Source organism: Rana temporaria, chromosome 3 (assembly GCF_905171775.1).
Source record: "Rana temporaria chromosome 3, aRanTem1.1, whole genome shotgun sequence".
NCBI classification, from domain to species: Eukaryota; Metazoa; Chordata; class Amphibia; order Anura; family Ranidae; genus Rana; species Rana temporaria.
The window spans coordinates 160,544,043-160,688,221 of record NC_053491.1 but is presented as its reverse complement, the minus strand read 5'-3'; the positions used below and the strand labels follow the sequence as shown (position 1 = coordinate 160,688,221).

Below are 144,179 nucleotides of genomic sequence, written 5' to 3'. Positions count from 1 at the left end.
AAACAGCAAATGGGTGTATTATTTATATCTGATGTCAAGTAAAAAGAATGTTTTTTTTCCAGAGAAAATGTGACCAGTATTGGCCAGGTGATGGCAGCGAAGAATATGGCACTTTTTTGGTCACACAGAACAGCAATCAGTCTGGCCTACTACACTGTGCGCATCTTTACTCTTCGGAACACCAAGATCAAGAAGGTTTGTTGTGTTACAGCATATACATCCCCTAGAGCAGGGGTCTCCAAACATTCTAAACAAAGGGCCGGTTTATTGTCCATTCCAGACTCTTGGAGGCCGGACTTTGGCCAGCGGGAGTGGAAATTTTCCTGGCATCATTGTTGGTGAACATCTGGTATTAGGGGGAGGAATAGTGCCCCATTAATTGTGTCAGTGGGAGAAATGGTGTTCCATTGTCAGTGTCAGATGGCAGAATAGTGCCATGTATCAGTGGGAGGAATAGTGCCCCAAGGGCCAGATAAACGTAAGCAAAGGGCCGCATCCGGCCCTCGGGCCGCAGTTTGGAGACCACTGCCCTAGAGTAAAGTATTGGACTAAACAAAGTAGGACATGTATAGAAATGTAAATATAGATAAAAAACAACAGCTCTGCCTAGCCTGTTATCGCCTCAGCCCCCCTGCAAGCTGTATGGCTGAGAGACACAGGCTCCCATCAATCTGTTCCCTTTCCTATGCAGTTCCACATATCACACTCATTCACACCATCTCTTTGGCACCCTCTGCCTTTTCTAAATTGGCAACACAGACTATAATAATAGTACATTAAAGTTTAAACATGTATTGCACTACCACGTAAGAATAATTAGAGGGCATCTACAAAGCTGTGGATATTTTTTTAAATAGGAAAAAGGCTTTTTTTTCTTTAATATTTAATGTTTGGAATTATGTGCAATGGCATTACAGCAAATAGAGGTTACGGTTTGTTATTGTCTTTTTATATGTTAACGTTGCACTTCGATTTGTGAAAAAAGTTATATTTTTGTTTGTTTATAAAACTTGGTTTTATTTATAAAGATGTTATATTTCGCAACAGCTAAGGCTCCATGCACACTGAAGCTGATAAACTGCAGTTTATTGGCGTTTTGGCTTTTTTTTTAAAGCCCATAAACTGAACTCTATGTTAGCCTATGTGCTCATGCACACCTGGGCGTTTTTTAGTGTTAATGAGCTTTGCAGTTTTTCGGCGGGAAAAAAAGCTAAAAAAACACTCAAAAAACGATCATAGACGCTGAAAAACGCTCAAAAACGCTGGCACCAGCGTTTTTTCATCCATTGAAAAAAAAAAAAAAAAAAAAGCTACACTGAAAAACGCTGATTAAAGCTAATGCAAAAACGCAAATAAACGTTGAAAGGCTTCCTGCAAAGCTACTAGCGTTTTTTTATAGCTTTTTTTACTTGTTGAGTGTGCATGGAGCCTTACTCTGTGTCTGGTCATATTCAAACCTTAATGCCATGAATAATACCGTAACATGTTATAACATTTTTACTCAAGGAGTACATAATGAGTTTGGCAATTCTAGAAAAATGCTTAAATAATGCATTACAATTTAACTAAACCCATTAGATTTTAGTTGACTAAAATGTGCTGGAAATTTTAGGTTCAATAAAGTTTTTATTAGAAGTTTTTGACAGGAATCAAAGAAAACCAGAACCGAACCCCCAACAATGGGTGGGACGGTCCACAGTGTAATACAATATCACCTTCCATAATATTGGGTACAACATGGGTACAATTACATTACCCGCAAAAACATTTACACCGACATCTCCCGCATACCCCCCTACACATCCAAGCATTGCCTCTCCTAGCCCTGGTGCCCCATTGGGAACCTACTGCGCCCATGGCCAGGAGAAAGCATGAAGATAACACATTTACACTAGGAGTGCTGCCACTAGTGAGGTAGTGGGCTGACCATGTGACTAGATCAGCGAGAAGAAAAATAAAAAAAATGAAAAGAAAAGAAAATGGGCCAAGGGAATCAACCTATAACATTGGGAGGTCAACAACTAGCCCTGGTCCATTTTAATACATCCGTGGAAGGTAATAAGAGTACAGAGAAGAATAAAGAGAGAATAAGTTCAGATGGATAGAACATAAAAGAGAGAGAAAAGAGAACAAAGAAGAGGTAGGAAAAAGAAGGGTGTGGGAAGGGGAAGGGAAGGAGGGGTGGGTGGTGTGCCTGGGCCTCTCCGAGCCTCTAGTATATATGACTAGCTCCAGTCCCCTCAAACCTTTCAGGCCAGAGGGGAGATTGGGTCAGGTGAAAGAAGTTTCTTCAACGCATCTGAGGAAGAGTAGTGTCTCCAAATTCCCCATGTGAAGGCAAACTTTGCCATGGACTTTCTAGAGCTTTAGCTTGGAGTTCCTCCATCAGCATGACTCCATTCATTTCAGTGACCCATTCTGCCAGCGATGGGGGCAAGGGTGATTTCCAGTGTCTAGATATCAGTTGCCTACCCGTGCTGAGGCAGAATCTTAGAAGAGTGTGTTTCTGAAACTTAAAAGTCCCCAGGAGAATAGACAACAGAGCAACCATAGGGGTGGGAGTGAGGGGTTTATCATACATAGATGAGTAAATCTGAAATATCTGGATCCAAAACGGACGAATACTTTCACAATCCCACCATATGTGTAGATACGTACCAACAGCCGAACTACATCTCCAGCATGAGTCAGAAGCCGAGGGAAACATGATCCTGAGGGTAGACGGTACTCTATACCACCGTGATATTACTTTATAATTTTTTTCCCGGACATAACTCGAGATAGATGATTTGTGTGTGTAATAAAAGGCTTTCTGCCAGGCTGCCTCACTAATATCTTTCCCAGATCCCCCGACCAGGCTGCAGTGAATTTAGGAAGAGAAGAATTGAGCGCCCCAACATCATTTTATATAGCTGAGAAAAGAGTGTGACGAGGGGTTTCCGGGAGCAAACATAATTGTTCAAATTCCGTCGGGGGCCTATGTACTTGTCTTGAGTCATGTAGGTATTTGCAATAGTGGACAAATGGATGCGTTGTGAGCCAGGTAACTCTTGGAAGTGAGGACTCCTCATCAGTCACATAAGAGCCGTGCCTGACGTTGACAAACTGTCGTGCTGTGGGCCATTGATCCCTTTCATAGCTATTGAAGATATGGGCAAGCCTGCCCTCAGGGAGCGCCGGGTTATCAAACAGAGGGGTCAATGGGCCTGGGTCAGTGGTTAAGCAAGGTCTCCCTCCGTCTTATACCAAACCGCCAGTGCGTCTCTGGTCAGTGGTGACAGATCCAGCAGGGCTCGATATGTCTTCTCGTGGCCCCAAAGAAGGGCCCGGAGATCTATAGGGGCCAGGTCCTGTTCAACCAAGGTAGCCACCTTGCGTCTAGGCCAAGGGAACCACTCTAAAAGCCTAGAGAACACCACCACCGCGTGATAAAGTTCGAAATCGGGGAGACCCGCTCCCCCCCTAGTTATAGGGGAGCACAATAATTTATGTTTCAATCTTGGGCGGCTGCCCCTCCATACGAATCTTATAGACATTGATCGCAATGCCCGGAAGAACGCGGAGGGGAGGACAATCGGTAAGGCCTGGAACATATATAGCAGTTTGGGCAATATGTCCATCTTCAAGGTGTTCATACGTCCAAACCAGGATACCGGCAGATTCAAACGTTCCTCAGTAAGGCGCTTGACCTTGTTTAGGAGAGGGCCATGGTTAAGGGAATATATCTCCGAAAGGTTGGCAGGTATCTCCGTTCCAAGATAAGTAACAGATTTAGACCGCCATTGAAAGGAAAAATTAGATTTCAATACCACTAAAACCGGTTGTGACAACGAGACATTAAGTGCCTCCGTCTTGGATAGGTTAAGTTTATAGTTGCTCAGGGCACCAAACCTGGCAATCTCTGCCAAAATAGACGGGGATGGTGACCGTGTGGGTGCGTGACATATAACAAAAGATCGTCAGCGTATAGGGAGGGAGAGTTTGCAGTGAGATGAGGGGGTCGATAGTCCCTGTATGCTTTGATTCGCTCTGAGTGCCTGTGCCAGGTGCTCTATAACAAGAGCGAACAGGAGAGGGGAGAGGGGACCACCCCTGTCTGGTACCGTTTCTTATAGAGAATGTATCTGACACAACGCCGTTGTGACCAGAACCGAAGCGGAGGGGTTACTATAAGAGGGACATAATTCGTGCTAACATCTTTTGGCCCAGGCCTATTTGGGTCAGAGTGCATCTCAGGAAGGGCCCAACTGACCCTATCGAAGGCCATTTCCGCGTCCACGAAGAAAGAAGACAGGTGGGGATACGGTGGCGTTTGGCGAATGCGATTAAGTGAATCGTTTTGGTAGTGTTTGTCACGGGCCTCTCGGCCCGGGACCAAAACCCACCTGATCCCCATGTATGATATTAGGAGTAGGGGGAAAGGTCGTTCGATAGAATCTTAGAAAACATTTCAGGTCGACATTTAGCAAGGAGATTGGCCTGTAGTTGGGCAAAGTGAGTGGTCCTTTCCTGGTTTTGGAATAACAGCTACTTTGGGCATGTAGAAGGCCGAGGGATGGGAAAGAGTCTCATCTATAGCATTAAAGGCTTTGGCAAGGAGAGGAGAGAGCTGGTTGCGAAGGTTTTATAAAACCCGAGGCGCGGTAAACCGTCTGGACCCGGGCTCTTACCATTTTTTAATTTCTTGATTGCCAACAGAAGTCCGCCTCCGCCAGGGCGTCTCAAGCTCCTCAGTCTCAGCCGTCGGGATGGGAGGAAGGGCACAGTTTCCTGCACATAGGAAGATATAGCATCCCTGGGTCGGGTCCCTGATCAGGGGATCCCATCCCCGAGGGGGGGGAAGATTGTAAAGTCCTGCATAGAAACCGCCCGAAACTCTTCTGCTATCGCTGTATTGCTATGAGCCTTTTTTCCATTGGCTGAGAGTGATAAAGGGAATGTGTTTCCTAGTCTGACGGGGGGTTGGAGCGTGTTCGCTAGGAGCTTGCCCACAATTGTTAGCTTGGGCATAGTGTGTAAATCGCCCTTTATCCCTGCCACTAGGGCGCGCTCTGCAAAAATTTGTAGTAAAACTCTTACGGGCGTTGGCTAGGTCCACTAATTTAGAGGGTTCCGGGGATTTTGCTTATGAGATTCCTCCAAGGTAGCAATAGTGCAGAGGAGACGAGTAATGTCCATGGTGCGAGCTTTCTTTAACCGAGACCCATGCTGGATAAATTTGCCCCGAAGGACACACTTCAGGGCTTCCCACTTCGTCAGTGAATTAGTCTCATCCGAGCGTGGTCAGCGTTTTAAAGTGTAAAATTGTCTGAATGATATCTGCTGTACAGGCCCGAGTCCGAGAGCAGATTATCATTGAGCCTCCAGGACGATCTAGATTTGAAGGGGGGGAATCTTCCCCAAGGTTCAAATGAAACAGGGGCAATGATCAGACCATAATTTAATACCTATGGATGCCGTCGGTGAGAGGTCCAATAGGGACTGCGAAATCAGAAGATAGTCTAACCTACTGTATGAAGAGTGTGCAGGGGAAAAGTAAGTGTAGTCTCTCCCCGACGGGTGCAGGACCCTCCACACATCGGTGAGGGAAAGTTCGGACAACAGAGAGCGCAGCCTGGTCAGGGCAGCTAGAGAAAGTGAGGACTTACCCGTGGATGTGTCCATTCAGGGAATCAGAGCAGCATTAAGGTCACCTCCCAGGATCATGTTTGTCGTGCTGAACTTCTTCAGGCGGGAGATCACCGAGGAGAAAAACTGTGTTTGGTCCTGATTGGGAGAGTAAACATTAATGATGGTATAGATCATATTCTTATATGACAGTTTAAGCATGATATATCTTCCTGAGGGGTCAACCCAAGTGTCTAGAACATCAGGCTTAAAGGAGGAGTGGAAGGCTATCGAAACCCCTTTAGATTTAGCTAGGGGGTTGGTGCTATGGAACCAAGTGGGGTAGTGTTTACTTGTAATTTTGGGGAGCGAATCTGATCTAAAATGGGTTTCTTGAAGGAGAAGGATCTGTGTACGGAGCTTATGAAAATGGTATAAGATCTGTCTCCTTTTCTCAGGAACATTGAGGCCCCTGCAATTCAGGGAGGAGATCTTCAGGGCTATGGGGGTAGCCATAGGAAGCATAAGGGGGGTGTCCAGGGGGCATCAGGGAGAGGCAGGCACACCACGGGAGGTAGGTAGGTGGGAAAAGGGGGGGGAGGATGGGCAAGAGGCCCAAGAAGAAAGGACAGAGAAGAAAAAAAGAGAAAAAGGAAAAGAAGAGAGACCGCAAAGGAAAAGCGTGACCTCAAGGGCCGTACTAAACTTGTTGCTAGCAACATTCCAGCTAACGCCACAATGGCTGCTGAATATCCTAGGTGGGGAAACGCGGTCAACGCATGGCGAGATGCCCGCACACACCGCAAGCGTGGAGCTAAATAAACAGTAACAACATAAATCTTAAACGACATTTCAATTATTCTGGAATCCCCCGGACGGCAGCAGAAAGAAAGAATAATAATTACTTAATACTCAACGACATGGGGTGATGAAGCCCCTGTTCGTAATTCCGACATCATGCCATCCGGGGGGCCCCAGTCATCGTACATCTACACACCACATAAAACCTCAGAACAAAATCAAGGCCCAATCTGGGCAAAGGAGGGGGCAGGGGGGGGGAGGTTGAGAGAGTGCTAGAAGAGCTCTCACTCCATCTGGGGTCAGGGCCGACCCCGGGGATAGGGGGCCAGAGCAAAGCTGGGGATATAGGCAAACATGAAAAAATGAAAACAGTCCTGCAGCATACATTGTAAAAAAAGAAAAAAAAAAGAGAAGGGGGGGGAAAACAAAAACCAATACCACAAAATGACACTTCAGGAACTGTTGATACAGTGCAAAGCTCCAACCTTTTTCGGGTCAGAAAGGTCCACCAGAAAATTGTTCAGCCGACCCGTATCCCAGACGTGGGAAAACTGAGAGCAAAATGGGAAAAAGAAAGAGAAAACGTTAGAGGGGGCTCCACCTCTCAATCAGCAGGTGGTGCCGGGGTTTCAGCCCTGGAGCGTCTCGGTTTCTTGGTCTGTCTACGCCATCCGGAGGAGGGCTGGAATCCAGGAGTTGCGGCCTTCAGTGGTCAGTCAGGTAGGAATATCTGCGGCAGTTCAAAGGCACCCAGGAACTTCGGGAGATCACCGAGGGTTCTGAAGATAGCCGATTTCCCCTCATGGGACGCTGAGAGTTGAAAAGGGAAGCCCCACCTATATCGGATCTGCTTGGCCTGCAATTCTCCGGTTAACGGTTTCAGTGATCTGCGGAGGTCCAATGTCAGTTTGGACACATCTGGTAACAGATGGATGCGGACTCCATTATGATAGATGGATTCTTGATTGCGGGCAGCCTGCATAATGGTATCTTTAATGGCATAGAAGTGAACCCTGCAGATCACATCTCTGGGATAAGCTGGGTTAGGATTCTTGGGCCCCAGGGCCCTGTGGATCCGATCAAGCTCAATTGGGTCTTCTTTATCTTTCTGCAACAGTTCGTTAAAAAACACCAATCACTACTGGGGCCAAGTCCTTAATTTCAATTGTTTCAGGGAGGCCTCTAATCCGAATATTATTGCGTCTGGCCCTGTTTCTTGTTCATCTTGAGCTAACATTAGTTGCTGGATCTGGGCTGTGTGTTCGTTCAGAATAACCTCATGAGCCTGCAGCGTGGAGACTGTTTCTTCCACATTAAGTTCCACCTCCTCCAGCCTGTCTGTAACAGCCCTCCTGAGCTCAGATATCTCCTGTTTATAGGACCGTTCCATCCTCTGTACACAGGCCTCAAAGTCATGTCTAGTCGGCAGGGCCTTGATGTAGGCCTCAAGATTCCAGTCTCCATAGGAGCGATGGGTTTCAGGGGAATGACACGCTGAGCGGGTCGAGCCCGCATCCGACTCCGGGGGGGAGATGGCTCTCTTTCTGGTTCTCATGGATGAGGAACTCTTGTGGGAAGAGGAGCCCTGGGAGGCCGAGTGTGTCCCTGCAGAGCGGGCCGCCGCCATCTTGGATGGGATGGGGTCACGCTGCTCCGGCCGGATTTTGTGAAAAAATCGGTCGATTTCACCGTCACGACCCGGATCGGGGGTATGGTGAGCGTCTCCCCCTCCTTTCCTGCCCATTACCGACCTGTATAGTGGCGTGTAGTCGGTCAAAGTGCCGTTCGTGAGCGCGGTGTGTGCAGGAGCTCACGAGTCAGCGTCTTACTCCGCCATGCGCCAGGCCACGCCCCCGTGCTGGAAATTTTAGTTGACTAAATTATGACTAAAACGAAAACAATTCTGATGACTAAAATACGAGTAAAACAAAAAAATTGTATTTTAGTCAAAAGACTGTCACTAAAACAAACTCAAATTTTGATGTCCAAATTAACACTGCGGTCAACTGATGCTAGGGGCAAGTATTCCCTGTGCAAAGACAAGTGTATGGTGCAGAGTAAGAACTGTCTGTCACAGTGATGGACAGCACATGCCACAGAACCCATTGGCAGCAGGAGGTGGGGACAAACTGCATCCTGTATTAAGTCAATAGAGGACATTTCAACTTTTAATCCAGGACAATCCTATATAATTCGAGACAGGCGGCAACCTTTCTGTTGGCATCACCAAGCTCGACTAATGCCTTGTACTCACGATCATAATTTCCGATGGAAAAGGTCAGACGGACTTTTTCCATCGGATATTCAGATCATGTGTAGCTCCATCTATATCTATTAGATATAGAACATGTTCTATTTTACTCTGATGGAATTCTGTCGGAATTCCGATGTGATTTGGCCGGGCAAAAGCCTGACCGTGTGTACAAGGCAGAACTTTAAAATGTAAGAAGCTGTGTGGAAAATTGTTGGCTGAACAGTGACTGCACCAGGGAGAGTCCTCCATCCACATTGTTTGACCTTCAGAGCTGCACAAAAGAAGTTTAAGTGGGTATGGCTAGCTTTAAACCATCTGGCAGTTACTTATGTCTTGATGAGTCTATTTCTTAAGGTTTCTGGGTTAGCATATTTACTGTGACCATTACATACTTGTAGGAATTTTTGTACTATTTATATTTCGTAAAAATGTAACAGAAGGTGGTGGAATACAATGGGGAATTATTGCTGGGACAGTAATCTGGGGAAGGGTTAGAAACTGTATCATGTTTTTGTTTGAAATCTCAATGGCCAGTTTCCCTTTACTTCCTGTCTCTGTGACTGTGATCACCAGTAGTGATGATCCAAACTGCCCTGGGTTCAGTTTCAGCAGGGTTTGGCAATCTTTAAACAAGTTTGAATGCTGAACTCAAACCCCACTGAGATCAATGGTAGCCAAATCTGTCTGGGCTAATGGGAAAGAAGCAGTGGCAGCTAGTGCTCAATATTTTGGGGGCGTAAAACCAACAACCCCTCTCCCCCGAGGGGGCGAACCACTCTTTTTTTAAGCCAATTGAGCCTCAGGCTTTAATCACATGCTTAAAAAAAAGATACCTGGCCAGGCGCTTGGATTGGGGGGGGGAGGGCGGCCCCTGTGCCCCATATGGATGGGCCTCCATTGAAAAGAAGGTGTCAAAAATAGCATGGGATGGGCACTGCACTGTGGAACATGTGCCAATGCATAAAAAATAGTGCAATCATTTGAATGCCCAGACAACCAAGGTTCAATCCCATTGTCTCTTGCCTAGTCCCCAGACATGACAATTGGGGAAAAATCCCTATTGGAGATGCAAACAAAAATTAAAACCCGACAGAAGTTCTAACACTCCCCAGTTTATAGAAAATAAAAACTTGTTTTGAAAAAAAGAATAATGCTTGGTTTGTAATTCATAAATTAATTTCAGTTTTTATGTTCATGTGCATTTATTTTTTGCCTTAGGGTTCCCAAAAAGGGAGAGGAACTGAGCGTGTGGTTAAACATTACCATTATACACAATGGCCTGATATGGGTGTTCCTGATTATGCTCTTCCAGTCCTGACATTTGTCAGAAAGGCTTCAGCTGCCAAGCAGTCTTCCAGTGGACCTGTCGTTGTACACTGCAGGTATGTCATCGACAGACGATTGCTCTATAGTGGGTCACTACCCAACATCTGCAGAATTCAACAGATCTCATGCTCATATCTTTAGTTGTCTTTCAGACTTCTTATTGCAACAACAGCTTTTTTACTTGTATTAAAATTGCTACAAAACATGTATTTTAAACCTAAAATCAGGACAAAATCTTCTACATGTCTACGAACATTCTAAATCATCTGTACGTATAGGATATAATGGTCCTTATGTTTATGCAGGTTCAAGTGCTTTCTAATGGTTTAATACATGCTTTCATTGACTAATGTACCATTAGCAAGACGTATTCATTAGCGTCTTCCATCCAGCCATCATCCTTGTGACACCTGATTATCAGGCAGTTCATTTCACAAACTGTGTTATCAGTGAACAACTAGATCAACCCTTTTAAGTAAGGGTCACGTTTTTCTCTATTCATTCATATAAACGAATGCACTTATGGCTTGATTTTATTCTTTTCATTTAAGTCACAAAAATAAGTATATATCCACAATCTATTAAATCTACTTTAAACATCTAGAGACAAGCAAATGCTACTGTGGCTGACTGCATGCACACTTTATTTCTCTGCAACCAGTGCAAATCTGTTTTTGAGACACTTATCTATTCTCCTACAATACAAAAGATGGTATGATAGCTCTTGTTTTTTCCTGCCAGTACTTATGATTTTGATTCCTAAAGAGCTCTCTATATAATATAACCGATTGAAAATGAATATGTATGTAGAATTTATATACTAAACAAATATAATGTATTTTAAAGGAGGTTGGTTAATGCTCCAGAATAAATACAGTGGGAAATAGGTGCTTAATATTATTCTTCATTCCAGTAGAACATAGAGGCACATTAAAGCAAGGTCAGAAAAGAAAACATGCAGAAGAGGAAAATAGCGTAGTTCATAGTCTGACACAGGTGCCATCTGTGTTATTTTTCTCATTTAGAATCAACATAAAATAATAGAGCAACTAAACAGCTAAATACACAGCTGAAATTCACAGGAATTTTTACATTGTGATCTATCTATCCCTGTGGTTCCATGCGTACCATAAAAAGACAATTCCGCAGATCTGTAAAATTTGTACTACTGCCCTGAAAGTGTGAATGTCATCACACTGGTGACACTAACCTAGGATTGACACTTTTTTTTCAAGCCAAACCCGAACACTTTAGTGGCGTACAGCAAAAAAAACATTTTTTTTTAGTATACACTATAGATTTGTAACAGACCTGGGACACCTTTGGGCGCTCTAAAGAGAATATTAATGTGGTACGCATAGTGCCCCCTCACCCTCCTGTCGGGCCCTGTTTCAAGCCACATTCCTGTCTGAATGTGTACAGGTTTCAGGCGGACTGAAACCCGGACACATGATTCAAAACATGGCCTGGTGGGAAGGCAACTTGACCGAGAATACTCACAGAATGCAACAGTGAAGAGTAGTAGTAAAAAGTCTCAGGTGTGCTGACATTGTCTGTCTGAGGGGCAGAATGTGGCCCATCAGTACCAAAGTGGGGAGGCTCCCAGGAGGATGGCGTGTCCCTGCACTTTCCTTACTCATCTGGAACCTCTCCCTTATGCTAGGCACTGTCCCTGACAGACAGGTGACCTGTCCCTACTCTAGCCACAAGCGAAATGGGTGGCAAACCCGGAAGCCAGGGCTTAAATAGATTTTGCCTGACCCAAGATGACCACCAGAGTCACATGGGGTACCAGCAGCCAACCAAATGCAGCCCCTCTGTGACTTGGGAAATAATAGAGAAACAAGTTTTCTCTCAACTTCCCCCTCCAACTGTTTTGCCGCTGTGAATAAGTGCCACCTACAGTGGAGAACATAGGCTGCACCTGCCTACACCATGGGCAATATACCTTTGTGCAGAACCAGCCTCTATTACCTCCCACTCAAAATAATATGGATTTTATGTAAAAAGCCTAAAATTAGTGGCACTATTAAAAATACACTGTGTGGCCCAATATCTCATATTTGAATTAGCATATTAGAAGCATTACAACAGCACAGAGTTTGTTTAGAAATACTGATAATTATTTACCACCAATAATTCCTGTTTTATACACCCGTTTGTTTATTTTTACAAGAATACAGAGCACCCTTTTAACAGTTTTTCGCATCAGGCTTATTTCTGTTGTCTCTTTGTTCTTCAGTGCTGGAGTGGGAAGGACTGGAACATACATTGTTTTGGATAGTATGCTGCAGCAAATTCAGCAAGAAGGAACAGTAAACATTTTTGGCTTTCTAAAACATATTCGCTCTCAGAGGAATTATCTGGTGCAAACAGAGGTAAAATAATAGAGAACATTGCCATATAGAATACATGCTGCATTTAAGCAGTATTAAACTCATAAACAAACATGTATTATATCGCAGCTTACCAATTCTTAGATGTAATGGCTGCATTTGTTTTCTTTGTTAGGCTTTCTTTATTTTATTTTTCATCTAGTGATCCTGCTAGTAAGTCTGTTATTTTTCAAAAGGATAACCTGCCTTCCAGATGTATCAGTTTACAGGGATGAGACAAACCATTTTACATTGACAGGCTTACAATGATTAGCTTTTATTTATTCATGTAAAACCTTTATCCCAAAAGTAAAACATTTTTTTGCTGTATCTAATTATAACATGTGAACTGGAGTTTGGCTTCAATACGTTCGTGTATTTACATTTTCTAGTACATGTAATACTCTCCTCTCCCAATACTGCTGTCCAAAAATACGCCCCCTTTGCTCCTTCATCCAAACTGTAGGCACTCTAATACATGAGGTGTGTTACTGGCCAGATCACCAGGTGAAAACAAAAAAAAAACCTATTGCATCCACCACATCTAATGATTGGTAAGCTGCAAAATATAAAAAAATTTTGTTTGTTTAAAACTGCTTTAAAGGAGTTGTAAAGGAAAAAATGTTTGCCTAAAATTAATGTCTGCAAGGTAGACAGACAGAATAGTGTAATGATTCTGTTAAAAAACGAGTAAATACCTATTAAATTCCTTCATCTATATCACCTCTGGCGTTCTAGTTTCTGTTCTCTCATTCACTTCCTGGTTTGCAGTGCTCATTCATGTAAGAACTACATTTCCCAGTATGCATTGCGGCACACCCAGTAATTCACACCTCCTTGAAGTCTCTAACATGTAGAGAGCATCCTGCCACACAGATGTTGTTCCCAGGAGGGGGTGAGCACGTCACTGACCACCGCAGTAAAGCCTCCCTTCACGGTGGTCAGTAAAATCAGACAAGCAGGAAGTGAACAGAACAGAGAAGAAATAGAGCAACTTCTGAGCGAAAACGAACAATGAGGAAGTGAAAAGAGGAATGTCTGCAGATAAAGGATGCTTATTATGAAAAAAAAAATTCCTTTACAACCCCTTTAAGTGTAACTATAGGCAAAATAAAATATGACCAATATAATGCAGACCTTTACTAAAACAGTGACACAGCAGTGGTTGTTTTCTTTACAGAGTCCCCATTGTAACATTGTTTTCTATTAATTACCACTGGATCTTTTTAACTCTATAAACAAACAAAAAAAAAAATGTTTGTTAATTTCGGTTCTAAAATTATTCTTTATAGATTTAGGCCAAAAAATTTTCTGCTACATTTCTTTGGTAAAAAAAAAAAAACACACACACACAAATCAGTGTTTAATATTTAGTCTGTGTGAAAGTTATAGAGTCTTTAAATTATGGTATATATTTTTGAATATTGATCAATCCTGACTGCCTATCTAATTTCTTGAGACCCTAAAATGCCAAGACAATACAAATATCCCCCAAATTACCAAATTATTTTTGGAAAGTAGACAGTCCAAGCAGTGCCGGCCCAAGACATTGTGCTGCCTGGTACCAAGAATGAAATGCAACCCCCCCTCCCCCAAAAAAATAAATACACCCACCAAAATGCCCACACATCCATTATTTTATATCATGATAACTAAAGTGGACCTATCATGGCTCTATACATGTATATAGGAGTATAAAAAGGACCTGTTATGGCTCTATTCATGCAATTAGCCCCGCAGTGGAGCGGAGAGCAGAACGGGAGGAGCGGGCGGGCGGCAATTAGCCCCACAGTGGAGTGGAGTGCGGAGCTGGTGGAATGGGATGGCGGGCGGGCGACAATTTGCTGCCCCCCTTAAAGTGCTGCCTGGTACAATGATACCATCGGGTCCCATGGTAGGGCCGGCCCTGAGTCCAAGGTATTTAGTGAGAGTGGTGTTTGAAATTGTAATTTTGAAGTTGTTACATTAAAGTTGCAATTTTTTTTGATGTTTTTAAAAAAAATTAAGAATTGTATTTTATTTTTTCATAATTTATATTTTACATACGGTCACCATAGCAGTACAGTTTCATCATATAAATGGTGTGGCAGTGATCGGGGCACTGACTGGTGACACTACTTAAAAAAAAAATCTGATCACTATTATAAGCAATAATTTTTGTGAATGGCATCCATTCATGTGCCACTGTGTACTATTGTGATAGCTGTGATTGGCCACAGCTATCACATGGTACAGATCCACTCTGATTAGCCAATGTATCATGTGACCACTGTGACCAATCACAGAAATCACAATAATATGCACTGAATGGCTATGCATGAAAGCCATTGTGTACTATTAATATGTGATTGCTCGGATTGGTCACAGCGATCAGATGGTACCAGGGTTGGTACAGTACAACAATCTGTGTTTTGCTGTGTTCGGCGGATGATGTCCACCCATGATAACACTGTGGTTATTGAAAAATGTAATGTATTTAGAATACAGTAATCAGGAGTATGTAAATGTAAAACACAGTGAGGGGAATTTATCAGATTTGGAGCAGACAGAATAAGGAGCAGCTGTGCATGGCAACTAACCAGCTTTTATCTTCCACTTTCAGGTGTAGCTCGCACAGTTCCAAACTGTCTGAGAAAATACAAAAATGATTTTACAATCAGTTGGGAACCCATTTATATAGCAGCAGATTTGCCTAATTGCGGCCATAAAAATGCTTTACAAAAATCTTCCCATACATTTATAATGTACAAGTCTACAAAGATTATGCTTTGTGTTATTTCACTATTTATGTGTGCATTGTTCATTTATACCACGAGTTACAATAATTGATAATGTTCATCTTATTGTTCTATAAGCTGTTAGCTTTATATCATGAGAAATAATAGAGCAACCTAAATGTAATAATAGGACATACCATATGTGTACCAAAGACAAAAGAGATAAACTCCCCACTAAATTAACAAATTGTTTTTACATAAATATACAAATTATGACCAAACGCACTACTGAATTTCAGTAAACAATGTATATTATTTCTTTTTTCTAACAAGCCACATTCCACTCCCCAGAATCCTTTCTAAGGTGGTTGGGCATTTAAATACTAAATGATTTCAGACTCAAAGAACCTAATAATTCTTATAAATACTTCTAGGAGCAGTACATCTTTATTCACAATACCTTAGTGGAGGCTATTCTTAGCAGAGAAACAGAGGTACCAGAGAATCACATCCACGCCTATGTTAATGCTCTTCTAACAACGGGCCCATCTGGAAAAACAAGACTGGAGATGCAGTTCAAGGTAAGTCATGTACTATTTCATGAACCCTGAATCAATGGTATTTTTTTACATTCCTTTATTTATTTATTTTTGTGAATACTTCTTTTGAGGACAAAATGTAGATGTTCAAATATAATTTTGCAGCTGTAGTGCATTTACCTTGAGCTTTGTAAAAAGGTCTAATCATAAATTTAGTATTGAGCATTCTACACAACACATTATTACTGACAGAAAAGTCTGATAAAATGACATGCTTGTACACAATAAGAAGTGATTCTTCCTGAATGAATGGAAAACAGAAGCACATTCCTTCTTATTTATTAGCGGAATGTGCACTGAAAGAAAGACAACCTTTTTTTTTTTTTTTTTTTTTAAAGAAGCAACCTTGAATAGTGTAACCTTATAAAATAGATAGGGTGCTTCTCGTGGCCAGTTTTAAGAGCATGAGACAATAAACACTTTTCAGTATAAGAAATTGTAGTTAAAAAGAGCCATCATTTATGGGCGAATGTGGTCATGAATTTTACTAATAACCTGTTTTTAGTCATGTTTTTTCATCTAAACCCAGTAGAATTAAATTCACTTGGGCATGGACTTTTCTGTTGTACAGTTACTTTAATTTATCATAGAACATTTTCCATTTTGCGTTATTGTTAAATAAAAACTTTTCTGTTGTCCTTTCAGTTGCTAAATGAACCCAACATCCTCCAGTGTGACTACTCCACAGCACTTAGGGCACATAACAGGGATAAGAATAGAACATCTTCCATCATACCAGGTGTGTGCTTACACAGTTGTCTTTCTTTTTTCTTCTGGCTATGTATGTAAATGTCCTAAATTAAAAAGGTTTTTTTTTTCTCCAATTTGTCATTACATTTTAATATATCAATGACGATCAAACATGTCAGTAATTATTGGCATTGAAAAAAGTAACACTGTGGTATACACTAGTGCAATAATACAGATTGCTATAGTGCTACCAATATAAATAAATAACCAACAACACAGTAAAGCTCTATAAAAGCAAAAAATCACTCCATCCAAAAAATCCAAGCAAAAAAATCACTCCATCCAATCTACGATAGTGCTATCAGCCCATTAAATAATTATCACACACAGTCCAACCTAATTCCTTCTGCTGTGCTTCCAATCCACATATGGCCAGTTGTGCCACTTTTTTTGTATTCCAACATCTCTAATGCACTATCATCTTTTGGGTTGGACATCATGGGCCAGATTCATGTAGACTTACGACGGGCGTATCAGTAGATACACCGTCGTAAGTCTGAATCCCAGCCGTCTTATATTTAAGCATATTCTCAAACTGAGATATGCTTAAATATTGTTAAGATACGACCGGCGTAAATCTCCAGTTAAGATACGCCATCGTATCTTAACTGCATATTTACGCTGGCCGCTAGGGGCGTGTACGCTGATTTACGCCTAGAATATGTAAATCAGCTAGATACGCCTATTCACGAACATACGCCCGGCTGTCGCAGTAAAGATACGCCGTTTACGTAAGGCGTTTTCAGGCGTAAAGATAAACCACCAAAAAGATGGCGCAGCCAATGTTAAGTATGGACGTCGGAACCGCGTACATTTTTTCACGTTTTACATCGTTTGCGTAAGTCGTCCATGAATGGGGCTGGGCGTAAATTACGTTCACGTCGAAACCAATGAGTCTTTGCGGCGTAATTTGGAGCATGCGCACTGGGATACGTCCACGGACGGCGCATGCGCCATTAGTTAGAAACGTCAAATACGTGGGGTCAACAGTATTTAGCATAGAACACACCCCCAACCAGCCTATTTTGAATTAGGCGGGCTTACGCCGGCCCAGTTGCACTATGCCACCGTAAGTTAGAGCGCAACTTCTTTGTGAATACAGGACCTGCTGCTCTAACTTACGGCAGCGTAGTCTATCTGAGATACGCTACGCCCGCCGAAATCGTTCTGAATCTAGCCCCTTATATATAGGAAGTAGGGTTGCGCCGATATCGGTGCAGATACCGAGCATTTGCACGAGTACTTGTACCGATACCTCCCAACTCCAGCAGTGCCACAACTGCGCCCTCCAGAAACAAAGAGATGTCGCGCAAGGGAGGAGGAGGCATCACATGCTCATTCCCGGAAGTCAGTAGGCGTAGAGAAGATAGAGGGAGTCATAGACTGGCAGGTAAGCTGGCCGAGGTAGGGCATCAGAACACCGCAACGGCCATCCTGTACACCCCACACTCGTCCGCAGTAAGGCTTGTAACTACTGCTTATAAAATTCTGAGCTGCTGCTGCCCTGTGGATGTGTAAAACAATATGTGCAGGTGAATGATTTCACACTTTCACTTCATTAGTTTCCTCCGTCTACTCTTCAGTATACTATTCTGGATAAAAAGATGCATGCTGTGTGTCTTTTTCAAACAGAGGCCTATTCTAAATGCTTTAACCCTTTGGTGCTGGCCGCATGCAAATTTGTGGCCTCTCTGCACCTGATATTAGGCCCAAGAGGCCACATATTTGTGTGAATTACTGTCACCAGAGCCGTTGCCGAGAGCAGCGCGCCGGTGCCTAACTGAAAGCTCTCGATCGCTCCTTGTGAATAGGAGTTTCCGATACACGTGACCGACGTGACGTAGCAGCCAGTTACGGCGGTCATGTGATCTTAATCCCCGCCCTGTCATCATAAACCTCTTAAAGGGCTGGAAAGGCGTTGGCACGAAGAGGTTAAAACTGTCTATGGGGTCTGTACAATTCTTCTGCCTTTTTTCTGTGAAAGATATTAATCTAACTCAATTGTTGACTGATTGGATGAAAAGCGGCATGTGGCATTTCAAAAATGGGACTTACTCCAAGTGCTTAAATGCTGTCTATGTAGTCATACAATATTTCTGCCTTTTTCTGTGAAATAAATGCACTTTAATGTGGTATTTTTTTATTTATTTTTTTGCAATGAGAAGCTGCATGCTGTGTGGTCTTTTCAAAATATGGCCTATTGTATTTGCTGCAATACTGTTTTTGAAGTCTGTACAATATTTCTGATTGTTGTCTCTGAAGTATTACACTCTATTTTATATATTAACACCTGATTCTGTCTCTGAATTCATGTCCCAGTAAACAGGCTGACATAGTATGCAAAGTCTGGCTTTTGTCTTAGAAATATGACATTCTACATCATTTAAGTTCACAATAAAACCTGTTTCTTCCCTTCTTCCATTGTGGCCTAGTAAAACTGCTTACATACTGTGCAGTGTACAAAATGTATGACTGTTGTGTCTCAAATAACCTCTTCTATTCCTTTTAGACATACTGTATGCAATTCGTTACGGTCCAAATATAAATCTGGACCCATTTTTGGCTATTCAGAGATTCTGCTCCCCCACCCCAAAGCACCTTGTCCCCATCAACATGGCTGCAGACACATAACCTTTAACATCAAAGAATTACCCCTCTGCTGCAATGACCTGTTGTACACATTTTTTTGTGTTATTGTTCCCAACTAGAACTTCTAATTTTTATTAGCAAATCATGCATAAAAGTTTATATAAGATGACTGTATATCTATTATGTACACACAATACACAGTAAATATACAAGGGAGCCAACCTCAACCTAATTTGTATATTGCTTAACCCAGCACTCTTCTTACAATACCTATTTAATATTTCACAGTTGAGCGATCAAGAGTAGGGCTGTCATCCTTGGTTGGAGAAGGAACAGATTACATCAATGCATCCTATATGATGGTAAGCAAGCGCATAGATTTATTTTAAATTAAAAAATAAAGGGAAAAGATGTAAAAAAAGCCTGTTTACCCCAAAGTGCTATTCTTTTATTCTTTTCTTTAAGCATGATAAGCACACATTTCAAAAACATGTATGGCTCCTACTTTTCATAAAATATTTAAAGTACAATGCAATATAACGACAGTCACATTATGCCATATTAAGCTATTATAACCGAATATGTTGGGGATTGGGAGACCTGACAGGCAGAAAGGGGAAAAGGGAAAGGAGGGGGGGGGAGAGAGGACAGAGGGAGACACAGACACAGGAGAGCAGGCTGCAGATGACGAAGGCACATATGCATGACTCTGGTTTCAGGATTCAGCAGCCCTGATATATTGGAGTCAGTGCTGAGAGGTGAGGGTAGAAACTGGTAGGATCAGCAAAGGTATTTCAGGTGTTACACGGGGGCCAACTGACCACAGCACAAGCACTGTGCTCTATAACATGTTTTAAGAGATCAGCGATTTTTTTGGGGATTAACAAACACTTTAATGACTAAATGTTACCAACCAAACAAACAACCAGTAGATTTTGGCAAAGGAGTTTGGCACACACAAAGATTTTTATTTGGTATTATAATTACACTCATAATAAAAAACAATGGAGACACTATAGTGGATTTTTAGAATTGTTCCTTGAAAGAATTACCTGTGTTAGGCCCCTTTCAGACTGGGGCGGGAGCTGCGGTGGCGGTATAACGCCGCTAAAAATAGCGGCGCTATACCGCCGGAATTGCCGCGGGTATCAGCCGCTAGCAGTGCGGTATTAACCCCCGCTAGCGGCCGATAAAGAGTTAATACCGCCCGCAATGCGCCTCTATAGAGGCGCATTGCGGGCGGTATTGCCGCGGTTCCCATTGTTTTCAATGGGAAGGAGCGGTGAAGGAGCGGTATACATGCCGCTCCTCTCACCGCTCCAAAGATGCTGCTGACAGGAGATTTTTTTGTCTCCCGCCAGCGCATCGCCTCAGTGTGAAAGCCCTCGGGCTTTCACATTGAGTCTGCAGTGCAGGAGTTTTTCAGGCGGGATAGCAGCGCTATTTTTAGCGCTTTACCGCCTGAAAAACTCCTCAATGTGAAAGGGGCCTTATTCTTTTGTGGACACCAGAAGTGTATAAAAGATAGACACACACCTTTTTGTCCCTAAAAACTAAATGTCTATTTAAAGCGGGGGTTCACCCTAAAAACAAATTTCTAACATTACATCCAGCTCACTACCGACATTGTCAGTATGCCGATTTTTTTTTTTTTTTTTGCTGTACATACCTTGTAAAGCTATTTTTTAGCCGGCTTACGGGTAGTGAATCCCACGGGAGTGGGCGTTCCTATGCAGCAGTTAGTGATTGACATGATGACAAACACTACCCCCCTGTCGCATAAGGAGCGTCACGAGTTGCCGAAAGAAGCCGAACGTCGGTGTGCAGGCGCCGTATAGCGCCGACTTGACGTTCGGCTTCTTTCGGCAACTCGTGACGCTCCTTATGCGACGGGGGGGGGGGGTAGTGTTTCTCATCATGTCAATCATAACTGCGGCATAGGAACGCCCACGGGAGGCACTACCCGGGAAGCCGGATAAGAAAATAGCTTTACAAGGTATGTACAGCAAAAAAAATAAAAAAATCGGCATACTGACAATGTCGGTAGTGAGCTGGATGTAATGTTAGAATTTTTTTCTTAGGGTGAACCCCCACTTTAATTTGTTTGAATTTTGAATTTTTCCTAATTTTTTTTAAGTGTGCATATAATATTTTATCAAATCTCACACAATAATGGGATAGTATTATTCACATAAACAAAAGACCAAAGAGTAGCATACGAATTACAATGAAGCTGGTGTCTAATCACAGCAAAAGCCTCTGTTCCAACTTATTAGGGCAGACTGAGGTATAGTGCAGGTATATGTCACTGATAATAGAATCAGCCTGTAACTGATAAGCACCAAAATAAATATTGCACCAGAATGTGAGTAGTTTTTCTGTCTGAGGGAAGCGAGCAGAAGGGGGGAGCTCAAGGGGGGGAACACCTTAGTGGGAACTGACATAGGGTACATAGAGAGAAGGAGAGGAAAAAAAGGGGGGGGGTTGAAGGGAATATTGTGGTGGGGAGGGTTATTCTTTTACCCAAAAACCCCTCTCCGGATGCAGTCTGGTGCCAAGGATCAATTGACCGATTTAATTGTGGGGGGGCTCAGGATGCAAAAAAGTTTTGTAGTACTTCTGGTGGAGGACTCAGTCCAATAATTCTGATGCACCTGAATCTATGGTGACTTTTTTTCGTGTCCTAAAATTAATTACAGCGGAGATTTGAGGAAGAAAAATTGATAATGACTTTGTTTTAAAAAACAGGTGTTGGTGTATATGTCCCAGTATACAGACCTTCTAAAAGAAGAAATATGAGGAAAACATTATTATTTTAGTAATCTAAATTTTAGTTTGAACCAGGATTGCAAACACATATGGCCATTGCTAGGATTGTGAAAGACCTGAGGCTCCTGGGGCCAAATAGAAAAGAAATGTATAAAAGAAAAAACAAAGAAAAGAAAAAGAAAGTAATAATTCAATGGCACATGTAGCACATCAGGGGGATTGTGGGTAGATGGAAACAGTGATATTGGCTTAAAAAGGAATGATTAAATAAGATATGAGTCTATTCAGTGTACACACTGAAAGCATATGTTATAGTCCAGGGGTCTCCAAACATTCTAAACAAAGGGCTGGTTTATTGTCCTTCAGACTCTTGGAGGGCCGGACTTTGGCCAGCGGGAGTGAAAATTATCCTGGTATCAGTGGGAGTAAACATCTGGTATTAGGGGGAGGAATAGTGCTCCATTGCTGGTATCATAGGTAGGAATAGTGCCCCATTAGTGGTGTCAGTGGGAGAAATGGTGCTCCATTGTCGGTGTCAGATGGCAGAATAGTGTCTTGTATCATTGGGAGGTATAGTGCTCCAAGGGCCGGATAAAAGCAAGCAAAGGGCCGCATCCGGCCCTAGGGCCGCAGTTTGGAGACCACTGTTATAGTCCATACACCAACAAAATGTGCCTTAATTACAGTACCACAAGGGAAGTTTCAACATACACAAATACAAGAGTATACATAGAGACTAGCCTAAAAAATAACTTTGTAAAAACAGTTGGGATTTTTTAGCCACCAGCAATTGGTAAGACATAGTCCACTTTAGTCAGGACTATGTACCGTACCATACTACATAATATATAAAATGCAGTGGTCGGGAGTATGTAATATATCAAAAGAGTGTAGGTGTGAGAATAATGTAGCATGTAACGTGCAGCAGCCTGGACTATGTAACATATAGTAGGAAAATCCACTTTGCACTACGAGTGCACTTGGAAGTGCAGTCGCTGTAGATCTGGTAGACATGCAAGGAAAATAAAAAACAGCATTTTAGCTTGCACCTGATTGGATTATAAAATCAGCAGAGCTCCCCTCAGATCTACAGCAATCTACAGTGACTGCACTTCCAAGTGCACTTGTAGTACCGACTGGATTTGCCTTTAGTAAATCAACCCCTACGAGTGTTGTGTCAGGACTGTGTAAAGTACAATATCCGTACTATGTATTAGACTAGTGCAAAATCTGGTGCAGCTCTGCATTGTAGCCAATCAGCTTCTAAATTCAGCATGTTCAGTTAAAGGGTTTGTAAATGATTTTTTTTATCTTAATAGCTTCCTTTACCTTAATGCAGTGCTGTTTTCATGTCCTCATTGTTCGTTTTTGCTCTCAAGTTGCTGTAATTCTTCTCTGATCTCCACACTTCCTGGTTGTCTGTTTCCTGATAACCACAGTGCTGTGAGCTTTCTCTCTGTGGTCACTAATCAAGGAGGTGTGATTACTGTGTGTGTCTAAAACCCCTCAGCACCAATCAGTTTAGTTTTCCAAACCATCACTGCCCTGTATTGGCTCTGTGGCTCTGTACAGCAGAGGGGCAGGAAACAACATGCAAAAACGAAACTAGAAACTACAGGTACATTATATGATTGATTTGTATCTATTTTTAATCGTTTTTAAAAGGAATCAGTTAACTATTATGTCTCTATACCCTGTAAACAGTCATTTCAGCATAGCATTTTTTTTTATTTACAACTCCTTTAAGCTTTGACAAAAAATAAACTGGAAGCTGATTGGTTTCTATGAAGAGCAGTGCCAGGTTTTGCACTTTACAATTTTAATAGATCAGCCACATTGTATTATGCAATGTATTATCTATAGTTTCGTTTTTTTTTTTTGGCTATTTAACAAGTGCAGCAAGAGGGCTGTGTAATTTAGACCATAGAATATATGGTGCAAGTAGTCAGGATCATGTAATGTACAACATAGGGCATACAGCTTTGAAGTCAGAACTATGTAAAGCATAGAGGACATGGATTAAAATGTAATGCACTGCACAGCTGGCAAAATGCAGTGCTCAGGAGTAAATGCCCCTCTGGGAGTGGGTGGGTGATTGCTGATGATAACCTCTTTAAATGTTGGAGGTATTTTTATTTTATTTTTTCAAGTAGCATTTGCATGCATTTGTAAAACATTATAAATGAAAACGATTTCAACTCTATTTCTCCAGGGATACCAGGAAAGTAACGAGTTTATAATTACACAACATCCATTACTGCATACAATTAAAGATTTTTGGAGGATGATCTGGGATCACAATTCACAGACAATTGTGATGTTTCCTGATAACCCAAATATGGTAAGACTCCACACTCAGTTCATAAACTGCTGGAAGTGCATTTGATTAACAGAAGAGAGCTTCTTCACCTATCAATGTGAATGTTAGTAAGTAAGGTGAACCCGTGTTTACTTTAAATGCCCAATCATGTTCAAATAAAAAATCTGGTTTTATTTTGCCTTGTACATAATGAGGTATTCAGTGTGAACATGAAGCAGTGTGTTGATTTGGAAGTCTGAGGTAATTAAAAAGGTTTACATTATCTTATAAAGGAAAGGCACAGTATTTTGTTTTTCTTTCATGACATACAACTGCTCGTAATAAAAACCTACATAGGCCCAAGCCTTTCAGGCGGTACAAGTGACGTCACTATGTCTACTGGCAGAGTTGGGAGATTGAAATCCAGTGAGAATGCAGTATTTGGAGGTCCCAGTTCTAGGAAGGCGCAGTGTTATTGTTATTATTATAATATTATTATGATTCAGGTACGAATTCTTACTTGAATTTGCACATGAACTGGACCTAAAAGGGCACAGGACTCTTTTTAAAAACAGACTGCAGCCATCCCAGACATGTGTGAACTGGCTCCATTAAAAGCCAGCTGGTGCATATGTTATGCGAATTGGATGCAGTTCAAAACACATCCAATACACATATATGTGAACTGAGCCTCATATAGCCCCAACAGGGAGGGGGAAGAGGACGACACCTGTCGGAGGTGTTGTCACCCATTCATTCGGGAAGCATTGGTGGCCAGGGGCAAGGTAATCATTTTTTTGGGGGGGGCTGCTGTCTTATGCCGCGTACACACGATCGGAAATTCTGACAAGAAAAGTCTGATGTGAGCTTTTGGACGAAAATTACAACCGTGTGTATGCTCCTTTTGCTGTCGAAATTTCTGCCAACAAAAGATTGAGAGCAGGTTCTCTATTTTGTCAAAGGAAAAAATTCCTATTGGAAATTCTGCTCGTCTGCATGCAATTCCGATGCGCAAAAAAAAACACGCATGCTCAGAAGCAAGCAGAAGAGCCAAACTGCCTATTGATTTTCATTGATCTCAGCCGCATTCTTGGCGGTTGGAATTTCAGACAAGATTTGTGTGACTGTGTGTATGCAACACAAGTTTGAGCCAACATTCCGTCAGAAAAAATCTACAGTTTTCTTGTCGGAATTTCCGATCGTGTGTACGGGGCATAACACTATATTTGCCTTTATAAGGTCTACTTTAAAGGAAGTGTTTTACTTTAAACATTGTTAAAGTTATCCTTTTACAAAGTTCAGAATGAGATGAATAGGTATATCCTTCCTATATTCTTCCTCTGTATATTTGCCATCCACACTCTAGTGATCAGTGCTGACTTCAAGCAGGATAAGGGGAACTTAGAGTGGTCACCTTCAAAAAGAGTATATAAAAAGAACAGGTCCATTTTTTTATTTTTTATATACTGTAACAAAAAAAACAATTGAAAAGCTCCTTTCCTTCTGAAATCATAGAGGCACGCTCAAATGTTCTGTTTCATGTTCACAAAACCTTTCTTGTATTCACAAGGCACCAGCCAGCTGGCTGCTCTCCAATATATAATGCATCAGTTCACAAAATGGTTTTGTTTTTTGTTTTTTCTTTGGTTCTGTTTGTATTTTCATGTTTCACAGTACTTGTTACCTTGGCATTCTTTGTAATTTCATTTAAAGCTGAGCTCCAATCAATTAAATACAAAGTTATTTAAAGAGGTACATTTGGACTCTTTACTACCAAGGGATTTATCACTCTAGTTTTATGATTTAAGCACCCCTGCCAGACAGAACAGTTAAATCCTGAATATTACTGCAAACTACACTGCTGTAAAGCAACATAAGCTGGTCCCACATAGAGTCTGAGGCCTCATCCACACGACCGAGAATCTCGTCAGGAAAAACCCAGTCATTTTCCCTGACGAGATTCTTGGCAAGAAACTCTTGCCGCCCGAGTGTACTGACTTTCATTTCAAAAGAACCACGGTTCTTTTGAAGGGAAAGAACGCAGTGACGTCATCGCTCACGACGAGCAGGCGCTCGTCACATTCGATGCCGTCGCTGCCATCTTGAAGACCAGAGAAAAGACTGGACAGCCGCACTTCCACGAAATTCTTAAAAAGTTGCTTTTAATGGTAAAAAATGGAAACAGCACTACAAGTCACAGCAGACAGTGGGGTGGATAGCTGATGCGTTTCGCACTGGGGTATCAGCGTTTAGTCATAGCTGGCGCTGCCATCTTGCTTCACCCTACCTATGCCGTGGAAGCTACCACGCATGCGTAGAAGTCATTTCGAGCATGCGCGGGTTTCCACGGCGACAGGTAAGTATACACACTCTCGGGTTTCTCGTCTGGAAACAGGCAAACGAGAATCTCGACGAGAAAAAAGAGAGCAGGTTCTCTTTTTTTCTCATGGCGATTCTTGCCTGATTTCCAGACGAGAAACCTGAATGCCTAGTACACACGAACGGGAATCTTGGCAAGAAGCAGTTTTCTTGCTGTTTTTTGCCAAGAAACCCGGTCGTGTGTACGAGGCCTAACACACTTAACCTCTACAACCTCATAACACATATATGCAGTGTCAGGAAGTGGGCTTTAAACCTGGGAGCTGCATATATGTGTCCTTGTGTTTGTGTTCCCTGCACACCAGTGTCAGTGACAGCCCTGGATCTCTTACTAACGATTGGGACCCAGGGGAACCGAGCTCTGCTAATGTCAGTTAGTGACAATGCAAGTGGTAGTTAGTGTCAGTGTTAGTGCCAATATGTTTTAGGTAAGAAAAAAAAGTTTTATATTTAGTGTCAGTGTGTTTAGGTAGGGCAGGCTTTTTGGTGATGACAAGTGGCAATGGCATAAATATATGCAGCTAAATTAAAAAAATATATATAATGTTTATTATTTTGGGCTAGTTTTCCTTTAATAATTAATAAAAAAAAGCAGGAGACATCTATTAACATTTCCCACCAATTGAAATTCCAATCTGTCCTGAAAAACTGTATAATCCACCTGGATACACTAAGTAGTTGCAATGATATGTACAGTTTTACTAACATATGTATAAATTGCCGAACTGGGCAATTTATAGGTTTGTTTTGACCGTGGTCATAAATGGGGTTAGCTCTACTCGTAGGGGTGTTTGTATAAAAAAAAAATGTGGCAATTATTCACACAGGCACCAAAAATCTTCACTGTACAATTCCTAATACGTTTGCTTCCTAAGATCATCAGCGCCATCCTATTGTCTTACAGTATATTAAACCATACGGGTCTATTTTTATTATTACATTTTTGCAATGATTTTTACAACTTTCTTTAACGTGAATATTATCTCATCAGGCTGAAGCTGAATTTGTTTACTGGCCAAACAAAGATGAACCAATTGCCTGTGAAAATTTCACAGTAAGCATGGTAGGGGAAGACCAAGTCTGTCTTTCAAATGAGGAAAGAATGATAATACAAGATTTTATTTTAGAAGCTACCCAAGTAAGTATAGCCTATTGCATCTAATAAAGTAATTATATTTAACATGTTCAATAGATCATAAAAAATACTGGATCTGCACATTTTATAAATAGATCTGAAGGTTTTTTGCAATGCAGCTAAATAACATTTGATTATGTGTCTTTTATGAACTGTATCTTATTTAGTATTGCCCATTTATCATTTTTGTAGGATGACTATGTGCTGGAAGTTAAACATTTCCAGTGTCCAAAGTGGCCAAATCCGGACAGCCAGATAAGTAAGACATTTGAACTTATTAATCTAATCAAAGAAGAAGCAGCCAACAAAGATGGACCTATTGTTGTACATGATGAGTAAGTAATAACCATATATTTATTGTTCAAAAATAAAAACCATATACCATTTTAGGAAATTATGTTAAATGATAGGAAATAATAACAACAATGCAGTTGATTTACTAAAACTTAAAAACACAAAATCTGGTGCAGCTCTGAAACCAATCAGCTTCTAAGTTTTATCGCCAAAGCTTAGTTGAACAAGCTGTTGTTAGAAGCTGATTGGCTACCATGCGCAGCTGCATCAGATTTTGCACTCCACGGTTTTAGTATGTTGTTATTGTTGTGTCATAGGTAACGATGCATGATCAATGAGAAGAGGTAAGGTGTGGTTGTCATCAGTTCTACAGTTCTATAATGTTAAGTACAGCTTGGTCAAATACAATCTGCCTCAGATTGTGAGTGTCTGATATACCGTATTGATCGGCGTATAATTTTAAGAGGTAAGTTTCAGGAAAAAACTTCCATTTTAAATAAAGAACTTTGAAGCAGAATAGGGGTCAGTGCCCTCACCATTGCCCATCAATGCAGCCTGATCAGTGCCTATCTGCAGCCTCACCATTGCCTATCAATGCAGCCTGATCAGTGCTATGATAGACATCACATGTCCCTGGATTGGACCAGTGTTCTGTCTATCATAGGAGTCGGTCCAGGAGGTGGGACTTCGTATAACAGTGGCCGACAAGTAATCGGGAGATCCCTGCTCTGTGTAATCCAGTGGATCTCTCCCCCTTCCCCTCCAAAGAAGCCCAATAGAAAATATTGGTGTGTAACATGCACACATGATTTGCACTCTATTTTCAGGGGGAAAAGTGTGTGTTATACGCCGATAAATACAGTAATTAAAAACTGTATTAAATCTATTGATTTCAATCAGACAGACCTTATCTTTGCCATAAGTGGATCACAGGAAGCTGGAAGCATGCTTATGTAATGGACATGGCGTTTGACACAATTCACCAATCCTAAACATCCTGCTGCTTGGAATTAGTGTCAAAGACCAAGTATGAAAATGTAGAAAACAAATCCATGAAGAACTAAACATTATTATTATACAGGATTTATATAGCGCCAACAGTTTATGCAGCACTTTACAGTGTAGGGGGGGGGGAGTACAATTACAATACAGTTCAATACAGAAGGAATATGAGGGCCCTGCTCATGGAGCTTACATGTAAAGGGGGGGGGGGGGTGATACAAAAGGTAATAGCTGTAGGTGATAATCTGATGGAGGTGACTCGGGTACAGTTCTTAGGCGGAGGTGGGTAGGCTTCCCTAAATAAGTGAGTTTTCAGGGATCGCCTAAAGGTGCATGGGTTAGGGGCTGACCGGACATACTGGGGCCGAGAGTTCCAGAGGATGGAAGAGGCTCTGGAGAAGTCCTGGAGGTGAGCATGGGAGGAGGAGACAAGGGAGCTAGTAAACAAGATATCCAGACCTTTCCACGCACAAAGCTTATGCAATATGCAAATATAGCTACCACAATGTAAATAAATATATGATGAAAAAGTATGCATAGTAGTTATATAACAGTTATATAACATATAGTTTTCCATGTAAAAATAACACGCAAAGGAAGGATTAGATTTAGTTTAACTTAATTTTTTTTTCTTATTTTTTTAACAAAACCATGAAAACGCTTTTGAACTTGAACTTTTGTGATTAAGATAATATATTTGTCTAATTTGCTTTCTGAAATCAGTAGGGCCTAAATGATTATTGTTCCTAAAGCTTATTAATTATTAATTTAACTTTCAAGGACCATTCTACCAAAAGACCTATAATTAAGTATATACTACACGGTAGCAGTTTATAAGAAAGTCCTTTTATTTCAGATATGGTGGGGTAACAGCAGCAACATTCTGTGCATTGTCAACCCTCATGAACCAGCTGGAGAAAGAAAATTCTGTTGATGTTTATCAAGTGACCAAGATGATTAATCTGATGCGACCTGGATTATTTACAGACATAGTAAGTAAATATAGGATATATATATATGATATCTATTTACTTGTGAAAACAGCATCATGTGGCACTATTTTTGTGGAACTGTGTATCCATATTATAATCACAGCAATCATATCAGGTGTCAGATTAAATCTAATAAATACATAAATTTTTTTTGGAGAACTCCAGGGGCAGGGGCCTGGGGGGGGGGGTTATTTTAGGGGTGTGTAACACTTAGTGTAGGGGGTCAGGAGAGGGCAAATGTCCCCCCACAAGCAATATTCACCCCCAATACCCTTTCAGAAAAAAATATGCACCTTCCACCCACCACTCAAAAAAGTTTCAGCAGTAATCTGCACATTCACCATTTCCAGCACAAATGCTCTTCCCCCAATCATCCCCAGCACAAATTCTCTCCTGCCTTCTAGCATGGAATCTTCTCCATTGAAATTCCCCCTCTCAGCTTATATCTTCTCACAACCCCCCAAAAACCTATTTTAATACAAATCCCCCCCCCAAATCGTCCCCAAAGTACAAATACCCCCGAGTCCAAGTACTTAATCATTACGGTAATGATTAAGCACTTATAACAGTGTGAAGCGCATCTACCGGGCACTCTGCTCTTGTGATGTCACTCTTGGATGTCCCAATAAAGGATTTTGGATTACAATCGTGGTGTGCAGCCTATTCTTTTTCTTGTAAACCTACATGTTTGTCAGAACCATTGACGTATCTCGGCATAGAGCCTACATATACCGTCAGAATGTCTATACTGAAATATAAAATATTATTGTATTTATGGAAATATGTAAATCTGGGCTTTGGGAGATATACACTTTTCCTACAATACAAGAAATCCAAAATTCTTTTATCCGTGCCATTTTGAGGACAAGTAACACAAATGAATATTTAACACATATATATTTATTAACTAAAGATATAGTGCAAAAAATTGAAATCAGGTACAATTTGTGACAAAATAAACAATTGATATACTTCTACAATCAGAGATACATGATGGTTAAATGTTCAGATAATATTTATATTATATGACAAGGTAAATTCATAGCTCTTATTTAAATCATCCTGGTATATTTAAAACCTGGTGGCTTGTAATATAACCTTCCCGTTATTTCCACGGTAGTAATTAGCTTGTGTTTACCTTGACCCTGTGTTATCTCTTCTCAATACCAAACAGATCTCTTGCTTAATACTCCTTATATATGTGTACAGAACAAATGGCATATTGTACACAAGCTCTGCAATGCAGACAAGCTTATTTTAAATTTAGAAAGAATTTATTTTCACAAACATCACCCTAAAACCATAGTACCACTGTTGGCATTTTTTTTTTTTAAAGACAGATATAATTTGTATGTCTCCTAATATTTGGAATATAATCATTTCATACTGTAGTTAAAAATAATACAATCCAAATTATTTTTGCCAAGTATATTTAAATGGTTTTAGTTATGTGTATGTGAAAAACCTTCATTACCAAAATGGTAATAATCAAAATTATACATTACCAGTATTTAAGAGTTCTTTCTGTTTGAGAAGCCAAGTTCCTACATCTTTGCGTTCAATCTCTCCTTCCAAAGATGGAGAGATCGCCTTCAGAGATAGAGTGAGAGCTCTCCCATCAGTGTCCCTCAAAGATCCATCCAAGCTCTCTCCCAAAGATCATCAGAGCTCAGAGACAAGATCAAGCCTCCTCTTGTCCTCTGCAATCACTTTTTATCTCCCCAAGAAGTGGGTGTGTATTTCACTATCACGTGACTGATGATGTCACATGACAATATGTTTTGATGGGTGACCAAAGCAACTAACTATTCGGCCATTTTGAGTAATGCCAATATTAACCTGTAGGGGTGGTGGTGTATAAGGAATAATTCCTTATTTTAGGGTCATCCAGGGTCAGTAATAATTTATGACCCCCCTTGACTTAAATATTGGTATAGCACCATAAATTGTTTTATATGTCAAACAATTGTCAGACATCCTGGCATTTCCAGTGAATTTGTAGGCTGGGATGTTTACCCACCTTAGATTAGACTATTTGTGAACTCCTAAGACAAGCGAAAATCTTTGAAGTACCCTTCAAAGCAAAACCTTTTATATCCCAAATACAGACTATCAATGTCAATACAGCTAGGAACTCACTTTTGTAAGTATAGTAATATACATGTACTTAACGAGTTGATATATGAATTTACTAATACACATATATTGTTAAGGCATTATATAGAAACAATACTATTTAAGATATATAATCCCCCGGCATTGTGAATAAGCCCATTTGGTCTCATTGTACAAAGACAATACCAGTTGTTTTGCGTCATGCTGTGCAAGGCCTTTCATCTTGTTTATCTTACCAAGTGTCTAAAACATTTGGAGTTATAACCTGGGAGATGGCATAGCCAGACATCCATAGTCTCTTGTAAAGACATAAAATCCTTGTCTATTCATGGGCTTATGAACTTAATTTCACCCTTTGAAGAGAATATGGCTGCCCTCCTGCTCATAACATATATGAATAGGAACATTATGAAAAATATACAATGTGCAATTTTATATGTATTCTTTTAACCCCAAATGTCCCGACATGTTTTTTCACCTTAATGCATCCTATGCTTTAAGGTGAAAAAAACACCTTGCAGTGTCCGGCCCCCCAGCCCCCCCCCGTTTTACTAACCTGTGCCCCTAATTTCCATGGGCACGTCGATGCCGTCCTTCTCTCCACAGAGTCCTAGCTTTGATTGGATAGATTGATAGCAGCGCAGCCATTGGTTCCCGCTGCTGTCAATCAAATCCAACGATGCGAGCGCTGGGGGGTGGGGCCTGAGTCTATGGATGCCGAGTGTATGACTCAGGAGAGCACCCGCAAGGTAACCCCCTCGGGAGAGAGCTTCCCAGAGGGGGTTATCTAATGCGGGGGGCGCGAGAGACACCATTGGACCCCAGAACAGGTGGATCGGGCCACTCTGTGCAAAACTTTGTATTTAAAAAAACAAAACGCAAACCTTTAGGCCCCATTCACACCTGAACATAGCGTTTTCCGGCAGAAAGTTGCGCAGTTTTACAGCGATTTTTACCATGTTTATGCACAGGTCAAAAGGTCACCAATGTAAAAAGCAGAAAAACGCCCAAATCTGCCTAAAAAAAAGTCCCAGAACTTGTTTGCGCTTCAGGCTTTTTAGAGCTTCTGGCTTCAGGCGTTTTGGAGTGGAGATGTGAACCATCTCCATAGAGAATAATAGATTTTTTTCCCCTCCAGTGTTTTGTAGCTTCAGGCTTTAAGCTACAAAACGCTCAGGTGTGAATGGGATCTAAGTATCACTTTTAAGATAACGTCAATGGCAGCTGAAACCAGGTACCTTTTCTGGCACAAATCTTCAAATCCAAGTACTGTCCCTGAAAAAAAAAAAAACACTGTAGTTTGCAAATAAAGTGATTTTAAAATAATAGAAAATGTTCACATACTTATGTGTTTTTTCCACTTTCTTCCCCAGGAGCAGTATCAGTTCCTATATAAGGCTATCCTGAGTCTTGTAAGTAGCAGACAGGAAGCGAGCCCGGCAGCTTGTGTGGAGAGCAATGGATCTGCATTACAAGATGGAAATACTTTGGAAAGTTTGGAGTCTTTGGTATAATTATGAGCCTGCTGCCATGTCATGGCTCATTTTTACATATTGTGGAAAGAACTGCTCACTTACAGTATCTATCTTTCTAAGATTCTTCCAGCACTATTTTGTAACAAATTACTACTGCCTCTCATTTATAAGTAATAATGTGTGCCTTTTGGAAGACATATCCATCCATGTTAGAAAGATAAACCTCATCAACAGCCCCACAGTGTTTTTTATGAATGGATTTTGTGCGATATTTACTCAGTATTAGTTTCTACTAGTGATTTTTTATGCTCGCCGCTATTTGTATTTATAGCAATGCGCTTTTCCAGAAAGAAAATGTTTTATGTAACACTTTGATGTGATAAAGCTTAGTTTGTTAGACTTTTGTGTTTCACTACAGGAATGTAAATAGCATCTTTCTTGGTACTTTTATCATTTCAAGAAATAGGAAAGCATACCACCCTGAGAAGTTAGTAATGTAGTAATCTAACAAGTACTGTAAATATTGTTCTAGGTACTCCATGGACCAAATTTATATTTATAATTGTAGATTTTTATATTTTATTATAAAGTCAGTTTTCCAGTTATTTGTATCCATGTTGTTTCAGTCATTTACATTGTTTTTATTTTGGCAAAATGCCCTGACCATTGATGCGTATGTTTAACAAAATAACTGTTTTTGCATGTTATTTTAACACATTGTAAAAATGAAAATAAATGAGAACTTTTCAATACATATATGTTTACAGATATTTTATTTCAAACACAGTCCAGCAACATGGTGGAAAAAAGTGTCAATTGCCATTAACAACCAGATTCTAGATGTCAAATTTACAATATGCACTCAAAATATGATAGATGCAACCAAATAGGTTGCTAAATGAAAAACGCACACATTCTTCTTACTGATATTTAAGAGAAATTTGAGGCTATTTTATTTGGACACAAATTTCAATATGGTTATATTTTCGTTTGCTGCATTAAAATTCTGCTCTAAAAAACTGCAAATTTATCCCCCTCTAAAGCAGCTGGGTCAGTTTCAAAAATAGATAATCAAATCATATACAATAAATAACAGTGCTAAATAAAAGTATTACATGCTACACTCATAAAATAAATGTGATACACAACTAAAACAGTCTCTTTTAAATTAAAGTCCCAAATAATGAAACAAAAAGTCTATAAATATGTATATGTGGCCAACCACCAATGAATTCCAGATATCACTTCAAAGGATCACCCACGTGTCACATGCATAACAGCTTGTGAACCATATGTGCAAACCTCCTGGACTGGACCTTAATCAATAATCAAAGGCAAACTCGCTTTTGTCCCTCTAGAACAGGGGTGTCAAACTGAATTTCATTGTAGGCCGCATCAGCATTATGATTGTTCTCAAAAGGGCCGTTGTATCTGTAAGATTAGATTCCAGTGCATCCCCTCCCCTTACATTAGATGTCAAGAGCCACCCCACCATCAGAAGTTGAATCCCCCACTCTCCCTTACATCACAGTGCACCCCCCTTTCCAAATGCTGCTGCTGGGAAGAAGCTGGATGCATTGCTTGAAAGCAGAGGTCTTGAGGAGAACCAGAGGAGGGCTGGAGCTCTCCTGCACCTGCAGGAGAGGTGCGAGGGCCACATGAAATGGCCTGGAGGGCCGGATTCGGCCCGTGGGCCTTGTGTTTGACACCTGTGCTCTAGCCCTATACTCCAACTGGCTCTTGGCTCCCAGTAACAATCACAAGCACTGACACATGGACTGGAGCTTCTGTTTGGCCTCCTCCACTCTGTGTGACATGTACTCAAGCAAAAAGAATACAACCAATAGTGCTATCCATAAGTTTTGATAAAAAAATTAAATAAAATCTATAGTGGGTCCTTTGGTGGCGTAACACTTATAGGAACAGAGTCAGCACACTTGATGCCACCACAAGTGTGGAGACTTTGCGGTGAGATGGAGGTTTACTTTTATACTATGCACAGAACATGACACTGACAGTGGATTTGTTTGTGAGTGTCTGGTTTTAGATTTTATTAAATTGTTTTTAAAACATTTCACATGCATGAGTACATGTCACACATAGAGGAGGAGGCTGAACAGAAGCTCCAGTCCATGTGTTGGTGCCTGTGATTGTTACTGGGAGCCATAGAAGGGCAAAAGTGCGTTTGACCTTGATATTTGATTAAGGTCCAGTCCAGGAAGTGAGCAAATGTGGTTCACTGGGTGTTATGCATGTGACATGTGGGTGATCTGGTAAAGAGAAGGCCGTGATATCTGGAATTCATTGGTGGTTGGCCACATATACACTATATTACCAAAAGTATTGGGGACACCTGCCTTTACACGCGCATGAAATTTAATGGCATCCCAGTCTTAGTCCGTAGGGTTCAATATTGAGTTGGCCCACCCTTTGCAGCTATAAAAGCTTCAACTCTTTTGGGAAGGCTGTCCACAAGGTTTAGGAGTGTGTCTATGTGGGAATGTTTGACCATTCTTCCAAAAGCGCATTTGTGAGGTCAGGCACTAATGTGGATGAGAAGACCTGGCTCGCAGTCTCTGCTCTTATTCATATCAAAGTTGTTCTATCAGGTTGAGGTCAGGACTCTGTGCAGGCCAGTCAAGTTCCTCCACCCCAAACTCGCTCATCCATGTCTTAATGGACCTTGCTTTGCACACTGGTGCGCAGTCATGTTGGAATAGGAAGGGGCCATCCCCAAACTGTTCCCACAAAGTTGGGAGCATGAAATTGTCCAAAATGTCTTGGTATGCTGATGCCTTAAAAGTTCACTTCACTGGAACTCAGGGGCCAAGCCCAACCCCTGAAAAACAACCCCACACCATAATCCCCTCTCCAGCAAACGATTCATTATGCATTACCATTCCTTGCCACTGTGATATGGGAATGGTAATGCATAGCTTCGAAATGTATTACCATTCCTTGCCACTGTATATAATCACATTTCCTGTTCTTGTGAAGTCACGACCAGCTGCTTCTCATTTCCTGCTTCCTGGTCCAGGCCCATCTGAAGTTTGCCAATGACCATCTGGATGATCTAGAGGAGGAATGGGAGAAGGCCATGTGGTCTGATGAGACAAAAATAGAGATTTTTGGTCTAAACTCCACTCGCCATGTTTGGAGGAACAAGAAGGATGAGTACAGTCCCAAGAACACCATCCCAACCGTGAAGCATGGAGCTGGAAACATCATTATTTGGGGATGCTTTTCTGCAAAGGGGACAGGACAACTGCACCGTATTGAGGGGAGGATGGTTGGGGCCATGTATCGCAAGATCTTGGCCAACAACCTCCTTCCCTCAGTAATAGCATTGAAGATGGGTTGTGGCTTGGTCTTCCAGCAGTACGACCCGAAACACACAGCCAGGACAACTAAGGCCCCATACTCACGACCAAACATGTCTGCTGAAACTGGTCCGCGGGCCAGTTTCAGCAGACATGTTCGGTCGTGTGTGGGCGCGAGCGGGCCGAATTCCAGCAAACATTTGCCCGCCGGGCCTTTTCCCAGCAGACAAATATTCCTGGACTTGTTTTAAAACAGTCCGCTGGAATCCTGCCCGCTCGGACATGTACGGTCGTCAGTACAGACCTACCGTACATGTCCAGGCGCCCGCCGTCCCTCGCATGCGTCGAATGACTTCGACGCATGCGTGGAAGCATTTTAAAGGCGGGCCGCCCACGTCGCTGCGTCATTCTCGCGGCGACACCGCGTCATCGACGCGGCGACACCGCGGACACGCCCCGCGTATTGTTTACGCGCGGACTTCTGTACGATGGTGTGTACAACCATCGTACAGAAGCCCTCTGGCAGACATGTATGGTGAAAACGGTCCGACGGACCGCTTTCACCATACATGTTTGTTCGTGTGTACCCGGCCTAAGGAGTGGCTCTGTAAGAGGCATCTCAAGGTCCTGGAGTGGCCTAGCCAGTCTCCAGACCTGAACCCAATAGAAAATCTTTGGAGGGAGCTGAAAGCCTGTATTGCCCAGTGACAGCCCCGAAACATGAAGGATCTGGAGAAGCTCTGTATGGAGGAGTGGGCTAAAATCCCTGCTGCAGTGTGTGCAAACCTTGTCAACAACTACAGGAAACGTATGATCTCTGTAATTGCAAACACAGGTTTCTGTACCAAATATTAAGTTCTACTTTTCTGATGTATCAAATACTTATGTCATGCAAGAAAATGCAAATTAATTACTTAAAAATCATACAATGTGATTTTCTGAACTATGAAGAGTAGCTATGATAACAATTACAGACCTCTACATGCTTTGCAGGTAGGAAAACCTGTAAAATCGGCAGTGTATCAAATACTTGTTCTCCCCACTGTATATACAGTATAAAGTAGGTTGCTCTATTTAAGATCATTTAATAATAAAGTGTTTTTGTTTGCCTTAAAGGGTTTGTAAACCCTCATATTTTTTCACCTTAATGCATCCTATGGATTGAGGTGAAAAAACGTATGTCACTGACCAGCCCCCCGTTTTACTCACCTGACCCCCATAATTTCCATGCCAGAGACACGCTCACCCTCTCTGCCCGTTGTCTTGGCAATTGATTGGAAAGTTTGATAGCAGCACAGCCATTGGCTCCTGCTGCTGTCAATCAAATCCAGGCACTTGGGGTGGGTCAGAGTTTTGGCATTCTGTGTCTATGGATGCAAATCTTGGACTTGGGAGCGTGCCCGCATGGTAATCCCAAGGGAGAGCACTTCTCCAAGGGGTTTCCTGATGCAGGGAGGAGCACAAGCGCCGTTGGTTGGACCCAGAAGACGAGGATCGGGGCCACTCTGTACAAAAGGAACTGCACAGTGGAGGCAATTATGATAGTTTATTTAAAAAAAAAAAAAATAAGGGTTTAGTATCCCTTTAATGAATTACCTGCATTAAGGTTAAGAAACTTTCCACTAGTTGATACTCAACCCTATCCCTAAATCGTTTACCTGGGTCCTGTATTGATCCCAGCACTTTGTCCATCTTTAACAGCGTAATTATTTCTCTCCTCTCTCACAAGCTCAGAGACAGCAATGGGAGCCATTGGTTCCTGCTGCTTTCAATCAAATGCTGTCAGGAGGGAGCAGGATGGGGCACAAGCCGCTCTGTGTGTCTATGGGCACACACAGTCTAGCTCAAGAGTGAGCCTGCAGGTGCACTGCAACAGGTCATGGCAGAACATGTAGAGGTTATGATCACCATTTAATGAGCACTTTCAGAAGACGTTTAGCAATAGCAGCCCATGTATTTATTTCACGACAGGTTCCCTTTAAAGTGCCCCCAATTGTGGTCATGTCTCGAAATGAAAAAAAGACACAGAGTGCAAAGATATAGCTCTAACTGGCTCATAGGGTAGAGCATGGTTTCAGTTTCATCGCTTTTACTCCTATATTTCAGAAATTATTTTATATGGTTAGGTAGTATTGAAAAAAAAAATTGGAGAATGGCACTGTATTCTCACAGTGATGCGATAATGTCATTGCAAACAAAGTAAAAGTATTTTCATTCTCTGCTACATCTTACCTCTTGGAAATACCTCCCGTGGTTTACAGTCTGAAATTTGATTCTATCCCTCACTCCTGTCCGAGGTCCATGTTGAAAAATAAAATTATACAAGTCATATAAGTGTGCGTAGGAAAAAAAAAAAAAAGCAACATTGAAGATGATGTGCTGCATTATTATTTGTGTCTAACCTTCCAGGCCTGAAGCTCTGGCCATGCATCAGGTTTGTTGATTTTCATAGACTTTTAAAATTTTATATATTTCAACTGAGGCTCGAAATTGATTTTTCTCACAAATTTATCTTTGAAATTGCGTATTCTGAAAGACAGCAAGACACTGTCCAGCAACTGAATGCTGTGCAAACATTCCCATTTCTTTTTTGTTGTGCTTTTAAAAACTCCGAACCAGTTTAAGCTTAAACATTTCAAGACACATTGAAAATAAAAGGATTCCACCGACACTAAAGCAAACCCAAAAGAGGATTTTCATTAAAGTGGACCTTATGTGGAGATGTGCTAGCTTATAGGAAACATCTGAGTTAATTGTACCTAGGACAGGGCCCTGAAAGATTACCTTTTATCCTGAATTCCTCCTGAAAATATAGCAGTGCATTTGTTGTGCATGTGATTATATTTACAATCTCATATATGTATAGCAGCAGAATTAGATAAGGCACTGTGCTTGCTTTCTCACAAGATTGCAGTGGGAGGCTAGATATAACGCTGTATCCTGAGAATCTACAGTGCAAAGAGCTACTATAGAAAGCCATTCTGTAGCCCACCCATCTTGTTGCTCCTAAAATCTACCTTCCAGTCATCAACAGGGTAACGCAAAGATAAAGAAGCAAAGCCTTACCAAAATGGCAATCTCCACATTAAGACAAAGTGAGGAGCGAGATATTAACTAGGAAAAGGTTAGCTGCATGGAGCCTACAGTCTATGCTGGTGACTAGTTCTTTGCCCTCTGCCTGCCTTTTTTGTGCACGGCTTCCACAGGTGATTATCTCTTTAACATTTCTAACTTTAGTGTTACATGAGTGCAAAGATGTCAGCCCATATGTATCACTGTTATTTTTACTGGTAAGTGAACGCCTTCAGTTGCTAATGGTTATTTTGGTGTTGAATAATTCCCTACCAAATTCAATAGGGCATCAGTGACTGATGGACAGTTATAGTAATGTTGAATCTTCAACATACCACTTCTTGCTTAAAAAAAAAAAAAAAAAAAAAAACAGATGGCAACTATGACTTGTGGGTGTTTGTTCTGTGTCAGAAATGTAATTGGAGCTGCGAATGGATTGAAAACAGGCAAGTGAATGTTATTGTAGAAAAGACATTGCATGTGATGTGTGTTGCCCTTCCATGGGCACCTTGTGTAAAAGCTAGTTATAGGTTGGGACGATTGCCACTTTTTGTACAGTTGGTTGAATTGAGTGCGGGGATGCACAAGATGCCATTGCTGCAATCATGTCCATGCTGGGCTGTGCCTTTAAGGAGGAGTGGGCTGCCTCTAGGGACACCTGCCCCAATTTATACTACTGCTATATGTGCTCCTACTTAGGAGACTGTAAATGTATAGAGTGAGGACTGTAGTTTATAGAGGAGCCTTGATGTGGGCACTGCAGCTTTTGCATATATTTGCAAATGTGTGCAAACAAAACCTTTTTTTAAATGTAAATTGTTTGAGTCAATGTGGTTGTTTTGCAGGCTGACTGGTAAGTATGCTGAGAAATCTTGTTTGTGATGTGATTTGCCCTTTAATGTTCAACTTACTGCAAAGGTTAGTTATAGGTTGGGGTAGTTGCCTCGTTTTTGTAGTTTTAGATACAACACCGTTTTAAAGAATTGGAAAATTAGGAGAGGATTCACCCATGGGACGTTGGGGAAGGCTGATAGTGCAGAAACCTGCACCTTCAAAAGGGCTAATGCTCAGTCAAATGTCCAGAATGTTGTGGGCTTGAGGCCTGAGACAGGAGAAACCATACGCTGCCACAAACTTGAGAAATCTCACCCAAATTCTGTTGTAAACCATGTGCTTGGCATCCTGGACTTAAGTAAAAATAACCCTAGAGGAGCAATCAAGGATGTCTAACCTTTCACTTTCAATAGCTAGACAAATAACTGGAGGTGAGATAGACAATGGTGTAATATTGTACCCTAAAAAAGATCTTGTCTGAGTGTCAGAGGAACCGTGTCCCAGCAGCTAAAGTGGAAGAGGGAACCAGGGCCCGTTTGACCAATAGATAAAAATGGCAGCAATTCCCACTGCTTGTGGTTGGATGGAGATGCAAACCGATCCACATTTGGAGTCATGCTCAAACATAGAATCCACTTGAAAGAGTCCACATGTAGAGATCGCTTACTGTTATCCAAACAGGAAGCAGGTCTGGGAGCTCTGAACCCCAACAATGTAGACTGCAGAAATGTTGAAAAGAATCTCCTCTGTCAGGTAACCAAAGACCTGGAGAGAGGGGAAAAAGGTTGCACAAACTTCCAGGATGTTCAAGACTACTCCTAAAAGCAAGGACATTTCCTTGCCCTTTTGTTTGGCAGCAGAGATTAACTTCTGCAACATCCACCACCAAAGATTTCTTTCTTGCCTGTGAGATATAAATGGTTTGGTGCATGTCCCCGATTGCCCATTGTTTGAGAAATCCCTCCTGGAAAGAGTGCATTCTCCACTGGGCACAAACTTCACAAATAGAAGCAGTAGAGACCATGGCCACAAAGATTTTCAGGCTTTGATGGTTGAGATGACCGAGTCGGAAAGACCTCGGTCCCTCAATACCTGGCTTTCAATAGCCATGCCACTCTGCAGAGCAACCGAGGAAGCAACTTCAATTGGGGGGGGGGGGGTGGAAAGGCATAAATTAGCCATTACTGACCCCATGGGCCCACCAACGCATCTGCCCAACGGATCTCTGGACCTGGCCACGAACCTCGACACTTTGCAGTTGAGGCGAGATGCTAGGAGATCCACATCCGGTGTACCCCACCTCCTGCAAACGAGTTGAAACACCTCCGGATGCAATGACCATTCCCCCTGGTCTGGCATCTGGCGACTCAGGTAATCTGCCTGCCAGTTTTCCAAGCCTGGAATGTAGACGGCCGACAGAGCTGGCACACTTCTTTCTGCCAACCGCAGGATGCGAGCGACCTCGGACGCTGCAGCCAAGCTCCATGGTCCACCTGATGGTTGACCTAAGCCACCGCCGTGGCATTGTCTGACTGTATCCTGATTGGACGACCTTGCAACCTCCTCGACCACAAGGAGAGACATAGTCTGATCGCCTGAAGTTCTAGTACCTTGATCGACAGACAGGATTCCTCTAGAGTCCAGCAACCCTGGGCCGACTGGAACACACCACCTCCCCAACCCGTGAGGCTGGCGTTGGTTGTAATCACTATACACTGGAAGGGAAGAAACAATTTTTCCGGATCGAAGAGCCAGGAATCTCAGCCACCAATTCTGAGAGACTCTGGACTACTTAATCTGACGATCCAGAGACAATGGAGATTTGTTCCATTTGGACAGGATCTCCTTCTGTAATACTCGAGTGTGGAACTGGGCATACGGTACTGCCTCGAAGGAGGCTACAATTAGACCCAGGACTCGCATGCAAAAAACAGAGAGCGACGACCATTTGGGGGACACCAACAGCTTCACCGCAGACTGAAAAGTGCAATTTTTCCAGGGGAAGAAAGACTCTCGCCTCCGAGGAGTCCAGAATCAACCCTAGGCTGAGTCGGTACCAGGACCGACTTCTGAATGTTTAACACCCAGCCAAATTCTTGGAGGGTCTGGCCCGCTATAGACACATCCACCTCCAATTCTGAGACAGAAGCTGCTTTCAGAAAAAGGTTGTCTAAGTAGCCCACGATGGCAATGCCTCGCTGTCTCAGCAAAGCTAGGATCGGTGCGAGCGCCTTGATGAAAATTCTTGGTGATGGCGCTAGTCCAAAAGGAAGAGCCACAAACCGATAGTGGTCCTCCCCTATCGCAAAGCGCAAAAACCTCTGGTGACTTGCGCAAATTGGGACATGCAAGTATGTGTCCTTGATGTCCAAGGACGCCAGAAAGTCCCCCGGATGGCGCGCACAGCCACCACCGAGCAAATCGATTCCGTGCAGAACTTCCTTACTTTCACAAAGGCATTCAGGGCCTTGAGGTCCAAGATGGGACGGACCGTCCTTCAGGACCACAAACAGATTTGAATAAAATCCCTGAAACCTCTCGTCCTGCGGAACGGGTAAAATTACCCCTCAACTCAGCAAGTCCTGCACTGCCCCCAATAGGGCTGACCGACGAGCCTGAAGGAGAGGGAGACTTGAGGGAAAGAATCTGTTTGGAGGATAGGAAAGAAACTATCTTGTACCCAAGAAGAGACCACCTCGCAGACCCACTGCGCAGGGAAGTCCACCGAGCTGTGAACCTGCAAAGCCGTCCCCCCCACCCCTGAGTCGGTCAGGGGCCAAACTTCATGCGGTGGTGGGTTTGGATGCTGGTTTGTTCGGCTTACACACCCAGGGACGTTTTCCACCCTGGCAATAAATGTTTCCAGGACCGCCAACAAAGTGTCCATAGGAATCACAGGTGCAGGGGCACCAGCTGCCACCTCAGGCATGTTTGGGGAAGAAGGGCCAGATACTGACTCCATAACCACTGACAGCTCTCAGGGACCTATTCAGACCTTAAAAAACCTACCCTCCTTGCTGCGCTTACCGGGAGGTTGCCCAGGGGACTTGCCAACCCAGCAAGAGACTGCTCAGCGCCGCTGCCTACCTTCAGAATACAGCATGTGCTGCAAGGAAAAACAGAGGTAAAGCTGTGAGGTAAAAGGTCTGTGAGGAGATATGTGCTGCGCGCCGTACAGAAGCCAGCACTAGAGGCCAAAAATCACACAAAATGGCCGCCAGGCATGGCCACAGAAAAATGGCCGACCGCATTAATAAGCTGGGCCATAGCGCGGCCACGACAAAATGGCCACCAATGGGATTTTCAATGTAAATAGCAGACTGTAAAAAATTGGCGCCGGCACCACCAAAATGTGGATGAGAAGGCCGGAAGGGGGCCTCCCAAGGCAAAGCACACACCCACAGCCATGCGAGGACCCGCCGGTGCATTCCTGACAGGCATACAACCGTGTTGGAGTAGCTGACGGCTCGGTCCACTGTGAGTGAGACAACACCAAAGCCCAGTCATATGTGGACCCTGGAGCAAAAGCCCACTGGCCACCCCAGGAGTCGTGGGGTATGTCGTGGCAGACCTAGCCCTTAGAAATGGTGTACTCACGCTCGCTGGCCAGACTAAGGAGACTACAGGGATCTATATATCCAGCCGGCAGTTGATAGAAGAATCTCAAAAGAAAACAAAAAAATTCTACAGGCGCAGGGCCCAAAGAGAGCCTACGTCCTCCTTTGCTAGGCAGAAAAAAAATACATCTATTTTTCCATCTGGCTTTAGCAGTCATAATGCTACTGAAACCCCTTGAGTTTTGGGTTTCCCTATCACTTTTTAGCCAGGCAACAAACCCAAACCACAACACCTACACAAAGTACCTTAATTAATGCCCAGAAAGCAGGGTCTTTACCTGAGCAGCAACAGGTGGACAGCCTTAACACTGGCACAGCGAGGTAATGGAAGCCACTTCACACAGTATATCTTGTTTGGTCCCATGAGGAGAGGAAAAAAAAACAAAAACATGTGGCCTGTATCAACCTTCGATTTATGGGAATGGGACCTACTAGGGTAGAGAAGCCCGGCTGTATGCTGCAAGTGTTAGGAAAAATAGTTTTTAACATTACTAGCAAAAGTGTAAATATAAGGTAGAGGGCGCTCAACCACACAATAGTGATTGTGAAATGTGGGATACCACACAACGTGCAACAATAAATTAATAAAATAGTTATCAAAAAGCATATGTGAACAGTGGTTGCTATACCATACAGAATATATAAATCAATATACAGCAGAAATGTCCCACACAACCGTGCATGGATACGCAGATTCCTCTGCAGTGTAAGCAAAAAACACTAGAGTTCACTGTGTTAAACACCACAAAATATGTATAAATATATAAAAAATATATATATAAAAAAATATATATATATAAAAAATAGAGTCCCAATAGCATGCATAGAAAGCCAGACGAATCTTGACAATTGCTGTGATCTTCCTAGTGTAGAAAAGTAGAAAATGCCACCACCGTACTTTTCAAATTTCACTTATTTCCACCCAAGGTGCTTTGTATATAAAATGCTCTTACCAGAGCCTGTTGACCACTTTAATTAAAAAGATGATCGTACAGGCTAGTGCCTACACACACACACATGGATATGGACTGTTTGAATCTCGTTTCCAGGCATTCCAGATAAGGGGGATATGCAAAAAAAAAAAAAAAGAGAACCGGTATCCGATCCTAATAACCCAAATTTGAACCGCAGATTGGCGGTGACAGGCCTGCAGTCCCAGTGCCGGGTAGGCACTTTTAAAGTAAGAGGCCATTTGGCTTTCCGTTGTTTTTATTATTAAAACGTTATTACGCTATTGGCGTCTACCGGTTCTCTTTTTTTTTGCATATCCCCCTTATCTAGAATGCCTGGAAACGAGATTTAAACAGTCCATATCCATGTGTGTGTGTAGGCACAATCCTGCACTAGCCTGTACGATCATCTTTTTAATTAAAGTGGTCAACAGGCTCTGGTAAGAGCATTTTATATACAAAGCACCTTGGGTGGAAATAAGTGAAATTTGAAAAGTACGGTGGTGGCATTTTCTACTTTTCTACACTAGGAAGATCACAGCAATTGTCAAGATTCGTCTGGCTTTCTATGCATGCTATTGGGACTCTATTTTTTATATATATATTTATACATATTTTGTGGTGTTTAACACAGTGAACTCTAGTGTTTTTTGCTTACACTGCAGAGGAATCTGCGTATCCATGTACGGTTGTGTGGGACATTTCTGCTGTATATTGATTTATATATTTTGTATGGTATAGCAACCACTGTTCACATATGCTTTTTGATAACTATTTTATTAATTTATTGTTGCACGTTGTTGTGTGGTATCCCACATTTCACAATCACTATTGTGTGGTTGAGCACCCTCTACCTTATATTTTCATTATCACAATTCAATATTGTTCTTTGAGGAGCAGCTTATTTAGTTTAATCTAGCACTTATTTGTATTTGGCGCGGAATTTCTATTTTCTTATACTAGCAAAAGTGTGCCCATTGAAGAGCAGGCAAAGTTGGAAATCTCTAACATGCAAACTTGAAAAAGAAATTTTTTTTAATGGAACAATTACAATATTCATTATTGGTTTTATCAAATCATACAGGACTTTATTTCTTAATCATAGGGTAGCATGATTAAGAATATTATGATAGAATATCATGATATAAAAATTAAGAAAAAAAATGTATTGAAAAACTGTATTTTATCTTTTTCCCCGTTTGTGAATTTAGTATTTATTGAAGTGCAGGAGGGCGTGAGGCTTGTATTCAATTATTTATATCAAAAATTTTGTTTTACTTTAACCACTTGAAGACCAGGCCTTTTCTGGAACTTTTTGTTGAACCATTTTTTGCTTTTAAAAAGGAAAAAAGAATTATTTAATTTTTTTACTATGGCCTGGGATCCAGAAGTTATGTCAGAAGTCGCTTCGGTCCTCCAAGGGAATCTTGGCCTTCTCCTTATACCCTGCTACCACCAGAATCAGAACATTCCCAGGCTTCATCGATCAGTCAGGTAGGCCTGGGATAGACCGGAAACCCCTGCTGCTGCTTCTTAACGTGCTCCTGCGCTGAATCCACTGGTGGGACCAGTTTGATTGGAAAGAGAAATTGGGCATTATAAAAAAAATGAAAAAATAACTGGGATTATGGCAGCTAGCTACTGCCATAACTCCGGTATTTAAACGAAAAACAAATTACATATTTTTAGAATGGGCCAGTCGTTCAAGTGGTTAAATGGGATATCCATATAAAGCATATTCCAAACAAGGGTTGTAAAAGAAAATAAAATTAAAATAACTAAATGGTAATGACAACACATACCAAATTGTCTTTCTAAATTTTATTTTCTAAATCCACATATATTGTATCTGAAACCTTTAGAAATAAAAATTACATAGCAAAAAGTACCCGTATACTTACTGCCCAGTTATTCTTGTAAAAAAATACAGCAGTGTATTTCCCCACCAATAAAATAACAGATAACAGTCAGTCAAAAGGGTTTAACAGGTGAGCTTACAAACATACAAAAAAATCTCCTTTTCTTCTTTGCAGAGACACTCCAAGGAGGATAGGTTCAATGGTTATTAAGGCTTAGCAAATTAGCCCAGGTGGAAATAATAGGTACAGAACTGTTGCACTTTAATATGACACTCCAGCTACTTTTTGTAGCCAAATATTTAGCTAATCTTATGGGAACTTAAAGAAAAGAAAACAAGCACGTTTCCAGGGACGTGAAGTTGTTACACTCTGATCCCCTTTGATTTTGCCATTAAAATTAAAGCAGAAACGTTAAAGGGGTTGTAAAGGTTTGTTTTTTATTTTCTAGATAGGTTCCTTTAAGCTAGTGCATTGTTGGTTCACTTACCTTTTCCTTCGATTTCCCTTCTAAATGTTTTTTTGCTTTGTTTTCTTTGTCTGAATTTCTCACTTCCTGTTCCTCCTCAGTAAGCTGTTCTGGCTGACTAACCCCCAGCCAGAAGGGCTCGGATGATGGGGGCAAGCTTACTAAGGAGAAACAGGAAGTGAGAAATACAGACAAAGAAAAAAAACATTTAGAAGGGAAAGCAAAAAGAAAAAGGTAAGTGAACCAACAATCCACTAGCTTAAAGGAACATACCAGTATTTAGAAAATAAAAAACAAACCTTTACAACCCCTTTAAAGTTTTACAACTGGTTGTTCATATCAGTCTCTAATGATGGGCGCACATTTAAAGGATAAGGCAATTTCCTTTTCTGTTATATAAAACTACAAACAAAAAGCAACAAACTGCAAAAGAAACTACCCACTAACTATTGCCTCACAAACCTGATCCAGTGAGTAATTTTTCCCCATCACACACATCAAATGGGTCTTTCAATGAAAGAGTACAGAGGAAAAATCATTGGTAAAAGTACAGGAAAACATATTTCAAAATGTTTGAAGCGACTGAAGACAGAATACAACAATGATCTTGACGGCTGTCTTCTGAAGACAGACTTCCCCACATTTCGTTAGTAATCAAATCATTATCTCACGTTAGTGATCAAACTTTCACCGTTGGTCGACAACATCACATAGGTAAAACAAACCCCATTACAAGGATGCATTAGGACTAAACTTCAAGGTCACGTGAAAAATTTCAACAATTAGTCTGTGGATTCTAACAAGACGTCATTTTAAGTGTTATTCTAAATCAGGGGGTGCTTGTGATGGGTTCATGGAGTTTATTTATAAGTGCAGATTGAATCTGTGGAAAACAATTTGGTATAAAATGGACATAAACTAGTATTGCTAGCCAACAAGCATGATGGATTGTTTGAAAATGTACACACAACTGGGGGTTGTAAAGGCAATAAACATACTTAGTTTAAGGGGTATTGAAGATGAGCAGAAGCATTACTGGCTTCTATAAAAGAATCATGTATTTTTTTAAAGTTGAGAAAACAGATTTAGACTATAAAAGTCCATCAATACCAAAACTTTGACTTGGGAAAGCTACACCGTACAATATGGTTGCTTTGCTTTGATTGAAAGGTATAGAACCTGACTGTCTTTTTTAGATTTGGATTAGACGAACAACTCTGGGAAATTCACATTCACCATTGTATGTATACAGTATATTTTAAGCAACATGCCCCAGACAAAGTGTTGACACGAAACGCGTCGGGGACTCCACTGCCGCCTCACTTGTATATAAAAACGTGTGACATCCCAGCTACATGCAAGTGCAATAGCTGCAATAAATCTTTTTATTTATTTAAACAAGATTACGCTATGTGGCCACTTTACTTTCCTATCTCCTTACAATATTGACATCACTTGAGAAACCAGTTCGGGACCCAATTCTCCATCACAGGTCTTGCCATATTCAAATCATCGCTTATCAGAGGTTATGATGTCCATCTAAACCACAATCCTTCCATCTACCGTTTGTGATTGTACTCTATACAAGCCTGTTTCGACTTTGGGTGACATACGTCCCCTTAAGTCCATTTGTTCCGGTAAGCCTGCATTCTTTCCGGTGGCGGGTTATTACTAAACACGGAAGTCGTCAAAAATTGATGTTTTGACACTTTTCACTCATTCACTTGGTGGAATTTCATCACACATGGACTTTATTATATATTTCTTACTTTTGTCATCCAACACTCAGTTGATGCACATTTGCTATTTATAAATGTCTTGTTGTCGTTTATTTGAATGACACAATTATTCGTAAAATGTATTTCAATGTTTTTTGTTATGATTGACATTGTATAAGCGCTACACATATATATTTATTATGTATACAGTATATTTTAAGCAACATGACCTTGCTTCAAACATAAGCTGTGATGGCTATTTTCTATCCATAATGCAAATGCATTTATGCAAAATTTGTTTTTTTTGCTGACATTTTCAATTTAATCAATAAAGCTCTTAAAACCGTTACTCATTTTAAAGCAGTTTATGACAGAATTGTCCCAGGACTTCCTTTTTCACAATCAAAATCGGCTGAAGAATGACAAGGAGTTTTTATGTTCAAGCAAAACAATTTTAAAATTTGACACATAAGAAAGTATGACAAATGCAAACAGGCAGTTTGGTATGTTTTAGTACATTCATAAACCAAACCAAAATCTTCTTTGTTCCATAATTCGTTTTGTACTGAGCAAAAAGCAGCTGTGCTTGTAAAAAAAATTACTCTCGCGCCATAGTTTAACATAATATTTGACAATATATAAATTAAACAGTTCAGTATAATGCACAGGCCCTCTTAATATCACTTAAAGGGAGAAAGTGCTTTTTAAATTGTAAAAAATGCCTTCTTCTTTAACTCGTTCTAGGATTGGCCCATAGATATTCTTAGTCAGAGGAATTACCAAACCTTTGCCATCAATTTCACCTGAAAGGAAATAGAAATCAATGTAGGGTATATAACGTACAAACGCCACCAAATCACTTTATTCTGTGACAGATATCCTTGTAAGCATTTTAGCAAAGCAGTGGACCTAAAATATTATGATGTTTAAATGCAAACATATACTTAAAGTGGAGGACCGGTAAAAAAAAAAAAAAAGTCAACAGCAACTAACACTGTAGCTGCTGACTTTTACTAAGGAGACTTGGTTGTCCAGGGTGCCCGCGATGACTGCAGCCGAAGCCGAGCAAACGCTCGGGTCTCGGCAGCTCCGCGGCCATCCTCGGGCGGGGAATCGGGAAGTGAAGCCTTGCGGCCCTACTGCGCATGCGTGAGCCGCGCGGCGCGCCGTGAATAAATGACGTCTCCTGGGACACACACACACACACACAATGTCCCAGAAGACACCGCTCCACAGGAAGCAGCTGAGGAACAGAAGAATGAAGACAGACCGCGGATCAGGAAGTGGCAGATTAGGACGATCTGCCTAGCAACAGGCACTCATGTATATATATATATATTAAAAAAAAAAAAAAATTCCTTGGTGGAGCTCCGCTTTAAAATGCATGTGTATAACGTTTACAGAATTGTTAGGTTTGTAACTGCATTTACAGTAGTTTTCTACTATTCATATAGAGCCTAAGAAACAAATGGAAAAAGTTGCGCTACTAGTAACTAGAAAGCAGCCAGCATTACCAATAAGATTAATTGTTCAAATAATAGAAACAGAAAAAATGCAGCGCTCAATATGAAAGTTTCCTGGTGAGTGTCAGAAAATACATAAAACAAGTGAAGTGGCAAAAAATGGTTAGGAAAAAAAAAACATGTGCTATAAAGTGAAAAATGTTCTTATGGACCCCTCCCTGAGCCTTTGCATCTCCAGCGCCCTATGAAAATCTCAGCTGTTGTGCTACAGATGGCATCGTTTTAAACCAAAGCTGCTGTGTGGTGAAACAAAAATATTGCCGTTCTGAAGCTTAAGGAATAGAAAAATCTGTGAAAAATACTTTGCATACCAGGATTAATATCCCTACCATCCTAGGTGTTGGATTGTCACTGGCCCTATCGTTTTGGTCTACACCAGTTCCTCCTACAGGATCCACGGTTGGGAAGTGAGTCCCGGACGTCTAGATATGCTCGATTGATACACTGCTGCCGGCGTGTGTGTCCACATTTTGGGGTAAGAGTACCCATCCCCCTTTCCTGGTTTTGGATGCACATCCCTGGGTGTCGTGTGGGATAGTCACTTTGCACCGTTTACGGACTTGTAATGTATCCCTATGGGATTGCAGACATTAGCGGATGATGCATCCGCTAACGTCCGCAACCGCAAAGACCCTATTTTTCTTCCGTCCGGCGGAACGGATGAATACGGACACACGGTCCGTATTCATCCGATTCCCCATAGGGGAGAGCGGAGGAGAGACAGGGTGGTCTCTTCACTGTGTGCAGGGTCCGCCGACAGCTCAGCGGGGATTAACGGAGGAATCCCCGCTGAGCCAAACAGGCAAACAGAGCGGATCTATACGGATCCGCTCCGTGTAAAAGACTTAGACCTCCTGAGGCAACACTTTCAGTCACTGGAACATGCAGATAAGGTCAGTGACTCTAAAAGTGGCAAAGCCAGCGGGTTGGTATAGTTGGCAGGTAACTGGAATTTTCAGAACAACCCTGTGCAGAGTCTGAATAGTTTGACCGACATTGGTAGACAAGGCCTGTTCTAACTGTTCTCTCAAAATGAAGCGGCCAAGTATCCCAATATGGCTATGCCCTGTGAACTAAGCAGAACAAATACAGGGGGTAGCAATCTGATGAAGACCCGAGGTGCAGCAGCGAGACAAACAGAAAGGGAGGGCAAACTGTAAGAGTTGTAGCCTCTAATAAAATACTTCTATTGTGCTGCTCTTTGTGAGCAGTGATCCTTAGTGCCTTAGGGTCACATTGAAGGCTGTTACATATTATGCCATACTTAAAATCTGCTAATCCGCAAACTGCATAAAAAGGGCCTTTTGGCTTTACAGCGAGTAAAAACACCTGCTCGATGAAAAATAAGGTTGGAAAAGGGTTTGCTTCTCAGCAGTGAGATGCCACTCTTCTAAAACACTAGGCAAAACAATTAGAGCAGGATAGAAGTTGGACAGGTTAAAGCTGGCCAACAGTTTTGTTGGGAAAAAATTCAACGCATAAAAAAAAAAAAAAAAGCCCAGGAGGTTCTATTTGGGATTTGCAATCTTCAATTTTTCACAATATAGACAAGGGGACTTTTCAATAACGATTATGCCGCGTACACACGACCGTTTTTTATGTCATGGAAAAAAATAAGTTTTTCTCGACGTGATTCTCGTCAAGCCTGCCTTGCATACACACGATCGTAAAAAAAAAATGCTCGAGCAAAGCGCGGTGACGTACAACGGCACTATAAAGGGGAAGTTCCATTAGAATAGTGCCAAACTTTGGGCTGATTATGCAAATGTTCCTTCTCATAACTTGCTTCTGAGAATGCGCGTTTTTTTCCCCCCACCGCTAAAGCCTACACACGACCATTTTTCACGACGTGAAAAAATAGAGCAGGTTCTAAATTTGTAATGCCTATTTTTCTCGTCGAGAAAAATGCTCTGGAGCCTACACGATCGTTTTTAATGACCATTTAAACAAATTTAATTTTTCTCCTGTGTACGCGGCATTAGGCTCTGCAGTGGGACCTTTTCTCAACCAATATGTACACACTCGTATGTAAATATTTTGGCGATTTCTCTCTTTTTTTTTTATTGCGCTGCATCAATTTTTTTCCAATTTATACATACCATGCAATAGGGCATTGTGCCAGCTGCTTTGTGATATTAAACAATTTGGTGTCCTGGCGTGCTTTTTCTTCTTTGTTAACAGTTTTGTTTGCTGGTGCTTAATATCCTGTAGGCCGTAGTATAACCCACTTGTAGAAATGAATTTATGAATGAATCAAATTATGAATTTGAAAGAATATTCTAACAGTCAGCATTTCTTTTTTTTTTTTAAACTGGAGTTATTTCAATTTAAGAGCCTGGCCCTAGGTCCCAGTGGGTGTTTAGGGACCCAGTTATCAGCTGGCTCTTCACCGTTAGAATCAATTTGGGCAGTAGGAAAGCCAACTGATCACTTCTGCCCTCCCTTTCTGGCCCCAGTGCTTACCTGGCTTTTCTGTGGGTTTGAAAGTGCTGCAAGCCAGAATAGAATGGGCAAAAGAAGGAGATTGATATACTATACTCTGTTAACCAATGCCCCCATGTTAAGCTGAACCCCAAAGTAATCAGCTCAAAGCAATTTTGAGTTCACAGACTCACTAGTGCAACGGCTAGCCAAGTTGCAGATTTAGTAACTTTCCACCCAAATCAACCCCCTCGTATTACCTCTCTACCTTTAGCATCCCCCCCATGCGGTGTCTTTCCTTTCCCACCAGTATCTCCCAATCCCACTTTCTGCAGCACACTACTATGGAGTAGAGAATGTGTAAACCATAAGGCATTATGACATGAAGATTTGCTTGGAAGATAAAGCAGGCATAATAGAAAACATCAAAAACATTTATATAAAGACCACCCCTGGACAGAAGAAATAATTTACGAACTTTTTCCACCTTTAATGTGATCTATAAATTGTACAACTCAATTGAAAAACAAACCGAAATCTTTTTGGGGGGGTGCAAGTAAAAATAAAAAAATGTGGTTGCATAGGTGTGCACTATAACTATGTGGCGGTGTTCAGAATTAACCAATCACACCTGCCATAATTTAAAGTGCCTCTGATTAACCCCCAAATAAAGTTCAGCTGGATCTTATTATTAAAGGGTATCAGTCAGGAGGAGTATAAAATAATTTTCAAGGCATTAGATATACCATGGAACACATTGAAGACAGTCAATCTCACATTTTCAAATCTCACATTTTCCTAGTTTTCTGAGTAATTAGCTTTTGCAGACATTGGAAGTGTGAGAGGCTAAAAAAAAAAAAATACTTACCATCCAAAACCATTTTAGCGGCAATAGCAGTGGGATAGCCCACAGTTTTTGACATAGCAGAGTAGCCATTTACATCTCCATATACCACCAAGCTTATATTTTTAGCTTCCAAATGTCCAGAGGGATGTCTGATGCCAATATCATTTCTCATAACAATCATGTCCCGTTCTCCAGGACCTAGTGTAATAGTGTAAAACAGACTTCAAAATTAAAAAGAAAAGCACAATTTTAAATTCTAAATGTAAAAAAATATGTAAATAGTGATTGGCTCAATGTTACATTACACCCTTCAAAACCTGAAGTATTTTCAAGGGAAAACGTTTGCTAAAACGGGTTGCTGCCAAGCATGATGTTTAATGTTGATAAATGTAAAATTATGGACATAGGGGCTAAAAACATGCATGTATGAGTGTGAGGTATAGACCTTAGATTGCAAGCTCCTTGAGGGCAGGGACCGATGTGAATGTACAATATACAGTATATGTAAACTGACAGCACTATACAAGTACCTGTAATAAATACTGTAAAAATATGGATATAGAGTTCTGTACACTTTTTTTGATGAAAGAAGGGAAATCTACAATCTGTGGCCACATTACCGTACATTTGCTTAGGAATCCAAACTGTTAATCATGTGGCTAGACCCTTTTTTATGTATATATATTTTTTTACAATTAAAATCTCCCCAAGTTTTTTTATTGTGTCCTTCCCATCTGCACCGTTACTCATTTTTTTTGCTAGTTTCAGCCACTGATAAGTGTATTCAGAATGGAAGAACACAATGCCCTGGTGGGGGAATCCCCATCCATGTCGTTTGTGTGGATGGAAGAATCTGAACAAAAAAAACCCCACTAAACGTCTATGACCAGCTTTAGAATGTGCTGCCCATTTGGGGTTATGAAATACAATCACTAGTGATAACAGACAAAGGCAGTACAAACAAAAACCTTTAATGAGCAACAGCTCTGTGAGTAATGTTAGAGGACTAAGGCCAGGCTAACAGATGTTCACCAGCGCTCAAAAAAACACTCTTTATAAAACAGTATTGAGTAGAACAGCATATTTAAATGAGAAACACACTGAACCTACTAGAAGATAGCTAGAGCGGAATGCTGGGATCAACTCCAGTCAGCCAAGAATAGATAATGAGGCTAGAAATAGCTCAGCATTACCAATCCTGGATGCCCAAAAGACTGGACTGTGTGGTCCGCTCAGTAAAATCTGGATTATTAGAGAAACATGCTAATAGCAGTTTATCTTCTGGTTTAGACTGATGGTGGTTTCCCAATACCCAACCAAACTAACTTTGAATGACACTGTATTGTTCCTAACCATGGAGTGGTCTTGCCTACAAGGTGTACATTTAAAAATAAACAGTAAACTGCACACATTGTCCAGAAATGATGTTACCTACCAAAAGAAAGCAGAATTTCTAGATGCTTAGCTAGTGCACCAACAACAGATTCTGCAACAGGCACTGGTTCTTCACCTAGAAGGCCAAACCTAGAAAAATCACAGCATATACAGTCAAACAGCTATTACCGCAGACAACCAAAAAGATATGCATATTAACAATATATTGTTGAAAATATAAAACATACAAGCCAAAAGTTTACTATGCTGCTACGACTAATAAAAAGGAACCAAATAACACTGTCACACAGTATTGTAGCCTCTCCATTACATCAGTGTATCCCTACCCCCATTCCCAGTGTGGGGTTAGTACAAAAAATCCCATACACACAGCAAGTTTAAGTCTTCTTTAGCGAAAGACATGCTTGATTGTCACGATTCATCTCGTCAGCATACTATAAAAACTGTAGGCCTGCGTTACGTACATAATTTTCTTGTAAATGCACTGCATAGCAAAACAGTGACAACACCTAGCCTCGTACATCATTCATAAAAAAGGAACATGTTAAGTATGCCTATAATGCCCAGACACTCTCCTCTTATAAAAACTGGTGATCATACAGTTGTGCTCATAAGTTTATATACCCTGGCAGAATTTATGATTTCTTGCCCATTTTTCAGTAATTGCAGGCGCGCTCCCATGATACAGCGAGCAGCCATAGCCACTCACTGTATCACATGGCCCCGCCCCTCGGCGCGCCACGTCACTGGATGCGATTGACAGCAGCGTCAGCCAATGGCTGCGCTGCTCTCAATCCATCTGCTCTAGCCATTTAGCGGCCAGGCTGAGCGGCGAAGATCTCGGGACCGCGCGGGACTTTCGAGGGGTCAGGTAAGTATAACGGGGGGGGGGGGGGGGGGGGGCATTAGATTGCATTAAGGTGAAAAAAATGTTTTCTTTACAACTCCTTTAAGAACATACAATTGGCTTTAAGGGGATTTTAGCTTTCCTAATTTTGAGCAGGGTAAATAGTAATAATAAAAAACTGCACTTACCACTCGATAGCTTCCAGGTTGCTATCATCCCTTCCGATCTTGTTGTACACGATTTCCTTAATGTGGCCAATACTAGTGGAGGATGGAACCTTCAGCAGATGACAGATGAGCTCTCTCTGCATGTCATAATTAGTTAAAGCAATGCAGAGAAGGTTAGTTACACTGTGTACAGCTGTTAGAAATCACACTAGGTTGATTGATCCAAAAGTAATAAATGCAGGAAGAGAGAAAATCCATGGCAACTTATCAAAGCTAGCTTATGTGATCTCACTAGTATAAACAAGTAAAACGTTGATGGTTGGGGAGCACGCCACCATTTTTTTTTTTTTAATATAAACAAGCCCTATTATCCGTGTTTTACTGTCCATTAAACACACTACAAATGACAACAAATGAATAGTTATTTAACCACTTGCCGACCGCGCTATAGCAAAAATACTGCTACAGCGCGGTCGAGTTACTGTGACAGGACGTCCCCGGGACGTCCTCGTGCACTTCCGCGTTTGCGCGTCCCCTGGGGCGCGCTCGCGGAAGTGTCCGTGCTCGCCGGGTCTAGAAGACCCGGCGCATCACGGATCACAGTAAATTGCCGCGAATCGCGGCTGTTTACCACGTGATCGCTCCGTCAAATGACGGAGCGATCACTTGTAAACAAACCGGCGTCATTTGATGACGCCGGTTCCTCCCTCTCCTCTCTGTACCGTTCGGTACAGTGCGAGAGGAGAGGAGAGGAGGGGGGGGGGGGAAGGGGGTGTGGGTGTCAGCAGTGCTGTGGCTGGATCTGTGACAACTGCAGTCACAGATCCAGCCATCCATCCATCCCAGCTCAGCTATCCCTGCGCCATACTCTGCCATACTCTGCCATACTCTGCCATACTCTGCCATACTCTGCCATACCCCCATACTCTGCCATACCCCCATACCCTGCGCAATACTCTGCAATACCCAATACTCTGCAATACCCCCAATACTCTGCAATACCCCCAATACTCTGCAATACCCCCAATACTCTGCAATACCCCCAATACTCTGCAATACCCCCAATACTCTGCAATACCCCCAATACTCTGCAATACCCCCAATACCCCAATACCCCCAATACCCCAATACCCCCAATACCCCAATACCCCCAATACCCCAATACTCCGCAATACCCCAATACTCCGCAATACCCCAATACTCCGCAATACCCCAATACTCCGCAATACCCCAATACTCCGCAATACCCCAATACTCCGCAATACCCCAATACTCCGCAATACCCCAATACTCCGCAATACCCCAATACTCCGCAATACCCCAATACTCCGCAATACCCCAATACTCCGCAATACCCCAATACTCCGCAATACCCCAATACTCCGCAATACCCCAATACTCCGCAATACCCCAATACTCCGCAATACCCCAATACTCCGCAATACCCCAATACTCCGCAATACCCCAATACTCCGCAATACCCCAATACTCCGCATATATAATGTTTTGGGGTTCTATGTAGTTTTCTAGCAAATAAATTGTGATTTTTCCATGTAGGAGAGAAATGTCAGAATTGGCCTGGGTGCTCCAGAACGCCTGATGGCGCTCCCTGCATGTTGGGCCTCTGTATGTGGCCACGCCGTGTAAAAGTTGCACACATGGGGTATCGCCATACTCGGGAGGAATAGCAGAATGTGTTTTGGGGTGTCATTCGTGCTATGCATATGCTGTGTGTGAGAAATAACCTGCGAATATGACAGAAACAAGTATTTTTTTTTTTTTTTTACAGAATTTTCGGTCGTTTTTCTTTTATAGCGCAAAAAATAAAAAACCCAGAGGTGATCAAATACCACCAAAAGAAAGCTCTATTTGTGTGAAAAAAAAGGACACAAATTTCAAATGGGTACAATGTTGTATGACGGAGTAATTGTCATTCAAATTGTGAGAGCACCGAAAGCTGAAAATTGGTCTGGTCAGGAAGGGGGTTTAAGTGCCCAGTGGTCAAGAGGTTAAATTCACAGAACACTTTTCCATAAATTGAAAACATTTTTTTCACGATTCATTTTCACCTCATTATCTCTAAAAATCGTAATTTACGGTTTTGGCACCTCCTATTATATGAACATGAGATGAGAAATGCATAGGACAAAAGGGGTTAAATGGAAAATTTTGTCGCAATGTAACAGCACTCAGTTTAGGGAACATGTTCATAATATGGTCATGTCCCACATTGTGCAGACAGATGGATCCTGAAGAACTTTTCTTTGCAAGGTGCCCGGTCTTCTTACACAGCGGTTCGGGTATCTATGCCCGGAAGTGGGAGCAAAGTACCTGCATTACACAGGTATCTGCTCCCCCCCTGAAAGTTGTCAAATGTGACACTGGAGGGGGGGGGGGGCAGGCTTCCGAAAAGCGGAAGTTCCATTTTTGGGTGGAACGCCACTTTGAGCTAAACATAAGCTTTTACAAATGCAATTATATGTCCACTTGCGTTAACATGCAGAAACAAAGTGTAATATAAATAGTTACTCACCCAACTTACTACTGGAGCATCCACAGCTAGCAATGGACAAGGATCTCCATTTATTAGTCCTAATTTCACAAAGCCACTCATTGCTTTAGCAAATCCCTGTGGAAACAATGAATAGGACCTTCAAGTAACATCATCAGCAAACAAGAAGAGATCACAACTTCTTTTTGCAAGGGATTAGCCATGTTAATTCATTGTCAGCCTCTCCCTTAACAGCATATGCATCACTAGACCTAGACAACTGGGGCACTTGTGGGTTAAGCCCCAGTCTAACATACAGCCAAAAATACCTGCTAGTATATAGTTTACAAGACTAGCCAGGAAACTAACGCATGCTGTAACATGGTTCCACTGCAGCTGTAGATTTACTGATTTTAAGTGTCCATTAATCAGTAATGCCAATAGATTGTGGGTTCCAAAAATTGGACAAGTCTTTATTATCCTACAAAATAATAGCACTAAAATGCATATAATATTTTAAGAAAAATAACCATAAATCAGATAAAACTGATTTACCAAAGCGATAACTTATACAGTACCTGCAAAAACAGCAGACATGCAATCATCAATTGCAGAATTTCTTTTAATTCCCCTGCATATGGATTGGGACACAGGCAGGCTCACTTAACTTCAAACTGCTTTAGTAAAGCATTCCCTCAGACATGTCAAGTTACGTAGTAGAAAATTCAGAAATGTAGATAGACATGCCTAATTCTCGCAGGTTATAACAGTTTGCAATAACATAATCAATTCAGGTGTTCCTAAATAGGAATGTGTTGGTAGTATGTTTTTCCCCATATTGGGATTAGGTTTCTAAATTGTGATTTGCCAGTGAGGGAAAAAAAAATGGGTTGGGGTTTTCCATAAGCTATACCAGACCCTTACCTGAGCAAGCAGCCTGGTAGGTCAGGAACCTGAACTATGCCAGGCCACATGCCCTCAACATGGGCCTCTTCCTCACAACCCTGGCCCAGTGGTTGTGGGGGTCTCATCAGAATCTGGAGGTGGGGCGGCTCATCAGAATCTGGAATCCCCTTTAAAAATAAGGGGGCCCTCAGATCCTGTCCCCCCCCCCAAAGTGAATGAGTAGGAGGTACATAGTATCCCTACTCATTCACCGAAAAAATATAATATAATGTCAATTACGACGAACAATGTCTACAAATTAGGGGATAGATTTAGGGGCTTTAAATATTTTTGTTTGTTTGTTTTACTGGTAATAGCGGCAATCTGCAATTTTTAGCGATACTGCGATATTGCAGCAGACAAATCTGACCCCAAGTGGCACTTTTTGGGGACCAGTGACATTACAGTGATCAGTGTTTTAAAAAAAAAAAAGCACGATTGATAAATGACACTGGCAAAGCAGGGGTAACACTAGGGGTGCTCATGGGATTAACTGTGTTCCCTGGGTGTGTTCTAACTGTGTGGGGGATGGGCTTACTGGCACAGCACAGAGATCACCATCACTAGGAACAGCAGATCTCAATATTGTCACGTCAGAACGGGGATCCACCTTGTTTACATAGGCAGATACCTGTTCTGCCTCTCTGTACCGCGATTATGGGTATCCATGCGGGCGCCCGCCCACACTACCACAAGAACATCAGTTTGCGCAGCCGAGCTGCCTTACTGCAGTATATATGCGGAAGGTGGTCAGCAAGTGGTTAATAAGGGACTTGCCAAAAATGTGTCTGAATTTGTCTTTGGAACGAAACAAATTGAACATGTCTACCTAAAATGCTTACAGCCTTATTTCAACATTTAGCCTACATTGTTAGCTTGCAGAGTTAAAGCATATCTAAAACACAAGAACAAAATTACAGCTTACTAGTCCCTTTTTCATGTTACAACCAAAAACGTAAATGTATTTTATGTGATAGACTAACACAAAGTGGAAGGAAAATAAAATGATTTTCAACCTTTTTTACGTAAAAAACATGAGAAAAGTGTGGCCTGCATTTGTATTCAGCCCCCTTTACTCTGATACCCCCAACTAAAATCTAGTGGAACCAATTGCCATCAGAAGTCACATAATCAGTAAATAGAAAAATAGATGCACCTTTTGTAAAAAAATAAAAAAAAAATAAAAATAATAATAAAAAAAAAAAAAAAAAAAGGCACTGTAGATGCGATAGCCATATTAGTTTTCTTTTTATCAGGCTTTTTTCCCCCTTTATTTTCACCTGGTGATCTTGACAATACCACAACACTCACTATACTGTTATACTGTATCTATAGAGGTGGGGGTTGTCATCCTAGGACAGGAAGCATGCTAGAACTACAGTATATACTGTAACATAAGGAAGTTAATTGATAAAGAGTCAGAGAAAGCACGTACAGGATGTTATCAGTTCACAAGATTTGTCAGGATCAACACATTTGTAGCACTTGCATACAAATTTTTCAATGGCTTATACAGTATAATAAAATTATATTTAACAAGTCAAAATGAAGTATATAAGAGAAGTTCATGGTTTTAATTTACATACACTTTAACCACTTGCCGAGCAGCTGTTATACTGCAGCAGGGGGGCTCTATCAATCGTCGTACCAGTATGGCGCTTCGTGCAATAGATACAGTGGGCGCGCCCACGGCACTGATGAGCGTGGCTGCGATGTCCGCCGGCCACCTGCGATTGCTCCACAGAGGCAGAACAGGGACCTGTCAATGTAAACAAGAAGGATCCCCATTCTGTCAGGGGAGTACAGTGCGATAGTCTGTTCCTAGCGATTAGGAACAGCGAGCTCTCTGTACTCCCAGTCAGTCCACCCCCCCCCCGCCGCAATGTTGTAGTAACACAAAAAAAAAAATGGCTGATCACCGCCATTACTGGTAAAAAATAATAAATAAAAATGCCATAAATCTATCCCCTATTTTGTAGACGCTATAACTTTTGTGCAAACCAATCAAAATACGCTTAGAGTTTTTTTTTTTACCAAAAATATGTAGAAGAATACATATTGGCCTAAACTGATGACATTTTTTACATTTTTTGGGGGAGGATTGTATATCAAAAAGTAAAAAATCTTTAGTATTTTCAAAATAAAAACCACAGAAATAAGCAAATACCACCAAAAGAAAGCGCTATTGGTGAAGAGAAAAAAAGGACATCAATTTTGTTTGGGTACAATGTCGCACAACCGCGCAATTGTCAGTTTAAGTCACGCAGTGCCGTATCGCAAAAAAGATGCCCATTTCAAATACAAATGAGCAGAAACATCATACCTTGTACCTCAGTGTCCCTCTCATCAATGTATGGGCTGACTGAATGCCATAGGGTTCTGCATATTTAGTACTGTCTCTGTTTGGGAAGCCTTCTAGGTTCAGTCCAGGAAAACAGTCCATGACAGTAACAGACTCCAGCAGTGAGCCTCCAGCTGCAATATTAACAACCTATGAGAAAAAAATAAACAAACAATTAAAACCATTAAAAGAAAAAGTTCAGTATGAACGAGGGGGAACCTGCCTGCACACTTCTATTTATCAGTGAAACCCAATAAATAGCAGTCAGTGAAGTGCCTTTAGTTAGGATTTTAATTAAGGATATGAAAATATTGTGAGAATTTACCAAGACACTTGCAAAATTGCCTAGACACCATCAAGTACTGCTGATGACTGTTCACGTGGAGCAGTGGACAATTTTTTTTTATTTATGTGAAAAAGATAGAGTTCGAACTACAATAAATATATATATATATATATATATATTATATATATTATATATATATATATATATATATATATATATATATATATATATATATATATATATATATATATATATATATATATATATATATATATATATACATACACACACACACATATATACACACACACACACACACACACACACACACACACACACACACATACATATATATATACACACATACATATATATGAGGTTTTTACATTTTTCTGCTTGCTTTGCCTGATTTTGCAGTTTGACAGTGGATAAATAGAAATAATAATGGTATAGGTTTGGATAATTAGCAGGATGTAGTTCATGTACAGAATAGTGTGGTGTGGTAATAGAATTCAAGTGGTGGTCAGAATCAGAACTCGTGCTCGTTGACCTAACCGGAGTAGTGTAGATGAGAGTTTAGAGGTTGCTTTTTATTATTTCATAAAGCAAAGCCCCATTAAGGGGCATTTAAATTTGCAGTCAAAGTGGATCAAACACAACCCTTTCTTATTAAACCTTGCATTTGTATTGAGCACATTTGTTTCAGCAGTACTGCATTCGAATAGAAAAAGGCCACATTTGAAAAGAACACCCGTTTACGTGTCCTCAGTATGGCAGTTCGATTTCTAGAAGCATCATTTTAGAGACACATTACATTACAGAATCCACACAGGATGCATAGACCAGGGAATCTGCCGTTTCACCAAGCATCATTTCTGTGCACCATGCTATGCTCTTGCAGATAGTAATCTGGAGAACACCACCTGTCTCTGGCTTGAAGGACCAGCGAGTTTAAATTTTGAATTTGAATGCATTTGCAGCACTGTTCCTAGTCCCTGCATGGTTAGGAGAGGTTTTTATATTCAGCTCCCCCCAGTTTCCCCTCCTATTACTCTATTCGCCCCTCTTGTCCCTACCATCTGCTCTTACTCATTCTGGCATTAATCCTAGTTCTTTTCCAGCATTATACCTGGCTTCCTTCCTCCTGTCCTGCCCACACCCCCTTCAATGTTGCATTGCTACAGTGCAAAAGACAAATGAAGTGTACTATCTGATTGTAGTTAGATCTGGACAACAGCAAAGCATTATTTGCTTTAATAAATGGAATCGTTGGTCATCACTAACCTCTCCATTCTTCAGATAAGTGGCAGGCTGTATTGTATTTACGAGAACACTAAGTGGGTTCCAGCTGAACTTATACCTCAGTGGATTGTCGGAATACTCTGGAGCTGGAAGACCCCCACAAAAGGAGACGTAGGACTCTACCTGCAAAAAAAAAAGAAGAAGAGGTGTGTGATTATTTGTCATGAATTGGCATTGTCAAGGTCTATCCAATTAAAATTAAATTTTTCTGTCTGTAAAGTGTATACCTGGGTGGTTTTGCCTTAGAGAAGTATGGTCAAAGATATATTGGTCACACTTCTCTTCCTGGTCACAGCAGTGTACTTACTTGACATTACAGAGCCACTCCAGGCTCTGGAAAGATCCTGACAGTAATGTTGGGATTGCCAGATGGCTCAGCCACTCTGCGCATTAATGGGACCCTGAGCCAGCTACTCCTGTCCCCTCCCCAGTGAGCTTAGTTACTGCTCTATGCTCAGAGCAGACCGAGAAATCAAAGGGGCTGTTTCGGGGAAGCACCATCCTCTGTATGGGGTTCTGGCTCTTGATTGGATAGATTGATAGCAGATTGATTGATAGCAGTGCAGCCATTAGCTCCCGCTGCGGTCAATCAAATATAATGATGTGGGTACCGGGGGCGGGTCATATATTCGGCGGCTATGGACGCCGAATGAATGACTTCTGGAGCGTGCCCGCAAGGTAACCCCCCCGGGGGATCGCTACTCCCAGGGGGTTATCTGATGAGGGGAGGAGCCGCGAGAGCTTCCAATCATTTACAATCACTTCAACAACAAGCAGCCATAGGATCACTTAGGCGAGTATAGATTTGTTTTATTTTGCCATTCCTACACTTCTTTAACCCTTTCATGACTAAGACCATTTCTGACATTTGTTGCTTGCAAGTTAAAATCGGGAGTAAGTCCTTCAGGAAGGATCCATGACAGGGGTCGGTGAGTGAAAGCACAGTGGAGAGATCTGAAAGAGGCATGCCAAGGGAGCTGGATGTAGAGCCAGAGGAAGAGACTGGAGTTTGTGTCAAATCGATGCAGCCATGAGGGCAGGATTTGCAAGTCGGACTTGCTGGGATCAGTAGTCCTTCACCATTTAATCTTCTCAAGTAAACGGTTGTCGCCATGAAGGGGTACTGCAGGCCCCAGCCTACAAAGGGTCAAGTAAATTAAGTGGAACTTATTCAGAGTGAGGCCTAAGTCATGTTCTGATGGCGTGACAGGATTACCAAGACTGACAGAAAGTAGTGTGCTGGAGGAAGAACTGCTCTGAGGTAAAAGACAGTCAAGTTCAGGGTCAGCCATCTTGTCCTTTTTGGGAAGTGTGGCAGTTACTATATTCTTCAAAGCACTAATTATATGGGCATCCCATGTCCCTTTACCCCAACCAAGTTCAACCCCCTAATAAAATAACAAAAACAAGCAAGAAGACTGTTCATTGACTAAAAGGAGTGTGTCTATCGGATGTCTGGCAGCAGGGTGGAATGTGTGGATGCTGTAACTAGTAGCAACCAACCGCTACACAAATCAAATAAATAGGTGTTTTATATTTTTTGTAAGAGGTTACTAGGAAAAAATTTAAAATACATAAATAGTGACTTCCGGCAAACAAACGTGAAGGAAAATTTAAGTTAGACTTACTGGTAACTTGTTTGTAAGTCTTTCAGGACAGCACCTGAGAGATTGCGACTACTCCCACCGGACCACAGGAAACACCTCCTTCCTCCACTTACCAACCGCCGCACGCACATACAAGTTGGCAGAATGGCACAGGCAGGCAAATGGGCATACCAGTATGCCCCTTTAATTTTGCCACCTTGCGGGCGCCCGCCCATCGCACAAGTGTGCCCGCGGGTCCCACAAATTTAAAGTTCACCAGCAGCCCGCGGTCATAAGACAGAGAGGCAGAACGAGGAGATGCCTGTGTAAACAAGGCATTTCCCTGTTCTGCCTAGTGACATGTCAGGGATGTACGGTTTCCTGTGATCGGGAGCAGTGATCTCTGTCATATCACTGGCATTCTTTCCTGTTACCCGAAAAAATTACAAATAACGAGTCTAAATGTCTAAAGTACTTTGTTATCTCTATAACCTAACAAAGTTCTTTTGACATCCAACATATGAAAAAAAAAAAAAGTCTCCTCTCCCGATGGGTTAGCACATAAGGTTGGGAGCACAATGTCTTGTGAACATGCATTGAGGCTACCTTCGGTAAGAATTTTGCATCTTTTCCAAGGATAACTCTTTCCAAAAACACAGAGGCAAGATTCCCAAATCGACAGAGCATGTAGCTCACTGATCCTGCATGCTGAAGTAATTAGCGATAAGGAAAACAGTTTTAAGAGTGAGGCATTTGAGTGACGTTTCTTCCAGAGGTTCAAATGGACCCCTTTCCAGGGATTGCAGGACTACAGACAGGTCCCATTTAGAAACATTTTTGATCGGAGCTGGCTTTAATCTTGCAAGAGCCCTAAAAAAAAAAAAAAAAAAAGGGACTACCAGCGGTTCAGAGGCCACAGATTTCTCTAATAAAACCGCTAGAGCAGCAACCTGTACTTTCAAGGTACTGACTGCTAGTCCCTTATCTGCCTTGTCCTGCAAAAACTCCAAGATGGAAATAAGGCTCGATAGGTAGGGAGACCGCCGCTCCAGGTGAGCACAGGCAGGTAATCAATGTCCACTCAGGAATCACACGGGTGCTGGCAATGCATAGAATTAAGCAGGTGGGAGAATGGATGGACAGCCGCACTCCAAAAAGTCTTGTTGAAAAAAGACGTGCTCTTTATTGTAAAAAGGAAAAAATGCACAGCACACAACAGCATACAGTGGGATAGACAGTTGACGCGTTTCGCATTAACAACTAATGCTTAGTCATAGCTATGACTAGACCAGGCCAGGCAACACCACATCGCCTGGCCAAGTCTTCAGCCACAATGCTCTTCTTGCTGAATTTGTAAAGGCTGCTGACCTAGCCGACATTGTAATTGCTTTGGCTGAAGGAAGCGCCATATAGGATACCACGGTGGACAAGGTAGTGAAAAAATCCAATATCTCCTGTTTGGGTGAATCTGCCAATACATAAGCTTTTAGATGGTTAACCCAATATTCCACGTTTCTAGCCACGCATGTTGTAGGCATGGCTGGTTTTAAATTGCTCATGATCGATTGCCAAGATCTCTTGAGCAAAAGATCCATTCGCTTATCCATTGGAACCCTTAGGAGCCCCATGCCTTCAAAAGGCTAGGACCTAGAGGCCTGCAAAAAGACAGCTTGGGGATCTTGTTCCATACCACAGAGGGGTTCTTGAGAAAATAGCTTTTTTCTCCGGTTCTTGCCATGGTTTATGAAATTCGAAACAGAATGTACCGGAAATGTCTGCCCCTTAGTCTCACTTAAACCCGCATACGATCATGCAGTGTTGGATCCTTTTATTCTTAGTTTAGGCCAAGGGTAACATCTATGGTTCCAAGAAGCCTGTTAACCTCTGTTAACCTCTTCCAGGGATAGTTTAAACTTGGAGAGGGCTCTTCCTCATGCCTTCCAGTGACTGTTCGGGAATGACTGAATCGTGGCATAGAGTTCCTTCTTTACAGAGGCAACAAAGTCATTACAAACTGAAGCAGATTCCTCTTTGAATCAAGAAGCAATGCAAGTACTGCATAGGGCTTTTCCCCCCAATTCTCTCCCTTCTTAGCTTTGTATGAAGGTCATTTCCTTTTTCCTGTGTCAGAGCTTTTGGCCTGAGAAAGGAAACAAAAAAAAAAAAAGGAAATAAAGCCAGGGGACAACTGGTGAGACCCAGTCTCTGACTCTGGATCATTCAACAAGGTGCACTAAGAGGGAGGGAAAAAAAACACAGCCTCCAGTGCCCAGACAGGCCCCCGGAAAAGAAGACCGGAAACCCCAGGTAAAGGAAATTGGCAGATTTAATTAACTGCCCCCTACCTGAGCCTTGCTAGTGCCTGTGCCCACAGTTGCAGACGCTGTGTCCTCCATAGCAGATGTGTTGCACTCCGTACGTGGCTTCACACGCCGCTTCCGGACTCCCATAGTGCCACTGCACAGGACCAGAAATAGGCATCAGTTTTTGCCCTGCCTCCTCCACATGTGCCTGAGCAACGTCAACCTGGTGACCTGCTCATAGGAAGAATCATTTCAAGCGTGGCCAAGACTCTTCTCAGCCCCAGCAAAATGGCGGCTGTACATGCCGGCGCTGCCTCAGGGAGGCTGGAGTGGGTCAGATCGCCAGCAGCTCTCCCCGAGCACCTAGGGAGACAGAGAAGCCTGTATCCTACTATGCTTCAGTAGGTTGAGCATTAAAGGGGATTTGAGGAAAAGCAAAAATCCATCCCTAGTATGTGCAGCCATTCCCAGATTAAGTGTGCTTACTAGTTCTGGAGCAGCAAAGCTCAGCTTATTCAGCTACACTGCCCTACATACAAAATAGGTGTTAAGTTGTGTGACAGATTCTGTTAAAACAAGGTTTCCTAACACAAGGCTTATATTTGTATAAATACTTACAGAGGCGCCCACATCTTTAGCTTTATCAAAGCATTCCATGGCCAGCATATGATCAAGGCCTGGATCCAACCCCATTTCACCAACTATCGTTATTCCAGAGTCTTCAGCACTGCAACATGTTGCAAAACAAACAATTAAAAAAAAAAAAAGCGTAAGAATGCAAACCAAATACTCAGGACATGATTGCTTGCAAGACAAACGGTCAATTTCTAGGTATTTCCCTATATTTTACCAGATAAAGACTACTGAATATGCAATGCTATTAAATGTATTATTGTACAGCTGCAAGCAACAAGCAAAAAAGGGTTAGTTCACCTTTAACAAAAAACTGCCTAGGCAAATAAGGGGCATCTGTAGATACAAATTGTGCAACTTTGACCTATGCTCTTGCTATAAGTGTAGGCAATTTACTTAACTAATGAAGCCTGACTGGAATACACCCAGGACATTGCCAAGTAGGGCCTGGTCATTATTGTTTACCTCCTCCTTCACAGGAGTGAGCTCTCAAAATGCTTAACTCTTCTGAGCTATTGCACAAGAAGAGAGAGAAATTACATGCAAGGGGATTTGAATCCGAGAAAGAGCGAGGAGTAATGATTAGGACTCACTTAGCAACATCCTGGGAGTATTGCAGTCAGGCTTTATGAAGTACGTAAATGGCCTACACCTATAGCAAGGACATCATTAGTCAATGCTGCACAGGCATTATCTGCATAGGCAGTTTTTTGGTAAAAAAATTTGCTAAACCTTTAATCAGCTACTAATGCTATCTTAGCAAGAGTTCAACTGTGGTAAAATAAGAAAGATCGCTTAATTTACCTTTCCAATACCCTGAAAAAGCTAGAAAATGCCTCACATGTTCAGCGAGAGTATATTTTTTCTGGACCCTGTGCAACTTCCTCCCTGTCAAAGTCATGCTTCCAAATGATGTCTGTACGCAATTTGTGTCTTTAGGAAACTTTTTAGTGCCGACATATTTTTTTCATATGGCAATTTTTTCTCCTCCATCATTAAAGCGGTTGTAAAAATCCTGCAACCCCTGCAAGGTGAAGCCATAATGTGCTAGCATGCATCGCATACTAGCACATTATGTTAAACTTGCCTTACAAAGCCCTCCTGCGCCAAGATGTCAGAGCTGGAGGCCGCTTCCATGTTCTCCACTTTTGCTTCTGGGTTTGTAGACTCTGGCTCTGTGACTGGCATGGGAGCCATCGTCCATGGCACATGGCTTTCAAGAAACAGCATGGGTTCCTTCAGAGCGCATGCGCCAGTGATGTCACTAACTGAATATACAGTAAATATCTCCTAAACGGTGCACATTTAGGAGATATTTACACTATAGTTACATAGTAGGAGAGGTTAAAAAAAAAAAGACAAGTCCATCAAGTTCAAACTATGAGCGTGATTTTATGTCAGTATTACATTGTATATTCCTGCATGTTGCGATTGTTCAGGTGCTTATCTAATAGTTTCAAGAAACCATTGACGCTCCCCACTGAAACCACCGTTTGTGGAAGGGAATTTCACATCCTTGCCGCTCTTACAGTAAAGATTCCTCTACGTAGTTTAAAGGTTAAACTGCTTTTCTTCTCATTTTAATGAGTGGTGATGAGTCTTATTAAACTCCCTTCCGCAGAAAAGTTTTAACCCTATTGTGGGGGTCACCAATACGGTATTTAAATCATATCTCTTCTCAAGGATCTCTTCTCCAGAGAGAATAAGTTCAGTTCTCGTAACCTTTCTTCACAACGAATATCCTTCAGTTCCTTTTATTAGTTTTGTTGCTTTTCTCTAGACTCGCTCCATTTCCAGCACATGCTTCCTGAGGACTGGTGCCCAGAACTGGACAGCATACTCCAGGTGCGGCCGGACCAGAATCTCGTAGAGTGACAGAATTATCGTTTTATCTCTTGAGTTAATCCCCTTTAAGGCATGCCAATATTCAGTTTGCTTTGTTAGCAGCAGTTTGGCATTGCATGCCATTGACGAGCCTGTCATCTACTAGGACCCCCAGAGGTCCCTTTCCATCCTTGATTCCCCCAGTGCTAGATTGCATTCATATTTTTGCCACCCAAATGCATTATTTAAAATTTCTCCACATTAAACCTCATTTGCCATGTAGTTGCCTGCCCCATTAGATTGTTCAGATCTACTTGCAAGGTTTCCACATCTTGCGGAGAAGTTATTGCCCTGCTTAGCTTAGTATTGTCCGCAAATACAGAGATTGAGCTGTTCACCCCACCTTCCAGGTAGTTTATGAATAAATTAAATAGGATCCCAGGACAGAACCCTAGGGGACCCCACTTTCCACCCCTGACCGTTCTGAGTACTCCCCATTTATCACTACCCTCTGAACTCGCCCTAGTAGTCAGTTTTCAATCCATGTACTCACCCCATGCCAACTGACCTTACCTTTGTACAGTAAACGTTTTATAGGGAACTGTGTCAAATGCCTTTGCAAAATCCAGATACACCAGGTCTACAGGTCTTTTATCTAGGTGGCAGCTCACCTCCTCATAGAAGGTTAAAAGATTGGTTTGGCAAGAATGATTGTTCGAGAATCCATACCAATTACTGCCAACGATACAGTTTTCATTACTAAAAATCTTGTATATAGTCCCTTTTCATCCCCTCCAAGAGCTTGCATACTATTGATGTTGTTAGGCTAACTGGTCTGTAATTCCCAGTGATGTATTTTGGCCCTTTTTTAAATATCGGTGCTACATTGACTTTTCTTTAATCAGTTGGTACCAGTAGACTGTCAGTAAAAATTAGTAACAATGGTCTGGCAATTACTTGACCGAGTTCCCCAAGGACCCTCGGGTGCAAGCCATCTGGTCACTTTTTCAAGTCTATATATTTCTAATTCTGTCCTCTGTTAACCATGAGGGTGCTTCCTGTGATGTGTCATGATAAACACTGCAGTTTTGGTTACTGAAGCCCCCCCGATTCCCTTGTGAAAAGGAGAAGAATAAATTCAATACCTTCACCATCTCACCATCCTTTGTAACCAGATTCTCTTATTCATTATTTATGGGGCAAATATGGCCTTTTCTCCCTCTTTTACTGTTTATATACTTACATTTATTTATTTTTTGCTATGTGTCTTTCGTGTTCTATCTTAGCCGCTCTATGGGCACCCTTACATTTCTTGTTGCATTTTTTTGTAAAGTCTGAATGCTGATGATGATTCCCTCAGCCTTGTATTTTATGAAGGCCTTCTTTTTTGCTGTTATATGCATTTTTACATTGGAGTTAAGCCATGCAGGACTTCTGTTCGTTCTTTTAAATTTATTTCCAAATGGGATGCACTGACTAATGCCCTTATTCAATATGCTCTTAAAGCAAACCCATCTTTCCTCCGTGTTCTTTGTTCCTAAGATTTTATCCCAATGTATACCTTCTAGCAAGGTTTGTAGTTTAGGGAAGCTGTGTCTTTGTATTCCCCTTATCTTTTCGATTTGTGCGATTTATACTGAAGCTAATTGACCTGTGATCGCCGTTTCCTACATTTTCCCTCATTTCCACATCTGTGATCAGGTCTGTAGGTCTTGTAAGGCTTTGTTTCTAGTTGGTGCGTCTACCATCTGACCCAAGAAACTGTCCTGCAAGCATTTAGGAACTGGCGAGCCCTAGACGAATGTGTGGTTCCTTCTGTTCAGTCTGTCTGGATAATTAAAATCCCCCATTATGACACCTCCCATCCTTGCCGCTAATCCAGTTTGTGATAGGAGGTTCGTCTCCCTCTCAGGTTAGGGGGCATATAGCATACTCCAAGTATTACTTTCCCCTTAAATTCATCCCTTTGGAGCTCTACCCATAAGGATTCCACCTCCTCCCTAGCTCTCCTAGTGAAGTCAGCTCTCACATTCACTTGTACATTATTCTTGATATACAGTCATAGTATACCCCTCCCCCTTTTTTACCCTCCCTATCCCTGCGATAAAAGGGAATACCCTTAAAATGGTTGCCAGGCAATCACGAGAGCTGTTAAACCAAGTCTCTAAAATTCCCACAAAATCTAAATTCTCCTCATTAAAAAACAGTATCTCTAGTTCTCCCATCTGGTCCGCCAGGCTCCTGGCATTGGTGAACATGCCAAGTAGTTTATACTGGTCGCCTACTATAGGCAAGTATTATGCATGAGTCCAATTGTATAAAAGCCCTTGCCCCTTTAAAATGTAGCAATCTTCTCTTGAATTTTAATCTCATAAAATGATCCAAATCTACAGCATGTGAACTTATAAATATTTGCTTCAAATAACCCAAAAAATTAAAATCAGCTCGTTTTTCAATTAAAAGTTGGAATGCAATATAAAAATATATAATATTATAAATGTAATAAAAAAATCACTCAAAAAGTAATCATTTCACAAACCATAGAATATAATATCTGGAATATATATATATATATATATATATATATATATATATATATATATATATATATATATATGCGGAAGGGACCCCTCTTCAAGACACACAGTGGAATCCTGAACAGGAGCAAGGGGAGGAAAGCTGGAGAACATTGCCAGGCAAATCACCAAGGAGGAAGATAGCCAAGCAGGCTGGGGAGGCATGCCTGAAGGGACTGGGTGCAAGCAGCCTGGGAGGACTGTGGAGAAGTGGCCAGGAGGGCCAGGGAAAGGGGCAGCTGCAGCCAGGCGGTGCCTGAAGCGATGGTACTGGAAGCAGTAGTCAAAGGAATAGGACAGCTGGCACCAGGGTTTGACAAATTTGCTTGGAATCTAGGAGCCAGCTAAAAAAGTTAGGAGCCAGAAAACGCACCCTGTCCCGACGAGCTTGCGCGCAGAAGCGAAAACATACGTGAGCAGCGCGCGCATATGGAAACGGTGTTCAAACCACACATGTGAGGTATCTCCGCGATTGGTAGAGCGAGAGCAATAATTCTAGCCCTAGACCTCCTCTAACTCAAAACATGCAACCTGTAGATTTTTTTTAAGAGTCGCCTATGAAGATTTTAAAGGGTAAAAGTTTGTCGGCATTCCACGAGCGGACGCAATTTTGAAGCGTGACATGTTGGGTATGAATTTACTCTGCCTAACATTATCTTTCAGAATATTACAAAAAATGGGGATAACTTTACTGTTGTCTTATTTTTTAATTAAAAAAAGTGTAATTTTTTCCCAAAAAAGTGCGCTTGTAAGACCGCTGCGCAAATACGGCGTGACAAAGTATTGCAACGATCGCCATTTTATTCTCTAGGGTGTTAGGATAAAAAATATATATAATGTTTGGGGGTTCTAATTAGAGGGAAGAAGATGGCAGTGAAAATAGTGAAAAATGACATTAGAATTGCTGTTTAACTTGTAATGCTTAACTCGTAATAACAAAGGCCACCACCAGATGGCGCCAGCTCACATCTGGTGGTAATAACTTGTAATACCAATGGCTCACCACCAGATGGCGCCAGCTCACAAAAAAAAAAAACTGTCAAGTCGCCCGGACACTATTTCTAGTCGCCATGGCGACTGGGATTTGTCGAGCCCTGGCTGGCACCAAAGTCCCTGCCTGCAAAGGGCATTCACAAGGATCCAACTAAGATTTTGTTGGATCAAACCAAAGTGCTACCTGGTCCTGGGCGTTGTAGTTCAACAAGCAAGTTTGTGCTGGAGGTAGAAGAAGAGGAGTGTGTATATACTGAATATATATAGGTCGTGTCCCTGATGAGCTTCTACTGATAAAATGGTCACCTAATAATAACCCTTCCCCAACAAAATTCCCCCAAATAAAAAACAAAGCTGTAGAGGACTGCTTAGTGTCTCAGGACTGATTGAGAAATTCATGTGCCTGTCTGTGCCACCGGCTCCTGCGGGGGTAGCACTACATAGGTTTAATATTTTAATTTTTTAATTTTGGAGTTTTTAACCTGGTTTCAAAAAAGAAAAAAAAATGCCCTGGGCTTTTGTAGAATCAAATCTGTGGTCTGTTAATTATGGGTGTAGTATGATCTCAGGCATACATGCAACCTCAACATTAAAAAAAAAAAAAAAAAATATATGAGCAGCATGAAACCCAGAAAGACTATGGTTTCTGTGTTTAATGCGGAATGCTTCATTAAGTAAGAGGTCAAGCATTTGTTTAATTGTTCTTCAGTTGTGGATGTGGAGTTGGCGCTCTTTAAACTGTTTATTGTAGAAATACATGTAAATTGGACTTGCTGCAGTGCCCAAAATAAACAGAACACATATGTAAAGAGAGAAGCATTCATTTAGCAGGAAAGATATTTTATAGATTCACAAATGTTTGTTCTACATCGTGCTTCCACTTTAATGCAGAACTAACGTTTATTTTTTATTGCAAACACTACAAAGTTTCATAAAAATGGTGCATGCATTCCTCGTTGATTTCTCAATAGGTTTCATAGCTGCTGTGCAGCAACCTAGGGTTCTCTATAACTTGTCAGTTTGAGCTCTGCAAGCTACACAACTCAGAGGTAATAGGCTTAACACACTTCCCTCTTAGCATGTCATTATATTCCTTTGCCTACAGAGCATATCAGTACACAGAGCAATGTGGACCCTATCAGTCCTGCCTTATGTTTTCATAGGACTGACAGTAGCATTTAGTCAAAACAATTAACAAGTGGCTAAAAATAAAAGAGCAGGAGGGAGGGAAGGCAAGTGGGGATAGGATTATTCCATTACAGGCCTGGTCCCTTGCAAAGAATGATTACAGCACTTTGCTCAGACAGTATTAACACCTTCATTATCTACTACTAATGCTAAATGCTAAGAGGGCATAATGGAACAGACTCTGCAGGATGGCATATAAATAAGATATGGAAAGGAAAAAGGTAACCGTTTTACAAGCATGCACGTGTGTACAATTTTTAACCTGTTATTTTATAGTGCTTGCATGAAAAAAAAAAAAAAAAAAAAAAAAACATAAAATTCTATTCCTTTTTTTTTTTTAGCTAAAATGCTACTCTGTACTAGAGATGAGCACCATTTCTCTGTGTTGGTGATCCCATTTATAGCTTTGAGTAAGAGACCTGCATACACAATTTCAGTGTCTCGGCTTGCCCTACCTGGCCATTGTTCACCCGCCAACCCTGCAGGAAGATGCTAAACAACTGATTAATGTGAACCCCTTTGTGCCCAAGGGTAAAACAAATCTAAATGCCCAAGCACAACGGGAGATACGGAAATATGCAACCCCACAGAAAAAAGTCCAGTCTGGCCACATATTTGCATACAGTTGGCGTAAAAAGGTTAATATTTCTGGTGTGGTTGTCACAATACACTATCTCCCATCCTGGCTATTCAATACCGATTCATGTCAGCTTTGCTCCATACATTGCCCTATCTTTATATAAGCGCAATGGCTTAAAATTACCAATAATGAACCTATATAAAAGCATTTAAAGCGGGGGTTCACCCTTAGAGGGCACTTTTCCCCCTTAGATTCCTGTTTGTTTTTACTAGGGGAATCGGCTATTTATTTTAAAATATGTGCAGTACTTACCCGTTTACGAGATGCATCCTCTCCGTCGCTTCCGGGTATGGGCTTCGGGAATGGGCGTTCCTTCTTGATTGACAGTCTTCCGAGAGGCTTCCGACGGTCGCATCCATCGCGTCACGATTTTCCGAAAGAAGCCGAACGTCGGTGCGCAGGCGCAGTATAGAGCCGCACCGACGTTCGGCTTCTTTCGGCTACGAGTGACGCGATGGATGCGACCGTCGGAAGCCTCTCGGAAGACTGTCAATCAAGAAGGAACGCCCGCTCCCGAAGACCCATACCCGGAAGCGACGGAAGAAGATGCAGCTCGAAAACGGGTAAGTACTGCTCATATTTTAATACAAATAGCCGATTCCCCTAGACCGAACGAGCAGGAATCTAAGGGGAGGAAAAAAAAAAATTTATAAATGGGTGAACTCCCGCTTTAAGAGTAAGCAGTTTTAGCACTTACAATGTACAAATGCAATAGTTCCAACTCAAAAGGGTAACTAACTACTTTCATGTGGAAAAAAATATAGCAAATAATTATTATAGCATATACATATGCTACACAAACCATATTGTATTTACATTTCATTTAGATACTGCAGCACTGTAATTTGCAAGGTAATATGGCAACCTGAAGGTGTTCTGTGTGTTCTGTTGGTGTACAGAACGCTCCTAGAAATGTGACTTCCTGCTTGCATGAAGAACTCTGCACTAAAATACGAGTCAGCTTTTAGAGGCATCCACTACAACAAAAAATGTCATTATTTGTGAGATGCTCCCTAATGTTAGGTTCACATATGTGTGGGTGGGGAACATGTGCATAATCACATGCGTTTCCAACCCATAGGACAAACAAACTGCTCTTTAGCAGACACATGGTGTGCCATCAATGGCACTCCCACGCATCAGAAAATATAGGGAATTTTCATTTGTGCAAAACCGCATGATGCCACAGTACCATGCAGTTCCACGCGGCATGATTTTAGAAAAGTTTCTGGGACTCATTCGCATTTCTGGTAGGTACAGCAGCCCATTAAAATGAATAGGCTGCATACCCTGTGATGTGAGCATGCAATACTATAAACCTAGGCTAAGAGTTAATCACTTCCTAAGGGATGCACTTTCTCATCAGAACACAAAGTATACCAGCTGATTAAAATGGATTGCAATCTGATGAGTAAGACCCCAAAGCCATGATGATCACTATGCCAGACAAATGACAGAGAAGAAGCACTGTGCAGTTGGGTGCCATTGTTACTACTTACCTACTGAGAAGGTATGCAACACAAAGGAAAACAGAACACAAGAAGATCTATAAATGACCAACAAAATGCACATCAGGTTATCTTGAAACATTTTATATTTAATTGCATATGGTTTCTCCCAACTCGATACAAGCTTATAACTGTTGCTTTAAAAGCTGTGACTGCAGGATTAGAAAAGAAAAAGAAAAAAAAAAAAAAGTCTGAAGGAAGAGACTACCATAAACATAGCATACCTTTGCTGCAGCTCTTTCATAGCAGGAGTCAAATAGCTGGCAGTCACCAGGTTTATCTTCTCCTTGATGCATTTTTTTGCAACTAGCGGATGTGCCGAATAGGGCAGTAAACTGAATGACATGAAAGCAGATTAAAACAGAAGAACAATAAAAAGAAGCATCTTATAACTTCACTACATGTTATGTCATATTATGCCGCTTCAGCTAAGATGTAACATAACTAATCTTCATCTGCAAATAAAACCCTACCAACAAGAACTATCACAAGACGAAAACAAGATAAAGATCAATGGGGTGCCTGTGCATATAGCGTGTGTTCCCCATAAAAGCCGAGCTGTCGAAGTTCAAAAAGATAAATCTTTCTTTTCTTGTACTGCTGGCTGTAGCTCCAACCCTTCTGAATCCTAAAAATTTGGGTGCACCAATGGGTGGAGTTACAGCTGAGCCCTGCCCCCTCTCCATTCTGCATTAATTGGTCTCTATCCCAGAGAGGATGGAAACTCAGCTTCATGTTTTTAATGATTCTAGCTAGAGAAAAATTAGTTTAATTGACAAAAATACAAGCCGACAACAGCACAAGCCAAGTACTATGCTCGTCTGAGACAGTCTAGTGTGGTACCTGGCTTTTGCCGTTGTCAGCTTGTGTTTTTGTGAAAGCCCTTTTCTCCAGCTGCAATCTTTTACAACATAAGCTGACAGTTTTCGACCCTCTGTGCCCTAAATAGCTGGCTGCAAATCTAAATTTAGCATAAACTAAGACAGGATAGAGGAGAAGACAGCACTGCACAAGAGTGGGAGGTGGGGGATGTACAGTCTGTGTGCACTGCCTGTCACACCCCTTGAAATTCTAAGTGTTTTTTTTATAAATCCAATGGTTGATTAGTGTTGACAGGTAGCTAGGCAAGGGGTTGGGCTAGTTGTCCGACAACTAAGGTAAGTAAACTTCTGCATGGGTTTGGATGGGGAAAATGTATATTAGGCACTTACTTTCTGTTCAGGGGTGTCCCAAATTCAGCTGAATAGAATCTGAAAAGTGTGTGTTTAGTAATGAAATGCTGAACAGCCACATGGCATCTTAAAGCAGAGCTCCACCCAAAAGGAGAAGCTCTGCTTGTTCACACCCTCCACTGCCAGATTTGGCACTGTTTGGGGGGAAACTAGTACCTGTCAATACACAATTTTGACGACAGGTACCCGCTCCCACTTCCTGGTAAGTGCAAACGCAATGTTCCCAACGCACACCATTATAGAAACTGGCTGTTCAGTGATGCTGGGTGCTGTAATGACCATAGGCTAGAAACCATGGATAATCAAAGTGAAAAAAAAATTCAACAGCACACCAAGGATTTTTTGAAAGTGTCCAAAGCTTTATTCCGCTGGATGGCACATGCAGGGAGTCACTCACAGGTGCCAGTATAAGGATCTCTAGAACTGCCACCAATTGCCCAAGTGTTCCTACAGAGAGTTGTCACAGCGCTGTGAATCATAGGAAATTAGTCTAAGAGACTGATGTAGGACTTAACAGCAGTTCCAGAGAGCCTTATAATTGGCACCTGTGAGTGACTCCCAGTGGCTGCAGCGATCCCCCACGATGTGTTCCATCCACCGCTCCTCCATTCTTGGATGATCCCCCTGCACTTTTTATTGAGAAAAAGATGTGCTACATTGTGCGCTTGTGAGTGCATTATTTACTGTTATTATTACATGAATAAAAAAAATTACTACACTATAGGGCTGTGTGGTGCCCCTCATGAATTTAGATTGGGACAAGTACTGCATGCACAGGATTTCCTGGGGGGGTTTAACAAACTATTTTATTCTGGCGATTGTTCTTTTAGCAAACCATTTTGAATAATATTTGTTATTAAATGTATTATTTATGTTTATTCTATTTGTGATCATATTTTATTTTTCAACATTACTAATGGTCTTTGCCGCGTTTGTTTTTTTTCACAATTATTTACACTAAACTATTATGCCTTGGATGATGTTTGGGGTCTCTTTCAGATCTGTGTCTATAAAAAGAAAAGCCCTCGCTGCCCAGAGCAAAAAGATTATTTTACCTTCCAATACGCCTGAGATAACATGGCTGACTGCTATGGGCAAAAAACATAACCCTTTCTGGAAACATTTTTATAAATAGGAGTGTAGAGTATCAGATACAAGGGGAATAAATCTGTACCTGTGTTACTAAATATCTTAGAACTGTAGCCAACATCCATAGTATACAGAAGTTTGGGCACTAATTTTAATGTATAGTTTATACACAAATTTTTTTGGCATTCCCTATGAATATTTCCTGGGATTCTGTTATTTTATTTGGAGCACTGGACTAGATGTCTCCCGCAAGAGAAGGTCTTTCCCCATAAACAACAAACCAATAGTAACCTGATAACAAGATCATGTTTCTTTACTATAGAAGACAGCTTCTCTTCACTCTTCAGGACATCCATGACAAGTGGTGTTGTGTTGTTGTACTTCTTTGCCAAGTGATCCACCTGATCTCTTATCATGGAAACTGATGGAAGGAAAAAATGATTCCATAAAAAAAAAAAAAAAAAAAAGTTATACGTCCATCATATTCAAAATACACTGTTGTGTATGGCTGTGCAGTATTTTAGCAACACATAGCTAATCAAATTTAAAAACATTCCCGTCACATATTGCATGATACTATGCTAAAAAAATAATAATGTAATAAAAGTTAATATCTCCAGCTCTCTTTTTTTTATTCTTAAAAAGCCTACCCAAGAGTAATAGAAGGTGTGACACATTTACATTGAAATAGTAGTTTCATAAGCAAACGTTTGTACAGTATTTGATGCCTTCTGTTACCACAGTAAGAAGCCAGCATGGACAAGGCTGGTCTGGGCCCTAATGCTGGCCAGTCACATGACCAAACACTTCGTGATTGGTTGTGCGACAGCAGCTTAGGGGGTCTGTCACTCAAGGAAAGGATGGGATCCTCCTCTACAACAGATTTAAAGTGGACATGTCAACAATTTTTGCAAGTAAAAAAGCAAAGAATAAATTACTTGAAAAAGTCTACTAGCAGAATAATTTCCTTTTAATAAATTTTCTTTTTGACTTGACCGAAAAAGAAAAAAGGGAAGGAGGGGGGGGGGGGGTGCAAACATTAATCCAAAATGGTTTTGTCCTGATATATCTGAAAATATGCTTTTCCTTTGGACTGATGACCATTTTCAAAATAAATAAGAGACTCTTAGTGACAATTTGATCAAAGAAGACAGATCAGTGTAGTAAACCTCACATGTGTACAGATTCATCTGCATAGTGGAACAAGAGGGAGGAAACATTGGGACAGAATAGAATACATATAAAAACACGACAGTCTCAAAGTGTAAGCAGATTATCACTCCATGGCACAGTGATTCATGCTGTATTATAGGCTTTCATCCATAGTAACCAAAAAGCCCATAAAGAAAGTCGACCAATATTGTGCAAAAAAAAAAAGTCCTTGCGTGCACTGGTGACCCCTCTCCCCAGCAGGTATACACTTACCAAATCGCAATGCCTCCCACTCTCATGGTTGGCATAATGCAGGTATAAAATCTCACCAAGTATCTCCCCAGGATTGGCATTATGTAAAAAAAGCAAAGATATCCTCCAATGGTACAGTAACCAAGTAAATTAAAATGTATTGACAAATAGAAAGCCACTCACAAGTTAAAAATAATCAAATTGCATGTTAATCAAAAGATGACATCAGGCTCGGTCTCTCTAAATGATAAACTTGTGTTGGTTTATGGGCGACCGTGGATGTCGGGACCGGAACCAGAAGTAGACGTGGAGCTAGTCTGTGTTGTCCGGAGGTGGCGAGACACCGAAATAAGTCTATCACATAGAGACAAAGCCTGATGTCACCTTTGATCAACATGCAATTTGGTTTTTAACTTGCGAGTGGATTTCTACTGGTCAATAAATGTTAGTTTAATTGGCTACTGTACCATTGGAGGATAAATTTGCTTTTTTCCAGATAATGGCCATTTATGAATCCTGGGGACATTTTATACCTAAACGGCTTGATATTCACACAAGTGTTTTATGCCAACCAGGAGAGTGGAAGGCAATGCGATTTGGTGAGCATATACCTGCTGGGGAGAGGGTTCACCAGTCCACAGGAGGTGGTTTGTGATTGATATTTATCTAAACGGAAGACGATTTCAACACTTATTTTGCACAATTTGTGGACTTTATTTATGGACTTTTTGGTTACTATGGGTGAAAGCCTATAATAGGAGCATAAATCACAGCGCCATATTGCAGCGAGCATTTGCTTACACTTTAAGTACGGTTTATATCATTTGTATGGTGGCAGCCGCGATATAAATACACGGTAATAGTAAACTCGTGCAAGGTTTTTTTTTTTTTTTAAATAGATAGTAGTTTTTGGATTGTTTTGATCCTCCACAGCACAGAGATTATTCCGCATATAGTACAAGTACTGATACATGGATGGTTGGAAAGTACATGGGCAAGTTTCAACTTTTTTCATTCGAAAACATCACACTGGAACTTGTGTGCTGCTGTGACATATAGGGAAAGCATGGGGTATTGTAAGTGTTAACTCCTAGCATCGATGGGCATCAATAAAACTTGTTTATTTTCATGGTTCTGGCAAAGCACAGAATTTCTTTTATAGAGGAAGAGATACAAGCATTTCAAATTAACTGCCAGAAGAATCACATAATATCACCTGCAGTTATCTCAACATTAGGATCTCTTGTGAGATAGCTTATAACAGGTCCAGAAACATAACCAGATCCGAGCACCAGTATCCTTTTCTTGGCTCCCATTGTCATTAGTTGAGCATATTCCCTGCAGGTGAGACAGAATTTTGTTACATTTATAATCATTTAGAAAGAACAAAAAACAAAAACAAAAAAAAACACACACAACACTTAGGCTGAATTCACACAATGTCCCATGACAGGCATTATACTGCACTGTGAAATGCCTGTCACTGCAAGGACACACAGAAAACAAATTGTTTTCTGTGTCTCCTTGCAGTGACAGGCATTTCCAATCAAACTGCAACACAAGCCTGGAGCTGTGCTGCAGTGTGGTGCGATAAAATGCAGACATGCTGCAGTCTATCGCAAAACGATGTAAATAACTACATAGACCTGTATAGCTGCACAGCGTGTGTACTACAGTGACTTCAAATAAAGTTTGTGAAAGAAAAAAGCTGCGTGATGCGCTGAATTGCACACCACACTGCCCCCTACAGCATTTCAGCAGCTGTCTGTACTAGTGCGAATTTACCCTAAAACTAGATCGATTAGAACATCGAGAAATGTAGTATAATGTTTTACACATACACATTATATCTTAAGATCATATTTAAGCACAAATATTTATGTCAATATTTACAAAGCCAACAGTTGTGCCATTTTGAGAAATGTATTAGTGCAAACATGGGTAGAGGCATATGGCAAGGACAGAAATCAATAGTGAAAGTGGCAAAGCCAACAAAAAGCATTGACTGATGTCCCTATATTTTCAGTGCACATATGTTTAAGTACTGTGTATTTTTTTTTTGTACAACCATCAAGATCATTTCTTTATATCTGTTTATCTGATGGCTTTAATACAATTCCATCTAAATCTTATTAACAGCAGTGTCTCAACTACATAATTTTGCCTTTATCAAATCCTTATTATCAATGTCACTTATCTATGTAACACCACACAAAGTAACAACTGTTCAAGTTTAATGTATTACGAGGCAATAAAAAAAAAAAAAAAATACTATATAGAATATGCCTTTACCATTTGAATTAGGTAACCATAGAAACTAAACAAAAGAGTATGTAAACCAACATATTAAGCAGATGTCAACGTGATGGAAAAATCTTCTGTATTAGACAAAATGATTTATAAAAAGTAATAGTGAATTTTTTGTAAGTAGGTGTTTGGGGCTTTTACCCTGGGTTCACACTGCTGCAGTGGGACACTTCATGAATGTTTGCACAGGAATCACAACACATTCCTGTGCGAATTGAATGCAGTGTCTCTGGGGTGCAATTTGAGCCATGGATTTGTATGGCTTAAATTGCACCGCATTCGCACCAACTCTTTATTGTACGCACCAGAATCATATTGTATGGGTGTTCTCACCCATGCGATCCGATTCTGCAAATCACACTGCATTTTGAAAACCAATTGCCGAGCATCGTTAACTTAATATACACTCCACAATCGGTTCATATGGGCAGGGTGCGGCATGCTGCTTTTTTTTCCCCAGGATTTCCTGAAAAAAATTGATTTTTATAACAGCTTACCAGTAAAATCCTTTTCTTGAAGTACATCACTGGACGCAGAGAAGCATAGTAATTACTATGTGGGTTACAGAGTCTACCTTCAGGTGATGGACACTGGCACGCCCTTAAGGCAGGAAGTTCCCTCCCCTATATAACCCCTCCCATACTGGGAGTACCTCAGTTTTGTAGCAAGCAATAAGTGTCCCAATTTCCCCATAAAGAAGGGCAGGAGCTCTGTGTCCCGTGATGTACTCCAAGAAACAGGTTTTACAGGTAAGCTGTTATAAAAATCCTATTTTCTCTCTCGTACATCACGGGACACAGAGAAGCATAGTAATTACTGGGACGTCCCAAAGCAATGCTAATAAAGGGGAGGGAGACCCCAAAAAATAAGCCGGGTGCCATCAGACATGAGGAATCAAACTGCAGCCTGCAGCACACTGCGCCAAAAGGCGACTTCCTCATTTTTCCTTATGTCCAATTGGTAAAACTTTGTGACAGTATGGACAGACGACCAAGTCGCGGCCTTGCAGACCTGAGCCATGAAGACTTGATGATGCACTGCCCAGGAAGTACCCACCGCTCTAGTGGAATGTGCTTTAACCCTAAACGGAAGAACCTTTCCCTTCAAGCCATAGGCTTGAGTAATGATCTGTCGAATCCATTTGGAGATAGTGGACTTTGACGCTGCCTGTCCACATCTGGGACCTTCTGGCAGAATAAACAAAATGTCAGTTTTCCGGACCTGAGCAGTAGCCCTAGGATAGATCTTAACTGCTCTTTGTACATCCAGCGTATGCAATGACTTCTCCTTTGCAGAACTAGGTTCTGGGAAAAAGGAAGGGAGAACCAGATCTTGGTTCAAATGAAAGCTTGATACAACCTTAGGAGGGAAGGCCGGATGAGGCAGTAGGACTACTCTGTCCTTGTGAAGAATTAGGTATGGCTCCTTACATGATAAGGCCGCCAACTCCGATACCCCCCTAGTAGAGGTTATGGCCATCAAAAAAAACACCTTCCTGGTCAGAAGGACCAATGGAATGTGAGCCAAAGGCTCAAAGGGTTGCTTCTGCAAGGCAGAAAGGACCAGATTCAGATCCCACGGACACAAGGGGGTCTTTATTGGAGGAATAACACAGATAAAAAGGTCTTAACCAGAGAATGTGTAGCCAGTGGCTTTTGAAACAAAATTGATAAGGCCGAGATTTGGCCTTTAATAGTGCTTAAGGCCAACTTCATGTCTGCCCCCATCTGCAGAAAATCTAGAATTCTGCCAATGAGATACCTCCGGGGATGCCACCCCAGGCCACATAAGATTTCCAAACTCTGTAATAAAAAAGCCTGGACGCTGGCTTTCTGGCATTAAAGTAGATACTACTGAATTAGAGAGACCCCTCCGCTTTAGGATATGGAATTCAATAGCCAGTTCAATTTAGAGACCGTAAGGAAGGGTGGAATATTGGCCCCGGAGACAGCAGGTCTGGACAAAGCGGAAGGGTCCATGGATGTCCCACCGACATCCTTACAATTTCTGCATACCAGGCCCTTTCTGGGCCAAGCTGGAGCGACCAGAATCACTGGTTTCTCTTCCGACTTTATCCTGCAAAGGAGGCGGGGTAATAATTGCAGCGGAGGAAACGCATAAATTAGGGAACATTTATCCCATGGACCAGTGCATCCATTCCACAAGCGAGTGGATACCTTGTCCGGGACAGAAAGCTGCCCACCTTCGCATTGAACCTCGATGCAAAGAGATCCACATCTGGTATTCCCCACCTCTGACAAATGCCCTGGAAGATGTCGGGGTGAAGAGTCCACTCTCCTGGAAGCAACTGTTGGCCACTTAGAAAGTCTGCCTGCCAATTGTCTATCCCCGGAATAAAAAACGCAGATATGCACGGGACATACTTTTCCGCCCAGATCAGGATTCGATCCACTTCTCTTTGGGCTGCACGACTCCTTGTGCCCCCCTGGTGATTTATGTATGCCACAGCTGTGGCATTGTCGGACTGAATCCTGACTGGGTGACCCCGCAAACTTTCCGTCCAAGCCGACAGGGCTAGACGAGCTGCCCGAATCTCTAGCAGATTGATGGGTAGAGACTTCTCGTGATTGACCACTTTCCCTGGAGAGACAGCCCCTCCAGAACTGCAGCCCAGAAGACTGGCATCTGTGGTCACAACCCGCCAAAATATGGGGACAAAAGACTTCCCTCTTAGTAAATTCTGGGAAACTAGCTACCAGCAAAGGCTCTGCCGGACTGTTCAGGAGAGGGACATAGGGAGGTCCAAGGCTTAAATTTTCTTGTTCCAAGCGGATAGAATGGCATGTTGAAGTCCCCTTGAGTGGAACTGAGCAAATGGGACGGCCTCGAAAGAGGCTACCATTTTCCCCAACAGCCGCATACAAAGGCGAATGGAGGGCTGACGCTTTGACTTGACCAGATGAACTAGCTCCCTTAAAGAATCGATCTTTATCTGGGGCAGGAAGATCTTTCTTTGATCTGTGTCTACGAATAGACCTAAATACTCAAGTCTTTTCACAGGCACCAAGGCCGACTTGTCCAGGTTGAGAACCCAACCCATGGATTCCAGGTATCTCACGGTTCTGTGTACCGCTGAGTTTAGATCGGCAACTGAACGATCTACCAACAGATCGTCCAGATAGGATACTATAGATATGCCTTGAGATCTTCGATTGGCAAACAGGGGGGCCAGTACCTTCGACTTAGATGCCGGCTTACGGTTCCAAGGTTTTTTGGAGGCCTGAGGTTTTCCACCCGCATTAAACTGTCCAGTGGGCCGTCGGAACTGCCTGGCAGTGGAAGTGCTAGGAATAGGAGGAAGACTTTTTAAAGGAGGGGGGACCCCTAAATCTTTTCTTCACTGGTAACAGTGTGCTTTTGACACTGGAAATTTTCTGAATATATGTATCCAGATCTTCCCCAAATAAACGCTCCCCATGGAAAGGAAACCCCGCCAGTAGTTTATTACAAGGAGTTTCAGCCGACCAGTTCTTCAACCAGAGTAATCTGCGCATATGAACTAAAGAGAGTGTGAGACGGGAGGACTGTTGTATGGAGTCCTTGATAGCATCTATCTCAAAGCATAATGCCTTGGGAAAGTCAGCCAATTCCCGAACCTGTTGAGCCGGGACATCCTTCAAGACCACCTTTAACTGGTCTTTTAAGGCTTGGCAAATACCAATAGCTGCTAGGTTGGGCTACCCCTCTAGCTGTAGCGAACAAGGTTTTTAACAGCGTCTCCAATCCCCAATCTTCGCCCATCACGGAGAGCAAAGTCTGCAGACCTTCAGGGACCGGGGTCCATGGACAGGAACACCACACCCCTGGACCCATATCGCACCCTGTCAGTAAGCTTTTGGTATTGAGAAATTGACCAAAGTACTGAATACCCAGGATCCAGCCCTCAAAAGAGGAGCATTACAGGCCAAACCCTGTTCTTCTCAACCAGGGCCCGGGTACCGTCCACTTTGGCTAAGAAGCACTTTGGACAGATCCGGATTTTATGGAGGCTTTTTACATCCAGCATGGATCCCTCCAGTGTAGCTCCTTAGAGCACATGTTCACTCGTGACCAACACCTTAGACACTGGCGAAAAAAAACTGAGGTACTCCCGGTATGGGAGGGGTTATATAGGGGAGGGAACTTCCTGCCTTAAGGGCGTGCCAGTGTCCATCACCTAAAGGGAGACTCTATAACCCATAGTAATTACTATGCTTCTCTGTGTCCCGTGATGTACGAGAAAGAAATAGTACATTTCCCAGTATGTGAGCATGCCTAAACAATCCTGTATACCTCTAATGAGACCTAGGGCTCTGGCTGTCTCCGACTGCTAGTCTACAAATATTACTACTGTGTTGTCAACTGTTCCTTTCTGAAGGCACGGACATATAAAAGTAAATCCCTTCCTCTTCCAAGATCACCACCTCCACAGAGAGACATGGTGCAGAACAAGGCATGATAAGCCACAATCGGAAATTTCGACAAGAAAACCGTGGATTTCTCCCCCCCCCCCCCCCCAACGGAATTTTGGCTCAAACTTGAGTTGCATACACAGGGTCACACAAAATTCCAACAAATGAACACACTGATATGACAGTACCCTTATCACATGCATAATAATAAAAAAAAGTAAATAAAATACTATACCTGCTCTCTCTAAGCTTCTGTATGTATTTGTACTTCGGTGTCAATGAGGAATTGGATGCAATCACTGCCTGGAACAACATGTTTAACATAAATCTATGCACTCTAAAATGGGGGGAAAAAATAAAATAAATCTATAAAATCAGAATACTTACATCTTTTACAACAGGAGAAAAATTCTGTTTGTCAAGTGGTATTGTAGCATCAGACATTATCTATACGGAAAAAATACATTATTATCCCTGTCCAGGTCCTGCAACATACAGTTCAACCAGATGTCATGACTACATCATCAGAAATTCTAAAATTAGTCTAATATGGCTCTGGCAATGCACCCACTCCTGCTATAGAGCCTTTGTCTGACACTCTACCTGTGCCATATGGCCCTGGTGTACCTCCATTCCTAACCTCCTATTTTACTCCCATCCTCCAATGTTGTCAGGCAATAGGCTGAAGTCAACAATTTTTTGTGCAATGAACAATTGCAAAATGTTTGGATCTTTTAGAAGCCTTATATTTGACAATCTAGGTACGATTTACCTAAAATTTGATAAAATGAGGGGCAGGGTTTGGGGTGATCAATGGTGGAGCTTGATATGGGCTGTTTTTTTATTTTACTTTCAAATGTTAAAAATTGCAATACATACATCCAAATCAGCAAAGGAATGGCTTCATCAGAAAAAGGTTATTGTTTTGGAATGGCCCAGCCAGAGCTCAGACCTGTTTCCGATTGGAAATCTGTGGGGTGATCTGAAGAGGGCTGTGCACAGGAGATGCCCTCGCAATCTGACAGATTTGGAGCGCTTATGTAAAGAAGAGTGGGCAAATATTGCCAAGTCCAGATGTACAATGCTGTTCAACTCGTACCCAAAAAGACTGAGTGCTGTAATAAAATCAAAAAGGTGCTTCAACAAAGTATTAGTTTAAGGGTGAGCACACATATGCAACCATATTACAGTGAAACCTGGGGATTGCGAGTAACGCGGTTAACGTGCGTTTCGCAATACGAGCACTGTATTTCTAAAAATCCTAACTCTGTTTGCGAGTGTTGTGTGTGTGTGTGTGTGTGTGTGTGTGTGTGTGTGTGTGGGGAGGGGGGGGGGGGTGGGGAGGAGGAGAGGCGCTGATCGCATCCGATCGGGGCCGTTTGGAAATGCCCGAGGTCAGTTCGGCTGACCTCGGCAAACCTAGGAGCAGATTGTCTGCCTTGTGCAGATTTGACTGGACAATGAGTGGCCAAATCCGTATTTTTATCACAGTAGTCCAATAGGATCTTTTACAAGTGTCTTAGTAAAACAGATTTTGTGACTGAATGGACATCAATAAAAAGTAACTTAGTATGGGTGTCAAATAGAAGCCCCTATACAGTCCTTACCATTTCTTCTATGTAAGGAAATAGCATATCTCCAAAATATTCAGTTGCTTCAATTGGAAGTTGAGCTGGTAAATTGTCAATTGAGCACATCAGTATACCATTACCTTCAACACTAGAAGAGAAAACACGTGGGATGTTTTAATGAAATGATCAAGGTACTGATCAATGCTCTATGCTGTACAGGACTTACCTGTCATGGATGATATGCTGATAAGCATCATACATACAAAATGGAATATCGATAGTGGTACACTCAGTCATAAATTCTATAGATCCCCCGGTGTCGGCAGAGATGTCACCAATGGCTAGAAGTCTAGACAGGCAAAGACAATTAACAAAAAAGTACCACTACTGTATATCTGTTTTTTAGGCAATACCGAAAAATAGACAATTTTTTTTAAAGATTTTAGACAAGTGACAGAGAAGCAGTATTGTTCTCATGGAACAAACCTTCACATCTATTCAAATAAAAGTGTCTGCATTTGACTGTGGGAAACGCAGCTGGATAAGACTGCATGAAATTTAAAGTCAGATATATATTTTTACCCCACACAGATCAAAAAGGACATTATAGCAGCAATGCCTACTTGTGCGGTAGCTCTGGACAACCCTCTGTGGCAGCTGAAGATGACTTGACAGGAGCAAGCAACCTCTGAGCATCTTGCCTGTTTAGTAAACGTGGGGTATGTGGATCCCAGTAAATGCCATTAATCAAGCATGTAGTATACGGAGCAATCTTTTCAGGAAAAAAAAAAAAAGTTAGAAATCTGTTCAACTTGCAAGAGCAACAACAAAAACGATTAAGTAGTTATACATCTCTAAGAAGGTAATACATTATACAGGAGTGTCCAACCTGTGGCCCAAAATGGCTATGAATGCGGCCCAACACCATCATAAAAAGGTTGATTTTTTTTTTTTTTTATGTGTTTACAATTAGTGAATACATGCGGCTGAAGAAAAATGTGTTAGTGTCTCTTTAGTGGACTTTTATCTTCCTAAAGAAAAATATCCCACTCTTCACAATCACAAAAGTTTCATTATTCAGACAGGTTGAATGAATGAATGAATGAATGAATGAATGAAAACTTATACTCCCAATGTTTATGATTAATGCTGCACGACAATGTATCCCCGCTCATTGGCGCACAAATATCACTCCTTCCAAAACAGAATGGTTTAGAATAAACAACATAGAAAAAAATAGAAGAACTCATAAGTATCTCTCAGGAGAGAATAACGAATTTTTCGACAACATGGTATAATTGGATGGTTTTCAAAGACTCACAGACATATAAAACAATCATTCAGTAAAACTCAACAGCGCCCTCTGCACGGCTATTAAACATTTCGATAAAATGGATGGAATGTACTGGTAAATTATCCTAAGTCAGACAACTCTCTCAATAAGCTTCCCCTCCCCAATTTTTTTTTTTTTTTTTCTCTTCTCCTCCCCCTTCCCCTCACTCCCTAACCCCCTTCTCCACTTATCTTGACCACGAAAGAAATATACAATTGAATAACCCGTTTACAGGTCGAGATGGGTACAACAAAAAGTTCTCTTTGGTGAATTATTTTTTTATTTTTTTTCCTTATGCTATTTAACGCTCTCTCATTTATGACTCTCTTTCTTCAATTACTTTACCCGATTGATGACTATATTTTGGCATAAGATTGTAATCTGTAGCATCACGATTTCGGTTATTTACTACTAGTGTTAAAACATGCTGTTATATGATGTATCTATACGATGCAATGTTTGACTTCATATTCACCTAATAAAACTTGATGAAAAAAAAAAAAAGAAAAAAAAAAAAAGAAAACATATAGCGCAACACATGCGAACTTAATCGCCTCTGGGCGAGGTTCCTTATCTATATCCTCGATTGTCCCAAGGTTTTATGCTATCCTTATTGTTAGTGTATTAAGTGTGGCCCAAGACAATTCCTCCTCTTCCAATGTGGCCCATGAAGGTCAAAAGGTTGGACACCCCTGAAATATTAGAATAGATGAGACATTGACAGAACAACAACTTTGAAGTTGGATTCATACTTCTGTAATACCAGACATTGCATGCGATTCACACTGCATTGTTGTGCAATCCCTGTGCAATGAAAATTCAGACTGTTTGTAAGGCTAAAATCGAATTGCATTTGGACCAAAATGGTCTGCACTGGAATCGGATTGCATGGGTGTTCAGACCCATGCTATCTGATTCTCATCCAATTTCACAGTTTTCACTGTGCTCTGCAACTAGATTTGGGGGTGTCTAACTTTACATCGATACCTGCAGCAGTTGACAGAGAGCAGTGTAAATTGCCTGCGAGTCAGATGTCATGCGGGAACCCACACATGAATCGTGCGGGTTCCAGTATCGCACCAGTGTGAACCAAGACTAAGATGGGGTGATTATTGGCATAAAAAAAAAAAAAAAAAAAAATTACATTGTATAGAATATGAATGTAAACTCTAGGCAATAGTAATTTTACATGTTCAGCATTCGGCTTTTGAAATGTAGCCAATATTTAAGAAAGCAGGGGTTTTACTTTCAGATAAATGTAAATCACATGATCCTGAACATTCCATGGTATCAGCTGTGAGAGGGTACTAAAACTAGATATGTGGAAAGAACTTACCTGTCACTGGACACGCTCTAGCAATTTAAAAAGCAGCAAAAAAAAAAAAAACTGTGGCAACCCTGTCTGTATACAAAGTTTGAAAAAAATCCCGTCACTGCTCAAGCTCCTGCAATGTAGGAGGCAGCATTAGCTGTTTTTCACTGTTGCTATATAAAGTTCCACAGTTAACAGTGCATGTCAGAGCACACACCAAGCCATGGAGTCCAAGGAATTGGACAGATCTGGGGAAAGGTACAGAAAAAAAATGTCTGCAGCATTGAAGATCCCAATGAGCACAGTGGCCTCCATCATCCGTAAATGGAAGAAGTTTGGAACCACCAGGACTCTTCTTAGAACAGGTCACCTGTCCAAACTTGGCAATGGGGAGAAGGGCTTTAGTCAGGGAGGTGACCAAGAACCCGATGGTCCCTCTGACAGAGCTTCAGCATTTCTCTGTGAGGAGAGGAGAACCCTTTCAGAAGAACAACCATCTCTGCACCAATCAGGCCTGTATGGTAGAATGGCCAGGTGGAAGCCACTCCTCGGTAAAAGGCACAACAGCCCACCTGGAGTTTGCCAAAAAGGCACCGAAAGGACTCTGACCATGAAAAACAAAATTCTCTGATCTGATGAAACAAAGATTGAACTCCTTGGTCTGAATGGCAAGCACCATGTCGGGCGGAAATCAGGCACCACTCATCACCTGGCCAATACCATCCCTACAGTGAAGCATGGTGGTGGCAGCATAATGCTGTGGGGATGTTTTTCAGCAGCAGGAACTGGGAGATTAGTCAGGATTGAGGGAAAAATAAATGCAGCAATGTACAGAGACATCCTTGATGAAAACCTGCTCCAAAGTGCTTTGGAACTCAGACTGTTGCGAAGGTTCATCTTCCAACAGGACAGCGACCCCAAGCACACAGCCAAGATAACAAAAGGAGTGGCAAGGGGACCAGATTTGGACCCAAATGAACATCTCTGGAGTGATCTGAAAATGGCTGTGCACAGATGTTATCCATCCAACTTGATGGAGCTTGAGAGGTCCCGAAAACAAGAATGGGAGAAACTGCGCAAAAATAGGTGTGCCAAGATTGTCGCATCATACTCAAAAAGACTTGATGCTGTAATTTGTGCTTCAACAGAGTATTGAGCAAAGTCTGAATATGTATGTACATGTGATTTTTTTTCATTTTTTATTTAATACATTTGCAAAGATTTCAGACAAACTACTTTCATGTTGTCATTATGGGGTATTGTTTGTAGAATTTTGAGGAAAATAATGAATGTAATCCATTGTGGAATAAGGCTGGGACACAACAAAATGTGGAAAAAGCAAAGCGCTGTGAATATTTTCCGGATGCACTGTGTGCGAGTGTAGAGCTTGTGTATAACAGTGTAAATTTACTGTCCCCTAAAAATAACTGAACACACAGCCAATAAGGTGTAAACCGCTAACAACAAAGGTGCGTGCACCCCTAAGTGAAAATGTCCAAATTGGGCCCAATTAGACATCGCCCCCCCAGTGTCATGTGACTTGTTAGTGTTACAAGGTCTCAGGTGTGAATGGGGAGCAGATGTGTTGGTGTTATCGCTCTCACTCTCTCGTACAGGTCACTGGAAGTTCAACATGGCACCTCATGGGTAAAGGCGATTGACTGGCCAAGCATGTCTCCAGACCTAAACCCTACTGAGCATCTGTGGGGCATCCTCAAAACGGAAGGTGAAGGAGCGCAAGGTCTCCAAGACTCCTTTCACACTGGAGGCGTTTTCAGGCACGTTAATCGCTAAAAAGAGCGCCTGTAAAGCACCCGATAATGCCTCAACTGCTATCCCAGTGTGAAAGCCTGAGTGCTTTTACACTGGGGCACAGCGCTAGCAGGACTTCAAAAAAAGTCCTGCAAACAGCTTCTTTGAGGCGCTTTAGGAACGGTGTATACACTGCTCCTAAAGCGCCCCTGCCCATTGTAATCACACAAAATATTGACACTTTGGACATTTTCACTTGGACCCCTTTCCTACGGGGGCGCTTTGCAGGCGCTAGAACGCTAAAAATAGTGCCTGCAACAGCCGTTGCCGTCTCTCCAGTGCGAGACCTGAGGGCTTTCACACTGGAGCGGTGCGCTAGCAGGATGGTAAAAAAAAAGTCCTGCTAGCAGCATCTTTGGAGCGATATGTTTACCGATCCTGCCCATTGAAATCAATGGGCACCGCGGCTATACTGCTGGCAAAGCGTCTCTGTAGAGGCGCTTTGCGGTGGTTTTAACCCTTTCTCAGCCGCTAGCGGGGGGGTAAAAGCACCCCGCTAGCGGCCGAACAGCGCTGCAAAACTGACGGTAAAGCGCCGCTAAAAATAGTGCCGCTGTACCGCCGACGCACCCACCGCCCCAGTGGAAAAGGGGCCTTAGGGGTGTACTCACTTTTGTTGCCAGCGGTTTAGACATTAATGGCTGTGTGTGGAGTTATTTTGACGGGACAGCAAATTTATACTGTTCTACAAGCTGTATACTCACTACTTTTACATTGTAGCAAAGTGTAATTTCTTCGGTGTTGTCAAATAAAAACTTATAATAAAATATTTACAAAAATGTGAGGGGCGTACTCACTTTTATATATAAATAAATAAATTATTTTTGGGTAAACTACTCAAATATGTGCTTTACCTTTTCTTTAAAGGTATTTTCAATAGGAAAATGTTCCATTTGTGACCTAATGTGAGAAGGTAATGGGAAGTTCAGAGATAACAGCACCTCCAAATCCCACTTTTCAACATTCTGAATTCCAAAGCTGCTGTAAGATAGCTTGATAGTTTGTAGCTGCCTGGCCTTTTTTGGTTCTATGATGGTTCATTCTCAGGAACAGGAATTCATAAAAAGATTGTCACAGATACTGTATTTATTGGCGCATAACACTCACTTTTTTACCCTGAATATAGAGGGTAAACTGTGCCTGCGTGTTATACGCAGGGGGCTGTGGAAAGATTTTTTCCTGAAACTTCCCTCTTAAAGTTAGGGTGCGTGTTATACGCCGATAATTACGGTACTTTTTAGAAATCGGTCTTGTGGTAGTGTGAGAAATAGGAGGAACAGAAGAAGCCATTTGGAGAAGTTGGGAGAGTAATGGAGATGTATCAAACATTATCGCAGAATTGTATCCATGATGTGGCAATAAATTTATGTGCGATACAAACAATTTACGCCAACATGGAAGAGGTCTTCTTTACTTCCATTTACCTGATCACCACTTTGGTGTTATTTCTTAATGCATTTGTCTCAACAATATCATCATACAGTAAATGTCATAAATGTACACACACCAAAAAGGTGTTGCAAATGTCGTATTTAATCTCCTCTTATGTTTTTAATGGTCATCCAAGCCTGGCTCTGTTCTAGAGCAAAAAATTGGCATACAGTCCTGAATATTCAAGTGGCCCTTACAGCAGATATGAACAGTTGATCATCAATGTTCTGACTACCGTCAGTCCCACTTATCCTAATCAGACCGCAAGTGGAGAAGAGATTTTAATTAGATTTGTGAAAGTGAAAAACCCTTTGCACTTGTGTAAGTTACTTACATCTGTGTTGAACCGAGATGTGTACAATTCAGGGTTCTTTTCATACTCTGCAGGATCATACACTCCATCAGTTTTCCGTACGAGGTGGTGATGGCGGCTTAATACAGTTCCATAAACTTTCCTGAGATCTAAAGGAAACAATAAATCGAGCGAAAGTCATGGTGTCAAGTGCTTACATCACAACATGTTTTGAAGTGAGTCACATTACCTCCAGTCTTAGAAACTTCTTGAAGTTCATGGGGTTCAACAAACTCCGAGGGAAGTTCAGTAAATATTTCTTGTGCACCCTAAAAATCAAAATAAAGGAGATCTATAAACCAGAAATCTATGTTTCCAGATTTCCAGTAAACATAGTCCAACAAAAATGTGCCTAGGGTATGAACAGAGCTGAATTGCAGACATTGCCTAACTTTTAAATCAATTCCCATGTCTCTGTGGAATACTTTGTCGGACAATTTCACCTGTTTGAAGGACGATTTCACCAAAATATTAAAAACACACATTTTTTGCAGGTAAAAAAAACATAAAAAAAATAATATTTTTGACCTGTCAGTGTATCTGCTTCCTTGTACCTAGTATAAGGAAGCCGATACACACTGACAGGAAGAATGAATGAACTACCACGGCTCTAATTGATGCCGCAGGGTGGGCAAAAATTGACAGCTAGAGGGTGGAGACGAACCCCCACTAGCTGGCACAAAGGGGATCGGGGAGGCCGATGCATTCAGAACGTTGCATGTTACACCCCGAATATGTGTAAACTGTAACATTATTTGATGAAAAGGGGAACTTATCCTTTAAGTCCTAGGCCCAGGCTGAACACAGGGCCTTGATTATCTTCCAAATGATTCTACTGTCATCCACATGTCAAATGCCAGAGTGAACTGAAAATCTTCCATTTGACAGCAGAATGACAGGAACCATGGCTTACCAATAGGTAGGGTGAACTAAATTTCAACTTCAGCCCCGATCTAGAAGTCACAAGGCATTATAAAGCGATTTAAAGGTCTAACACAGATGTTTGAAAGCACCCCAAGGTTCTACTACTTCAGCCCTGTTAATATACACCACATTAAACTCACCTTAAACTACATAGTCTACAAGTATCAAGTATAATTGTACTGGTCTTACAAAAAGCTAGTATCCCAACCTGCACTCTGCCCATCCAATGTGTCAAAACGGGCGCCTTCATGACGTGTCTTTGCAAGAAACCCGTTTGGTGGCTGTAGCCTGCTTTTGGTTTTCAATATAAAATTTTTGTCATCTTACCTTCGATACATTGCCAGTGCCTGTAAACACAAAGGTCAGAGGTCCAATAGATTTTGGTGTCAAGCCTAGAGCGATTTCATATCCTGCGTCCCTTACGGCTTGAACTGCTTGGCTGCTGTTTCTGTAGTTGTGAGCCATTCCAATGTGCTAAAACATATTTGCAAATGTCATTATTGGCATCATTTGCCACACACAAACACAAACACAAACAATCTACAATAGATCTACCAGGAAGTCTGTAATGCAGGAGCCTGCCACAGTGGATTTAAAATTAATTGAATAGTTTAGGTAGGCCATATTACATAGTTTTGGTGGATTTAAAAGTAAACATTTCTTTACATCTTATTTGGTATGCAACCAAAATGTTTTTTGTATTTTATAAATGTATGCATGTTCCATACATGGCCAATCACTGTGAAAGCTGCAAATCGTGGTGTTTGGCACTGCCACTGTCAAAACAGTGATCGCTGTTAGCTTCTGGGTCTGGCAAAGGCATAATTTACAGAATGCCTTACATTTTGTTGTTTTTTAATTAATGCAAGGTGTTCTCTAGTTAAAGATTGTGATGTCACAGCCCTGCCTTTCCCCCTCATCCAATCAGAATTTTATTTTTTTTTTAAATTAAAGTGCTCTCTGAATCTTGCCTGTGCCAAGATAATCAGTGCAGTCTGCCTGGTATGAATGAGCTCTTACAGTTTCAAATGCTAAGTACAGAAGCAACAGGATTGTAAATCAGACAGGAGAAAAAAAACCTTACCATAAACGGGGTGTGATGTCCCAATGCAAGGAATCTAAGCCCTAACCCATGCAACATGTTGATCATCCCTGAATGAATGGAATGTAAGAAAATAGGTATTATACATAGTAGGTAGGCAACATCGTATGTACTTACAGTAATATTATCAGCTATCAATGAGAAAGGTTATCAGTGCAGGCAACTATATGGGTGCCATAGTCTGTATAATTGAAAACAGAAAAACACTTCACTGGCTCCCAGAGAGGCTGATAGAGGATGCTGCCTACACAATCAGCTGGTAGAGGATCCTGCCTATACATTGGCACAAAAAATTCACACAGTATAGGTATACAAGGCTCATCAGATTAATCAAAAAATAGGGAAGCTGGTATAAGGCAGTAATGAATAGACTTCCCATAATGGTTTTACTCGGTCCTCAGTAATATAATGTGACCATATTAGTTACCGAGTTATTCCTCTAAATTAATTTCAGCATATAAAAGGAAAGGGGGGGAAAAAAAAAAAATGAGAAATTTTCCAAAGAATTTGTTAAAGAGGAACTACCAGATTAATTGCGATTATTTATTATTATCCACATATAAAATCACTTACAAAATTATCAGTACATACACGGACCTTCTAAACACCACTAAAATTAGACTCTAGTCTAAATGTGGCCACCACAGACATTCATGCAGCTTCCAGACCTCCTGCAGGAATGACCTATACTACTGATTAGCCGGCCATAAGTATTAGTTATATATCAGACAGGAGGCTTCATATCTTGCATTAAACTTTCTTTTTAATGCTCATAGCAGAAACCATAACAGCTATTCATTTAATACAGAGAAAAAATTCTTCATAGGACTACAATACCCAGCAGCCCCCGGGGGCCCCTCCCCCCTGTCATAGTGTCTATATAAGGGGCTGTCTGGATCTCCTCCTCCTCTTTCTTTCTGCTCATGGCTAAGATAAGTACCATCAATTCATGTTTTCTGATACTAATGTGTTTACTAGATGTATTTAATGATGAATATAGTATATATGTTTTATACTGGTTTTCAGCTTAAACCTTTCTGACTGGACTACCGCGCTGCGCCGTTTGTCTGGTCCCCTATCGCTAGTTTTTTTCCTTTCCTTTCTCCTGTCAGAAGCCATTTCTCACTCTCCTCAGACTTCCCTCCCTCACCCTCACACCGCACTTCGCGGGCTTTCGTTTGTGGAGGGGCGCGGCCGAGAGACGCTGCTCCTCGGCACGCCTCCCTACACTTGGCGTCCTATCAGATCCAACGGCCGTAATCTCGTGAGATTACGGCCGCGTTCGCGAGGCGCGATTTCCTGCATTTCCTTCCACCTCAGAGCAACGGTCGGAAGGAGCAGGAGCGCGCCGTGGACTGGCTGACCACTTCCATTCCCTCTACTGCCGCAGATCCTCAATCTCAGGACCTCACTCTCGGTCAGGTACCTCGGACAGACTAGGGGGGATCCTCTCACAGAACAGGGCAATACTTGACCCTCAGCCGCAGCAGCCAAAAACAAAATTCTGTTTTAAAAATTTTCACTAGCTACATTGCCTGTCAGTGATTTATCCCTGACAAGGATTATTGGTGCTAGCATACACAAATATATATAATGGCTACCGAGGGCAGTGGCTCGGGCCTGGACAATGAGGTGGTGGATTTGGATGCATCGCATCTGTTATCCACAAATCTGATACAGGAACTCATTACCAAGTCCATTCAGGCTGCCTTGTCAGCTAATACAACAGGTTCTGTCTCAGTTCCATCCACTTCGGGGTGCCCCCCGACTAAAGGCAAAGCTGCCCAAAAACTTAAGCACTTGTCAGTGCATTTCGACTCCCCGGCAGGGGAAGTTTACAATGTGCCCCAAGCAGGATCCAACCCGACCTGCCACACCCCGCACATCCCAGACCACATCCGACCCTTGGGCCCCAAGGAGATAATCAAAGGGCATAGATCCGCCAGGCGGATTAAACCAGACTCATATGACACATCCGATGACGAGTCTGAAGTGTCTGACGGAGCCGAATCCTCTGATTCACTCATAGACGATGAAGAGGATGCGGGGCTTACGGCGATCCACCATGACGCCAATAATGACATGCCACAAAACGCCATTGTAGACTCCCAGGGGCAATCATTATTCAACCCGGACGAGATATCTCATCCGCGTTCGGGGGATTGGGCCCCACTTCCCCATGTTGCCCAGTATCTGGAATTATGGACCAGACGGTCCTTGGACAGGGTCAACCGCAACAAACTGCGGTCAGAATGCCCCAGACCACATGTGGCAAACAAAGTGGCTATCACCCCTGAGATAGACCCGGTTCTGCTCAAATATTTGACGAGATCCGGGAAATATGCAAAGAAAGGGATTGAAAGGTCCTTTAAGGTTATCCAAGACCGCATATTGGATATCCTTGGTCCCCTCACAAAAATACTAAATTTGGCAGAACAAGCGGCCTCATCAGCCCAACCTGTAGATCTCACACAACTCAGGGGCTGGGCCCAGCGCGCTATATGCCTGCTGGGCACAGCTAATACAACTTGCTCAGTGGAGCGCCGCCGCTCCATCCTGATGAAGTTGGACCCTCAACTCAGCCACCTGGCAGAGAATGAACCGGGACCATCTGCAGGGGGTCTTCTCTTCGGAGACGACCTCATTAAAAATATAAATAAATTTGTAAGTCTCTTTTCAAGCCTGGACAAGGCACAGTCATCACTGAGGAAATCCCAACCCGGCCGGGTTTTTGGGAAGGCCGGTAGAGGCAGAGGGCGATCTACCGGCCGCTCTGCTCAGTACAGGCCCTACTCGAGACCACCCAACCAGCAGTACACTCCTGCTCCACAACCGTACGCCATGCCAATGGCTCAGCCCGCACCCTTTTTCCCCCCACGGGGACGCCCCTGGAGAGGACGCGGAGGATGTGGATTTCCAAGGTCTAGGCCACCGACCGGTGAGTTTTATTCCACCTTCAATTCCACACACACGGGTGGGGGGCAGACTGATGTATTTTTTCCATGCCTGGTCCAAAATTTCGACGGATACTTGGATCCTATCGACGGTAACGGGTTATCGGATAGAATTCCTGTCCCTACCGACCCTCAATGTAATACCCTCCCCTATCCATTTTTCGGCCCAAAACATAGAACTGATCGACAAGGAACTCAGAGAGCTCCTGTCCAAGGGAGCGGTTCAGGAAGTAGACCCCCTCTCCCCCGGTTTCATCAGCAACATCTTCCTGGTGAAGAAGAAAGACGGCGGCCATCGCCCCGTCATAAACCTGAGAGATCTCAACCAGCATGTGGCATACCGCCATTTCAAGATGGAGGGTATCCACCTGTTACGCGACCTCCTATGGCCAGGAGACTGGTTGATAAAAATAGATTTAAAAGACGCGTATCTCACGGTTCCTATGCACAGCGAATCTCAGTCATTCCTAAAATTTCTGTGGCGGGACCGAATGTGGCAGTTCACCTGCCTCCCATTCGGCTTGTCATCAGCCCCATGGTGCTTCACCAAACTCCTCAAGCCGGTAATTGCCGCCCTGAGGAGCAGGGGTGTACGCCTAATTATATACCTGGACGACATGCTGATCATGGCACGATCCAGAACACTAGCCTCTCTACACAGCCAATGGGCGGTATCCTTGTTGAAGGAACTCGGTTTCCTCATCAACTTCAAGAAATCAGTCCTGGAACCCTCTCAAGAGATGGAATTTCTAGGGTTTCTTGTGGATACCAACCAGGCTCTACTTCTTTTACCGAAAGCGAAACTGGCTCTGATTCGCAAAGAAATCAGGGCCACGTTACGCAAAGGTCAGGTCTCCCTTCGTTTGCTGGCTCGCATAGTAGGCCTATTATCGGCCTCTATCCAGGCCATCTTCCCAGCACCTTTACATTATCGCGCCTTACAGAGACTAAAAACTCTCCACTTACAACAAGGGCTACGATACGCGGACGAGGTCCCGTTAAGCCCGGATGCTATAGAGGAATTACAATGGTGGCTTCGCCACGCCATCGAGTGGAACGGCAGGACAATTTTCAACTCCTACCCGGAGGTGATCATAGAGTCAGACGCGAGTCGCCAGGGTTGGGGTGCCCGGTGCGGTCAAATCACCACCGGAGGGAAATGGTCCGTGGAGGAAACACACCTCCACATCAATGCCTTGGAACTTTTGGCTGCATACTTCGCGGTCAAAAGTTTTCTCCCTCATACCTCCAACAAATGTGTACTCCTACGCATGGACAATATTGCAGCAGTGCAATACGTCAATCGCTTAGGAGGCACGAAATCCAAGATCCTGGCGGATATCGCATCCGACTTTTGGCAGTTCTGCCTCTCCATCAATACCACCCCTATGGCGGAATACCTGCCAGGGATTTCCAACACCGTTGCAGACTGGAACTCACGCTACCTTACGGATTCCAGCGACTGGCGCTGGATCGTTCGGTGTTCCTGACACTGCAAACTCTGTGGGGTCCTCTGCATACAGACCTGTTTGCCTCTCGCCTCAACCGGCAATTACCCCGCTTTTACAGCTGGAGGCCGGACCCAGAGGCATTGGCAGTGGATGCGTTCCGACAATTTTGGGCGCGGGGGACGCACCATGCGTTCCCCCCCGTTCAACATGCTCACCAGGACGCTCCTTCAGGTGGTGACCCAGGCGGCGACGGTTGTGTTGATCACACCCTGGTGGCCGACACAACCGTGGTTCCCTCTTCTCCTGGGAATGGCGATCGACTACCCCCGATTACTCCCATTCTCACCTCATCTCCTATCGAACGCGGCCCTAGGCTGTCATCCTCTGTTGAGAGACGGCAACCTTCCCCTTTTAGCGTGGTTGATCTCAGGTTCGGAGCTCCTGATAACACGTTTTCACAATCGGCTAGAGACCTCCTCGCCTTGGCCTGGGCCCCAGGGACTCGGTCGGCATACAGATCGGCCTGGACCCTGTGGGTTCGTTGGTGTGATCAACGGCAAATTGATGCCGTTCATCACCTGTAACAGACGTAGTGAACTATTTAGCTGACGCGTATGAGGCGGGCAAGTCTTATAGCTCATTGAATGTATACAGGTCTGCCATCTCGGCCTACCATTGTCCGGTGGAAGCTTCACCGGTGGGTAAACACCCACTGATCTGCAGACTTCTACGGGGGGTAAAATATAATCGCCCCCCCCGACCTAGATATCAATCCACATGGGATGTCTCCCAGGTGTTACGGCTCTTCACCTCTTGGGGGGAAAATGATACCCTCTCACTGAAGAGCCTTTCTATCAAGCTTTCTACCCTTTTATGCCTTATATCCATAAAACGGGTTTCAGATGTTAGGGCATTAGACATCTCCCGGCGTCAATTCTCGCCGGAGGGTGTACGGTTCTCTGTGGTTCGCCGGACGAAAACAGGGATCCATACAGTGTTCTACCCCTTTTTTCCTGACCACCCACACATGTGTGGTTCGGTGTTTGCAGCAATATGAATCTCGGACGGCGACCCTAAGGTCACCAGACCGGAATCAACTACTGGTTTCTTATGTGAAACCGCATCTCCCAGTTTCCACGGCTTCATTGGCCAGGTGGGTGAGATCGGCCATGGAAATGGCCGGGATCGACACCTCGCTTTTCGGAGCTCATTCCACCAGGGGCGCTATGGCTACCAAAGTAGTCACCTCGGGGGGTTCCCTCTCGGACCTTCTACTGGCGGCGGACTGGTCGTCGGAAACGACTTTTAGACAGTATTACTTCCGACCTTCTAACCATGTCTCCTCCTCAATACTCTAATATATATTGCATGTACTGTATTATGTTGGTTAGCTTTAAACATGCAAGATATGAAGCCTCCTGTCTGATATATAATTCGGTATTTTCCTAGTTAACATGACGGAAAATCTGAGTTATATGAGGACAGGAGGCGATTATCTTCCCACCCTACCCACCCCATCATGATATGTTTTGTCTTTCAGGTTATTGATGGGTGGAGTCTACGCCTATGCGGACGTTAAGAAAGCAATCTGGAGTTCCCGTATGACGGTTGTCTGTTTTTTGTTCCAGTTGAACACTGTTCAGATCGCATAGCCAACACCCAGGTGATGTTTGTTGCTACGGCCCGTTTGGCCCTGTTTCCACCGTCGACGGAGGTTTCCTCGATACCAGCTGAACGAGATCCACTAGGATAGACCTACGTGATGTTCCGTGATTATCCAGGATCGCATAAAGAAAGAGGAGGAGGAGATCCAGACAGCCCCTTATATAGACACTATGACAGGGGGGAGGGGCCCCCGGGGGCTGCTGGGTATTGTAGTCCTATGAAGAATTTTTTCTCTGTATTAAATGAATAGCTGTTATGGTTTCTGCTATGAGCATTAAAAAGAAAGTTTAATGCAAGATAATCGCCTCCTGTCCTCATATAACTCAGATTTTCCGTCATGTTAACTAGGAAAATCCCGAATTATGGCATAAGATTCCTCTAATAGGGAGATATCAGTCTAGGTAGGCTAAAGTTCAAGTATCCACATGGTAGGAAAGTCTAGTATAAAATCACAAATAAGGGTAAATAGTAGGACCAATTCAAAAGCGAAGACCAACTTCAATTCTCTGGAAGTCACATATCAGTATACACTACTCTGGCACGTTCACCCTTTAAAAGCCAATTGACAAAAGCTAATTATTGTTGTATCCACTAGGGGTGGGTAATTAAAGGATAACTGGAGTTATCAGGCTGTGTCACTTATGTATAAATCCCGAGCTAAAGTGATCGGGGAAAATATGCGGTTTCCTCCACTCGCTCCTCCTTGGTTCCAACGTCCACAGCCTGCCGACCCGACCTTCAATTGTGCGCTGGTAGTTTCCAGGCACACTATTTGATTTAATAATTCTAAAAATTTGCCTATTCATCATATGATCACTCACATAATGCAACACAATTTTTTATATATTTACGATCATTTCTTTTCCCCACATCATCACATTGTGATCACCCATATACACCAATACTTTTTCAGCATAACACTGCGACTATTTTTATTTATTTATTCAAACAAACTTTTTTCTCTAAAATCAATACCAATCCATAGCCTACAACCTATATACTCAATCCCCGTTTAGAATATATGAAATAACCGATTGGTGTGCTATGTTTTCCTATAGGGATCATATGTCCGCTCACTTAGTGAATAAACTGCGTATTATACAAACACAGATGTTGATAATACTCTCTAAAATGTAAAATGTTTTTGCCGCAGATACCTGTCCCTCTCCCCTGCCTGCCAGTTCTCAGGGACTCCATTTTCACCTGGTGATTGCTTGTAAGTCACATATATATGCCCTGCTATGGTAGGTGCTCTTGTATCGGAATGTGGAGGGGACAGAACATCCACCAGGGATTCCTCTGGGCTTCTTCTCTTTGATGGAAGAGTTTGGTTTAAATTTACCTACACCCATACATATCGATCTGCAACAATTATACCTCTGAAGAAGACCCGATCAAGGGTTGAAACGCTTTAGGCATTGCTACATGCTTGTAATAATATATGCTAAGCTGTATGACAATCTGTTGTGTTTTGCTACCTTATGTATGAAAAATAATTTTAAGAATTTGTAATTTCGCAACTTCTATCATAACCATTTGAATTCCCTGTATCTGTTGTTTTTAAAATAAAACGTAATTTCTTACATACATTGTCTCCTAGCCCACTAATTGAGCTGCCTAAAAACCCCATTGGGGGAAATTTCCATATTATCTATTTCCGAGGTGAGCAGCACAGTCTCTCTGCAGATGTGTCTATTTCTCTTTTGTAGTTTCCAGGCAGTTCCTCTGGTTTAAAGTGCAGAAACAATAGTGTGTCCTGGTAAGGCAGGTATCCAGCTGATAGCCTGTTTCGGTTGATTCAGTGCAACATGAAGCAGTATTCAGCGTTATTTCCCCGCAATACTGACGGGAGACCTCACAGGGGAATCGGTGTAGATCGCTTGAAGAGGGCCAATCATTGGATGGATGGATAGCCAAAGACCTGGTTCACACAGCAAGTGTGCATTATGCTAATGCATTTAGATTGTTTACAATCTTCATCAGAGCAGATAGTCTCACATGTAGAGGGAGATAGATAGATAGATAATTATATATATATATATATATATACACACACATACACACACACACACACAGACACACACAGACACACACACAGACACACACACTAAACCTACCGCCAAGAAGAGACGATTTTGATAAATAAAATCGCAATAATCTGGTAGTTCCTGACAAATTCTTTGGAAAATTTCTCTTTCCCCCCCCCCCCTTTCTTATATCCTGCATATACATGCAGTTATTATACTGTATAAATCATAACCAAAAGACAACATTTTCTGCTAGCTTTGTCTTTTTTTTTTTTATAAATAGAACTAGAACCAAGATTAAATAATGCTAAATGTAGCCTTAATACAGTTCTGTTATTTCTACCTTAATAGAAACCCTTAGACCCCTTTCACACTGGGGTGGTGGGGGCGTCAGCGGTAAAGCAGCACTATTTTTAGCGGTGCTTTACCGTCATTTTAGCGGAGCTATTCGGCCGCTAGCAGCGGCGCGTTGCAGGCGGTTTGGCAGCGCTGCCCATTGATTTCAGCGGTGTATTCACCGCTCCTACAGCACCTCAAAGATGCGGCTAGCAGGGCTTTTTTTACCGTCCTGCCAGAGCACTGCTCCAGTGTGAAAGCCCAAGGGCTTTCACACTGGAGTGAATGGAGCTGCTTTTTCAGGACGCTTTGCAGGCGCTATTTTTAGCGCCTCAGTGTGAAAGGGGCCTAATAGATATAGAAAAAAAAAAAAGGACATGCACAAAGAAAATGACAAATATGAAGAATTATTTGTAATGTATGTTCTTGTAATTATCTTCACAAGTTATATTACTTTCATCTTACATTATAAACTAGTTACTCTAAATTACCTGCTACACCAGCCCATTGTCCAAATGCCACTACTCGGGTTCCTCTGTGGTCCATCATTTTCTCATAATCGATCAGTCGAATTTCCTTTAAAAACAAAGTACAGCCAATGTTCAAAAAAAGGTTTTCTATATATGCATTCCATATTATACATGCAACAGCTCAGCATTCTGAAGTATAATTTCATATAATGATGCTTATTTTGCTCACTTCCATAGCTACTGCAATATAGGATGGTGGTGCCGCTATCCGCATCTAATCGGTGTGGTGGGTGGGTTTATCTGGCACTTTCGTTTCTAACTGGAAGTGCCAGAACTGACTAAGCAAACTAACTACAGTATTTATCGGCGTATACCGCGCACTTTTTTCCTCTTAAAATAAGGGGAAAATCGTGGGTGCGCGATATACGCCGATCCCCGCACTGTGTTTGAACGCCGCCGCCGACATATACCGAGCGCAGAACACTCGGCCAGGCTCGGCTCCCCTGGCGGTCACGCCCTGTGCCGCCTCCTAGCCTTTATGCGAAAGGAGCCGAGCATGCCCGAGTGTACTACGCTCTGTATATGTCGGCGGCGGCGTTCAAACAGCTCGGGAAGCGGGAATCGACTCAGAAAAAGCGCGGGAGAAGCAGGGAGGACACCACCAGAGCCGCAGACGGATGCCGGGCAAGACACCGACTAACACCAAACTAAGCATTTTCTTTTTTTCAGGAAATTTCCCTTCCAGGTTGGGGGTGCGCGCTATACGAAGATAAATACGGTATATCTCCCAGCATTGTGATGCGCTGTGAGATATCAGAAGGAGATTGGCAGCACTGCAGTAGAGATGACAGATGCAAGTTTATATAAAATGCAATAAAGGGGCGCTAACCCTTTAAATCATGGTCATTTCACAGATCACGGAATGCTTTTTATGACCTTCATACAGAATTTTGTTTCAATGGCTTTATGAATATTTATGCACATTTATGTTTATTGCACAATAACTGAATGGGTTATTGTCATGATATTTGTTCTAACACATTTTGTATGCTGCTTTTCCACTGTAGGAAGGCTCATGTCATTCAAGGCAACAATAAACTTATTAAACACCTTGTGGTATAGGCAGCACCAGCCGCCTTGGCTGTGCTGCAGCACAAGCTAATCAGCGGGTGCCGGCCGCTAATAGGTAGCCGGCACCCGCCGATCGGCTCCCATAATTACAGAAGCAGTACAAACCGGCAATATTGCTTAGTAAAAACAGTACACACATTTAACACGTTAGGCACACATTTAAAGTGGTTGTAAAGCCACTTTTCTATAAAAGGCTCACATCCTCTCTGTGTTAGAACAATAAGTTCCCCTGTGTCTGTTATCTAAAAAATATGCTCATCTGTACTGATAACAGTGTTTTCAGGTGCCTCCTCTCTCCTCTGCCCCGGCTGACAGTTCCAGCAGGCAGGGTCGAGCATTGCCGCTGACATCAGCCAGGGAGTCACATGATCGCAGGAAGACACTTTTATCGCTACAGATAAAACATATAGATCAGTGGTCATCAACCCTGTCCTGCAGGGCCCACTAACAGGCCAGGTTTGCAAGATAACTGAAATACATCACAGCTGATATCATTTTCTCCTCAGTGATTGCAGTATTCTAGACTGCATCTCCCCAAGGTAATACATAAAACCTGGCCTGTTAGTGGGCCATGCAGGACAGGGTTGATGACCACTGATATAGATTATATAACACAGACACAGGGGAACTTATTGTTATAATACAGAGGGGATGGGAGCTTTTAATATTAAATATGAAAGCAGCATGAGAGGGGGGGGTGGACGCTGACACGAGCAGACAGTCAGAGAGGTGAGGGGGGAAGAGGATGGAGGAGAAGACACAGGAGACAGATAGCAGGCTGCAGCTGTATGCGGACCACGGTGTCAGGGCTCAGCAGCCCCGATATGTCAGAATCAGCGTACAGGGGGAGGGTATAGCCAGGCAGGATCAGGAAGGTGTTGCAGGGGGCCAAATAAAACAGCACAAACAAGAGAACAGGATCTGTTTTTTTTTGCAGTTGACAAAATGCTTTAAACCCTTGATTGCTCCTAGATGTTTACCCCCTTCCCAGCTAGCATCATTAGTACAGTGACCACACATATTTTTAGTACCGATAACTGTATTAGTGTCACTGGTTCCCACAAAGTATCAGTTAGTGTCAGAATGTTCGCCACAATATCACAGTCCCGCCACAAGTCGCTGATCGCTTCCATTATTAGCATTAAAGGAAAAAAAAAGAAAAAATTCCAGTACATATACCATAGTTTGTAGATCTATCATTTTTGTGCAAACCAATAAATATTCCCCTAATTGGGATTTTTTTTTTTTTTTTACAAAAAATATGTAGCAGAATACACATTGGCCTAAATTTATGAAGACATTTGATTTTATAAAAAAATTATTGGATAGGTTTTATAGCAGAAAGTAAAAAAAAATATATTGTTTTCTTTCAAAATTGTCTTTTGTAGCACAATATAAAAAAAAAAAAAAAAAAAAAAGTGGCGATTAACCACTTCCCGCCTGGTCAATGGACAATTGACGTCCGGGAACTGGTTGTTAAATCCTGACTGGATGTCTATTGACGTCCTGCAGGATTTCATGCCGGCACGCCCAGCGATCGGTGATGCGGGGTGTCAGTCTGACACCCTGCATCTCTGATCTCGGTAAAGAGCCTCCGGGTGTGAAAAGTCACACTTGAATGAATGGGAGGCATTTTTCAGGTGCTTAGCAGAGGCCATTTCTAGTGCTAAAGCATCTGAAAACCGCCCCAGTGTGAAAGGGGTCCAACTGGTAATTGTGCAGTCATGCAGCACCGTACCCAAAATGGCGCAGCGCTGAATCGCAAAAATGGTCTGGTCATTAAGGGGTTAAAACTCCTGAAGCTGAAGTGGTTAATCAATATAAGTCCAATTACAGTCAGAAGTGAATGCTGTAAACTGAAAACAGAGTCGCGCAGTGGCTTAGTGGTTAGCAGCTTTAGGGTCCTCTGTTCACAACCAGGACACTACCTGCATGGAGTTTGTATGTTTGTTGTTGAGTGGGTTTCCTCTAGGTACTCAGGTTTTCTCCCACATTCCAAATACATGCTGGTAGGTTAATTGGCTCCTGTCTAAATTTGATGTAGCATATGTATGTACTGTGTGTGCCTACATTTGGGATATCCACCCTCTCTATTTATCTTGTTTACCATTATCATTGAAATGGAAACCCTACATTTTGAGTCATCCTCAGAACAGTAAAAAAGTCAATGTAGACACTAGTTCTGGTGACAACTTTAGACAGAGGCATTTCCTCTCACTTATTATTTTGGTTATGGGACAGGAAAAAATAAAAAATAAATAACTGACAGGAGGTAAAAAATCTCAGTCTATCCAAAAGGCATCTTTAGTTCTACTTTAACCACTTAAGCCCCGAACCATTTCGCTGGCCAAAGACCAGAGCACTTTTTGCAATTCGGCACTGCGTCGCTTTAACTGACAATTCCGGGGTCGTGCGACGTGACTGCCAAACAAATTTTTTCCCCACACATGGAGCTTTCTTTTGGTGGTATTTGATCACCTCTGCGGTTTTTATAGAGTATTAATTTTGAAGGAAAAAAAAGATGAAATATTTTAAACTTTTTGCTAGAATATCCCGCAAAAATATATAAAACAAACTTTTTTTTCCCCCTCAGTTTAGGGCGATACGTATTCTTCTACATATTTTGGGTAAAAAAAATGCAATTTCCGTATATTGATTGGTTTGCGCAAAAGTTATAGCGTTTTTTTTACTAGTAATGGCAGCGATCTGCGATTTTTATCGCGACTGCGACTTTATGGCGGACACATCAGACACTTGACACATTTTTGGGACCATTTTTACAGCAATCAGCGCTATAAAAATGCAGCGATTACTGTGAAAATTACAGTGAAGGGGTTAACCACTAGATGGCGCTAAAGAGGTTAAGTGTGCCCTAGGGAGTGCTTCTAACTGTAGGGGGGGGTGGGCTGTTTGTGACACGACAGTGATCCCAGCTTCCGATTACAGGAAGCTGTGATCACTGTCCTGTCACTAGGAAGACTGGGGAAATGCTTGTCTACATCAGCATTTCCTCGTTCTTCCTCACCGTAACACGATTATGCCCGCAGACATCAAATCCGTGGGACCGCGGTCTGAGTTACGGAGCTCCGCGGCAGGCAAGCACTTCCAGCGTTGCGCGCGTCCACAATGCCGCTTCTCAAAGGGGACGTATATATACACGTCCTTTTGTGCAGCGGTGCCATTCTGCCGACGTATATCGTCATGCAGCGGTCGGCAAGCAGTTAAGGGACCCAAGTCTCTTATCCAGCACTGAGGGGTTCCATTGGTTCCACTGTGGGGCAAATTCCAAGGCAGCGCACACCTTAGCAACATAACACATTAAATCACCAATTCTGGGATTTGGGCAATGGTTGCATCAAGTGCTTGTAAAGGCCACGGTTTGGTCAGGAATTTGGCATCCCGACTTGATCTTAAAAATGATTGTAAAGCCACGATGTGATGTTAATACAATCCTTGATAACATGTGCCGCAGTGTCTGATATGATTTCTACCTTATTTCAGAGAGTCTCCCAGCGCTCACGTGACTGTTTTCCGCTCTCCACTCCCAGTCTGATAGCTACAGGGCTGAGAACTCCCACTGACGTCGGCCAGAAGGAGAGGAGTAGGACAGAGCCAAGTAGTCACGTGAGCGCCGAGTGGTGCTCTGAAATAAGGTAGAAATCGTAATTTTTTATAGAGCACAGGCACTGGGGCACATCTTATCCAACAGTGGCTATTGGATTAAGATCACATTGTTTTAGACCCCTTTCACACTGAAGCGTTTTAGCGTTAGACCCCTTTCACACTAAGGAGTTTCAGGCGGTACAGCGCTAAAAATAGCGCCTAAAAAAACTCCTGCAAAACTCCTGCCCAGCCTTCTCAATGTGAAAGCCTGAGGGCTTTCACACTGGGGCGATGCGCTGGCAGGAGAGAAGAAAATCTCCTGCAAGCATCAATCTTTGGAGCAGTGAGAGGAGGGGTATGTATACCGCTCCTTCCAATTTAAAACAATGGGAAACCGGGGTAATACCGCCCGCAATGCGCCTCTGCAGAGGCGCATTGCGGGTGATATTAACCCTTTATCGGCCGCTAGCGGGGGTTAATACCGCACCGCTAGCAGCCGAATCCCGCGGCAATTCCGACGGTATAGCGGCACTATACCGCCACCGCGCCTCCCGCTCCAGTGTGAAAGGGGCCTTAAAAATAGCGCCATTAAAACGCTCTCCATGCATCTCAATGGACCCTTTCACACCGAGTCCTGCAACCAGCATCTTTGGAGCAGCTTTTGGGCGCTAAAAAAAAAAAAAAAGCTCCAAAAACGCCCCTCTCCATTGAAATGAATTGAAAGCGCTGTAAAAACGCCTTACCCTTTCACACTGAGGCACTGCAAAAACGCCCTAAAACGTTAGGGTCTTAGCGGTGCTTTACCAGCACATTGGGATTGCAGATGAGGCTTCGCTCGAATAACGCCCCAGTGTAAAAGGGGCCTAATAGTAGCAGGGAAGGGGGCAGAGGGGCACTGGTAAGAGCTGACAGGCAGGGAGGGGGAGGGAAGACCGGAGAGAGCTCAGCAGCCATGATAAACTATGGTTAGTTTACAGAGGGGAGGGCAGAACCAGGCAGGATCAATCAGGTATTTCAGGTGATAGAAAGGGCCAAATTACATAGCTAAAGCACTGTGCTGTATAACATGCTTTAAGGAAACAGGATCCATTCTTTTTTTTTTTTAGGGGAACAAACATTTTAAAAGAGTGTTCAACAACTGCAGCTCATTCCTGGGAATGTTCTCTATAAAGTGGAATGTTATCCATGTAGAAGAATCCTGTTTATACAGTGACAAATAAAAATAAAGATAAAGATGGACCTTCGAGTTCACAAAACAGTTGAATACATTTTCTTTTGCTACATACCAGCTTCAGAATTTCATCCAGCAAGGACATATTTGCCTCTTGGGCTTTTATAGTATGCGAAAAGAAAGCATAGGTCTTTTTGGGAATGAGCTTGTCTTCTGGTGGCCTCTTTACACCCACAATTAGAGATGCCGCAGAGATGTCTTCCTGAATAACTCCTCCAGCTTTAATGTAGTCCTACAAAAAAAAATATAAAAAGCATAAAAAAAAATTAAATAAAAAAATAAATTAGGAATGTGACTGAGCATTCCTAAAAATGTATTTACTGCCAGAGTAAACATTTCAAGAATCTCAACAAAGTTTAATTAACCAAAGCGGGCCAATGATCATCACCTGCATACAAGAATTTTGCACTGAACAGTGTAAAAAGATATAACCCACAACAAAGAATGTTTGGCTGGAAGCCACTAGGAAAACAAGTATAGTTTCCCAAAGCAAGTAAACAAGCTCAGCAAAAGGCAAATACATCTTAAAACTTAGACAACGATCAGCGTTCCTATGGGTACTTGTTCCTACATTTACTTGGAGGAACAAGGAAGTCCGAGAACCACCACAGGCCCACACCTTTAGAGCCCCGTAAAAGTGATCAAAAGCATGCCAAATCACTTTTACCTAAAAGCTCATCACCGGCTTTAAAAATCCAAACCAAGCTCATCGTTGAAGCAGCAGCCATGAGTTTGCATTAACCCCATCAATGCCAGGACTTTATAATATACCTTGTTAGACAAGGGGGTATACAAGGTAAACAGAAAAGGTCTCAATATGCATTCTTGTGGAATTCCCATATAAAATTAGGTTTTAAACTCAAACATTAAAAAACAATCTGCTGGACAGACAGGGTTTTTGTGACAGAAGTCACAAACTCTTTTTTTGTCAAGAGTCATGTACACTGAGCCATGTATCTGCAGCTTAGAGTACATTTATAGCACCCACTCTGTGCCATGTTGAAGTGACTCCTCTGCATATGTACAGCAGTGACATTATTACAGCTCAACCATTCAAGCGGCCAAACAAAGTGTACCCAGAAGACAGACATGGAGATGGTGGAAGCGCCCAAGCAGCTTTGGATGGCATTCTTTGACAGGCAAGTATGTTGTAATGTGGTAGTATGCAGTGTAAACCTGCAGGTGGTCCGAGTACAAAAAATATTTGTAGCAGTGTTTGACAGCTTTGATTGGCACCGATCTTCGATTTTAACTTTCTGGGGCCTATCAGTAAGAAAACCTAGAATACAATTACAGAAGGGGGCTTGGGCCAGAAATCTGAGCAAATATGCTGCATAAGTCAAAGCATTAAAGCTCCTGATATGTGGCTGCTGTACCATGTACTTGTATGAAAAAGTATCCTATTCTCAGTTATAGTTACATAGTAGATGAGGGTAAAAAAAAAAAAAAAAAAATAAAAAACCCACACACAAACACAAGTCCAACCTATGTGTGTGATTATATGTCAGTATTACATTGTATATCCCTGTATGTTGCGGTTGTTCAGATTCTTATCTAATTGTTTTTTTTAAACCATCGATGCTCCCCGCTGAAACCACCGACTGTGGAAGGGAATTCCACATCCATGCCGCTCTTACAGTAAAATAACCCTCTACGCAGTTTAAGGTTAAACCTCTTTTCTTCCAATACTAATGAGTGGCCACATGGTCTTAATAAACTCCCTTTCACGGAAAAGTTTCATTAATATTGTGGGGTAACAGTACGGTATTTGTAAATTGAAATCATATCCCCTCTCAAGTGTCTCTTCTCCAGAGAGAATAAGTTCAGTGCTCGTAACTTTTCTTCATAACCAATATCCTAAAGTCCCTTTATTAGTTTTGTTGCCCTTCTTTGTACTTGCGCCATTTCCAGCACATCCTTCCTGAGGACTGGTGCCCAGAACTGGACAGCATACTCCAGATGAGGCCGGACCAGAGTCTTGTAGAGCTTGGCATTGCATGCTATTGCTGAGCCTATCATCTTCCAAGACCCCCAGGTCCTTTTCCATCCTAGAGTCACCCAGAGGTTCTCCCCCAGTGAGTAGATTGCATTCATATTTTTGCCACCCAAATGCATTATTTTCCATATTAAACCTCATTTACCATGTAGTTGCCCACCCCATTAATTTGTTCAGATCTACTTGCAAGGTTTCCACATCCTGCGGAGAAGTCATTGCCCTGCTTAGCTTAGCATCGTCCACAAATACAGAGATTGAATAATTTTTCCCCATCCTCCAGGTCGTTTAAGAACAAATTAAATAGGATTGGTCCCAGGACAGAACCCTGGGGGGCCCCACTTTCCACCCCTGACCATTCTGAGTATTCCCCATGTATCACTACTCTCTGAACTCGCACTGGTAGCCAGTTTTCAATCCATGTACTCACCCTATGGTCCATGCCAACAGACCTTACTTTGTACAGTAAACATTTATGTATACATGTATAAATTGCTTTTGCAAAATCCAGATACACTACGTCTACAGGCCTCCCATTTACTAGATGGCAGCTCACCTCATAGAAGGTTAAAAGATTGGTTTGGCAAGAACAAATATCTTCATGATCCATGCCGATTACTACTAATGATACAGTTTTTCATTACTAAAATATTGTATCTAGTCCCTAATTATCCCCTCTAAGAGCTTGCATACAATTGATGTTAGGCTAACTGGTCTGTAATTCAAAAGGGATGTATTTTAGCCCCATTTCTAATGCTGTCCTCCATGTCTACAAAATAGGGGGATAGATTTATGGCATTTTTATTTTACTAGTAAGGTCTGATCTGACTGATCACTGTATAATGGACACTGGCAGGGAAGGGGTTAACACTAGTGTGTCCTAGGGAGGTGCTTTCAAACTGAATGGGGGACAGATGCACTGCAGGAAAGCTGAGATCATGCTTCAACTTAGTTGAAACACTAGATCTCACTTTCCTGAAAAATTTGCGCTGTGCCTTGTTTACATCGACACACTGTTGATCCGTGTCTCCACTAAATGATTGGCGGGTCGTGGCGGCCATCGCAGCTGCCGGACCCGCTGATTGGACACAGCATGAGCCAATCACAGCAGGAGCGATGCTCCAGCAGCGGACGTGCGCCCTCCAAACCGCATGCACAAAATCATGTACAGGCACCCTGCCACAGTATATGTATAGTGGGCAGTCCAGAAAATCGGTTAATACAGTGATCAGTGCTATATAAAAAAAAAGGACACTGGCAAGGAAGAGGTTAACATCAGGGGCGATCAAAGGGTTAAGTGTTCACCAAAAGAGTGCCAACCGTGGGGGAAATGCTGTGACTGCAGGAAAACAGAAACACAAGATCTCCATTTTCCTCCCTCACAGAACAGCGGCCTGAACGATTGCAGGTGGCCGGTGGCCATCACGGCCGCCAAACCCGCTGATTGGCTCCTGCGATGTTCAATCACAGTGGGAGCGGCCCAGACCTCTTGCACGAAATCACGTACAGGTATATATGCGGTCCGGAAGCGGTTGATTGTAATATGCCTATGCACACAGGTGCATAAACAAGCGCCATGCATTATAAAATAGGGGATGGAATAAACGTTTATTCCATCCCCTATTTTATAGCGCAGCACTACCTTTCTTCACAATATTTTATGGTTTTATACACCTTTAGTGCCGCAGCTGTAACCCCCCACACACTTCTTGGTAGCGCGGTAATACTCACTCCTTCACTTTAAGCGCCATGCATTCTTCAGAATTTTTTTTTTATATAAAAAAATAATTATAATTGATAGATAGAGATAGAGATAGATAGATAGATAGATAGATAGATAGGATATAGATATATATCGATCTATCTATCAATCACACACTGATGTATAGAAAAAAATCCCCAGGCTGGGCTTTATACTTCGTATTGTGGACTGAACCCAACACTGACTAGCTAGTAAAGGCTTTTATCAATTACTTTGTGAAAGGTATGTAGAGAAAATATCGATTTATGGTTTTACTGCACGATAGTAACTTTGCCTTGTACCCATGACTGACCCACTTACAACAGTAAAGTAATTATTTACAGCTAAGCGATTGTCTAAACTTCTAGACCTAGGTAACAGACCATTTTAGGAAGAATCATTAAAAGTTAAAGTTTACTTCTATGTAGTTGCATGGGAGGTTAGCGGAGTGTACAGGAAAGAATGAATTGTCTCTTTCTCTCTGTCCTTTTGTGTATTCCAAGGCACTACACTGAAAGCAAGATTTCACATATTCTTCCCCAGCAGGTTTTGTATTGGAGTATGCGTGTATCATTCTGGAACACAGAAGTGGCCTTGGATTCCTTAAACAAGAGACGTTCTTTCAAAATGTTACATGTATTAAGAACATTGGCCCGTTTATACATAAACTCTCAGAAAGCTGACCCCAATATAAAAATAAACACTGAAGCGACAATGTTACATTTAAACTAACCTGCGCCAAGTCAAATTCAATTGTGTATGTCCTTAGGAAAAAGACATTACATTGCCTGAATATCTAGACATGTTTAGGCAACATATCAGGGACTACAAAAACCTAATGGCATACATTTCATATGTGATTTACACCGTTTAAGTGAACTTTTTCTGATATCCTATAAAATAACAACCTTTAGTTTTCATGAAATACTTGAAGAGCTTTTATTAGCCAGATCCTATGAGTTTCTCGCTTCTTTCTGTACATAAAATACAAGGGCAGTTCTGATTACCAACTGCTGGCCAAGAGAATTACATGTGCCTGTTCTGAAGGAGATTCAAAAAGCACTACTTTATGGGAACTAGCTCAGAAATTGGCCCAACGTTGGTACTTCCCCCCCCCCCCCCACTCTCCAGATTTAAAGACCACTTTGCTAGAGAACGTGTGGAGGGACAGGTACAATTCTACACATAATGTGGTCCTTCCCACTTATTCAGGGATTTTGGATAGAGATATACCAAACAATAAGTAAGATTGTGAGCCATCCTATACCACCCACTACCGCATTAGCAATTCTCAACGTGAATGGTGACCAAATCCCTCCGAAATCACGAAAAGTGGTTACCCACATACTGTTGGCAGCCAGGCTATACATGACAAAACAATTTAAGGCTCTTGCCCCTCCAACAATCCTAGGATGTAGTCAGACTAACCCAAACTCATTATACCTGTACGAACTCCTGCTAACTAGGGATAGAGAGGCATACCAAATGTGAGGGGAAAGGTTTGGTCCACGTGGTTGGCTTGGTACGAGAAGTTTACTAGGAGGGATCTCAGTTTAATCTCTGGCTATATCATCTGACTAGAACCGATAATACTCCGCAATTCAGTCATGCAACTGTTCTATGACCGGATGGATTTATGATGTCGAGTAGCATGTTGTTCATTTTTGTTTTACTGTACATTCTATATGTATGGTCATTTGTCATTTCAAAGCTCGGAACGGAAGTGGGAAGCAGGTACCCCCGATTACTTCATATACAAACAGAAAAGCCTCCCAAACATTTATTGTAAAAAAGCAACAACATAAAAGTGTGAGATGCACCTTGCTTACGGTTTTCATGATAGGATTGCAAGTTATAAACAAACTCACGGGTACCGTTTTATACACTGAATAGGTACATTCAATATCTTTGTTTGCACTATTGTTTTGCTTTTTGCCATCTTTGGTATTTCACACTGAAAGCGAAGCACCACATCATATCTTTTATATTAATCTATGTTAATCTATAGTAAAACTATTGGTGCTGGCTAAGATGGGCCTCCCCGGAGGATTCAAAATAGACTTGGGCACCTTGGGTAGGTAGTAAAAGTGGGGGTATTGCAGCTTTCGAGTAGCAAGGAGCCTTTTCCCCCTCCTTTGTTGATATCACCCTCTTCAAAAACTCTTATGCCGTGTACAGACGATCGGACATTCGGACAACAAAACCGTGGATATTTTTTCCCGACAGATGTTGGCTCAAACTTGTCTTGCATACACACGGTCACACAAATGTTGTCGGAAATTCCGAACGTCAAGAACGCAGTGACGTATAAGACGTACGACGAGCCAAGAAAAATTAGGTTCAATAGCCAGTGCGGCTCTTCTGCTTGATTCCGAGCATGCGTGGAATTGTGTGTCGAAATTGTGCACACACACAATCGAAATTTCCGACAATTTTTTTTTCCAGTTCTCACATTTTTGTTGGTCGGAAATGCCGACAGCAAATGTCCGATGGAGCCTGAACACGGTCGGAATTTCTGACAAGCTCCCATCGAACATTTGTTGTCGGAAAATTCAGACCGGGTGTACGCGGCATTTTATCTCCAATTGGAACTGACAGTGCAGGAATTGGGGCTAATCTGACATGTGTAGGTGCGAGATTTGGGGTGAGGTGTGAAGTTGCAGGAAAGGAGCCTGATCTGAGGTGTAAAGGTGCATTAATTGTTGTGGGTCCCAAAGCAGCTGCCACTTGAGCCTGCGCTGTCAAGTAGATTTGGCTATCATGAATTCTCCTGGTAAATTTGTATCCTGCCCAGGCCCGGGTTAAGTGTCCCAGCAGTAATATGAAGAAATGTTTGGCGATATATGCTGCTGTTTTTTAAAAATCCTGGGGTGTCTCTGCGTACAGTCCTTAACATTTTAGATCAGGGCTCGACAAATCCCGGTCGCTAAGTTGCCATGGCGACTAGAAATAGCCTCCTGGCGACTTGGCTTGGAAGGTGGGCAAAAAAAAAAATATATATATATATATTTTTTTTTTTTGTAAAGTCCCCAGCTCTTCCTTCTGTGAGCTGGCGCCATCAGGTGGTGGCCGTTGGTATTACAAGTTAAGCATTACAAGTTAAAGCGGTGTTTCACCCCGCAGAACAACTTTTTAGCATAAAATTCGGCATAGTAGCGCGAGCTACAGTATGCCTGTCTTAATTTTTTTATCCCCGTACTCACTGTGTAATCGTACATAGAAGATTCCGACTGCCCGCGGGGAATGGGCGTTCCTTTCAAGAGGGAGGGTGATTGACGGCCGGCTCTGGCACGTCACGCTCCCCGAAGACAGCCGGAGTAGGTCTCGGCTCTTCACGGCGCCTGCGCACAGACTATGCGCAGGCGCCGTGAAGAGCCAAGCCTATTTCGGCTATTTCCGGAGAAGTGTGACGCGCCAGAGCTGGCCGTCAATCACCTTCCGTCTGGATTGGAACGCCCATTCCCCGTAGGCAGTCGGAATCTTCTATGTACGATTACACAGTGAGTACGGGGATAAAGAAATTAAGACAGGCATACTGTAGCTCGCGCTACTATGCCGAATTTTATGCTAGAAGAAAAAAAAATGGTTTATTTTTTTATTTTTATTTTTATAGGGTGAACCCCCGCTTTAAACAGCATTTCTAATGTCATTTTTCACTATTTTCACTGCCATCTTCTTCCCTCTAATTAGAACCCCCAAACATTATATATATACACTTTTTATCCTAACACCCTAGAGCAGGTATATGCAATTAGCGGACCTCCAGCTGTTGCAGAACTACAATGAGGCATAGCAAGACTGACAGCCACAAGCATGACACCCAGAGGCAGAGGCATGATGGAACTTGTAGTTTTGCAACAGCTGGAGGTCCGCTAATTGCATATCCCTGCCCTAGAGAATAATACAATACTTTGTCACGCCGTATTTGCGCAGCGGTCTTACAAGCACAGTTTTTGGGAAAAAAATTACACTTTTTTAAATTAAAAAAAATAAGACAAACAGTAAAGTTATCCCCATTTTTTTTTTTATATTATGAAAGATAATGTTACACCGAGTAAATTCATACCCAACATGTCACGCTTCAAAATTGCGTCCGCTCGTGGAATGCCGACAAACTTTTACCCTTTAAAATCTTCATAGGCGACGTTTAAAAAAATCTACAGGTTGCATGTTTTGAGTTAGAGGAGGTCTAGGGCTAGAATTATTGCTCTCGCTCTACCAATCGCAGCGATACCTCACATGTGTGGTTTGAATACCGTTTACATATGCGAGCGCTGCTCACGTATGTGTTCGCTTCTGCGCGCAAGCTCGTCGGGACGGGGTGCGTTTTCTGGCTCCTAACTTTTTTAGCTGGCTCCTAGATTCCAAGCAAATTTGTCAAACCCTGTTTTAGATAACTTTGCAAGACTGGGATGTAAACCCGATTCATTAAATTTAAGCTGGGCACACAGATCTGCAGTGTTTTCTTGTCCCTCTCCAAAGCCCTGTGTCTAGGTCAGTGACAGCATCGCCAGGCCAGCCTGGGGGGGGGGGGGGGGGTTTGGTGTCACTGATGTAAGGGGGGAGTGAATCCAAAAAATGTAAGGGTGCACTGATATACATGTTCCCCCTTATATCAGTAACCCCCCCCCTACCATATTCACTCTGCAGAAGGTTGTCTCTGGTCACCAGAGCACCCCCCACATCAGAGTACCCAGCATTCCTCATTACATCAGAGTCTGCAGGATTCCCCACCACAGTGCAAGGAGTTATATTAGAAGAGTGGGTGATGTGTGACATAAGCTTCTAAATGTTGTGCATAAAATGGCAGGACAATTCAAACCCCCCCCCCCCCCCCCAAATGACCCCATTTTGGAAAGTAGACACCCCAAGCTATTTGCTGAGAGGCATGTCGAGTCCATGGAATATTTTATATTTTGACACAAGTTGCGGGAATATGACAAACTGATTTTTTTTTGCACAAAGTTGTCACTAAATGATATATTGCTCACACATGCCATGGTTTTTATGTGGAATTGCACCCCAAAATACATTCTGCTGCTTCTCCTGAGTACGGGGATACCACATGTGTGGGACTTTTTGGGAGCCTAGCCGCGTACGGGACCCCGAAAACTTATCACCACCTTCAAGATTTCTAAGGGCATACATTTTTGATTTCACTCACACAAATCTTGAAGGCGGTGATTGGTTTTCGGGGTCCCGTACGCGGCTAGGCTCCCAAAAAGTCCCACACATGTGGTATCCCCGTACTCAGGAGAAGCAGCAGAATGTATTTTGGGGTGTAATTCCACATATGCCCATGGCATGTTTGAGCAATTTATCATTTAGTGACAACGTTTTGTAAATTATTTTTTTTTGGTCATTATTCAATCACTTGGGGCAAAAAAATTAAATATTCCATGGACTCAACATGCCTCTAAGCAAATAGCTTGGGGTGTCTTTTTTCCAAAATGGGGTCATTTGGGTGGGGGTTGTATGCCATCTTGGCATTTTATGGCCTTCAAAACTGTGATAGGTAGTGAGGAGTGAAATCAAAAATGTATGCCCTTAGAAATCTTGAAGGTGGTGCTTGGTTTTCGGGGCCCCGTACGCGGCTAGGCTCACAAAAAGTCCCACACATGTGGTATCTCCGTACTCAGGAGAAGCAGCAGAATGTATTTTGGGGTGCAATTCCACATATGCCCATGGCATGTTTGAGCAATATATCATTTAGTGACAACTTTTTGTAAAAATAAAAAATAAAAAAAATGTTGTCATTATTCAATCACTTGGGACAAAAAAAAAAAAAAATATTCAATGGACTCAACATGCGTCTCAGCAGTTTCCTTGGGGTGACTACTTTTCAAAATGGGGTCATTTGGGGGGGTTTTGTACTGCCATTTTGGCACCTCAAGAAATGAGGCAGTCATAAAATAAAAGCTGTGTAAATTCCAGAAAATGTACCCTAGTTTGTAGACGCTATAACTTTTGCGAAAACCAATAAATATACGCTTATTGAGATTTTTTTTACTAAAGACATGTGGCTGAATACATTTTGGCCTAAATGTTTGACTTAAATTTAGTTTATTCAATATTTTTTACTTTTCGTTTTAAGAAAAATAATTTTTCTTCAAAATTTACGTTTTTTTCCATTTATATCGCAAAAAAAATCAAATACATCAAAAGAAAGCTGTGGGAAGAAAAGGACGCAAATTTTGTTTCGGTACAAGATTGCATGACCGCGCAATTACCAGTTAAAGCAGCGCAGTGCCAAATTGTAAAAACACCTCTGGGCATTTAGCTGCATATTGGTCCGGGGCTTAAGTGGTTAAGTTGACAATTATCACCTCACACTCCAACTGTATATTTCCATAAGTCCTCAGCTGGGATATTAATTTCAAGCTTACTTACCTTGCAGCACACGTCGTTCTGAAACAAGGGTTATAATACTGTACCACTTACCATTGATCTTTAAAAACGCAATATGCATTTCTTATTATTTATGTCATATACAGCATTCGATTTTATTTTATTCCGTTTCGTGATTGAGTGTGAAGTAATTTTTATTTATTTTTTTGTGTAGCTGGCACTATACTCAAAAAGGTTGCCTACCCCTGTCATAGTGTGATACCATCAATAGCTGACAACCACCAAGTCAAAGTATACCTTCTCGTGTATTGCTCTCCTATTAGACGGCTGCACTAGAACTTTATAGCCAAGATTTGTGAGTTCCTTGACGTGTTTTGGTGCAAGAGGTGCTCGTCGCTCCCAGGCATTGATGTCCTCTCTTCGAATCGCCAACACAGCTTTGTGGTGATGACGTACTAAATGACCAGGACTTGCATTGTATCTTCTGCAATTCAAAACCCGCCACATACTGATACCTGATAGAAAAAAATAATTATATTATTATTATTAATAATTGCAGAATCATCAAAATTTACTGCAAGCCTTCAAAAAAAAAAAAAAAAAAAAATAGGACATGAATCAATGGGGTATATGTATCGTAAGCAATACCAAATTGTGTCCTTAAAGAGTAGCTCCAGTCTCCTACGTAAAATTTTAATAAACAGACACTTACCTGTCCCACGATCCAGCGATGGGCTCACCCCAGCCACTTTCCCCTACTGTCAACTATCACAGATGCCAACATCTTAAAGTGATTGTAAATAATCACCTTGTAAACAGCCCATTAAGTTTAAAATAGAAATGAAAAGGCAAAACATATGTATAGATATAAAAATACAGTAAAACCTTGGATTGCGAGCATAATTTGTTCCAGAAACATGCTTGCAATCCAAAGCATTCATATATCAAAGCGAATTTTCCCATAAGAAATAATGGAAACTCAAATGATTCGTTCCGCAACCATTTATTCATAGGTCCTTCAGGTTATAGTCCATATAAAAAGGATTATAGCAATATGACCGGGTTTGTGTAACCATGAAATGTCCCTCCACAAATGGCAAATATGTTGCGAAATGTTGTACCTTCATTAAATGTAAATGTAACCATATTGCTACACTTAGAGCCGCCTCTCTTCTCTTTTATACTCAGTTGTGACATGACACTACTTGTATATCAAGACACCGCTTGAATATCAAGTCAAAATTTATTAAAACATTTTGCTTGTCTTGCAAAACACTCTCAAACCAAGGTTTTACTGTATGTTATAAATAGCTTTTTTAGAAGTGATAACATTCCCACTGTTCTCAGCTGCATAAGAGCTGGGGGAGGAGAAGCAGAAGCACACTGAAAAAAAGGAGTAAAAAAAACACCCAAGCACGTAAAATCCCTCCTCAAAAAATGTTGAGGTCCCCTACCCCCGCATACAAACGTAAAACCAGACAACGCCTACACAATAAAACGTTGACTGCAATACACAATATACTTGGTAAAAGGGGCGGTCCCCGCTCAGCCGGCCTCGGCTATACTCGGACGGGAGGGGGCAATCCCCGCTCAACTGGGCTTGGCTATGCTCGGGAAGAGGGGCGGTCCCTCCTCAGCAGGACTCGGCTATACTCGGGCTGGAGGGGGGGGTCCCCGGCTATGCTTGGGCGGTCGGTCTTGACGTCAGATTGGCTCAGCAGAGTCACCGTGATGCAACATGTAAGCAATGACCGGCAAATGCATTAGAAGGATGCTGCCATGTCCGCGGTCCATGTCCATAGCAAATAATTTAGTACACCATTTGGTTCAGAATATTTTTTTTCTTGTTTTCCTCCTCTAAAAGAGGTGCTTCTTAGAGCGAAAAATACGGTAATTCTTAGAAGTCGCTGAATTACTCTTACAGACCTCCTATGGAACGCTAAACTAGTAACCTTATAAAAGGCTTATAAAGTGTCACCTATGGAGATTTAGTTAACCACTTGCCAACTGCACTATAGTCAAATGACGACTACAGCACGGTCATCTAGTTCCGAGAGGGCATCCTTCAGATACAGATCGGGGTAAAGGGACAATCACAGCAGCCCTTAACCACGTGATCAGCTGTATCCAATCACAGCTGATCACAATGTAAACCAGGGCTCGACAAATCCCGGTCGCCATGGCGACTAGAAATAGGGTCCTGGCGACTTGGCTTGGAAGGGGGGCTTTTTTGTGAGCTGGAGCCATCTGGTGGTGAGCCGTTGGTATTACAAGTTATTACCACCAGATGTGTAAGCTGGTGCCATCTGGTGGTGGCCGTTGGTATTACAAGTTAAGCATTACAAGTTAAACAGCAATTCTAATGTAATTTTTCACTATTTTTCACTTTTTTCACCGCCTTCTTCTTCCCTCTAATTAGAACCCCAAACATTATATACTGTATTTGCTGGCATATATTTTTTATCCTAACACCCTAGAGAATAAAATGGCGATCGTTGCAATACTTTCTGTCACGCCGTATTTGCGCAGCGGTCTTACAAGCGCACTTTTTTGGGAAAAAATTACACTTTTTTTAATTAAAAAATAAGACAACAGTGAAGTTATCCCCATTTTTTTTAATATTATGAAAGATAATGTTACGCCGAGTAAATTGATACCCAACATGTCATGCTTCAAAATTACGTCTGCTCGTGGAATGGCGACAAACTTTTACCCTTTAAACTCTCCATAGGCGACGTTTAAAAAATTCTACAGGTTGCATGTTTTGAGTTACAGAGGAGGTCTAGGGCTAGAATTATTGCTCTCGCTCTACCAATCGCGGCAATACCTCACATGTGTGGTTTGAACACAGTTTACATATGCGGGCACTGCTCACGTATGTGTTCGCTTCTGCGCGCAAGCTCGTTGGGACGGGCGCGTTTTCTGGCTCCTAACTTTTTTAGCTGGCTCCTAGATTCCAAGCAAAATTTGTCAACCCCTGATGTTAACACATAGGCCGGTCATCAGTTGTCCTTTCCTCACGCTATCACAGCGTGAGGAGAGGACAGCCAATAACCAGCAAGTGTGAAAGAGGACATCTACACTGATAATCAAGGAACTGACCATCAGTATCCTGATTAATCACTGCAGCCCCAAAAGTGCCCATCAGTGTCCAGTGTCGCCAATCAGTGCTGCTCCATCGGTGGAAGAAACTTAAAAAAAAAAAAAAAAAAAAAAAAAACTTTTTTTTAATTTCCAGTCTCTGTGAAAAAAATTAATAAAAATGTCATATGACCGCGCAATTGTCATTTAAAGTGCAACACCACTGAAAGCTGAAAATTGGCCCGAGCAGGAAGGGGGGTGGAAGTGTGCAGTAGACAAGTGGTTAAGTACCATAGTTTGACGCCTTGTTTTATCCAAACAATTAGGATATTGTGCTTTTGTGCAATAAATTTCACTAAAGTGCATTTTTCTAAAATAATTTGTGTTTGAAAAATTGCTGCGCAAATACAGCGTGACAAAAAAATTTAAATAAAAATTGCAATACCCATCATTGTATTCTATAGGGCCTTTGCTTAAATGTTTGGCCGATCCAAGTAATTTTCCAGCAAAAAAAAAATGCTGATTTTTACAATTATAGTATGTGGAAAATGTCAGAATAGGCCTGGATCTCAAGTGGTTAAGGTGATTTCATGAACACAGATGTTGCAACAGAAAATTGCAGATTCACAAATGTTAACCTAGAGTTCATGGTCACCTGTGTGATGGCATTCGTAAGGGCCTTGACAGGCTTTGGACTGGTCATTGGTGTCAGTTTGACATCAGTTTGAGATGCTTCTAGTATCAGATTTTATTGACAGGTGCATATGACCTACAGTTGATCTTCTTACCTGCTATGAGTTCGTTTTGCAATCTATTTAATGACAGCTTTCTGTAAAACCGATGTTACCTAGAAGAAAACCTGTTAGACTTGCTGGTAACAGTAGTTCTACGAACCTTCCAGGGTGGAATGCCTGAGAGAGGAGGGCTCCTCCCCACCCCTTCCTCTTGATCCCCAATTTGTAATAAAGTAATCCCGAACCGGTTCACAAGGAGAATCACTCCACATAGGTACTCACCACCAGGGATGAGCCGAACACCCCCCCCCCCCCCCGGTTCGGTTCGCAGCAGAACATGCAAAAAATGTGTTCGAACACGCGAACAACGTTAAAGTCTATGGGACACGAACATGAAAAATTGAAATTGTTAATTTTAAAGGTTAATATGCAAGTTATTGTCATAAAAAGCGTTTGGGGACCCGAGTCCAGCCACAGGGGATATGTATCAAAGCAAAAAAAAGTTTCAAAAACTGCAGTTTTTCCGGGAGCAGTGATTTTAATAATGCTTAAAGTGAAACAATAAAAGTGAAATGTGAAAAGTAAATGTCTTTCGCGCTACTGGTGAGTATATGTGAAATTAGAAGAAGCTGGAGCTAAAAAGCTGCTGTTCACTGTACACAAAGATAAATAATGGTAAATGGTGATCTTGCGCTTAAGAATACAAATATGTGCAAACTGCAAGAAAGTGACTCAGTGCTGTGCCTGATTACAATAAAAACATGAATAGTGTAAATATGTAAACCAATAACTAATCGGCAAAGAAATATACAGCAAAAAGTATACAACATAAGTATATGATCAATAGTCCATCAAATCGCAACAAAGTGCAAAAACGTGCAAAATTGCAAAAATATATGGAAAAGCCAAAAATGGATTAGGCTAAGTGTGAAGAATGGTTCAATATAACAATGAACAATAAGGTAATGCAGGATGTAATAAAGTTCTGTTTAAAATGGATGATGAGAACAAACAGGGTCAATCTTCCAATATATCAATGGTCTTGATGGATACGTTTCCTAAATTGCAGTATTGAACCATACTCCGTGTCCTCCACCAGTCTCTCAGAACTCTCACCTCACTGCCCAAGGATCTAGAGCACATCAACGTATTCCTTTATCGTCAGCCTTCTCTGCTTCTAGTGTCGTGGCCACTATTGGGCTCCTCTATTCCTTATAGAGTGAGAGTTATTTATATAGCGCAACAAATGCAAACTTAATCGCCTCAAGGCGCTTGGCATCCAGAGTTGTACAGGTCTTTCAGAAGAGGTGGGTCTTCAGTTTTTTCCTAAAAACCCGATGGTTTTCTTCCAAGCGGATGGTCGTGGGTAGAGCATTCCAGAGCCGTGGTCCTTGGACCGAGAATCTACGTTCTCCCTTAGATTTGTAGTGAGATTTGGGGATTTGGAGAAGGTTTTGGTTGGTTGATCGGAGCACGCGCTTGGTGACGTAGGGTTTTATTTTCTCGCTTAAATATTGAGGAGCTTTACCCTGTGTACATTTGTGGGTGAGGCAGAGTGTCTTGAATGTCACCCGGTCCTGTACGGGCAGCCAGTGGAGGGACCTCAAGGCCGGGGAGATTGGTTCCCACGGCTTTTTACCAGTTACCAGTCTGGCTGCCGTGTTTTGGACGACTTGTAGACGTGAAATCTGGTATTTCGGTAGTCCTAAATACAGTGAATTTGCGTAGTCGAGTCGTGAGTTGATGATTGTTCCAACCACTACTGCTGTGTCCTCTTCCGGGATGAAGGGGATGAAAGGGGGGGGGGGGAGACCCCAGCCCATACCCAGGGTATAAAGCAAGGAGGAGAGGAAGATCCAATGGTGTAGTATAAAATGGTACCTTTAATAGTTATACACATAAAAATGGACTCTTACAATGTATAAAAAAAAAAAGAGCTAGTAGGGTTTAAATGCAGCAAATTGCGCTGTCTTATGGTTCCCTTCGCTTCTTCCGACATGCGGTAGCCTCTGTATCCATCAAGACCATTGATATATTGGAAGATTGACCCTGTTTGTTCTCATCATCCATTTTAAACAGAACCTGATTACATCCTGCATTCCCTTATTGTTTATTGTAATATTGAACCATTCTTCACACTTGGCCTAATCCATTTTTGGCTTTTCCATATATTTTTGCACGTTTTGCAATTTAGCACTTTGTTGCAATTTGGCGCACTTTGGGACTATTGTTCATATACTTATGTTGTATACTTTTGCTGTATATTTCTTTGCTGATTAGTTATTGGTTTACATATTTACACTATTTATGTTTTTATTGTAATCAGGCACAGCACTGAGTCACTTTCTTGCAGTTTGCACATATTTGTAATATTTGTATTCTTAAGTGCAAGATCACCATTTAACAATAAAAGTGAAATATTCCTTTAAAATTTCATACCTGGGGGTGTCTATAGTATGCCTGTAAAGTAGCGCATTTTTCCAGTGGTTAGAACAGTCCCTGCACAAAATGACATTTCTAAAGGTAAAAAGTAATTTAAAACTACTCGCGGCTATAACGAATTGTCAGGTACTGGCAATACAGATAAAATGAATTGAAAAAAAAAAAAAAAACGCATGGGTCCCCCCCCCAGTCCATTACCAGGCCCTTTGGGTCTGGTATGAATATTAAGGGGAACACAGAACCAAAATAAAAAAAAAATACGTGGGGGTCCCCCCCCCAAATTCCATACCAGGCCCTTCAGGTCTGGTATGGCTATTAAGGGGAACCCTGCGCCAATTTAAAAAAAATGGCGTAGAGGTCCCCCTCAAAATCCATATCTGCCCCACATTCCTTAACAAAGGGGACCCCCAGATCCCGCACCCCTCCCATGTGAATTGGTAACGCGGTACATTGTACCCCCACCATTTCACAAAAAAAGTGTCAACATTTTTTAAAACCAGAGTGGACAGCTTGGGAAAAGTCCTTTATTAAAAATAAAAAAAATAAAAAGATAAAAAAAAAAATCCAGCAAATCCATTTTCGAGCGAGGAAAAAAAACGCTGACTCGATCCTGCCTCCATGGGAGGCTCCCGCCGTATGACGCTCTTCCATGTAACAGCTCTTATACAGCTGAGGGCGGGGCCACCCATCACGTGCACGAGTGACCCTGCCCCCCTCTGACGCAACGGGGAAACGCTGGGTTACCCAGTGGCATGTACGTGTGACCCCGCCCCCCTCTGATGCAACAGGAAACTGCTCTGTGGAAGGGAGGAGGAGGGAGGACTGGGGTGAGCCAGGATGACACCCCCACAATGGGCCGCACCATTTTCAGCAATTATTTCTTTCGGCAATGTGCTGAAAACACAATTTTTGACAAATAATTTTCGGCCGCTGAAATTTCGGTGCATCCCCACTTGTAACATTAACGAGTCATTACACTGGGGAGGGAAAATATTGGCTAATTTGGACATTTTCACTCAGGCGTGTACTCGCTTTGGTTGCCAGCAGTTTAGACATTAATGGCTGTGTGTCGAGTTATTTTGAGTACAATGTACACTCACTACTTTGTAGTAAAGTGTTATTTCTTCAGTGTTGTCACATAAAAAAAAAGACATAATAAAATATTTACAAAAATGTGAGGGGTGTACTCATTTTGTTGAGTACAATATATATATATATATAAATAAATAAAAGGGCAGAATATAACCTGTTGTGCAGCTAGTTATACCTGCCCCACATTCCTTTCACTCTCTAACACAGTACTAACATGCTGTTAGCCAACACTGCTTATCACAGACCTGGAGTTAACACAATACTGTTTATTAAAAAGCCTCAAAGCAGGAGTAAAAATCAGTGGTGTTAGAAAACGTTAAAAGAACGGTGATAATGCAAGAACTAACACCGTTTATTAAACGTACACCGTAGGGCTCTGTCACACCAACTTTCCGCTCAACGGACTCCACTTTGCTCAGCGAGGGATCTACCCCTTGAGCGTGCGGATTACAGGTCCGTCTCCGCTCACTGTGCAGAGACGGACCTGTCAGAGCCTCGCTCTCCTCTATGGGAGAGGGGTCAAGTATATATCAGGCCCGTGTCATTGATGTGTATATAGGAGGGGTCATGTATATATGTATATATCAGGCCCGTGTCATTGATGTGTATATAGAGGGGTCATGTGTATATCAGGCCCATGTCATTGATGTGTGTATATATAGAGGGGTCATGTGTATATCAGGCCCAGGTCATTGATGTGTGTATATATAGAGGGGTCATGTGTATATCAGGCCCATGTCATTGATGTGTGTGTGTGTGTATATATATAATATATATATATATATATATATATAGAGGGGTCATGTGTATATCAGGCCCATGTCATTGATGTGTGTGTGTATATATATATATATATATATATATATATATATATATAGAGGGGTCATGTGTATATCAGGCCCATGTCATTGATGTGTGTGTATATATATATATATATATATATATATATATAGGGGTCATGTGTATATCAGGCCCATGTCATTGATGTGTGTATATATAGAGGGGTCATGTGTATATCAGGCCCATATCATTGATGTGTATATAGAGGGGTCATGTGTATATCAGGCCCATTTCATCGATGTGTATATAGAGGGGTCATGTGTATATCAGGCCCATGTCATCGATGTGTATATAGAGGTGTCATGTATATATGTGTATATCAGGCCCATGTCATTGATGTGTGTATATAGAGGGGTCATGTATATATGTGTATATCAGGCCCATATCATTGATGTGTATATAGAGGGGTCATGTGTATATCAGGCCCATTTCATCGATGTGTATATAGAGGTGTCATGTATATATGTGTATATCAGGCCCATGTCATTGATGTGTGTATATAGAGGGGTCATGTATATATGTGTATATCAGGCCCATATCATTGATGTGTATATAGAGGGGTCATGTGTATATCAGGCCCATGTCATTGATGTGTATATAGAGGGGTCATGTATATATCAGGCCCATGTCATTGATGTGTATATAGAGGGGTCATGTGTATATCAGGCCCATGTCATTGATGTGTATATAGAGGGGTCATGTATATATCAGGCCCATGTCATTGATGTGTATATAGAGGGGTCATGTATATATCAGGCCCATGTCATTGATGTGTATATAGAGGGGTCATGTATATATCAGGCCCATGTCATTGATGTGTATATAGAGGGGTCATGTATATATCAGGCCCATGTCATTGATGTGTATATAGAGGGGTCATGTATATATCAGGCCCATGTCATTGATGTATATAGAGGGGTCATGTGTATATCAGGCCCATGTTATTGATGTGTTTATAGAGGGGTCATGTATATATGTGTATATCAGGCCCATATCATTGATGTGTAAGACCCAGGCCTGATAGTACTCCCCCTGCACTTGTTACTCCTTTATGGAAAGCTCAGCTTTACCTATAAATGCCATTCACATACACGAGGACTGTCAGCAGCACACGCCTTCTTCTACTAATACAAATCTCTCACACTGCAGCCGTATATTAGTCTGTAAAGAGCTTATAACTCCAGCATGTATGTATCTGGAGAAAGCAGGCCTTGGAGCCCTGAAGAAGAGAATGATGGAAGAAGGAACACCACCCGGCCCCAACCACCTACCTACTCGGGGTGAAGGGAGCTCACTGCGCCCCTCGCCTGACCCGTCCGGAGAACACAAGATCGGGAACACCGACCTGATGAACACAACTTTGGGACGGCTGGATCGTGTCTATTTCGGCTGCACCAATCACAGCGCACAGGTAAGACACGGCCTTCCTCCTCAGCCAATAGAGAGGCGCGTTAGCAGTGAAGTAACTTGTATCGCAGTCTTAGCACCTCGGCATCCCTACAGACGTGTGCGCTCGTCGCTCCTCTGCATGGTGCTGTTCACTGGGATTAGCAATAAAGATTTATTTACATGGATACATTTCCCACGAGATAAAAAAAAAAAAATCCCCTTGACTGAACGTTTCTACACACATAGAAGATGTGTTGTTTGTGAAACACTGCAGGTAACACTGCAGTGAAACACTGGAGTGCCATTTTGTGTTGCCTAAATACAGCAGTAATATGGTTTGTATCCATTGCTATGAGTAAAGTTCATTTCAGGGACAGAAAGTACAAGAAATAAAGTATGGTGGAGGCCATGTTAGACCCCTTTCACTGAGCTACCCGTGTGTTAGCGGTAAAGGGTCGCTCGTTTTAGAGGCACTTTACTGCTGTTTAGGCTGCGCTTTTCGGCTGCTAGTGGGGCGCTTTTAACCCCAAAGAAGAGGTTAAAAATCGCAACAAATATGCTGCTTGCAGCACTATGTCTAATGTCCCGCAAGCGCACCGCTTCAGTGTAAAAGCACTCATGCTTTCACACTCCAGGGAGTGTTCAAGCGATTTACAGCCACTATTTCTAGTGTAGCCAAGGTTTGCTACTGTGCTCATGATTAAGGGGCAGTTTTGTTGTTTTTTTATATGGGTTTGGCTCCCTCTAGTGCATGCTGGACTCTATTAGCTAGATTCAGGTAGATGTGTGCATTATTACGGCGGCGTAGCGTATTGTATTTACGCTACGCCGCTGTAAGTCAGAGAGGCAAGTGCTGTATTCACAAAGCACTTGCCTCCTAAGTTACGGCGGCGTTGCGTAAATGGGGCCGGCGTAAGCGCGCCTAATTCAAATGAGGATGAGGGGGCGTGTTTTATGTAAATGGTGGTGACCCAACGTGATTGCCATTTTTTACCAACGGCGCATGCGCCGTCCGTGTACATATCCCAGTGTGCATTGCTCCAAAGTACGCCGCAAGGACGTATTGGTTTTGACGTGAATGTAAATTATGTCCAGCCCCATTCACGGACGACTTACGCAAACGACGTAAAATTTTCAAATTTCGACGCGGGAACGACGGCCATACTTAACATTGGCTACGCCACCTAGGGGGCAGCTTTATCTTTACGCCGGCGTACCTCTTACGGAAACGGCGTATCTTTACTGCGACGGGCGCACGTACGTTCATGAATCGGCGTATCTAGTCAATTACATATTCTACGCCGAACTCAACGAAAGCGCCACCTAGCGGCGAGCGAAAAAATTGCACCCTAAGATACGACGGCGTAGGAGACTTACGCCGATCGTATCTTAGCCTAATTTAAGCGTATCTGGTTTCCAGAATACGCTTAAATTTACGCCAGCGTAGATTCAGAGTTACGACGGCGTATCTATTGATACGCCGGCGTAACCCTACCTGAATCCAGCTATAGGTGTGTTTTTTTCCTCCTGTGAGAATGACCCAGAGCAATGCATCATGGAACATGTAGTCCGGGATGAGGAAGTGACGCTGTTAGCCGGACCAATCTGGACCACAGGTAACAGAGCAGCCTCCTGGGAGAGTAAATAAAAAGGCGTGTTTTCTGACACAGCAGATCGGCCTGTGTTCTAGACCAGTGGTCTCCAAACTGCGGCCCAGGGGCCAGATGCGGCCCTTTGCTTGCTTTCATCCGGCCCTTGGGGCACTATTTCCAAACACTAATACCAACAATGGGACATAATACGACCCACTGACACCAATGAAGGGACAATTCCTCCCAATGAGACAAATGATGGGACACAATTCCTCACAATAACACTAACAATTTGACACAATTTCTCCCATTGACATCAGCAATGGGGCTTAATGATGGGGCATGATTCCTCCCACTGACACCAAAGATGGGGCATTGTTTATTCCCACTGATAATCAGGACCTTTTCTACTCCCGATGACCACAGTCCGGCCCCCATTAAGTCTGAAGAACAGTAATCTGGCCCTTTGTTTAGAAAGTTTGGAGACCCCTGTTCTAGACCATACGGTAAGGTGACAAGATTTTTTTAATTAAATCCTGGGACATTATATATATATATATATATATATATATATATATATTTTTTTTTTTTTTTTTTTTTTTTTTAACTAGTAATGGCGACTCTCTGCGCGTCGCCGCCCTCCTCACAGCCTGTCAAGTCTTGCTCTTCAGGCCCTGGCTACTACTGGGTGGGGAGCGGAGGAAGATCACTCCACCAGGGAAGGCAAGGAGATAAGCAGGCAGGCGGCTGGCCGGGACTTGAGCCAAGGCAGAAGAACATGCGAGCGGAGCTGAATGGGCATGCACCCGAAACTGAAGGAATATTCCCTCCGCTCCGACTAGCACATGATCATCAGAAAGCTGCACAGATAATGGTATTTCAGACTTTTTTTTTTTTTTTTTTTTTTATTCTGCAATGACTGTCTTTGAAATTGCCCCTGCCCCTGTTCAACTACAATCCGGGAACAAAACCGGGGACAGACTTGGTCCGGGGACAGTGTCAATCCGGGGACTGTCCCCTGAGACCGGGGATGTCTGGTCACCCTACCATACGGAGGTACCTGCAACCCAGTCCACCAGAAGCTGCGGCGCCACCATTTTCACAGGACAAAGACACCAAGAATTTCATCTGGAACCCTCTATTCATCTGATGCTCATAGTGGTGAGCGGGTACAGCCCTTGTGATAGTTAACAACAGTACTGCTGAGTAACATTTATACAGACTGGCTGGTGATACTTGTAGTTCCACGGATGTGAATCTACTTCTTCACAGGCCTCACACAGCAGGCGCTTGGGGGCCAATATCCCCCCATTGTGCTTTAAAGTCAGTATTGTGAACATTTCTCTAACACGGTTAAAGGAGGAACACACGGGTTATCATTTCTTCAGATAAGGTGCAGTTTAGTTCATCCTCTCCCATCTTGGAGTTTGCAATTTGGCACTGCGCTTCTTTAACCGGTAATTGCGTGTTCAAGCAACACTGTACCCAAACAAAATTGATGTCCTTGTTTTCCCACAAATAGAGCTTTTTCTTGGCGCGCATTAAACAAAAAATGTTTTGGGGAAAATTTTTTTTTTACTTTCGGCTATAAAACATCCAATAAAAAAAAATCAAATTTCTTCATCAATTTAGACCAATATGTATTCTGCTACATGTTTTTGGTAAAAAAAAATCCCAATACGCCTATATTGATTGGTTTGCGCAGAGGTTATTGCATCTACAAACTATGGGATATATTTATGGATTTTTTTTTAAATTATTTTTACTAGTAAAAGTGGCGACAAATCTGACACTTTTTGGGGGCCAGTGACACTAATACAGTGATCAATGTTATAAAAATGCACTGTCGCTTGGCAGGGAAAGGTTTAACATTAGGGCAATCAAAGGGTTAAGTGTGTTCCTAGGGAGTGCTTGCTAGCTGTGTGGGGGATGCTCTGACTAGGATGACCAGGATGACGATCTGCCTTGTTTACATAGACAGACCACCGCTCTGCCTCTCTTGGGAGCGATTTCCGAGTGTCCAATCACAGCAGGAGCAGGTCGCCGGGGGCGTGCTCGCACACCCCAGACTCGGAAGAAGCCGCATCATACCTTTGGTTTAGTTAGTTTTTTTTATCTCTTCTGCATCTCTAGTGGGAAGTGGGGTTACAGGCAGGACAGCCATCACAAATTTTGGGGCCCCTTACACAGCTTTAGGCAGGGCCCCCCTGGAGCAGAGAATCACAGGGGGGGGGGGGGTGCTGACGAAAAAAAAAACAAGTGTAATCTTTTCTCTCCTGACGCAAGATAATAAGCGGGGGGGGGCCACAGGTGTAATGTGTAATGCAAAAAAAAATGGGAGGGGGGCTGGCCAGGCCTGTAAAGGGCCCTGGGGACCATCGGGCCCCTTACAGGTGTAATGCAAAAAATAAATAAGTAAAAAAAAAACGGGAGGGGGCCCGGGCCTGTAAGGGGTCCTGGGGACCATCGCGCCCCTTACAGGTGTAATGCAGGGGGGAAAAACAGGAGGGGGCCTGTAAGGGGCCCTGGGGACCATCGGGCCCCTTACAGGTGAAATGCAAAAAAAACGTGTGCCAGTTGCAGGCTGTGATAGGTTGGGGGTGTGGTGGCTGAACAAACTACACAATACAGGCATGCTGTGTGTCTGCGCAGTGTCCTGTTGTATCTTTGAGTGGCCAGCCACAGAATGAAAACTGACCACACTAGCACAGATCAGCTTCTCTCCATTGTGTGGTCAGTTTAGAGCAAATTAAATAGGTTACTCGCAGGATCAACCAGGTACTTTAATTGTGAGAAATACATTAAATTGATAGAGACTATGGTTTATAAAACACGCATATTTGAACACACAAATAGAATACATTTTTTTTTTAGGGTGTATCATCATATTGTACAGTGATTTCAATGCTCGGTAGTCACTCCTTATATATGCACTTATGTCTACATATGACATCCTACCTGGATTTTCTGTCTGTACTCGACTCTTGAAAGCCTAACAAAACTTTTATTCCAGAAGAAAAAAAAATAGTGAAGTAGATGTGGACAATTGACAATTGCTAATAAAACTGGGAAATGAGAGAAGAGCATGCACTTATAAAGGGATGCTGGAGATGCTTTTTTTTTTTTACGCTAACCAGTCATTGAGGGAGGCTGAAGCACATGAGCTGCATTCTGATCACTGTCCTAGAGTGCACTCCACCAAACTCCTCCCAAAAATATAATGTACACATATAACTTCAGGTCAGGGAACAGCTGCTGCTCCTTGTGACGTGATACTCTGTAGTATTATCTGCAATATCAGTTTATTAGTGGATTTATTTTTCTTTAGTGTAAGATCACAGCAAATGTATACATTTTATATTAGTAGATTGTGCTATATTTGTAGTGTGCAATGACTGAAAACCAGAATGCAATTCATGTCATAATTTACTGTCTGGGGCAATTTTTTTACTTTTCACACACATTTTTGCTAGAAAATTGCTTAGAACCCCAAACATGATCTATTTTCTGAAAGCAGAGGCCCTGCAGAATAAAATGATGGCTGTTGGAATTTTTTATGTCACATGATATTTTCAGGAAAAAATACTTTAAAATTAATGTTAATACACGAAAACACAATATAATACCCATTTTTTTTCTTGTCAAATATGAAAAGATGAAGGGGCAGATTCACAAACAATTGCAGGGGCGCAGCGTATGTGAGATACGCTACACCGCTGTAACTTACTGTTCCCAGCTTTGAATCCACAAAGATTTCGCGCCGTAAGTTACGGCGGCGTAGTGTATGTCTCGCGGCGTAATGGCGCACAATTAAAATGCGGCGAGTAGGGGGCCTGTTTCATTTAAATGAAGCGCGTCCCCGCGCCGAACGAACTGCGCATGCGCCGTCCCTAAATTTTCCGCCGTGCATTGCGCTAAATGACGTCGCAAGGACGTCATTGTTTTGACGTGGACGTAAATTACGTCCAGCCCGATTAGCGGACGACTTACGCAAACAAAATATCATTTTTAAAATTATGCGTGGGAACGACGGCCATACTTAACATTGAGTACGCCGCCATATAGCAGCTTTAACTATACGCCGAAAAAAAGACTAGAGACGACGAAAAAAAAAATGCGACGGCCGCTCGTACGTTCATGGATCGTCGGAAATAGCTAATTTGCATACTCGACGCAGATTACGACGGGAACGCCACCCAGCGGACACCGAAGAATTGCATCTAAGATCCGAAGGCGTACGAAGACGTACGCCTGTCGGATCTAACCCAGATGCCGTCGTATCTTGTTTTGAGAATTCAAAACAAAGATACGACGCGGGAAATTTGAAAGTACGCCGGCGTATCAGTAGATACGCCGGCGTACTCTCTTTGTGGATCTGCCCCGAAGTCTCCAGCATCCCTTTATACAGTTAAGTGCATTATCTTCCTTCTGTGTCAAGTAAATAAATACCAAACATCTCAAGACTCAAAATTGCATGCTCCTGTGAAATGGAAAGAAACTACATTGCATAACATTTTTAACCACCTCAATAACGGGCCTATTCTGGCACTTCTCTCCTACATGTACAAATCATCATTCTTTTGCTAGAAAATTACTCAGAACCCCCAAACGTTATATATGTTTTTTTAGCAGACACCCTAGGTAATAAAATGGCGGTCATTGCAACTTTTTATATTGCACGGTATTTGCGCAATCATTTTTCAAAGGCCTTTTTTTTTTGAAAAAAAATTTGGTTTCATGAATTAAAAAATAACAAAACAGTAAAGTTAGCCCAATTTTTTGTAAAATATGAAAGATGATGATACGCTGAGTAAATAGATACCTAACATGTCACGCTTTAAAATTGCGCACACTCATGGAATGACACCAAACTTCGTTACTTAAAAATCTCCATAGGCAACGCTTTGAAATTTTTTACAGGTTACCAGTTTAGAGTTACAGAGAAGGTCTAGTGCTAGAATTGTTGCACACGCTCTAGCGCACGTGGCGATACCTCATATATGTAGTTTGAATAGCGTTTACATACGTGGGCGGGACTAGGGCTGAAACAACTAATCGATTAATCGATTATGAAAATAGTTGTCAACTATTTTCATAATCGATTAATCGGCCAGTTGATTAGTTGGCCTGCATATAGAATGCATTATTTGTTTACATATCAGGAAATACAGTGCAGCACACATACACCTTGTTCTTGGACCTCTCCTATTTTCTATCTACACCTCCTCCCTGGGTCAGCTGATAGCCTCCCACGGCTTCCAATACCATCTTTACGCTGATGACACTCAAATCTATTTCTCTACCCCTCAACTCACTTCTTCATTCTCCTCACGTATCACTAATTTACTATCGGATATATCAGTTTGGATGTCACACCACTTCCTCAAACTCAACCTATCCAAAACGGAACTTATAATTTTTCCTCCCCCACGTGCCTCTTCCCCTGATCTCTCTGTCAAAATTAATGGTACAACTATCTGCCCATCCCCACATGTCAAGGTCCTAGGAGTAGTCCTGGACTCTGAACTCTCCTTTAAGCCTCACGTTCAATCACTGTCCAAATCTTGCCGCCTCAACCTTCGCAACATCTCCAAAATACGCCCATTTTTAACCAATGACACCACAAAACTCTTAATTCACTCCCTGGTCATCTCTCGCCTCGATTACTGCAACTCCCTCCTCATTGGCTTACCGCTGCATACTCTATCCCCCCTTCAGTCTATCATGAATGCTGCTGCCAGACTAATCCACCTTACCAACCGCTCTGTCTCTGCTACTCCTCTCTGTCAATCCCTCCACTGGCTTCCGCTCATCCAACGAATTAAATTCAAAATACTAACAATTACCTACAAAGCCATCCACAACTCTGCCCCCAGCTACATCACTGACCTAGTTTCTAAATACCAACCTGTACGTTCTCTTCGTTCTTCTCAAGACCTCCTACTCTCTAGCTCTCTCATCACCTGCTCCCATGCTCGTCTCCAGGACTTCTCCAGAGCCTCTCCATGCCTATGGAACTCCTTACCCCAATCTATCCATCTATCTCCTTCTCTATCAGCTTTTAGAGGATCCCTGAAAACCCTTCTCTTCAGAGAAGCCTACCCTTCCCACACATAACTGTTTTTTCATTTGAGTCCATCTGATCATCCCCCACAGCTAACTACCCTTTGTTCCACTTGACCCTCCCTTCTAGATTGTAAGCTCTTACGAGCAGGGCCCTTTGATCCCTCCTGTATTGATTGTATTGTGACTGTACTGTCTTCCCTGATGTAAAGCGCTGCGCAAACTGTTGGCGCTATATAAATCCTGTATAATAATAATAATAATAATAATAATAGTACACCATCCATACATGTCACTAAGTGCCTGAGAATTTGTGAATGTGCAAGTGTGAGGAGCAATGCCTCATGGGACATGTAGTCCTGGGCAGGAAGTGAGTGGTTCTAAATGCAGAAGTTTTTTTACCTTGCTATAGCGGGCGCTCTATACTATACTTTGCAGCTTGCTATTGAGGCACTCTGAAGGCAGGAGGAGCTAGAAGCATCGGTGAGGGACCCCAGAAGTGGAGGATCTGGGCTGCTCTGTGCAAAACCATTACACAAAGCAGGTAAGTATAACAAGTTTGTTTAAAAAAAAAAATCACTTTAAAGACTCTGTGCAGGGAAGATCAGCATCTGAACCCAGAGAAAGTGGAGGTAATAGAAGGCATTACAATTACTGTAGTTGGTTATTTATATTTACCACTGCATATGGATATTTAAGAATAAATTGCCTTTTTTTTATTTACATATTAACTAAATTGTACACCACACTTTATTTGTTTAAGATTATCCGATTAGTCGGTTAATCGAAACAAAAATCGGCTAACTAATCGATTATGAAAATAATCGTTAGTTGCAGCCCTAGGCGGGACTTATGTGTGTGTTTGCTTCTGAGCGCGAGCTACCGGGGACAGGGGCGTTTTAAAAATATATATTTATTTTTATTTGACTTTTTTTTTTTTTTTTTTTTGACATTTTTTTTTTTGATTACTTTTATTCCTATGACAAGGAATGTAAAAATCCCTTGTAATAGGAATGGTTTGTGACAGGTACTCTTTATGGAGAGATGCGGGGTCAATAAGACCCCACATCTCTCCTCCAGGCTGGAAAGCATGAGATTGTAAAAAAAAAATTCACTGATCTCATGCTTACTCGCGCTTAATCGCGGCTTTGTTTACTTCCGGGTACCCGGGCGTGACGTCATCACATCACGCCTGGTATCTCATACCTGCTCCCTTAGTAGTGATATGATGTAGAGAACCCCCAAACTCCTGTTCTCTGATTGGAGTGACGCCTGGTGTCCCGTACTGATAATCACTATACATAGAGTGCCTGCATTGGAGTCTATAATGCAGTTGCGCTTGTTGATCCTTATTGTAAATTTTCTACGCTAGCGGTTGGAGGCATGTTGTAATACCTCCGCCCTTAGTAACTCAACGCATTCCTATATGTGAGAGATGATGCAGTGACCCCCCAAACTCCTGTTCTCTGATTGGAGTGATGCCTGGGGCCACGTGCTGAAATCTCACATAACATAGGGAGGTGCATTGAATTATTTCCTTAACCGCTGTTGTGGTTCACTCACGTTCACCGTAGTTTGTGACACACTGGCAGTGAAGGGGTTAACCACTAGGTGGCGCTGTAGGGGATAAGTGTGCCCTAGTGAGTGCTTCTTACTGTAGGGGGGGGATGGGCTGTGTGTGACAAGACAGTGATCACCGCTTCCAATTACAGGAAGAGGTGATCACTATCATTGTCACTAGGCAGAGCGAGGAGATGCTTGTTTACATCAGCATCTCCCCGTTCCTCCTCACCGTGAGACGATCGTGGGTATCCCCGCGGCCAGGCTTACGGAGCTCACGGCAGGCGTGCCCGTGTCCACAATGCTGCTTCCTTAAAGGGGACATACAGGTACGTCCTTTTGCCCCTGAGTGCCATTCTGTCGACGTATAAGTGCGTGCGGCAGTCAGCAAGCAGTTAAACCCCCTTCCTAACCAGACCAATTTTCAGCTTTCGGTGCTCTCACATTTTGAATGACAATTACTTAGTCATGCAACACTGTACCCATATGAAATTTTCATCCTTTTTTTTTTCACACAAATAGAGCTTTCTTTTGGTGGTATTTGATCACCTCTGGGTTTTATTTTTTTTGTGCTATTTTTTTTATTTAAAAAAAAATTTCACACCAAATTGTCATTATAACAGATTTCTCCCATTTGGCATGTGCATTCCTCAAATGACACCCCGAAATATATTCTGTTACTCCTCCTGAGTATGGCGATACCACATGTGTGAGACTTTTACACAGCCTGGCCACATACAGAGGCCCAACATTGAAGTACAGTAGCCCCTTCAGGCGTTCTAGGAGCATAAATTACACATCTAATCTCTCAACCACCTATTACACTTTTGAAGGCCCTGGAGCACCAGGACAATGAAAACGCCCACAAAGTGACAACATTTTGGAAAGGAAACACCCCAACGTATAATCTGAGGCATAATGAGTCTTTTGAACGGCTCATTTTTTTTTCCATACGTTTTTGAAAAATGTGGAAAAATATGAAAACGCTTTTTTTTTTACAGTTGTCCATTTATAAGATATTTCCAACACATAGCATGTACATGACAAAAATGACACCCCAAAATATATTCTGCTATTCCTCCTGAGTATGGTGATATCACATGTGTGAGCTTTTCACACGGCCTGGCCACACAGAGGGCCAACATCCAAGAAGCACCATTAGGTGTTCTAGGGACATAAATTACGCATCCAATTACCTTCCAATCTGTCACATTTTTGAAGGCCCTTCATATTTCTAACACATAGCATGCACATACCAATAATTACACCCTAAAATACATTCTGCTGAGTAAAGGGTAAAAAAAAGATTACCTGTGGTTTGTACAGTTCAGTGCAGTGGCATAAGGGTGTGGAGGAAAATTACAGGAAATGAGAATTACGTTTACAACACTTCCCTAATAATGTAGAGAAGTATAGTCACCTATACAGAGGCCTGGTTGGGAAGGGCATTGGGGACAATACGTGGTGTCTCTTCTAACTCCTTCTCTGGAGCACACCCGGCATTTCTTCTGGCGTCTGTGGCCTGTTTCACGGGGGGGATTTTGTCAGGAAAGTGGCGCTTGTGGAGTCTGCTCACTGAATTGGAGAGAATATTTTCTGGTGTACATTCTGGTGTACATTTTCAGGGTACAAAAGGGCGGCGATAACTTGTTCTTGGTAGTGCAGATAGGATACAGGGTTCTCTGTAGATTTTTGGAAAATAACATAAGTGTTATACATGGCCAAACTGAAAAAATAAATGGACACTTTTATACCAATGGCGGGATTTTCTTGTGGGAAGGTAGGGTTCAATCATCTGATCATTGAAGTCCACTCCCCCCCATAAACAAATTATAGTCTTAGACACAAGCTGGTTTCTGGATTGGGCTGTTTCTTCTGGGGACTTCCACGTAGGTCTCGTTTTAGATAGTTGTGAGCACGTGGATGTTTCATCTGTCCCTCCACTTTTGGGGCTGAGATGACACCCTACTGGTGTCTGGCCTTTGTTGCAGTGGCACTACTCTCGAGGTGGACGTCCCTGCGCTGCTGGTAGTAGACTGCTGCTCCACGCCAGAACACCTTCTTTTCACGGGCACACGTTCCTCTTCCGATTCTGTATCAGACCCATTGCTTGTAACGGGTTCATAGGCCGAATCGGACTGAGACTCGGAGAGCTCCCCGCTGCTCTCATCGGTCATGCTTAGACGCTGGTAGCCCTCGTCGCTAGTAAAAAAATATTTTTTGCCATACTGGTGGCTGGTGAGGCTGCACTGCAGAGTACTGATGTTGGCTACGCTAACTTCCGGTCCACCATTCTTGGAGGTGGAACGCACGCTGGCCTCCCCAGCGTTAGGGGCCATCTCTCCACCATTGACACGCTTTCCAGCCTCAGTGGCAGGTCTAAGGCACTGACAAAAGTAAGCAGCCATTTGGCACCTTGTTTTTATATTTCTTTTAATAAAACGGAATTATACTATTGCGGTTTCTCTCCTTCATTCCGTTCATTGTTACCAGGGGTTTTGGTCGAATTCAAGGAATACTATATGAAGCCATACACCTGTGTTATAAGCTGTAATTGACCTATTTTTTTACTAAAAGGGTCGACAACATCTGGTAAGGTGCCATCCTCATCTTTTGAGCACTTTGTGGGGTGATTTTTCAGTCGGTGAAGGTGAACATATCTACTGCGGATTTGAAGCATACTGTTTGAGCACACAGCACTTTACTAAAGGACTTTCAATCAGTCACTTTTGTGTTAGTGGTATTCACCACATTAATGAATTGCACTGTTGGACTTTGATTTTGTTTATCCATTTTTTTGAGTATGTTGGTGTTCAACTTGGGCATTGTCACATCACTCAATTGTTTAACACTCGATTGTTAGTATGATTATTTAATCATGATATGTATATAATTTAATTATTAACTTTATTCACATATTATTATTTAATTCTAGCGCCCCTTACCCTCTTTTCATTTATCACACGTCTCAGTTCACACAGATTTTTTGGGGTGCAGCGTACCTTATAATTTAAAATTAGTACTT

The 144,179-nt window shown here is 42.2% G+C and overlaps 2 protein-coding genes across 3 annotated transcripts in view; one reads left to right on the top strand and one right to left on the bottom strand.

Moving 5' to 3' along the window:
* The window catches only part of PTPRZ1 (protein tyrosine phosphatase receptor type Z1), a 291,887-nt gene extending 257,655 nt beyond the window's left edge, over window positions 1-34,232 (top strand). Inside the window, 12 exon segments of the mRNA XM_040343736.1 lie at window positions 63-139; window positions 141-195; window positions 9,881-10,044; window positions 12,231-12,366; window positions 15,515-15,661; window positions 16,325-16,418; window positions 19,307-19,380; window positions 24,000-24,128; window positions 27,457-27,603; window positions 27,793-27,935; window positions 29,753-29,888; window positions 33,377-34,232. Of these exon segments, the coding sequence (XP_040199670.1) occupies window positions 63-139; window positions 141-195; window positions 9,881-10,044; window positions 12,231-12,366; window positions 15,515-15,661; window positions 16,325-16,418; window positions 19,307-19,380; window positions 24,000-24,128; window positions 27,457-27,603; window positions 27,793-27,935; window positions 29,753-29,888; window positions 33,377-33,517 (1,443 nt within the window). The 3' untranslated portion in view covers window positions 33,518-34,232.
* A 15,094-nt stretch (window positions 34,233-49,326) lies between these two features.
* AASS (aminoadipate-semialdehyde synthase) lies at window positions 49,327-131,971 on the bottom strand. 2 transcript variants are annotated; one of them, XM_040343734.1, is made up of 24 exons: window positions 131,822-131,971; window positions 122,659-122,876; window positions 112,335-112,511; window positions 106,336-106,420; window positions 97,394-97,461; window positions 96,637-96,783; window positions 95,576-95,654; window positions 95,368-95,495; window positions 89,769-89,917; window positions 89,372-89,494; window positions 89,182-89,293; window positions 87,962-88,021; window positions 87,810-87,877; window positions 82,072-82,193; window positions 79,743-79,872; window positions 77,355-77,465; window positions 68,387-68,495; window positions 63,862-64,002; window positions 62,274-62,441; window positions 59,048-59,143; window positions 56,536-56,651; window positions 55,541-55,629; window positions 54,127-54,303; window positions 49,327-50,117 (listed from the first exon to the last, which is right to left on the bottom strand). In XM_040343734.1, exons 2-24 carry the CDS (start codon window positions 122,866-122,868, stop codon window positions 49,999-50,001), a joined length of 2,784 nt encoding a protein of 927 aa, XP_040199668.1. In that variant the 5' UTR covers window positions 122,869-122,876; window positions 131,822-131,971; the 3' UTR covers window positions 49,327-49,998. The 2 variants fall into 2 exon arrangements, with proteins under 2 accessions (XP_040199668.1, XP_040199669.1); XM_040343735.1 differs by having other exon boundaries at window positions 131,826-131,971.
* Between the last annotated feature and the right edge of the window lie 12,208 nt (window positions 131,972-144,179).

Bases quoted from the DNA above. Each gene is read 5' to 3' on its own strand.
- AASS (XM_040343734.1), bottom strand. From the start codon at position 122,868: ATGTGGCGGGTTTTGAATTGCAGAAGATACAATGCAAGTCCTGGTCAT. The intron at 87,878-87,961 runs GTAAGTATTCTG...ATGTTGTTCCAG, and splicing joins TTTCTCCTGTTGTAAAAGAT to GCAGTGATTGCATCCAATTC. The intron at 56,652-59,047 runs GTGAGTAACTAT...TATGACATGCAG, and splicing joins ATGCTCCAGTAGTAAGTTGG to AGAGAGCTCATCTGTCATCT.